Source organism: Oncorhynchus nerka, linkage group LG6 (genome assembly GCF_034236695.1).
Source record: "Oncorhynchus nerka isolate Pitt River linkage group LG6, Oner_Uvic_2.0, whole genome shotgun sequence".
NCBI classification, from domain to species: Eukaryota; Metazoa; Chordata; class Actinopteri; order Salmoniformes; family Salmonidae; genus Oncorhynchus; species Oncorhynchus nerka.
In genome coordinates this window covers 19,941,425-20,050,856 of record NC_088401.1, presented here as the reverse complement: position 1 = coordinate 20,050,856, position 109,432 = coordinate 19,941,425, and the positions used below count along the sequence as shown (strand labels likewise).

Genomic DNA, 109,432 nt, shown 5'->3' with positions numbered 1-109,432 from the left:
ATATGTGATTGACATTCTTCACAACAATGTAGTCATGTTTTTATGGCATGTTGATTAAGTACATGTTGCCAATATGCGCAATGAATGCTTTATATGGGTATTGCAAATTTAAGTTTACTCAATAGGCCTAATTGGATACAGAATTTGTTGCAATACTATTTTAGCATTAATCTTTTTCAAAATGCCTAAATATTCAACGGCGTGTTTATACACAAGTTAAAAATGCGCACAGTTCAAGACAAGGGTGAGGATTTGATATGCCTGCCTTCATTTATGTTCAGCAACTAACTTGGCCTGTTGCAGATAATTTCAATGCATTTGCGCACACTGGTCAATAGACCTACATAAACTTGTACTATATCTGTAGGCTAATGTAGGCTTATTATAAAATATGAAATACATAACTTTTTTTGTTTCAATTACAGTCTTGGCATTTTCAGTTTGTTTATGTAATTAATAGGCAAGTGAAAATGTACATTCATCAACAAGACCTATATTACCCGTCAGGTTTATAAGTGCTCCCTATATGGTTGGAAGACAGACGATCCGCATGGATAGTGGAAATGGCCCAGTGACAGTTATGGATGAGAGTCCCACATCTAGCCCCAGATCCAGCCCCAGTCCTGACATGCTGACCCCCGACAGTCGGCGTCCGGAGGCCCTGCAGCACTCCAGGGTGGTCCAGGCCGGCGGGCTCGGTGGCAGAGGGCGACCGGCAGCAGCCAACGCAGCACGGGAGAGGAGTCGAGTGCAGACCCTGAGAAGCGCATTCCTGGAGCTACAGAGGACTCTTCCGTCGGTGCCACCGGACACAAAACTGTCCAAGCTCGACGTGTTGATTTTGGCCACCACGTATATTGCCCATCTGACTCGGACCTTGCAAGAGGAGGGGATGGAGGAGGGAGAGAGCAATAGACAAACAGAGGCCTTACACTCGCTGAAAGGTGAAGGTTACCTGCACCCTGTGAAAGTAAGTAGGCCCAACACATTTTGACGTTGAATTGATATCGAAATTCCATTTGAAACTAACCTGACAAAGTGTGTGATAATTGTGTATCAGCTCTATTCGATATACCACATGATAGAAAAAAAACATGATAATACATTTTTTTGTTGGCTAACAATTATCAATCATACATGCATAAAATGCATTTAGCCATCATTGCACAACTTGTTATATTACACAGATCTTTAAAATGAGTAGGCTTCCTATTATGTTTAATAAAATTATACAGAGAGGAATGGCAATTATTGGTAATTGAAAGCACCAATTTGCACCATAAATTGTGTAAAATGAAACATTTAAATTAATATATTGCTTAATGTATGTGTGTTCAACTGAATAATTACTTAAAATAAACTTAGCAACATATTTGTTTCTTAATTTATTAATTATATTTTCAGGTGCATTGAAATCAGTTAACTGCACTCACTAAATCATTTGTTATCTTTTTATCTTAACAGAAGTGGCCAATGCGATCCAGGTTATACGTCGGCGCCAGCGGTCAGTTTCTGAACAATTCAAAACAGACAGAAAATCAAGGCGCATCGTCGTCGACCTCGCAGACATAAATCTATCCACTGCATAAGGGACTTCTAATTCAGACGACCATTAATTAGTAAGACTCTTTCAGCTAAATCCACCAATGAGGACTTATGAAATGGACAGCAGATTCGTCGTCTGACAGTGCTTATTATTTTTATTTATCAAACAACTGAAGTCTCTGCTTTCGACTTCAGTTATTTTCATGTAAAGGAGACAGTCACGACTCTTTCAATAGTAGGAACACATTGTAAATTAATATATTATGTGATTATGTATATAAAATCTGAGAAAGCCTGAATATTGTTGCTCTTATTTTGGCCATGCTGTGTTTCTGCTCTGCTTTCTGCTGTTCTGTGCCTGTTGGAGATATTAACGTGTGTATACTTTTTAGAAATTCCGTGTCTGGTGAAATGAACATTTGCACTAAATGCATGTGTGAATAACTTAACATCTGTCATGTGAAGTGATCTGTCAGAATCTCAACAGTGGTAGGAGCCTCTTCATCTTCATCAGTTTTTTGATAATGACTTGAGGAATAGAAATAAGACATGTCTCCCATTCCATCGGTTGTAAATAAGTTTACTGAGATGTATTTGTTCTAAGTGGCCTAAATAATCATGTTCTGTCATTTAAGTCCAGCTTTATCTCTTAACAATCAAGAGGGATTCCATTTGATTATTTGCATGAAAAGGGAATTATGACTTGACGTTCATTCTTTGCAGTCAGATATATATTTTACACAAATGCACAATTTTGCAACCACAACAAACTCCTAATTACAATAAATGTTAATGCATTTCAAGGCACATATTGTGGAATGGGCCCTAAGTCTATTCAAAATGGTAGGTACTCTTTCAGTGTGGTGTATAGTGTGTCCAGATGCCGAATTCAAAACAATGGGAACTGGGAACGCGGAAATCTCTGAATTCTGACTTCAGTGTGTTCAAAACAACTGGGAACTCGGAAAAAAACTCGCTCTGACTGGGAAATCGATTTGAATGTCATCCAATTCCGAATTCCAACTCGGGAGGTCGGGCCTTTTCTAGAGCTCGGACTTCCCGAGCTAAAGATCACTGAAGTCATGATTTGACCTCCCAGTTGTTTTGAACTCGGCAAGAGGCCACTTCTATTAAAGGGAATGTTCGGGAATTGGGCAATTAATTTTAAAAAATGTATCTACTTCCCGAGAGTCAGATGAACTGGATATACTTTTTATGTCTCTGTGTTCAGTTTTAAGTAAGCTGCCAACTACCGTGCCAACTACTGGAAGTCTATGGGAACAGCTAGTAGGGGAAATCGATAAAGGGCCTCATTGCCAAAATCCCAAACTATCCCGTTAAACTATAGCATAACTTTTGAGAATTTTAGCTTTATGAAGTTGATATCGAATGTTCAAAGATCAATTTAGAAAGTGCACTTTTATGTAGGCTACTCAGACACTGTTAAACTTCTGAAATGTGCAAATTGGAAACTTAGCACAATATTCAAAAGAAAAACTGATAGTTATGGTTTTAAAGGCCCAGTGGAGTAAAACAATTGATTTCCCTGCGTTTCATATACAATCAGTAGCCAGTTTATTAGGTACACTCATCTATACTGAACAAAAATATAAACACAACATGTAAAGTGTTGGCCCCATGTTTCATGAGCTGAAATAAAAGATCCCAGAAAATGTCCATTCCTATCAAATTTTGTGCACCAATTTGTTTACATCCCTGTTAGTGAGCATTTCTCTTTTGCCAAGATAATCTATTCACCTGACAGGTGTGGCATATCAAGAAGCTGATTAAACAGCATGCACATCACACAGGTGCACCTTGTGCTGTGGATTTCTTTTAAACAACACAAATGTGCAGTTGTCACAACACGATGCCACAGATGTCTCAAGTTGAGGGAGCGTGGAATTGGCATGCTGACTGCAGGAATATCCACCAGAGCTGTTGCCAGATAAGTCAATGTTCATTTCTCTCCGTCGTTTTGGAGAATTTAGAAGTACGTCCAACCGGCCTCACAACCTCAGACCACGTGTAACCTCGCCTGCGTGATCGTCTGAGATTAGCCATCCAGACAGCTGATGAAACATGTCTGTAATAAAGCCCTTTTGTGGTGAAAAACTCATTCTGACTGGCTGGGCCTGGCTCCCCAGTGGGTGGGCCTATTCCCTCCCAGGCCAACCCATGGCTGCGCCCCTGCCCAGTCAAGTGAAATCTTTACTGTTGCCAAGATAATCCATCCACCTGACAGGTGTGGCATATTAAGAAGCTGATTAAACGGCATGATCATTACACAGGTGCACCTTGTGTTGGGATAAGATTTTTTTTTAATGCAGTTGTCACAACACAGTGCCACAGATGTCTCAAGTATTGAGGGAGCGTGCAATTGGCATGCAGACGGCAGGAATGTCCACCAGAACTGTTGCCAGAGAATTTAATGTTAATTTCTCTACCATAAACCACCTCCAATGTCGTTTTAGAGAATTTGGCCGTATGTACAACCACAGACCACGTGTAACCACGCCAGCCCAGGACCTCCACATTCAGCTTCTTCGCCTGCAGGATTGTCTGAGAACAGCCACCCAGACTGCTGATGAAACTGAGGAGTATTTCTGTCTGTAATAAAGCCCTTTACTGAGGAAAAAATCATTCTGATTGGCCTATGCCCTCCCATGGCTGCGTCCCCGCCAAATCATGTGAAATCCATATATCTATTTCAATTGACTGATTTCAAGTTAATGTCACATGCACAAGTACAGTGAAATGCCTTTCTTACAAACTCAAAACCCCAAAATGCAATAATCAGTAACAATGTAATACTAGAAAAAAACAGGAGAAGAACTGTAACTCAGTAAAATCATTGGAATTTTTGCATGTTACATTTATATATTTTTTCAGTATACTATCGAGTTGGACCCCCTTTGCCTCCAGAACAGCCTGAATTCTTCAAGGGAATGGATTCTACAAGGTGTCAGAAACATTCCAACGTTTGGTATCAAGGTACAATTGATATAATTTGCTACAATTGGTGTCATGGGACCTAACGTGTGCCAGGAAAACATCCCCCACACCACTACACCACTGCCACCAGCCTGTACCGATGACACTAGGCAGGATGGGGCCATGGTTTCATGCTGTTTACACCAAATCCTGACTGCCTTCAGCATGACGCAACAGGAACAGGGATTAATTGGACTAGGCAATGTTTTTCCACTCCTCAATTGTCCAGTGTTGGTGATCGCGTTCCCACTGGAGACGCTTCTTCTTATTTTTAGCTGATTGGAGTGGAACCCGGTGTGGTTGTCTGCTGCAACAATCCATCCGTGAAAAGGATAGACGAGTTGTGTGCACCGAGATGCCATTCTGCACACCACTGCGCCGTTATTTGCCTGTTTGTGGCCCGCCTGTGAGCTTGTACGATTCTTGCCATTCTCCTTTGACCTCTCTCGTTAACGAGCTGTTTCCGCCCACAGGACTGCCACTGACTGGAAGTTTTTTTGTTTGTCGCACCATTATCGGTAAACCCTAGACACTGCCGTGTATGACAAGCCCAGGGGGCCGTCCGTTACTTAGATACTGGAACCGGCGCGCCTGGCACCGACGATCATATCACACTCGAAGTCGCTTAGGTCACTCGTTTTGCCCATTCTAACGTTTAATCGAAGCAGTAACCAGATGCCTGTCTGCCTGCTTTATAAAGCAAGCCACGGCCATGTGACTCACTGTCTGTAGGAGCGAACCGTTTTCATGAACGGGGTGATGTGTCTAATAAACTGGCCACTGAGTGTGTATTTCCACACTAAGATGATAATGCCCTTTTAGTGTAAGAGCTGAAAAGACTACCTGACATTTCTGCCTGTTTTGGTGGGATGGAGTTTTGGCCTGCCTGTGCCAATAACAGCTTTTTTTCACCTTTCCCCTCCCCACTCAGACCACTCCCAGACAGTCCTAGAAAAACAATTTGTTTGAGAAATTGCTCTTTGCTAAGCCATCTTTTTGACAATGTTAATTGAAAACCCACATTAAGGTACTTAACGTAAATTGTTACCCAGAAATGATTTGATATTGAGATCAAAACGGCTGCATTGGACCTTTTAATTCAAATGAAAATTGCCAAAACACAAATACAATCAAAACACCGTTTTCAACAGTTATAAAATAGACCTATTAGCTGCCTCATAATAATAGGTAAAACCTTGTAGGGTGTTTTTGGTAGTTGCCTGCGTGATGTGAGCTCAGACTGCGCATGCCAATAACGATGAAGCAGGAAGTCATCTTTCTCTGTGGAAGAACAACGAAGGAGGACGCATGGAGGTTGTATGCGCTCGCACCAATATTATTATTATGTGCAACAACTTGTTGAGTTCCCCGTTCAGGCAACAGGTAGGTGGCTAATAACATTAGGCAGTCGGATTTATTCAATAATAATGCAAATTGGTGTTTTAGCTGGCTATGTAAAATACCAGAACACTAGCATGTTAGCTAACCTGAATGTAACGTTTCCGCCGTCAAAATAAGGATTATATCCTTCCCTCTAAAAATGGATTCGAAATCATTTACGTAGTTTTCTGTAATATAATCGTCCCGTTTCAATGATACAATTTTATTGACTAGGTTAGTAAGCAAACCGTTTCCTTGTCACTGGTGCGCTGCGCTCGAGGGCCACGAATCAATGCCACTGATCACGTGAGTAGGCAGACTGTCGTGGCCATAATGTAGTTAACGCTAGGGTAAGCGAGAGACTGGTAATGTATGGATATTGTCTGGCAAAGGGTGCAGCTCATTAATTATTTAATAATCATTCATTTAGTTTGCTAATTAACCACTCCCCCCATGTTTATGCTCAAATTGGTGCATCCCGCAGACATTTGAGGCACTTTTGTCGGTGCATGTGGGCTGTTGGCAATCATACTATGGATAATTTTACCAAAATAAATTGACTGTTTACTCTTGGATCTTAGTGTCATGTGTGAATGGAATGGGCCCATAGTAAAAAAATGTATGACTTATCGAACGGTGTATTTGGGCCTAAATGTCCCAGCAGTATTGTAATAAATCATACTGTCCGCTGCTTGTCCCAGATCCGATGATAAATGGCCCCTTTGTCATTTCGGACCCTATTGTTAGTTAGGTTACTGCACACCTGCTCTGGTCACCGATCATCGGATACCACGGTGGTCTGTTAATTGTCTTCGCAATGGCTTCATTGTGGAATCTCGACTTTGGACGTCTCAAAGGAGTTAAGGTCGTGATCTGCTGTTGAACCTTCCTTGGAAAGGCTGCAGTGTGGGCTTTCATTGTGCAGTACTCCCAAGCTGTGTTAAATGTGCCCCCTGACCCTAAGTTCATTACTCATTTTAGCTGTCTAGTTGTGTTCGGACTGCATTGGCTATTCCTTCAGTACAGCTTATCCATGCAAGATAAAAACCAATAGTGCCACACCAGTTTCCTGGCAATTACTTGGGAGTACTATTTGTGGATGTCACTGAGACTTTTTCAAAGTGCAGAATGCTTCCCATAGATCTGAATGTGGCTCTTTTAATATCTTTGAATATCTGAGCAGTAGAGTTGTGTGCGATCTGAATCCCAGAATTAGCTGAACCTTGAATTTGGTAAACTCGAGCTGTGTAGGCTGATATGACAGTGTTTTTAAATATACAGCTGCAGGAATTTCACTTCAGGTTTTATGTATTTCTCTTATAGCGTTCATGGACTTGAAGGGTGTTGAAGGATCCAGACACGGATGCATCCTTTGTTGTACTGGAGTGAGTCATCCATTCTTAAACCAAGGTTTATTAAAAGGCCTAGAATATAATTTTTGCCGTTTACCCATCTAACTAAATTTGGTTGCTGAGACTAACTGAACTACCAGTAAAATCACATCAATGACCATACCACAACTGTCAGTCAAATTTGATTTATTATTTTTTTGTCGCAAAGTTAATTCAGTTTTTTTCACAGGTTTTTCTTTTGGGGACAGATGGTGCTGGCTATGCCAGTAGTGTACTGAGGTGAGTTCATTCCACTATAAGCTATGCTCTGCTAGTCGGTTGTTCTGCTGGTACTGTGATGACTTCACACATTTGCCGTTTACCCATCTGACTAAATTGGGGTGTTGAGACTGTGACTAACTGAACCACCAGCATTATTCTAACTAAAGAATACCATTTCAACCCACAACATCTCGATTGGAGGCCAATGATCATCAGTATAACAATGTTTTTCTCCCACAGATTTGATTGGCTGGCAGGGTACTGAAGACGCTATAAGAGATCTACACCAGGGGTGTCACTCATTCCATAGAGAGCCTAGTGTCTGTGGATTTTCCTTTCAGTTAAGGCTTAGACAACCAGGTGATGGAGTGACCTTAACTCGTCAATCAAGTACAGGGAGCAGTGAAAACCTGCATACACTCTGCCCTTCGTGCAATGAGTGACACGCAATCTACATCTTGTTTTTGGTGAGTTAGGCCTATCCCTTCTCGTTTCCACTGGCATTAACTGACTAGTTTTCAACCAGCCCACTTGAGTGGCCTGTTTGAAATCTGTTTTGCCTTCGGTTAATGTTGTGATGAGTTATCATTTTTGCCGTTTACCCATCAGACCATTATTGGGGTGCTGATAGTGTGACTAACTGAACTACCATTATTCTGAGATATTTTACATTGTCTATCAAATGATCATTTTAAGATTCTGTTCTTTCGTAGAGTTTAATGGGCCAGGATGTATATTGAAGACTGACGTAGATCTTGCCCTGTGGTGAGTAAAATATTATTTTTAATCTGAGGGCCAAACATGTCTTTGATCTGCAAATGTGCACGAAACTGGAGTTGTGATGAGTTCTACATTTTGCCGTTTACCCATCAGACTAAATTGGGATGCTGAGAGAGACTTCCTGAACTACAGTATAATTGCTTGCATATTTTGCCTAACTACAATCAAATGATAGTCATGCTAATAGACTGTTCTCTCCTAGATTGGGTTTGATGATCCAGTATGTGGAATATGAAGACTTCTATCTCAACCCTATGGTGAGTGTGAGGGCTAAATAGCCAATTGGTTTCCTTCAGTCTTCTACTGGAGTTGTGATGACTTCTCACTTTTGCTGTTTACTGATCTGACTAAATTGGGATGCTGTGACTAACTGAACTGCCAATATTAGCATTGATCATTACAGGTAGACGCAGCAGCGATATGGTAAAGGGGATAGTGGGTCAATTTCCACAAGTGTTGAAGCGTGAGCATCTTGCTTAGCTCAATATCTGCGGTGCACCTCGCAGGGTCTACCTTCAATCCCTGACTAAGGTTTGAGACTCTTATTTCATCATGCAGGATTGTTAGGCCTGTAGTAGGGGAGTTATTTCCTGGGTTGAGAGGTGTCAACTAAGATTTTTCTACCCGTGTTCATTCATTTTAAATGGAATTAATGCCATTTCTGCTAATTTACCCTGCTGAAAAGCCATTCATTTGAATTACCAGCATTGCAACTACACCCACAATGGTAGAAAGTTGTAGGTTGATGGCTAATCTCATTAGACAATGGTCATTTATTTAACTGATTTCTTCTATTCATTGACAATTCACAAGGTTTGGAAAGCGGTGCATGAACTCCTTCACAAATGTGACCTTGGAGACCTAAACTATCACCATTCTTGCCTGTCAAAAAAGCACAACCTTGGTCTGACTCCCCTGCTTAAGGTTAAATGTTTATTTTATTCTGCCCTGTTATGAAATAAAATATTTTATGGTACATTAATCGCAATTTTTTTTCTGGCTACATTGAAACATCAATGTTACAGTTCATGTATTAGACCCTAATCAATGGATTTCAATTGACTGCAGGTGCGTAGCCATGGGAGGGAATAGGCTCAGTCAGAATTAGTTTTATCACCTGTCTGGGTGGCTTATCGCAGGTGAGGCCGGTCGGATGTACTGCCAAATTCTCATTCAATACTCTGGTGGACATTCTTGCAGTCAAGCATGCTAATTCCACTCTCCCTCAACCTGATGTGGCTACAGCAATCATGCTGTTTAATCAGCTACTTGGTATGACACCTGTCACGTGGATGGATTATCTTGGCAGAGGAGAAATGCTCAATGTGAAGCGCTTTGTGCGTATGGAACATTTCTGGGATCAATACGTTGCATTTCTTTATTCTTCTGAGTAGCTCATTTCACCATTGAAATTCAATATAGAAAAATCCTTTAACTTAGCTGTGGTCCTATTCCTCCTCAGTGATGTAGCTGGCGGCCCCGGGTGCGTAGGCGTAGACAAAGTGCAGGATGTTCTGTTGGAGCTGCTCCAGGATAAGGTCTCTCCTGTGGAGAGCTTCCAGGTCACACAGGTCACAGGGAAATGCTGCGTCGGGTGGGATAACGAGCGCTGAGGCTCCTGTAGGTAGAGGGAGCAGTCCCCAGACCAACTATCAGGGAAAATCTAAACTGCAGTCCACACTGACTGCTATTACTAGAGCAAAGAAGATAATGGCCAGGATACTCTTGCCTGTAGAAATCCCCACTCACTGACATTAAAGCAAGACCTAGGCATGGCTGCGGGATTCTTCACCATGCTCTGCTGATGTATTTTTCTCTCCATATACAGGAGTATTAAAGACTTTGCACTAGTTTGGGGGCTGCAGCACTGCTATGGATCTAGGGGTGTGGCACCCTAGACCAAAGAAAGGTTGGACTGCGACATCTCTAGAAATGGTGCCGAGTCTGGAGGGGTTTGTTCTTTGACTGTTAATTAGCTACGATGTGTGATTTCAACATGGCAGCAAATGGGATCTATGAGTTTGGCTGCTGACTTGGCCTTCGGTCCTGTGTGTCATACCATGTCTGAGAGTGATGGAGTTTTCACACAGCAACACAGCGATCACTGCATCCTCCTCCAGCACTGTGCTTCTCAGACACAGTTTACTGTGGGCCTCAGCCAGGGAGATCCTGGAAGAAACATGCCAATAAAGACAATTAGAAGTAAACAAATGTCTAGTTTTTAGCTAAGCAGAATTTACTGTGAGTAATGGTACAGTTACTAACTGGCAATGAAATGCACCATGTAGGAACAGACCATCAGATCTGGAAAAACCTGTCTTAGTGATAAGCCTTTTGTATATCTATATAGTGCCACTGATGAAATTGTGTAAAAATAAACTCTCCGATACCACTGAAAATATTTTCCAGCCTACACAAAAAAGTCTAGACTCGGGCACCCATTTATTGGTTCTGTAAATGAATGATTGCGCTCCACCCTGTGGAGAAATATGACATTACAGAGAACTCTTCTAAAGCTGCAGGTGCCCTGAGAATTTGAATGGATTTTTCTCTTACAGTTAAATCGGATTTGACAAAGGCCCAAGTTAAACACTAAAATAAGTAAAAGGGTGATGTGTATAAATATTAAACATGGTATTTTTTAAATGAATAACCCTCAGCATGTGGTAGGCCCTTACAGTAGCTTGATGGAGGCCACAGACACCTTTGCACCATGGCCCGAGTCTGAGCGGACCCTTCTGCTGGCCATGTAATAGCCATGGATCATCATCTCTGCCCCAGGGCTCAGCTCTGTCTGGATCCTCTGGGTGTGGGCCACAAGCTAGGGGAAGGAAGAGCCCCTCAATGGTAAGTCAATGTTGTCTGTCACAAAGCATCTAAAAGTGCAGATGTATTTTTTATATGTGCCATAAATTACATGAAAGGTAAATATCATCATTATAGTGTGTACAGTATTGTGTGGTTTTACCTCCTTATAGTCCTGTGTGGTGAACTGCATGCAGGATGGGTAGAGGGGCTCTCCAGGCTGCACTGCCTGTCTGAGGGTGTGAACCGTCTGGGCTAGCAGGGCCTGCTTTCCCCCTGCCTCCCGACACAGGATCACCAGACCAAAGGCCTCAGCCAACTGGGCAGGGACCGGGCCCATGTCCTACACACACAATGGATCACAGATTTTCATGTGGCTGGTAGCTAATTTTGTTAAAATACATTAACATGGAAATACTATATTTACCACTAGAGTACTGTTTCTTGTCCATCCTGAATAGGCACAGGCCAAAGTGGAAGAGAACCTGAAAGCGTTTGTTTGGACAGCAGCCTGTTCCATGAGTGGAACAATTAACTACATCCTCTGAAGAGAGTAAATTGTCTCCCCTTCCTGCTTTGCCTACATAAAGCAAACGCCTAAACAGACAATTGGCTGGCTCAGATTTGACATTTCGGGAACACATATTTGCCAGTGCTATTGGCATTGTGTGGTAGGAGAAAAGGTTTCAAACTGCTCACATGGAATAGCATTGTTGCAGAATCACCATATCAGACAACAACCCAATGGGGGCACTCACATTTATCAAGTGCAGTAGTCCAATAAATTTGAATGGTAATGTAAATTCAACAACTATGACCCACCACTGTTCCCAGCACTGTACTGTCAGTCCTGGTGGTCTTGTTTGAGGGAGCTGTGGAGTCTGCCAAGGCCCAGAAGCTGCACTGGACAGGGAAGGAGATCTGCTGGTCAGCATCCTCTCCATACTTCTTCCCTGGGATGATCACAGACACTGTCCGACTCTCCAGAGCTGGGTGGGGAAGGAGAGCGGTCAAAGGTGAACTAACTATTGGTGGTGGATAGAAGGCAAAGGCCCCGTGTGAAACCAGTCCCTTGGGCTATACACTCAAATAACTTACTCTATACTTTGTGTCACAGGAGGTGTCATAATGTTGCATTGCTACAGCTGTATCAGACTGGCTCCAGGCTACAAGGTAAGCAGGGCTCTGTACCTGACTGAAGGGCATCCATCTTATCTTTCCTGTGGTGGCCCAGGTCCCCGAGCATGCAGACGCCTCCAGTGGCCAGCAGGGCGGAGCCAGCGTGGATGTTAGCCGTGCCCGCTCCGTGTTCATCACGAGAAAGAGAGGCAAACATCTCCCCTGTCGCAGGGTGTCTCACCCCACGGCCAGCCAGACCCAGGCTGTACGTCATCAGCCTAAGACGGGGGTAACGGAGGCTGGCTCTCAACTATTTATTTATAGGCATAGTATAATTTTACTGTAGTAATGTTATTGTTTTGGCCATTGTATTGTGCTTCCTAAGAACATGGTTGATTGATTGACTGATTCAGAGATTGATGAATTGACTGTCTGACTGAAGCATTATAATGCAATACCTTTCCAGTATGAGTGTGTCAGTCGTCAGGGCTAGCAGGTCCAGGCAGTGCAGTGAGTCTGGGTTGTCCTCCCGGCCCTGGACCAGGCTAAGCAGCAGGCCCAGCTTCAGAGTGCTGTACAAGCCCGGGGGAACCACAGGGGATCCAAACGTGTTAGCCACAATGGCAGAGAACCTCCAGGGGGAACAGGCTGTTGCCGTCAACAGGGCCTGGAAGTTAGAGCTGATGGTGCCCGTGTCTGGGGGGTGTGGTTGAAGGAAAAGAGGGGTGGAATGAATCTACTGGACTGTGAGGTGTTGTCATTGAATATACAGTACCAGTCAAAAGTTTGGACACCTACACATTCAAGGGTTCTTTATTTGTTGTATTTTCTACATTGTCGAATATTAGTGAAGACATAAACTATGGAAACAATCATAATATATTTTATTTTAGATTCTTCAAAGTAGCCACCCTTTGCACACTCTTGGCATTCTCTCAACCAGCTTCACCTGGAATGCTTTTCTAACAGTCTTTGAGTTCCCACATATTCTGAGCACTTGTTGGCTGCTTTTCCTTCACTCTGTGGTCCAAACCATCTCAATTGGGTTGAGGTCGGGGGATTGTGGAGGCTAGGTCATCTGATGCAGCACTCCATCACTCTCCTTGAGGCTGGTAACTCTAATGAACTTATCCCGTGCAGCAGAGGTAACAATGGGTCTCCTTTTCCTGTAGCGGTCCTCATGAGAGCCAGTTTTTGTCATAGCGCTTAATGGTTTTTACGACTGCACTTGAAGAAACATTTTCTGGATTGACTGACCTTCATGTCTTAAAGTAATGGTGGACTGTCGTTTCTCTTTGTTTATTTGAGCTGTTCTTGCCATAATATGGACTTGGTCTTTTACCAAATATAGGGCTATCTTCTGTATACCAACCCTACCTTGTCACAACACAACTGATTGGCTCAAACTCAGAGGGAAAAAAATCCACAAATTAACTTAACAATTTAATTGAAATGCATTCCAGGTGACTACCTCATGAAGCTGGTTGAGAGAATGCCAAGAGTGTGCAATGCTGTCATCAAGGCAAAGGGTGGCTATTTGAAGAATCTCATAAAATATATTTAGATTTGTTTTACACTTAGTTACTACATGATTCCATATGTGTTGTTTTTATGTCTTCACTATTATTCTACAATGTAGAAAATAGGTCAAATAAATAAAAACCCTGGAATGAGTAGGTTTGTCCAAACTTTTGACTGTACTGTTCTGGTATAAGCAAGTCAGAGGTCACAGTCCTCACACACAAGGACACACACATACATGTTCCTTATGAATGGCTTTCTCAGAGTAGCTGAAAATCAGACCTATAGATTCTGAATATGATTTAATGTAAGCTGATCTGTACCATTGTAAGCATGCATATAGGTCCTTACATTCAGGCTCCCACGGTTGAACGCTATTGGCCTCCACACTCCAGGTGACGTTGGGCCACTGGTGGACATGGGCCGGTATGCCCAGCACCCTGTACAGACGTCCAATCCTCATGGAGTTACACAGCTCATCTACAATGTTGTGAGGGAAACAGAACCATAACACTCAGAGGGGTTGTCTGGTTCTGTCTTGCTTTTTCCTAATTATTTGAGGAACATGCAAGGCACCTACACACCCCTGCCAAGAGCAACACAGGAACCAGGCCCTTGGAACAAAGACCTCACTGTGTGTACGTTGTGTGACCCAACTAATGAGTGTTTCTTACACTTATTAACATATATGTTTAGTAACATGATCTAGCTGTGTTGAATTCCTCCAGAAGACTAGGTCAACAGAATATGCTAATACTGGCACTGAGAATCACTGCTCTCTCAGGGGTAATGGCTGGACAATGTTATTGGAGGGCACAGGAACACCTAATATCTCACCCAGGGGCACTACTGCGTGGCTGGCTACTCAAACCTCTATTTTAACTCTTCCCCCATTGGATTTATGCTCCAAAATTAAATTTGTAATGGAAAAGAGAAAATTCCAAACAAACTTCTAAGTTACTTTTCTAAGGAGATAAAGTCAAATCTATTAAAAACAATCTTGACTTGCAATATGTGAACATTACAAAACGTTTGGGCAAAATGATCATTATTATGTGAGCTTACCTCTGAGAAACAGGGTGACAGACTGGTACCTGAGGGCACTGGGAGGATGGACTTTCAGGACATCCAGTGCTTTAACATGGATCAGCTCTACAAGCTGCTTGTCTGTTTCCAAACCACATTATATTTACATTACAAAAGGTCAGTCATTTAGCATATGTTCTTATCCAGTGCATCCATCTTAAGGTAGCTAGATGAGAATCACATTCAAGTACATTTTCTTCAATAAAGTAGCTGTATGCAAAATCACAGCTAGTTAGAAACTACGAGCTACATGTAAGATGTGAGGCTACTTCATCAGGTATCATTTAGGGACATTCTCACCCCCCAGGACCCGGAACTTGATGTCCTCTTTGAGGTGAGAGGAGCAGAGCAGGCAGCTGAAGTCACTCCTCACTGTGGCTGACTCAGTGGCTCCGGGTGCGTGCACTCTGATGTGATGGAACCCTGAGGATAACATCATATTACAGAATTTGTAAATGGCATTACCGTGATGTTATGAAAACAGAAATAGGTTACTTGTAATCAGGCCTACCTGTTGAGCAGGGACAGTCCTCCTCAGAACAGAGAAACCTGGCTCCCTGAGTGTACTTGGAGACCCTAGTCATCGCGATGGCCAAGCCCTCCATGGCAACAGGCCTCATGGGGCCATAACCACAGGGAAACTCACAGAGGTCCAAGGTGTACTCAGGGAACGGAGGTAGGTGTGTAAACTTCAGGATCACATTCACCTGACTTTCTGTGTGGATTTTCTCTATGAGGGAGAGTGTCTTTATTGACAGAAAACAAACCTGAAAGAGTGACAACAACAAAAACAAATACCAGTATGTTTAAAATTCAAGGTTTGAATAAGGGGTAATGTAAATGGGAGATGTTTTGGACTTACAGATTGAAACAGTGCTGTAGCTTTGAGGGGGTCATTGAGAACACAGTCACCCAATCTAGGATCCAGTTCGATTAGGTCTGAAGGGTTCACACGGATACAGAACCGATACACAGCTTCATTTCGCTGGATGTCTGAAGGGAATATGTACTTGGGTGATTGATGTAGCTGTTATAAAGTCAACTCTATCAATTTATATAACCATATCAGTTATTTAACAGTTTGCTGTCATCTATGAAGGACTGCGTCTCACGTGTCACCACATCCTCCAAGTGGGTACAGGGTTGCCTAGGTTACCCTTTCCTCAGGAGTCACACAATCCCATTAGCTAGCTAACACTGACCGAAAGCTCTCGCTAGCTAGCCTACAACTGGCCCTTAAAACTTACCGTTGAATGGTTTGCAGTCTTCAGCAAGTTGAAGAAGAGCTCCACTTCTGTCTAGAAAAGACAAAACTGACTCTTTCAGTAAGAAAACGTCTTCCATTTTCTGTTACCGACTGACTAACGTTAGCTAAAGAGTTGGCTGAAGAGACTAGTCACACAGTCAAGATATCACGCGACTTGAACATTTGAACTGTGCTCGCTAATTTGAGTGCACAGACAGACAAGTCACCCCATCTCCGTAATAAACAAGACATCGAAAACAAACTTGTTGGTTCATTTAATTATTATTTTAATGTACAGTACATCCAAGGCATTGTATTGAACAATGAGGCATGTTGACAACACTCGTTAGTTAGAAATGGTATGGAAATCCTAGTCTGGTGGTTGAGGTTTTCTGTGAGGATTTCTAAGGAATATCTTGAGTGTCAATTAAGGCAAGATTATGAGTTTGTAAACTGAAACACAGACAGGCAAGCAAACCACAGAAATAAATCAGATGGCGCAGCACCTGTTTGCAAAGTAAAGTCACTGGAGCCATTACAGAAAAGGTCTATATAAACACACACAATGAACATCTGAACTGAAATGACCTCTGTCAACACAAGACTATATTCCGTGACCTAGTATTTCCGACGGAGAACCCCCCCCACCACAAATGAACAATGAATCTATAAATAAACCTACTACAAGCACTTTCTAAATATACCATTAACCAGTGATCTTGTTAGGATAAATCTTTTGATATTGGAAGAGACAAAACAATTCCTTTTAGCTGTTCTGAAAGCATATAAATGACATGTTCACTGACATTTCATTAAATCCACAAAGTCTGCTTTTAAAGTGGAACGAAAAGATTTTGAGGAAGCGCTTTCATCCCAACTCGCCACTTTATTTTATTTCGGAGACATTTTTATTTTTTTACCCACCCCACCCTGACATCACACTGAATGTCCTCGTTTCTTCAAACAAAGAACCAAAATGGACATGAGCCAACAACCAATACATGTGTCAAGAAAGAAATATGGCCAACATTTCTTAAAAATATAATTTGTTATATAAATATCATTAGGTAAAAATAAAGGTTTCTTGACACAGTCTGCAACCCAAACCCTTTTCATAAGTGCTGTCTGATCACAAATTCTGCTCACTTTGGCTTTTCTCAAAACGGGTTCATCCACAATATAAATTCTTCCCTTTTATTCAAAATATTTAGGACAGGTTAAGGTAGTGTTTTTCAGTCCTGATCCTGGAGACACACAGGGTGTGCAGGCTTTGTTCCAGACCAGCACTAACACACCTAAATACACCCATCAACAAGCTACTGGGCTGGAACAAATCCTGCATACCCTATAGATTTCCAGGACCAGGATAGAATAATACTGGGTTAAGATCAAGGCTCTACAGTGCATCCATTTTGATCGCATATATGCCTTAAGATTTTGCTGTGCGACATGGAATTTTTATTTAGGAGCACCAGTTCGCCTAGAATAATTAAGGATTGTAGCTTTCTTACCTCAAATATTTCTCAATGTGGTCCTACATTTCTTTGTGTGCACCTACATTTTTCAACTTAGGTGCACACGTGCTCCTTGTAAAAAATAAAATTAAGGCAATTTCACAGAACTCTGGGGCAGGTTCTCACAGCAAGTCTTTCATAGGAAGGAGTCATCTGAGGGGGGTGCGTAGGAAAAACCTAGGAAGGCATCATCAGCCTCCATTACACTGGCGTTGACTATGGCATGTTCAGTATAGCACACAGAGTTTGGAACGGTCTCATCTGTGAATTCTGGATCAAAGTTTGTGATGTCGTAAGGAGAATTCTGCAAAACAGGAAAGAGGAAAAAACAAACATCAGTTCATTCATGCTTGTGGTCTGGTGTTGCATCTGCCGTGTGTTGCCATACATCAGAATCACATGTAACCCTGAGAACATTTACCACATTGGGAGTGAATGGAGGTGGAACCTTTCTCTGTTCCAGGTCATCCCACTTGATCGCAGAGAAGAAGTTATGTGCTTTGATCTCATTCTGAAAAAAGAGAATAGATATTTTTCAGTTCTAGAACAACCAAGGCAAATGCTATTACTTCATACTGATGAAAGCGATGTAATGCAATCCATCTGCCAAGAAGAAATGAACATTGCCAGACACTGCAGCTATTGAGCAACTCCTGGTCATGACAATGTTTCTCCACCAGAGAGAGTCAGATGCCATCAGCTACAGCAATACATGAGTCACAGTTGTGAGACTATGAAGCATACTGCTGTGTTACTTAAATAAATGGTAGCTTGGGATCTAGAGCACTGTAGGCTGCTGAGGGGAGAACAGCTCACAATAATGGACGGAACGGAGCAAATGGAATGGCATCAAACACCTGGAAACCATAGGTTTTATGTAATTGTTACCATTCCAACTATTCCGCTCCATTCACACCATGATCCCGCACTCTCCAAGTAAGGTGCCACCAACCTCTTGTGACTTCGAGGAAGGTCAATTTGTGTGTATTTAGTGAGTTTGGAGTATTTAAAAAGTCTTGGGTCACTGGAATATTTTCACAACTAAATGAGATGGGTGACATAAAACCATAAACCACTGCCATGCTGTGAGGGTCACCACTCACAAAGTCGTCTCTGGAGCCCAGTCTGTGTGTGCCGTCCTTCTCCAGTAGAGCCTGCAGGAGGGACCAGGCCGTGTTGGACGCTCCGGGACGCATCATCAGGGGTTTGTGGAGGATGTTTTCATACATCTCATGGGTGTCTCTGCTGTAGAACGGAGGCTGTAGAACAGAGGGGAGATAGATGTGTGTTACTGTTAAGACAGTGTGTGATCAGGCATTATGTCAAGGGTGTGTTCTGTCCGTACATATTGTGCCTGTTTTCAATGTCTACTACTGTAACTCACCAGGCCAAAGAGCATTTCATAGAGCACTGATCCTAGACACCACCAGTCCACTGTGTTGTCATACGGTTGTTTCCTCAGGACCTCTGGAGCTAGGTACTAGGGGGGTTAAATAAATTAGCAATGACAGGCCTTTTCAGTCTCAATCCAGAACAGTGGTCCAGACATTAAAAAAGGTTATTATGCCTTATTACATATGCTGTCCTGGAAAACATGTTCAACATTACCTCAGGTGTCCCACAAAATGTGCTTGTCGTCTCGGCTTGGGAAATGCCTTCCTTGCACAATCCAAAGTCCGTCAAAACTATATGTCCCTTTAAAGAACGGGAGTCAGGGACAATTTTAGACAGTGTTTGCCACCATTATCCTCAGTCAGAACTGAAGAATATACATTTTCTTTGTGGAATTTTGGCCAGAGTAGCCAACTCTCAGGACACTCGCAATTTCCTCAGTCTCAATAAGGCCGGTCAGGAAACGCATTAGTTAAACAATCAAATCACAAACGTTCTCTTCTAAACTGAAAATGACACTGCCATTCGTGTGAGATGTGTTAGCTGGTGAAGACTTAGGCTTCACCACAGACACATGCTTTCTTTATAACCTGTTGGATTGGTTAGTTTGAGACATTCATCTCATAATTTTTTCCAATGACTAAACGTCCCTTTTCAGGACCCTGGCTTTAAACGGTAATTTGTCAAATTCAAAATAACTTCACAGATCTTCATTGTAAAGGGTTTAAACACTGTTTCCCATGCTTGTTCAATGAACCATAAACAATTAATGAACATGCACCTGTGGAACGGTCGTTAAGACACTAACAGCTTAGGCAATTAAGGTCACAGTTATGAAAACGTAGGACACTAAAGAGGCCTTTCTACTGACTCTGAGAAAACACCAAAAGAAAGATGCCCAGGGGCCCTGCTCATCTGCGTGAACGTGCCTTAGGCATGCTGCAATGAGCCATGAGGACTGCAGATGTGGCCAGGGTAATTATTTGCAATGTCCGTACTGTGAGACGCCTAAGAGGGAGACAGGACGGACAGCTAATCGTCCTCGCAGTGGCAGACCACGTGTAACAACACTTGCACATGATCGGTACATCTGAACATCACAACTGCGGGACAGGTACAGGATAGCAACAACTGCCCGAGTTACACCAGGAACGCACAATCCCTCCATCAGTGCTTAGACTGTCCGCAATAGGCTGAGAGAGGCTGGACCGAGGGCTTGTATGCCTGTTGTAAGGCAGGTCCTCACCAGACATCACTGGCAACAATGTCGCCTATGGGCACAAACCGACCGTCGCTGGACTAGACAGGACTGGCAAAAAGTGCTCTTCACTGACGAGTCACGGTTTTGTCTCACCAGGGGTGATAGTCGGATTCGCGGTTATCTTTCAAGGAATGAGTGTTACACCGAGGACGGTACTCTGGAGCGGGATAGATTTGGAGGTGAAGGGTCCATCATGGTCTGGGGTGGTGTGTCACAGAATCATCGGACTGAGCTTGTTGTCATTGCAGGCAATCTCAATGCTGTGCATTACAGGGAAGACATCCTCCTCCCTCATGTGGTACCCTTCCTGCAGGCTCATCCTGACATGAACCTCCAGCATGACAATTCCACCAGCCATACAGCCCCCCTCCCCCTTTGTTCTGGGACACAATATTCCATTTCTGTTAGTTACATGTCTGTGGATCTTGTTCATACAAATATTTACACATGTTAAGTTTGCTGAAAATAAAAGCAGTTGACAGTGTGAGGACGTTTCTTTTTTTGCTGAGTTTAGTAGTAAACACGGAAAACATTTAAACTCTACAAAAATATAAAAACGCAACAATTTAAAAGATTTTACAAAGTTAGTTCATCTAAAGAAATCAGTCAATTAAAAAAAATTATTAGGCCCTAATCTATGGATTTTACATGACTGGGAATACAGATATGCATCTGTTGGTCCCAGATAAAACATATATATTTTTTTTTTTTAAAGTTAGGGGCGTGGATCAGAAAACCAGTCAGTATCTAGTGAGACCACCATTTGCCTCATGCAGAGCAACGCATCTCCTTCGCATAGAGTTGATCAGTCTGTGGAATGTTGTCCCACTCCTCTTCAATGGCTGTGCGAAGTTGTTGGATATCAAATCCATTTTATTTGTCACGTGCCGCATACAACCGGTGTAGTAGCACTTACAAGCCCTTAACCAACAATGCAGTTCAAGAAATAGAGTTAAGAAAATATTGACTAAATAAACTAAAGTAAAAAATAAAATAAAAAGTAACAAAATAACAATAACAAATATTGGCACAAACTAGAACACGCCGTCTTACAAGTTGAGCCAAAGCATCCAAAACATTTTCAATGGGTGACATGTCTGGTGAGTATGCAGGTCATGGAATAAATGGTAAATTTTCAGCTTCCAGGAGTTGAGTACAGATCCTTGCTACATTATCATGCTGAAACATGAGGTGATGGCGAAGGATGAATGGCACAATGGGCCTCAGGATCTCGTCACGGTTTCTCTGCGCATTCATATTGCCATTGATAAAATCCAATTGTGTTCGTTGTCCGTAGCTCATGCCTACCCATACCATAACCCCGCTGCCACCACATGGCACTCTGTTCACAACGTTGACATCAGCAAACCGCCTGCCCACACAACACATTACACATAATCGGTTGTGAGGCCGGTTGGAAGTGCTGTCAAATTCTCTTAAATAACGTGAGAGGTGGTTTATGGTAGAGAAATTAAATTCTGTGGACATTCCTGCTCTAGTGGACATTCCTGCAGGCAGCATGCAAATTGCACGCTCCCTCAAAAATTGAGACCTCTGTGGCATTGTGTTGTGTGACAAAACTGCACATTTAAGAGTGGCCTTTTATTGTCCCCAGCACAAGGTGCACCTGTGTAATGATCATGCTGTTTAATCAGCTTCTTGATATGCCACAACTATCAGGTGGATGGATTATCTCGGCAAAGGAGAAATGCACACTAACAGTGATGTAAACAAATGTGTGCACACATTTTGATAGAAATAGGCTTTTGTGCATATGGAACATTTCTGGGATCTTTTATTTCAGCTCATGAAAACATGGGACCAACATGTTGAATTTATATATTTTTTTCAGTGTAGTAAAGGCTAAACTAAAGTAAACACTTTCCTTGAGGTTAAACTGATATGCAGAATTATTTGGGGTAATGTTAAAATACCAGGTAAACTACATTAATGGGAGGAGGATTTCAGTTGTCAAGATACATTTGTACGAAGGCAGTTGTTAAGCAAAAAGATTGCTAATGCAGTTTCGATTGCATACAGCCCTAAGCTACTCCACATATAAAACAGATGACTTATGCACTGGAAATTAGTTAGGATGTCACACTTACTTCAAAGTCGAGAAGGATATTTTCTGGCTTCAAGTCCCTGTGAAAAAACAAACATGAACATTATCCAACGTTGTTGATATTGGATAATAGAACTGTGCTTAATGGATTACAAGAGCTATTATCTTCCTACTTCTGGGCAACAGAGGATATCAAAACAATCATCAAGAGAGGTTTCTTTAATCCCAGCGATTTGCATCCAGTTGATATCAATTTACATGAGTCACTGAACCAGCATTACACTAAACCGGGGGTGGCAGGTAGCATAGTGGTTAGAGCGTTGGGCCAGTAACCAAAAGGTTGCTGGATCGAATCCCCGAGCTGACAAGGTAAAAATCTGTCATTCTGCCCCTGAACAAGGCAGTTAACCCACTGTTCCCCAGTAGGCCGTCATTGAAAATAAGAATTTGTTCTAGACTTGCCTAGTTAAAGGTTACACAAACTGAAACGACAGGCAAAGTGGTTTGCTTGAGGGACTATGGGGACAGACCCATGTTGAGGGAAAATTGACTTCACATGTTTTTATTTAGCGAGGCAAGTCAATTCAGAAGAAATTCTTATTTACAATGACGGCCTCCTGTAGGGACGAGGATTAAACATTTAAATGTGGGACAAAAACACACATCATGACAAGAGACACCACCACACTACACACCAGACCTAAGACAACATGGTAGCAGCACAAACATGCGTTACGTTCCCCAGCTCAAACAGAATGGGAACTAACAGTCACTCACCAACAACCAAAACAAAACATGTAGGGCTTTCCCACTAACAAGATGGCAACCAGCACAGGTTCCAACACTTTCCCACTAACAAGATGGCAACCAGCACAGGTGTAACACATACTGAGGTGACACCAATCAGTGCACCCTACGTGCTAAAGTCTGACCTCAAAAAACATAAATGTAAAAACTAAAACCTGCACATGGTATAAACATTGTTCGGCACAGACAACAACACAAAGGGCAAAAAAGGTAGAGAACAATACGTCCGTTAATGAACGACTTTACACGTGCTGCAACCATGACAGCAGTGACATTGGACTTATTAAACATTACTACAGCCGACCTCTTGAAAAAGAAACACTTCAAATATCAAAGTTCCAGGAATTTCACAAAAGACGCTATTTGAAGTTGGACTTTTCCCACTAATTAAAAAGGGGATGTGTGTTGCATTCATTTCTCATTCAGGATATTTCATGTGGAAACTGTTTCACGACATAGGAAACCTTAGAACATGTCTAACATTCAAATCAAATATTATTGCTTGTGTTCCTAGCTGCAACAGTGCAGTAATATCTAACAATACTCACATCTAAAATAATGGAATTAAGAAATATTAGGACGAGCAATGTCAGAGTGGCATTGACTAAAATACATTAGAATAGAATACAGTATACACATGTGAAATGAGTAAAACAGTAGTGGCTAGTGTTCTATTCTTAAAGTGACCAGTGATTCCAAGTCCATGTACATACATAGGGCAGCAGAATCTAAGGTGCAGGTTTGAGTAACCGGGTGGTAGCTGGCTCAGGATGGCATTCACTCTCTACTACAGACCTTTAGCCAACTGGTGTACCAGAGCCAAGACAACCAGCCAGCCTGTCCACATGGGTGACTCACTTATCCAATACAGCCTTTGCCACTGACTGGATTTGAACCTGGGACTCCTGCACACCTCAAGACCGGGTTTGCCTGTTGAGCCAAAGCCCATGCTCAGGCAAGGTTACTCATCACACACTCATACACTGAGTATACCAAACATTAGGAACACCGTCCTAATATTGAGTTTGCCCTAATATTGAGTTTGCCCTCAGAAGAGCCTCAATTCTTCAGGGCATGGACTCTACATGGTGTTTTGATTGCGTTCCACAGGGTTGCTGGCCCATGTCGACTCCAATGCTTCCCTCAGTTGTGTCAAGTTGTCTGGATGTCCTTTGGGTGGTGGACCATTCTTAATACACACGGGAAACTGTTGAACTTGAAAAACCCAGCAGTGTTGCAGTTCTTGACACAAACCTTTGCGCATGGCACCTACTACGATACCCCATTCAAAGGCACTTAAATCCTTTGTCTTGCCCATTCACACTCAATGGCACACATACACAATCCATGTCTCAAGGTTTAAAGATCCTTCTTTAACCTGTCTCCTCCCCTTCATCTACACAGATTGAAGTAGATTTAACAAGTGACATCAATAAGGGATCATATCTTTCACCTGGATTCACTTGGTCAGTCGATATAATGGAAAGAGCAGGTGTTCTTAATGTTTTGTATACATACACGCAATCCATGTACCTGTAAACTATGTTGAGAGAATGCAGATAGCCCAGTGCGCTTGCCATTTCTGCGATGTAGAACTTGGCTCTGGGTTCCGGAAAGGTCCGTTCTTTTTGAAGATGGAAGAAAAGCTGGAATGATAGAATACAGCCACAGTGCCAGTGAGACATTACAGAGGAATAAAGGAAACTGCCAAAATAAAGGAAACGCCAACATAAAATGTCTTAATAGGGCGTTGGGCCGCCAGAACAGCTTCAATGTGCCTTGGCATAGATTCGCAAGTGTCTGGAACTCTATTGGAGGGATATGACACCATTCTTACATGAGAAATTCCATAATTTGGAGTTTTGTTCATGGCGGTGGAAAACGCTGGTTCAGTTGGGTTAAGATCTGGTGACTGACACACACACACACCCTTTAAACACCCTATGCTCCTTTGAGACCTCTTTCAAAGTCACTGAGATGTCCTCTTCTAGCCATGGTAGCCAAAATAATGCACAACTGGGCATTTTTATACATAACCCTAAGCACGATAGGATGTGTTAATTGCTTAATTAACTCAGGAACCACACCTGTGTGGAAGCGCCTGCTTTCAAAAGACTTTGTATCCCTCATTTACTCAAGTGTTTCCTTTATTTTGGCAGTACATCATAATAAATGAACGGACAGAGTATGGAGTGATATTTAGCCCAGGTTGCTAACAACAATTGTAGCCGAGTCATGACACAGAGCCGTGGGTCAAACTTCCTGCCCTGTCTGCAAATTCCACATCACAATTACAATTGACTCAAGCAGCAAGTTTGGGAGATTAACTAAGTGCTAGCATCAACATGACATGAACTATGAGATTAGCCTCTGCACTCTGGAAAACTGGAAAGGCAACACAGATTCAGTGGTTTCGGAGGAGATAGAGCCTAGTCCCCCCAGCTAAAGCACATACTGATGACAACGATAATGAAAGGAGTTAGCCTACAAATCTGGGATCAGGGAAATCCATAGACCTCAGTAGCTTTTTTGTAGACATCTATAATATTTTAATACTGTCAAAATATTTATACAGACTGGCCATTCATTACACCAAGGTTAGAGAAACATTACAAACCTTCAATCATCCTGCCAATTACTCTTAGTTTTGGCTCTTTCTGACAGTCCCAAAATGGCATAAAAATGTGAATAAATATTTTTAACATTGCACTAATGGCCAGGATGTGCTTATTCAAATGTGGAAATTCAGCTCCCACCTCCTATACTGCACAGTTCCTTTTATTGAAAAAGAAGCTTTGAAATGTGTGGGTTTTTTAACACTTAAATGGTAGATTGGGAGTGGGTCGCAGCTGATTCCTTTTGAAGTGTATAAACTAAACAGGCTATAAACTCTATGTAAATGTTTACAGTTTACTGTCAACACTGGGATAGGGGTAAGCAGCATATCCTGGATCAGTGGTTTAATATTGGGATAGGGGTAAGCAGCATATCCTGGATCAGTGGTTTAATATTGGGATAGGGGCAAGTAGCATATCCTGGATCAGTGGTTTAATATTGGGATAGGGGTAAGCAAGCATATCCTGGATCAGTGGTTTAGTATTGGGATAGGGGTAAGCAGCATATCCTGGATCAGTGGTTTAATATTGGGATAGGGGTAAGCAGCATATCCTGGATCAGTGGTTTAATATTGGGATAGGGGCAAGTAGCATATCCTGGATCAGTGGTTTAGTATTGGGATAGGGGTAAGCAGCATATCCTGGATCAGTGGTTTAATATTGGGATAGGGGTAAGCAGCATATCCTGGATCAGTGGTTTAATATTGGGATAGGGGCAAGTAGCATATCCTGGATCAGTGGTTTAATATTGGGATAGGGGCAAGTAGCATATCCTGGATCAGTGGTTTAATATTGGGATAGGGGTAAGCAAGCATATCCTGGATCAGTGGTTTAGTATTGGGATAGGGGTAAGCAGCATATCCTGGATCAGTGGTTTAATATTGGGATAGGGGTAAGCAGCATATCCTGGATCAGTGGTTTAATATTGGGATAGGGGCAAGTAGCATATCCTGGATCAGTGGTTTAGTATTGGGATAGGGGTAAGCAGCATATCCTGGATCAGTGGTTTAATATTGGGATAGGGGTAAGCAGCATATCCTGGATCAGTGGTTTAGTATTGGGATAAGCAGCATATCCTGGATCAGTGGTTTAATATTGGGATAGGGGTAAGCAGCATATCCTGGATCAGTGGTTTAATATTGGGATAGGGGCAAGTAGCATATCAAGGATCAGTGGTTTAATATTGGGATAGGGGCAAGTAGCATATCATGGATCAGCATTAAGTGGTTAAATCTACCTTGAGTTATGTTCTTTGTACCACTGGACATAAGAAATGTCTTCAGCCAAAGTTGAAAAACACTTCTTTATGATTAAAAACCAGGCTGTTTTGTTAGCACCAAGAGTTGTAACCGGTTCAGGGAACAGAACCGAAAACTGGAAAATAACAGAATTATTAGAGGAACAAAACCCGAACGGAATGATCTATACTGTTCCGGAACAGAACCATTATTTTAAAAGCATGGGAACTGGTTAATAACATTATTTTACATTCCGGACATTTTTTTCCAGTCTCACAAAAAAAATTACAACAAAGCTCCTATGCACTCTGTCCCTCAGAAATGTATTCCAGTGTCTGCCTGCCAGCTGGAAATCTTTGCCAGTGGGTGTGCGTAGGCTACCTGCCCCTCCCCTCTGAAGCATAGGTTACTATAGCCTACTGACAACTTGACATAGGTTACTATAGCCTACTGACGACGTTACATACAGTGGGCTCCAAAATTACTGGCAACCTTGACTGGCAACGCACAAACAATACTTTAAAAAATATAAACAATATAAACTACTGGTCAAAAGTTTTAGAATACCTACTCATTCAAGGGTTTTTCTTTATTTTAACTATTTTCTACATTGTAGAATAATAGTGAATACATCAAAACTATGAAATAACGTAGTAACCAAAATATATGTTATATTTGAGATTCTTCATATATCCACCCTTTGCCGTCATGTCAGCTTTGCACATTCTTGGCATTCTCTCAACCAGCTTCAGTCATCTGGAATGCATTTCAATTAACAGTGAATTTGTGGAATTTCTTTCCTCCTCAATGCGTTTTAGCCAATCAGTTGTGTTGTGACATGGTAGGGTTGGTATACAGAAGATAGCCCTACTTGGTAAAATACCAAGTCCATATTATGGCAAGAACAGCTCATATAAGCAAAGAGAAACGACAATCAATCATTACTTTAAGACATGAAGGTCAGTCAATACGGAACAGTTCAAGAACTTTGAAAGTTTCTTCAAGTGCAGTCGCAAAAACCATCAAGCGCTATGAAAAAAACTGGCTCTCATGAGGACCACCACAGGAAAGGAAGACCCAGAGTTACCTCTGCTGCAGAGGATAAGTTCATTAGAGTTACCAGCCTCAGAAATTGCAGGCCAAATTAAATGCTTCAGAGTTCAGGTAACAGACACATCTCAACGTCAACTGTTCAGAGGAGACTGCGTGAATCAGGCCTTCATGGTCAAATTGCTGCAAATAAATCACTACTGAGGGACACCAATAATAAGAAGAGACTTGCTTGGGCCAAGAAACACGAGCGGTGAAAATTTGTTCTTTGGTCTGGAGTCCAAATTGAAGATTTTTGGTTCCAACTGCCGTGTCTGTGAGATGCGGTGTGGGTAAAACGGGTGATCTCCGTGTGTGTATTTTCTACCGTAAAGCACGGAGGAGGTGTTATGGTGTTGGGGTGCTTTGATGGTGACACTGTCTGTGATTTATTTAGAATTCAAGGCACACTTAACTAGCATGGCTACCACAGCATTCTGCAGCAATACGCCATCCCATCTGGTTTGGTTTTGGTGGGACTATCATTTGTTTTTCAACAGGACAATGACCCAACACACCTCCAGGCTGGAAAAGGACTATTTTACCAAGGAGAGTGATGGTGCTGCAGCAGATGACCCGTCCTCCACATTCCCCCGATCTCAACCAAATGAGATGGTTTGGGATGAGTTGGACTGCATAGTGAAGGAAAAGCAGCTAACAAGTGCTCAGCATATATGGGAACTCCTTCAAGACTATTGGAAAAGCATTCCAGTTGAAGCTGGTTGAGAGAATGCCAAAAGTATGCAAAGCTGTCATCAAGGCAAAGGGTGGATATTTGAAGAATCTCAAATATAAAATATATTTTGATTTGTTTAACACGTTTTTGGTTACTACATGATTCCATGTTGTTTCATAGTTTTGCCGTCTTCACTATTATTCTATGATGTAGAAAATAGTAAAAAATTAAGAAAAACCATTGAATGAGAAGGTGTTCTAAAAATTGACAGGGAGTGTAATTATAGAGAGAAACTCAAAATACCAACATGTGAGAAAAACTGTACTTAAAATTTCAATGGAACTAACCAAAATCATACAATTATTTAATACAAAATACATTTAACCAAAATCAAGGTTTCATAAGTATTGGCACTCCTCATTTAGTACTTAGTGCAACCACCTCTGGCAAGGATAACAGCACGGAGTCTTATCCTGTAATGTTTGACAAGGTTAAGGAACATATATGGAGGGATTTTGGACCATTCCTCTATGCAGATCCTTTCAAGATCCTTCACATTCTTGGTTTTGCGGTTATCAACTGCCCTCTTCCACTCAGCCCACAGGTTTTCAATTGGATTGAGGTCCAGCAACAGATGGTCACAGAACCATTTCTGTGTGGATCTTGAGGTATGTTTTGGGTCATTGTCTTGTTGGAAAGTCCACCTACGGCCAAGTCCCAGCCTTCTGGCAGAGGCAACCAGATTGTCAGCCAAAATTGCTTGATACTTGGTGGAATTCATTATGCCATTAATCTTAACCAGTGCCCCTGGACGTCTGGAATTAAAACAGCCCCAAAACATCACTGACCTACCACCATATTTCACCGTGGGTATGAGGTGTATACATCTCTGTTTCAACGCCAAACATGCTATTGCTGTATCTGACCAAAACATTCCATTTTGGTCTTCTGACCAGAGCACCTTCTTTCAGTCATAATTTAAATGACGTTTGGCAAACACCAAGTGCTTGAGTCTGTGTCTTGGGGTCAGAAAGGGCTTTCTTCTGGCAACCCTTCCAAAGAGCCTGTGGAGGTGGCATCTGATGGTGCTTTTTGAAACCTGGTGACCCCAAGACGGTGACCCCAGAAGCCACCAAGGCCTGCAATTCTCTCACAGTGATTCTTGGGGATTGTGTTGCTTCTCTCGCCATCCTCCTCCCTATCCTGGGGGGCAAAATGTATGTGTCCTCTACCCGTGAGGTTTTCAACTGTTCCATATCTTTTGATTAAAAAAAATAATTTCCCTGACAGTGCTCAGTGGTATATTTAATCGTTTGTGGATCTTCTTGTAGCCATTACCAGATTTATGAAGGTCTACGACCATCTGTCTCTTTTGAACTGCCAGTTCTTTTGTTTTCTTCATGGTGTTGGATGACAAAGGGATATTGCATGAGTGTTACCTCATTTTTATACCCTTGTGAAACAGGAAGTGATGTAATGGCTCAATATAGTTCCTTAAGACTTAGATACACTTAAATAAGTGGAATTTAATTCCTAGTTTAATTTTGGTAGATGTTATTTAAAATAATCTTTAAGGGTGCCATTAACTATGAAACCTTGATTTGGAGGACATTGATTTTTTATTAACTCAATAAATGATTTTGGTGGGTTCCATTGAAACATTAATAAAGTACAGTATTTCTCACGTTGGTATTTTGAGTTTCTCTATAATTATATTGTTTATATTTGTTAAGTATTGTTTGTGCATTGCCAGTCAGGGGTGCCAGTAATTTTGGAGCCCAATGTAGGTTACTGTAGACTACTGACGATGTTATATAGGTTACTGTAGCCTACTGACAATGTTACAAGCATGATTCAGAAATTAGGGAGAGATGTTTAAAATAATAGATTAACTTTTTTAATGCTAGTTAAGGCTACAATAGTTGAAAAAGAAAAGGAGAGCCTCACACTCATTTTATAACCGACATTGACAGACAAGCCGCCTTCATCAGGGTATAATGCCAAACACTGCGGGTCACTAGATTATATACTTTGAAAGGACACCGACAGGTGTCTGTAATCATGGCCAGGTGTGGCTTGGTTGATTTACAGATATAAATAGAACTTGTAAAAAGCATGAATGAATAACATACGATCATAGATACAATGGATAGCAAAAACACAATCACAAGAATGGCTTCAGATCAGTTTCTACGTTGAGACCGACGGGAACAAGTGTCTTTAAATTAAAGATCCAGGCAGCCTCTTGTTTTAACAATAAATTGTCAAGGTCACCCCCTCTCCAAGGGAGGTTGACGTGTTTGATGGTGATACAGAGAAGGGACGAAATAGAGTGGTTCGCTTCCAAAAAAGTGGGCTGCAACTGGGTACATCACATTTTTGCAACTAATGGTGCTACGATGCTCAGAGATTCTTACTTTTAATTTGCGCTTTGTATTACACACATTTTTTACCACAAGGACAAAGGATATATAACTGCCTTAGTGGAGCACGTGATAACACCTTTGATTGGGATCGGTTAGACGTGTTTAAGTTTAAGTTTAAGCTCTGGTCCATGGCTAAACCAACTCGGAAGTTCAAAGTTCATCCATAGAAGCCACTCCTCCGTTGGTATAATTATGTGGGCCTAATTAAGATAATGTATGTCATAACAAGATGCCCATCAAGGCAAGCTTCCTCCAACCTCTTTCCACACCTGAAAAATTAAAAAAATACCATTTCAAAGGTTTAAAAAGGAACGATATAAACCGCTACTTTTTTGGTACGAAACGGTTCAGAACTTTATTTTCCTGGTCAGAACGGAACGAAACGATTGGACAATAAGTTCCAGCCCCTGGTCAGCACCACTGGGACTCAGGTCAGGGGTCATTTCCTAGGGACCTTTTCAGCAGGGTTCCGGTGTTGTATTATTCTGAGTTTCCCTACTTGAGCTCAGTGACAACACTGTGGTTCTCCATTATTCATAGGAGTGAAACTACTCACTTCTCCCCCGTTGACGAAATCTAAGACGAAGTACAACTTGTCTGTCGTCTGGAAGGAATAATGCAAGCCGACCAGGAATGGGTGTTTTACATTCTTCAGTAGCACGTTGCGCTCCGCCATGATGTGTTTTTGCTGGTGGAAACAGGAGAAATTGTATTGGTGGTGTGAACATAGAAATAACGTACCCAACATTGAGAAACAGAGTAATAACACTTCAGAATAAATTACCTCTCTCCTGTTGAGAATGACCCTTTTCTGCAGGACCTTGATTGCGTAATACTTCCCGTCCAGTTTCCGTTTTGCAAGGAGAACCTTCACGTGGGAGAGAATATAAAAGTATGGTGTTAAATTGTAGTTAAAACCCCTCAGTTACCACATCAGGGACAATACACTTCCAACACTGAGGCAGTGAAATTACAGAACTGTAAGACTATCACTTCCCAAATGGAAAGGCCATCTACTGATAGACAAAGAAGTAAAACAGCATTCCTTACCACACTGGTAAGAGCAAACAAAAAATGTCATTGTTTGTGTTGCTGTGGAGTTTCTCTTCACATTGAACTACTTTAAGACAAAAGCAGTGCTAATTGTGGCACTTTTTTGTTGATTTTGTCTAGTTTTATTAATTTAGACTAAAATATAATTAAGGTCTTAGTCACATTGTCATTTGAATAATGATTTAATCTAGTTATTGTCAAAATGACACAGCTGGCCATTTTCGTCAACTAAATGCCTTACATTTGAGTCACATTACATTTGTATTGCCTCAAACTATAGTAAACATAAATCACTGGCTTCCATGTCCACAAACATAAATAGTATTGTCCAACCAACATATTTTTCTGCATAACATCGTATTCTTTTCCCAACAGCAGAAACATGACACAAATACAGTGCATTCGGAAAGTATTCATACTCCTTCCCTTTATCCACATTGTTACGTTACATCCTTACTCTAAAATGGATTAAAGAAAACATTTTCCTCATCAAGCTACACACAATACCTCAATGGCAAAGGCACAAAAGGTTTAGAAATTTTACCGAATGTATTAAAAATATAAAACAGAAATACCTTATTTACATAAGTATTCAGACCCTTTGCTATAATACTCAAAATGGAGCTCAGGTGCATCCTGTTTCCATTGATCATCCTTGAGATGTTTCTACAACTTAATTGGAGTCCACCGGTGGTAAATTCAATTGATTGGACATGATTTGGAAAGGCACACATCTGCCTTTATAAATATAAGGTCCCACAGTTGACATTGCATGTCAGAGCAAAAACCAAGCCAATTCAAAGGAATTGTCCGTAGAGCAAAGAAAGGATTGTGTCGAGGCACAGATTTGGGGAAGGGTGCAAAAAGAGTTGTGCAGCATTGATGGTCCCCAAGAACACAATGGTTCCAAGAACACAGCATTGATGGTCCCCAAGAACACAATGGCCTCCGTCATTCTAAAATGGAAGTTGTTTTGAACCACCAAGACTCTTCCGAGAGCTGGCCGCCCGGCCAAACTGAGCAATCGGGGAAGAGCCTCGGTCAAGGAGGTGACCAAGAACACGATAATCACTGACAGAGCTCCAGAGTTCCTCTGTGGAGATGGGAGAACCTTCCAGAAGGACAACCATCTCTGCAGCACTCCACCAATCAGGTCTTTATGGTAGAGTGGCCAGACAGAAGCCACTCCTCAGTAAAAGGCACATGACAGCCTGCTTGGAGTTTGCCAAAAGGCACCTAAAGGACTCTCAGACCATGTTAAACAAGATTATCTGGCCTGATGAAACAAAGATGAACTCTTTGGCCTGAATGTCAAGCGTAACGTCTGGAGGAAACATGGCACCATCCCTACGGTGAAGAAGGGTGGTGGCAGCATCATGCTGTGGGGATGTTTTTCAGCGGCAGGGACTGGGAGACTCATCAGGATCAAGGGAAAGATGAACGGAGCAAAGTACAGAGAGATCCTTGATGAAAACCTGCTCCAGAGTGCTCAGGACCTCAGACTGGGGGCGAGGGTTCACCTTCCAACAGGACAACAACCCTAAGCACACAGCCAAGACAACCCAGGAGTGGCTTCAGGACAAGTCTCTGAATGTCCTTGAATGGCCCAGCCAGAGCCCCGACTTGAACCCGATCGAACGTCGCTGGAGAGACCTGAAAATAGCTGTGCAGCGACACTCCCCATCCAACCTGACAGAGCTTGAGAGGATCTGAAGAGAAGAATGGGAGAAACTCTCCAAATACAGGTGTGCCAAGCTTGTAGCGTCATACCCAAGAAGAATTGAGGCCGTCATCGCTGCCAATGGTGCTTCAACAAAGTACTGAGAAAAGGGTCTGAAAACTTACAGTACCAGTCAAAAGTTTGGACACACCCACTCATTCAAGGATTTTCTACATTGTAGAAGACATCAAAACGATGAAATAACACATATGGAATCATGTTATAACCAAAAAAAAGTATAAAACAAATCAAAAGATATTTTAGACTTTAGATTCTTCAAAGTAACCACCCTTTACCTTGATGACAGCTTTGCACACTCTTGGCATTCTCTCAACCAGCTTCATGAGGAATGCTTTTCCGACAATCTTGAAGGAGTTCCCACATATGCTGAGCACCTGTTGGCTGCTTTTCCGGTAGTGTGTATATATACTGTATTATGCATAATCACATACCTTTCCAAAGCTCCCCTTTCCGATGACTTTGAGAAAGTCAAAGTCTGTGGGCTTTGCACTAAAATGTGGAAAACATAAAAGGTTAGCAAACAAAATCAGTGACATTTTTAGAACAAATGAATGACTACGACAACCTGCAAAGGTTACGTAAAAGGAAAATGACATCCAGAAAACACATTATCACAATAGAAATATCTGCAGGCCTCAATTCAACGTGAGACTGTGTAACCTACTGTGGATTTCCAGACGGTCCCAGGTTAATATTTCTGGAGGTAGAGCTGTTCTGCAAACCAGAGAGAACAGATGATCTAGGTTAAAAACACAAACATACTTAAGCGAGGCCATAGTCTAAATCTTTATTCTACCAGAACTCTATCCTCCTGATTCCTGTTTACAAGCAAAAATTAAAGCAGGACACACCAGTGACTCGGTCCATTAAAAAAAAGTGGTCAGATGAAGCAGATACTAAACTACAGGACTGTTTTGCTGGCACAGACTGGAACATGTTCTGGGATTCTTCCGATGGCATTGAGGAGTACACCACATCAGTCACTGGCTTCATCAATAAGTGTATCAAAGGCGTCATCTCCACAGTGACCGTGCGTACATACCCCAACCAGATGCCATGGATTACAGGCACCATCCGCACTGAGCTAAAGGGTAGAGCTGCCGCTTTCAAAGTGCGGCACTCTAACCCGGAAACTTACAAAAAAATCCTGCTATGCCCTGTGGCAAACCATCAAACAGGCAAAGCGTCAATACAGGGCTAAGATTGAATCATACTACACCGGCTCCGGCGCTCGTCTTATGTGGCAGGGCTTGCAAACTATTACAGACTACAAAGGGAAGCACAGCCACGAGCTGCCCAGTGACACGAGCCTACCAGACGAGCTAAATCACTTCTATGCTCGCTTCGAGGCAAGCAACACTGAGGCATGCATGAGAACATCAGCTGTTCCGGACGACTGTGTAATCACGCTCTCCGTAGCCGACGTGAGTAAGACCTTTAAACAGGTCAACATACACAAGGCTGCGGGGCCAGATGGATTACCAGGACGTGTGCTCCAGGCATGTGCTGACCAACTGGCAGGTGATTTCACTGACATTTTCAACATGTCCCTGATTGAGTCTGTAATACCAACATGTTTCAAGCAGACCAACATTGTTCTTGGGCACAGGGACTAAGGCAACCTGCCTAAATGACTACAGACCCATAGCGCTCACGTCCGTAGCCATGAAGTGCTTTGAAAGGTTGGTAATGGCTCACATCAACACCATTATCCCAGAAACACTAGACCCACTCCAATTTGCATACCGCCCAAACAGATCCACAGATGATGCAACCTCTATTGCACTCCACACTGCCCTTTCCCACCTGAACAAAAGGAACACTTATGCGCGAATGCTATTCATTGACTACATCTAAGCGTTCAACACAATAGTACCCATCAAAGCTCATCACTAAGCTAAGGAACCTGGGACTAAGAACCTCCCTCTGCAACTGGATCCTTGGCTTCCTGACGGGCCACCCCCAGGTGGTGAGGATAGGTAGCAACACATCTGCCACGCTGATCGTCAACACTGGAGCTCCCCAGGGGTGCGATTACCCCTCAGGAAACTAAAAAGATTTGGCATGGGTCCTGAGATCATCAAAAGGTACTACAGCTGGAACACTGGTTGCATGACTGCCTGGTACGGCAATTGCTCGGCCTCTTTCCGCAAGGCACTAGAGGGTAGTGCATACGGCCCAGTACATCACTGGGGCTAAGCTGCCTGCGATCCAGGACCTCTACACCAGGTGGTGTCAGAGGAAGGCCCTAAAAATTGTCAAAGACCCCAGCCACCCCAGTCAGACTGTTCTCTCTACTACCGCATGGCAAGCGGTACCGGAGTGCCAAGTCTAGGACAAAAAGGCTTCTCAATAGTTTTTACCCCAAGCCATAAGACTCCTGAACAGGTAATTAAATGGCTACCTGGACTATTTGCATTGTGTGCCTCCCCCAACCCCTCTTTCTACGCTGCTGCTACTCTCTGTTCATCATATATGCATAGTCACTTTAACTATACATACTACCTCAATTGGGCTGACCATCCAGTGCTCCCGCACATTGGCTGACCGGGCTATCTGCATTGTGTCCCGCCACCCGCCAACCCCTCTTTTACGCTACTGCTACTCTCTGTTCATCATATATGCATAGTCACTTTAACCATATCTACATGTACATACTACCTCAATCAGCCTGACTAACTGGTGTCTGTATGTAGCCTCGCTACCGTTATAGTCTCGCTACTGTATACAGCCGTTTTTTTTACTGTTTTATTTCTTTACTTACCTATTGTTCACCCAATACCTTTTTTACACTATTGGTTAGAGCCTGTAAGTTTTATTTTTTTATTTTTTTTATTTCACCTTTATTTAACCAGGTAGGCTAGTTGAGAACAAGTTCTCATTTGCAACTGCGACCTGGCCAAGATAAAGCATAGCAGTGTGAACAGACAACACAGAGTTACACATGGAGTAAACAATTAACAAGTCAATAACACAGTAGAAAAAAAAATGGGCAGTCTATGTACAATGTGCGCAAAAGGCATGAGGAGGTAGGCGAATAATACAATTTTACAGATTAACACTGGAGTGATAAATGATCAGATGGTCATGTACAGGTAGAGATATTGGTGTGCAAAAGAGCAGAAAAGTAAATAAATAAATAAAAAAACAGTATAAAAACAGTATGGGAATGAGGTAGGTGAAAATGGGTGGGCTATTTACCAATAGACTATGTACAGCTGCAGCGATCGGTTAGCTGCTCGGATAGCTGATGTTTGAAGTTGGTGAGGGAGATAAAAGTCTCCAACTTCAGCGATTTTTGCAGTTCGTTCCAGTCACAGGCAGCAGAGTACTGGAACGAAAGGCGGCCAAATGAGGTGTTGGCTTTAGGGATGATCAGTGAGATACACCTGCTGGAGCGCGTGCTACGGATGGGTGTTGCCATCGTGACCAGTGAACTGAGATAAGGCGGAGCTTTACCTAGCATGGACTTGTAGATGACCTGGAGCCAGTGGGTCTGGCGACGAATATGTAGCGAGGGCCAGCCGACTAGAGCATACAAGTCGCAGTGGTGGGTGGTATACTGCTTTGGTGACAAAACGGATGACACTGTGATAGACTGCATCCAGTTTGCTGAGTAGAGTGTTGGAAGCCATTTTGTAGATGACATCGCCGAAGTCGAGGATCGGTAGGATAGTCAGTTTTACTAGGGTAAGCTTGGCGGCGTGAGTGAAGGAGGCTTTGTTGCGGAATAGAAAGCCGACTCTTGATTTGTTTTTCGATTGGAGATGTTTGATGTGAGTCTGGAAGGAGAGTTTGCAGTCTAGCCAGACACCTAGGTACTTATAGATGTCCACATATTCAAGGTCGGAACCATCCAGGGTGGTGATGCTAGTCAGGCATGCGGGTGCAGGCAGCGATCGGTTGAAAAGCATGCATTTGGTTTTACTCGCGTTTAAGAGCAGTTGGAGGCCACGGAAGGAGTGCTGTATGGCATTGAAGCTCGTTTGGAGGTTAGATAGCACAGTGTCCAATGACGGGCCGAAAGTATATAGAATGGTGTCGTCTGCGTAGAGGTGGATCAGGGAATCGCCTGCAGCAAGAGCAACATCATTGATATACACAGAGAAAAGAGTCGGCCCGAGAATTGAACCCTGTGGCACCCCCATAGAGACTGCCAGAGGACCGGACAGCATGCCCTCCGATTTGACACACTGAACTCTGTCTGCAAAGTAATTGGTGAACCAGGCAAGGCAGTCATCCGAGAAACCGAGGCTATTGAGTCTGCCGATAAGAATATGGTGATTGACAGAGTCGAAAGCCTTGGCGAGGTCGATGAAGACGGCTGCACAGTACTGTCTTTTATCGATGGCGGTTATGATATCGTTTAGTACCTTGAGCGTGGCTGAGGTGCACCCGTGACCGGCTCGGAAACCAGATTGCACAGCGGAGAAGGTACGGTGGGATTCGAGATGGTCAGTGACCTGTTTGTTGACTTGGCTTTCGAAGGCCTTAGATAGGCAGGGCAGGATGGATATAGGTCTATAGCAGTTTGGGTCCAGGGTGTCTCCCCTTTGAAGAGGGGGATGACTGCGGCAGCTTTCCAATCCTTGGGGATCTCAGACGATATGAAAGAGAGGTTGAACAGGCTGGTAATAGGGGTTGCGACAATGGCGGCAGATAGTTTCAGAAATAGAGGGTCCAGATTGTCAAGCCCAGCTGATTTGTACGGGTCTAGGTTTTGCAGCTCTTTCAGAACATCTGCTATCTGGATTTGGGTAAAGGAGAACCTGGAGAGGCTTGGGCGAGGAGCTGCGGGGGGGGCAGAGCTGTTGGCCGAGGTTGGAGTAGCCAGGCGGAAGGCATGGCCAGCCGTTGAGAAGTGCTTATTGAAGCTTTCGATAATCGTGGATTTATCGGTGGAGACCGTGTTACCTAGCCTCAGTGCAGTGGGCAGCTGGGAGGAGGTGCTCTTGTTCTCCATGGACTTCACAGTGTCCCAGAACTTTTTGGAGTTGGAGCTACAGGATGCAAACTTCTGCCTGAAGAAGCTGGCCTTAGCTTTCCTGACTGACTGCGTGTATTGGTTCCTGACTTCCCTGAACAGTTGCATATCACGGGGGCTATTCGATGCTATTGCAGTCCGCCACAGGATGTTTTTGTGCTGGTCGAGGGCAGTCAGGTCTGGAGTGAACCAAGGGCTGTATCTGTTCTTGGTTCTGCATTTTTTGAACGGAGCATGCTTATCTAAAATGGTGAGGAAGTTACTTTTAAAGAATGACCAGGCATCCTCAACTGACGGGATGAGGTCAATGTCCTTCCAGGATACCCGGGCCAGGTCGATTAGAAAGGCCTGCTCACAGAAGTGTTTTAGGGAGCGTTTGACAGTGATGAGGGGTGGTCGTTTGACTGCGGCTCCGTGGCGGATACAGGCAATGATCGCTGAGATCCTGGTTGAAGACAGCGGAGGTGTATTTGGAGGGCCAGTTGGTCAGGATGACGTCTATGAGGGTGCCCTTGTTTACAGAGTTAGGGTTGTACCTGGTGGGTTCCTTGATGATTTGAGTGAGATTGAGGGCATCTAGCTTACATTGTAGGACTGCCGGGGTGTTAAGCATATCCCAGTTTAGGTCACCTAACAGAACAAACTCTGAAGCTAGATGGGGGGCGATCAAGTCACATATGGTGTCCAGGGCACAGCTGGGAGCTGAGGGTGGTCGGTAGCAGGCGGCAACAGTGAGAGACTTATTTCTGGAGAGGGTAATTTTCAAAATTAGTAGTTCGAACTGTTTGGGTATGGACCTGGAAAGTATGACATTACTTTGCAGGCTATCTCTGCAGTAGACTGCAACTCCGCCCCCTTTGGCAGTTCTATCTTGACGGAAGATGTTATAGTTGGGTATGGAAATCTCTGAATTTTTGGTGGCCTTCCTGAGCCAGGAATCAGACACGGCAAGGACATCAGGGTTAGCAGAGTGTGCTAAAGCAGTGAGTAAAACAAACTTAGGGAGGAGGCTTCTGATGTTGACATGCATAAAACCAAGGCTTTTTCGATCACAGAAGTCAACAAATGAGGGTACCTGGGGACATGCAGGGCCTGGGTTTACCTCCACATCACCCGCGGAACAGAGAAGGAGTAGTATGAGGGTGCGGCTAAAGGCTATCAAAACTGTTCGCCTAGAGCGTTGGGGTAAGCATTACATTGTAAGGTCTACCTGTTGTATTTGGCGCACGTGACAAATAAACTTTGATTTGAAGTCTCAAATGACAACTGTACACTGCTGCGTTATTGTTGTAGAATGTAATAAATTATCACACATTGATAATACAATATCCAATACATAGAATACTTAATCAAGTACTCATTCATGCTAAATCAGAGCAGAGATGTTATTCAATGCTCCCTCAAGGCCATATGTGACATATTTCTTCAGTTTCAAGAGGTGACAACTAAATCCATAAAACAGTCTTATCTCCTTTCCACAGACATCATACTGTCATCCCCTACCTTGTCATCTTCGTCCTCAGATGCGTCTGAGAAGTTTTGAGATTTGTCCATCTGCAAGAATGCTCTGACATCAGGCCTATCAGATAGATAGAGATAGAGAGAGAGGGGCAGAGTGGTCACACGTTAAGGGTCTGACTGAGACATACACAAAGCCACTGCTGTTAGAGAACCACTGCTTTTAGACTCCATGTTAAACATCACTGGCTCAGGAGCAGTGTTGGGGGTAACGTGTCACAAATTACTTTTATGAGTAACATGTTACTTTTGAAATTGGGTAATATTATTACAGTTACTTTGTCAACTAACGTGTGTTACTTTCAGAATCATCTCTCTACCGGGGCGCATGTTTCCTTGACCCAATCTCGACTTGTTTCCTCATTTAGTTCTCCAGCGAGTGGAGAAAGGCTGTTTGGAGAAATGTCACGACAGCTACATCCATAAAAATATATAAACCCACCCCAACCACTCCAGTACCCCTGCATATTGAATAAGGTACTTACATTCATGTTTCCATGAAAATAAGAACTTGTTCTTAACTGACTTGCCTATTTAAATCAAAATAAAGTAAAAATTATCTATATTATTATCACTGCATTGTTGGGAAAGAGCACTCAAGGTAAGAATTACACTGTAAAGTGTTATGTCCTGTGCAAGTGGCGAATAAATTTTAAAACGTGAAATTTAGATTTTTGCCATCACATCTGTGATAGCAAGGCCCATAGAGGTCTCTCCCATCTAGTGGCAAGTGACCCTCTATACATCTCTACGGGTCTGTGTGATCTAAAACCAGAACTGGCGGCTCGAGAGAAAGATTTTGAATGAAAAGATAAGAAATCTGTACAGATTTATTTTTGGTTTACAGTATATGGCTAAATAAGCAGCCCGTATGATAGCACAGCACTTGTAGACTAGCACAGGAAAGCATCACCACAGATGAAAGGAGAAACTAGTGATCAAACCTGAGTTAGTCTACTTACTATCTTTGGTAGAGCACACGCAGATCTTGCTCCCTCTGACAGTCAAACAAACTGTGAGATTTCGATTTTTTCCATGAAAGTAACAGAAAGTAATATAACGTGTTACTTTCCACACAAAGCAATATTGTAAAGTAATATGTTACTTTTGCGAAATGTAACAAGTAATATTTACTTTTTCAAGTAACGAATCTCAACACTGTTCAGGAGATACCGCCATGATGCGACAGAGTTACATATGTTCCCTTCTGAGCTTATCATCCCCAGATCCTAACCATAACCAACCAGATCCGAACCGTAACCAATAGGGAGAACCGTAACCAAGAGGGAGAACTGTAACCAAGAGGGGAGGAAACACAAAACTGACCTTAGATTAGTTTCTAGGGGCAACTTCCTACTTGTATAGGGGGCGTCACACTTGCATAAAGTGAGGCAGATCGATTTGGTTCATTTTCAATTGAATTCAATAACTTATTTAGCTAGCTGATCAGTTATACAATACTTACTGTATACTAAGCTGAGGATGTGAGACCAGTCTCTGAATGAACTCATGTAAACCTGTTCTTCTTTGCTTGATAAACTCTAAAAAAAGAAAATGGACAATTTCATAAATATAATATTGGCTATTGACCCGGTATCACAAATGAAAGACAACCTACAGATACACGAGCAGATATGATAGAAAGTTTTTCTGGTGTAGTTTCATATCATCCGTAATCTAGTTTGTAATACCCAAATGAGCTAATTTGTTTACAATTTAAATAAAACAAAATAGTTGGCTGAAGGTCAGTGGAAAACAGAGGGGTCTGTACTGAATTCTGATCTACTGAATACATTTTTATAATAGAGTGCAGTTACAGGCAGTATACTGTACTTTTATCAGATTAATCAATACGGTACCTGGGTCAAAGTTGTCCCCAAATATTCTCTTAGCTGGGATTTTCAAGTTCAAAGATGGAAATTGTTTCCTCAACTGCATAAATAGAAAAGACAGACAAATCAGATTATAGAAAGTATATTTAAAAATAGATGTCACAGGGACCAAAATTACTCTCTACTTTCATTTTCCCAATGAATTACCTGATTTTCTAAATGTCAACTGAACATAAATCCCCACTCACAGCCTGAAAAATACTCCTTAAAACATCGGATAAGATTCTATTTTGATTAAAATCGAGTTTTGCCCAGTTCAGTCAGCAGATCTCTGATGAAAAGGTTCAGTAAGAAAGGAAGCCTGGAGTCTCACGACATGCATTTATCACACTATAACACTTTCACTTACTGTGTTGTAGAGCTTGTCAAACTCTGCGTATCGCCTGAAGACAAACCACTCATGTCTTCCTACGTTGACCATCACTTTGTAAACCTGGACAAATGTAGAGGAAAACACATTTTAGTATAGACCTAGACAAATGACACCGATGCCCTACTTTCTACTGATAATAAACGCTCTCTAATAACCACTCTGTATAATGTCTATACAAGATATACTGCAGTCTGTAATACTGCCTGCTGAACAGCCGTTGCCACAGCAACACTATTATACTATACTCATTACTCACAGTGTAGCGCTTCTTCTTGTCCCTCTGCTCATTGTAGCAGGGGATGCTGACATTGGGGAAGCTGGACTGCTCCTCCATCCTGAGCTGGAGCAGTCAGAGTTCAGAGATTTGAGGTCAAAGCGTAGGTCAGAGGTCAAGCCTCTCAGCACCCTTTCACAGCGTCCGGTCCTGGACAGAGCTCACGTGGACAACTGAACCATCCTCATCCTGGTTGACTGCTGTGGACAAGAGATGAGAGAGATTAGATTATACACTGAACAAAAATACACTGCTCAAAAAACTAAGGGAACACTGAAATAACACATCCTAGATCTGAATGAATGAAATATTCTTATTAAATACTTTTTTCTTTACATAGTTGAATGTGCTGACAACAAAATCACACAAAAATGATCAATGGAAATCAAATTTATCAAACCATGGAGGTCTGGATTTAGAGTCACACTCAAAATTAAAGTGGAAAACCACACTACAGGCTGATCCAACTTTGATGTAATGTCCTTAAAACAAGTCAAAATGAGGCTCAGTAGTGTGTGTGGCCTCCATGTGCCTGTATGACCTCCCTACAACGCCTGGGCCTGCTCCTGATGAGGTGGCGGATGGTCTCCAGAGGGATCTCCTCCCAGACCTGGACTAAAGCATCCGTCAACTCCTGGTGCAACATGGCGTTGGTGGATGGAGCGAGACATGATGTCCCAGATGTGCTCAATTGGATTCAGGTCTGGGGAACGGGCGGGCCAGTCCATAGCATCAATGCCTTCCTCTTGCAGGAACTGCTGACACACTCCAGCCACATGAGGTCTAGCATTGTCTTGCATTTGGAGGAACCCAGGGCCAACCGCACCAGCATATGGTCTCACAAGGGGTCTGAGGATCTCATCTCGGTACCTAATGGCAGTCAGGCTACCTCTGGCGAGCACATGGAGGGCTGTGCGTCCCCCCAAAGAAATGCCACCCCACACCATGACTGACCCACCGCCAAACCGGTCATGCTGGAGGATGTTGCAGGCAGCAGAACGTTCTCCACGGCATCTCCAGACTCTGTCACGTCTGTCACATGTGCTCAGTGTGAACCTGCTTTCATCTGTGAAGAGCACAGGGCGCCAGTGGCGAATTTGCCAATCTTGGTGTTCTCTGGCAAATGCCAAACGTCCTGCACGGTGTTGGGCTGTAAGCACAACCCCAACCTGTGGACGTCGGGCCCTCATACCACCCTCATGGAGTCTGTTTCTGACCGTTTGAGCAGACACATGCACATTTGTGGCCTGCTGGAGGTCTTTTGCAGGGCTCTGGCAGTGCTCCTCCTACCCCTCCTTGCACAAAGGTGGAGGTAGCGGTCCTGCTGCTGGGTTGTTGCCCTCCTACGGCCTCCTCCATGTCTCCTGAGTTACTGGCCTGTCTCCCGGTAGCGCCTCCATGCTCTGGACACTACGCTGACAGACACAGCAAACCTTCTTGCCACAGCTCGCATTGATGGTCCATCCTGGATGAGCTGCACTACCTGAGCCACTTGTGTGGGTTGTAGACTCCCTCTCATGCTACCACTAGAGTGAAAGCACTGCCAGCATTCAAAAGTGACCAAAACACCAGCCAGGAAGCATAGGAACTGAGAAGTGGTCTGTGGTCAACACCTGCAGAACCACTCCTTTATTGGGGGTGTCTGGCTAATTGCCTATAATTTCCACCTGTTGCCTATTCCATTTGCACAACAGCATGTGAAATGTATTGTCAATCAGTGTTGCTTCCTAAGTGGACAGTTTGATTTCACAGAAGTATGATTGACTTGGAGTTATATTGTGTTGTTTAAGTGTTCCCTTTATTTTTTTGAGCAGTGTATATATGCAACATGCAAGAATTTCAAAGATTTAACTGAGTTACAGTTCATTTAAGGAAATCAGTCAATTGAAATAAATGCATTAGGTGTATAGCCAAATTCTCTAAAACGATGTTGGCAGCGGCTTATGGTATAGAAATTAACATTCAATTATCTGGCAACAGCTCTGGTGGACATTCCTGCAGTCAGCATGCCAATTTCACACTCCTTTAAAACTTGAGATACCTGTGGCGTTGTGTGACAAAACTGCACAACTTAAAGTGGCCTTTTACTGCCCCCAGCACAAGGTGCACCTGTGTAATGATCACACTGTTTAATCAGCTTCTTGATATGCCATACCTGTCAGGTGGATGGATTATCTTGGCAAAGGAGAAATGGTCACTAACAGGTATGTAAACACATTTGTACACAAATGTTTTTTGGGTGCATGTGGAAAACTTCTGGGATATTTTATTTCAGCTCATGAAACATGGGACCAACACCTTACATGTTGCGTTTTATATTTTTGTTCAGTATAGAGGTACTATAGAGAAATGATACTGCACTCTATTCCATATGAGAGAATGAGCATACCTGCTCTATCATGTTACAGTTCTGCCCAGTTCTGCCTTCTGCCCTCATACATTGATCCTGCATGGAGCTGATTGCAGAGCACAGATTCTCAGCAGTTGTGGAGGGAGTTGTTGTTTGTAGCTACTAGCGAGACAGAGGAGAACCCACACTGTGGTCATTGAGCGTGAACAGTAGGTTACCTCATCCTGGAAAGACAGACTATTTGGCTACGCTCCTACACCCCCCCCCCCTTTGAGTCTCTCCATGTTCTCTGTCGCCTACACGCCCACTCTATCCTGTTTAGTTCTTTACCTCATACCTCACTATTATCCACCTCTCTCTCATCCCCACATCACCTACTATCCCACCTCTTCTCATCCCCACATCACCTACTATCCCACCTCTTCTCATCCCCACATCACCTACTACCCACCTCTTCTCATCCCCACATCACCTACTACCCACCTCTTCTCATCCCCACATCACCTACTACCCACCTCTTCTCATCCCCACATCACCTACTACCCACCTCTTCTCATCCCCACATCACCTACTACCCACCTCTTCTCATCCCCACATCACCTACTACCCACCTCTTCTCATCCCCACATCACCTACTACCCACCTCTTCTCATCCCCACATCACCTACTATCCACCTCTTCTCATCCCCACATCACCTACTATCCACCTCTTCTCATCCCCACATCACCTACTATCCACCTCTTCTCATCCCCACATCACCTACTATCCACCTCTTCTCATCCCCACATCACCTACTACCCACCTCTTCTCATCCCCACATCACCTACTACCCACCTCTTCTCATCCCCACATCACCTACTACCCACCTCTTCTCATCCCCACATCACCTACTACCCACCTCTTCTCATCCCCACATCACCTACTATCCACCTCTTCTCATCCCCCATCACATCACCTACTCATCCACCTCTTCTCATCCCCACATCACCTACTACCCACCTCTTCTCATCCCCACATCACCTACTACCCACCTCTTCTCATCCCCACATCACCTACTACCCACCTCTTCTCATCCCCACATCACCTACTATCCACCTCTTCTCATCCCCACATCACCTACTATCCACCTCTTCTCATCCCCACATCACCTACTACCCACCTCTTCTCATCCCCACATCACCTACTACCCACCTCTTCTCATCCCCACATCACCTACTACCCACCTCTTCTCATCCCCACATCACCTACTATCCACCTCTTCTCATCCCCACATCACCTACTACCCACCTCTTCTCATCCCCACATCACCTACTATCCACCTCTTCTCATCCCCACATCACCTACTACCCACCTCTTCTCATCCCCACATCACCTACTATCCATTCCCCATCCTCTCTTCAGCCCCTCTCTCCAAACAGATGCACTCAGAGCTGCATGACTTCACTCTTCTTCCCGCTCCTCCTCTTCTCACATACAGCTCACACACTCCTGCTCGCCCCCCCCCCCCACACACACACACTCCTGCTCCCCCCCACACCCCCTGCTCGCCCCCTCCCCCCACACACTCCCGCTCGCACGCTGGGCCTGTGACATTCTCCCTGGCTCCTGTCACAGCATGGAGGACTGGGAGGTATTTATAGATAACCTTCCGCTGGCTCTTTGAAGTTTGAAGCACACAGGCTAGGTAGAGACCTGTAGGAAGCTGCCCAGTGGGATCCCCAAGACAGGAAGAGGTGCCATTGTAGTGAACACTCTAGAGAGGTAGTAGTAGCCTATTATGAAATCACCTTGAAGACCTGATTGAGAAAAGAGAATTTCATCAGCCTCAATCAAAGCCTATTGATGCCTTGAAACGATATGGAGAAATTACAAAATGCCACCTCAATCAAATGTATTTTCTTCATGTTAAAATGTGTTAATGTTGATATGCTGCAAGGCTCAATATTAAATGTTCAATGTCTGCTTTAAAAAAATGTTACCCATCAACCAATAGGTGCCCCTCTTTGCAAGGCATTGGAAAACCTCCCTGGTCTTTGTGGTCAAATCCGTTTTTAGAAATTCACTGCTCGACAGAGACCTTACAGATAATTGTATGTGTGGGGTACAGAGATGAGGTAGTCATTCAAAAATCATGTTTAACACTTTTGCGGTCTATGCAACTTATTATGTGACTTGTTAAGCACAGTTTTACTCCTGAACTTATTTTGGCTTGCCATAACATTTCAGCTTTTTGTTTTTTTATTAATTTGTAAAAATGTCTAAAAACATAATTCCACTGACGTAAAGTCTCAATTTAATACATGTTAAATTCAGACCGTAACATAACAAACTGTGAAAAGTCAAGGGGTGTGAATACTTTCTGAAGGCACTGCACATGGGATCAGAGACCAGCAGCCTTCCATTGTCAATACCAGTGATAATAATTCATGTTATTTTGTGAAGTGGTTCCTTGCATCATACAACACAATTTTCAGTCACCTTTTTGGCCAACAGTGTTACAATTTATTTTTTATTTTTTTTGTGGGGGGGGGGGGGGGGGGGAGACAAGTGACTTGAGCTTTCAGACAAGTAATAAAAACAAATCAGTCCTAAGAAAGTTCATGTCAAGCACTATGCTGGTTAATTGCTGATCGTGTTGTGTCTGCTTTCCTGTTAGAAACAAAGCTTTTTGTTTGGTGGCGTGACACTGACTTGTCCTTTGTTTCATAGTGAGGTCAGCTAGCATGTTAAGTAATTTCTTTCAGACCTTGCCATTCGGTGCTCAGTGTAGTCTACACCATGCTGGCTCTCTCTCACACAACAGCTCCCAGTAAACTGTGCTGTACTGAAAGTCTTGACAGAGAGATAATTCAACACTTCCCAGTAAACTGTGCAGTACTGAAAGTCTTGACAGAAATAATTCAACACTTCCCAGTAAACTGTGCTGTACTGAAAGTCTTGACAGAGAGATAATTCAACACTTCCCAGTAAACTGTGCTGTACTGAAAGTCTTGACAGAGAGATAGTTCAACACTTCCCAGTAAACTGTGCTGTACTGAAAGTCTTCACAGAGAGATAATTCAACACTTCCCAGTAAACTGTGCTGTACTGAAAGTCTTGACAGAGAGATAATTCAACACTTCCCAGTAAACTGTGCTGTACTGAAAGTCTTGACAGAGAGATAATTCAACACTTCCCAGTAAACTGTGCTGTACTGAAAGTCTTGACAGAGAGATAATTCAACACTTCCCAGTAAACTGTGCTGTACTGAAAGTCTTGACAGAGAGATAATTCAACACTTCCCAGTAAACTGTGCTGTACTGAAAGTCTTCACAGAGAGATAATTCAACACTTCCCAGTAAACTGTGCTGTACTGAATGTCTTCACAGAGAGATAATTCAACTCACGTAGTAGTAAAGATGCATAAAGGGAGAAAGCCTCTTAAAATGCACAAGTGCAACTGAGAGACCTTCAGTTCCAGTCCCCCCCCTCCCATCACACCCACAAAGAGCAGACCAGAGAGCCCATAGGCTTGACTGGGATATTATAAACAAATATTCTCCCACTGGGCTTGTTTCAAAATCAAATCATGCAAGCAAGGCAAAATGACTGAGCATCCCGAGGCAGAACCGCTTTTTAACATTCCAGAAATACTTTTGTTCAAATGAACCTAAGCTTTAACATACTCCTTCATCTGGAATGCAGAACATAAAGTCCTGACCAATCCGCATCCTCAAACCAATATCACAAGAACAATCACATAAGGGGAAAGTAGAGGTTAAGTTCGTGTTCAGGGGTTTTAGGTCACTAAATAAATACATTTTCTGTTTAATGTATCATCACATTCAGAAAACAAACACATTCACTGCTGATCGCCAGATGTTGCACGCCACGTTACAACACTGGGCTTGAATTAACTTGTGCTGACAAGCTCAAATATGTTACTATCAAAAATAGCCCTCTTCCTGGTTGGTTCAAACACACACATCCTTGCCTGTGGAAAATCCTCTGAGGATGTTGAACAACCTGAATGGCATTATCATTAGTCTCAGCAGCCCGATGTGTCTTGTCAGCGGTCAGACCTAGAGGTCAGGAAACTGTGGATAAACAGCAGTGAAAGACCAGCCAGGAGAGCCATGTCAGCTGCTGTAGACATTGGGGGACATAGCCTGACTAAACAAGAGTGTCCTCTTTTCTGCTGGTATAAAAGAATGGAAATGCAATACAAGGATGGCCATGGAAATAGGCATTTGACTTTACTGAGCCATTTCAGTTGCTGTTTTTATGAATAGGACTATGTGTTGTTTAATTGGTGAGAGATCTATTTGTTATGCAACAGTATGAATTATTTCTAAAGGGCCAACTACGCCATTGTTAGCCGGTGGGCTATAAATTCACACAGAGACACTCATATACAATAGACAAACATCCTCCCAGGGAGGAATTGATAATGACAAAGCTTTCTCTAAAAAAAAGGAAGTGCGAGAAAGCATCTGGACTAATGCCTAACCAGCAGTCCAATACAGACACCGCAAACCTTCAGTGTTGATTAACAAACAACACTGGCTGTCCACAGCTAGCTGAGGAACTCCGTACTACTACTACTACTACTACTTACTACTACTACACACTCACATAACTTCTCCTCTTAACTCTACTTCTCACGCTTGGGAAGTATGGCTGTAAACAGCACCACTGAGAACTAACAGAACAGAACTTGATGAGTGAAACTACAGTATTTGGACACTGGCGCATTTAGTCTGCAAATAGGCCTAACAGTTGAAAATCTAGAACTGACATTGGTGTATTGAGACTGGTGGATCTATCACACGGCAGTCATTTTAGGGTGTGTTTCCTGCCACCCTCTCATTCATGGTTATGTATAACAAACCATACAACTCTGAACATTTTACAAACACACATTTACTGGAAAAACTGTGCAGATGCAACATTTTGTAACAGAATTTCAGTAAAATCTCCTTCAGTTTAAAAAAAAAAGTTTTACAAAAAAGATATGTTCTGAATTAAGTTTCAACTATGTCTTCATAAAGAATGGGGTGTCAGCTATGGTGTGACACATTGACTTTGAAAACATCTCTTTGGGTTATTAAACAGTAAGTGAAGTGGATTTACACCCAGTAACATAATTGCTGTAATTTAATTTCTTCCCTTGGGTCCCTGATCTGTACTACATAGAAATGCATAATTGTAGATATGAATGGCATTCTTTTCATGGTGATGTATCCTAAATAGGTACACAAAAGGTACAAATATGCAATATTATCCTTTGCATATTTGGGTATTATTCTACACCCTGGGTAATTGTTTTAATGAGCTCTGCCCCCAAACAAGACCAAATTTGGTTGATCCAGATTGGACCAAATCTGAACCAATCATAGATGTCTATGTTTCACAATTTTGGACATCAAAGTACAAATACAGTAGAGTACAGTAGAGTTCAGTACACTAGAGCACAGCACACTAGAGTGCAGTACAGTGTACTCAGCTCTAGTGTGCTCTGCTATGTACTCTACCTTTCTTAACTGTATTCTACTGTGCTGTGCTTTAATGTTCTGTGAACCCAATTGTGGTTTGTGAACATTGATTTCCCATTTCAGGCAATTGTATTTCAGAAACTCCGTTACCGATTTTTCGTAAATTCCGTTACCGAAACAAAATGTATATAAGTAAAATAATATATATACAACTAATTAATAGGTTTTCCTTTACCTGTTACTTCTGTTAACTTTCATTACCCTCCCTCCTCATGAGGGAGAAAAATGTGAAATTATCTTAAAGAGATTTGGGTTTTTGGTACTGGAATTTCAAGGTACAATGTTTCCTAAACTTGCAGAAGGCATAAAACTGTATCCAAAAATAAATGTACTGTAAGTGTTGATAGAAGTTGGCAGGGTTCTTTACTTCAACAGTATTGTCTTTTGATGTATTTATAATACATTTTAATACTTTGTTGGTAGATGTTTTCCATCTGTTTGACCAGATAGCAAAGCCTTTGCTTATTCCAAATGTGTAGGATGGAAAAAGGTTTTTAAGAATGTATACGCTTAAATAAAAATAAATTTAAAAAATCAACTTTGAATTGACATGCTCCTATGAACTTCACATGCTGGTGCTCATGGGTCCTTTTACATGGAAATGCCCAGATACAATACCCCCAGAAAACACCCTGGTTTTCTTGTTACACAATTGCATGGCTCTGCACCTACGCATTCCTGCTGTAGCCTAACAAGTGGTTACATTGTAGCCTAGAGTTAATATACGACTGTATAGAAATAAAGTCCCATAACAAGGCTATAGTCTCAACATGGAACACTCGTGAAATTACAAGTGGAAAAGTACACAGAGATGTCTTCACATTGACTAACTGGCTGTGGAAAGGAAGTTAAAGCAAACATGAGGATGTTCCATGAACAGACAGAGACATACGGGAAAGAACAGGATAAAATAGTTTCGTTTCTTAGTGGAACAACTTTTGAGAGAGAGAGAGCGCTGGACGTTTTGTTTATGCTTTAAATTAGACAGTTCTAGCAGAAGAAAAAGTTACGTAATGACAATTTTCAACAGATTTATGTCTGTATATGGCTCACAGCTGGAAGGAAACGATAAGGGTTGTTGCAAAGATCCTGCACGACAACAGTACAGAAAAGTATAAGTGTGAATGTACCTTATTTTGTCGGGTTTTTAATCCAACTAACTCCAATGGCGTGCTGCGCTGAAGGCAAAGGAATGTGTCAGTAAAAAAATGGAGCAAAATCCGGTGAGTTTGACTCAATTATTTAGGAGGAAAATTCAAAGTCACAGCCTGTACTTTCTAATACCATTCTGAGCGTCTGTCAAGGGGTAGCTCGAAGCAGGAAACATCAAGACGTTTGTCCTGCAAGTTCCAATGAAATTAGTCACGGGACCACACACATAAAGAGGATGAAAACATTGAGGTGGAAACTGCAGCAAACAGCAACCCCTAGCGGTGGAACGTGGGCAGGGCCACAACCACGTCGTTCCATGTGAAATTAGTACCTCTGTCCCTCTGTGACATGAGATTTACAGCCCACTCACTGTACAGTATGTTTCAATTGCTCTTAAATACAAGTAAAACTAAATGCATGCTCTTCAACCGATCGCTACCTGCACCTACCCGCCTGTCCAACATCACTACTATGGACGGCTCTGACTTAGAATACGTGGACAACTGCAAATATTTAGGTGTCTGGTTAGACCGTAAACTCTCCTTCCAGACCCATATCAAACATCTCCAATCCAAAGTTACATCTAGAATTGGCTTCCTATTTCGCAACAAAGCATCCTTCACTCGTGCTGCCAAACATACCCTTGTAAAACTGACCATCCTACCAATCCTCGACTGTGGCGATGTCATTTACAAAATAGCCTCCAATACCCTACTCAACAAATTGATGCAGTCTATCACAGTGCAATCCGTTTTGTCACCAAAGCCCCACATACTACCCACCATTGCGACCTGTACTCTCTCGTTGGCTGGCCCTCGCTTCATACTCGTCGCCAAACCCACTGGCTCCATGTCATCTACAAGACCCTGCTAGGTAAAGTCCCCCCTTATCTCAGCTCGCTGGTCACCATAGCATCTCCCACCCGTAGCACACGCTCCAGCAGGTATATCTCTCTGGTCACCCCCAAAACCAATTCTTTCTTTGGCCGCCTCTCCTTCCAGTTCTCTGCTGCCAATGACTGGAACGAACTACAAAAATCTCTGAAACTGGAAACACTTATCTCCCTCACTAGCTTTAAGCACCAACTGTCAGAGCAGCTCACAGATTACTGCACCTGTACATAGCCCACCTATAATTTAGCCCAAACAACTACCTCTTTCCCAACTGTATTTAATTAATTTATTTATTTTGCTCCTTTGCACCCCATTATTTTTATTTCTACTTTGCACATTCTTCCATTGCAAAACTATCATTCCAGTGTTTTACATGGTATATTGTATTTACTTCGCCACCATGGCCTTTTTTGCCTTTACCTCCCTTCTCACCTCATTTGCTCACATTGTATATAGACTTGTTTTTCTACTGTATTATTGACTGTATGTTTGTTTTACTCCATGTGTAACTCTGTGTCGTTGTATCTGTCGAACTGCTTTGCTTTATCTTGGCCAGGTCGCAATTATAAATGAGAACTTGTTCTCAACTTGCCTACCTGGTTAAATAAAGGTGAAATAAATAAATAAAATAAATGTATGTAGAGCGTCATCTTTAATGTCCATTTGTCCGTCTGTTTGTTCATTCCTGGTAACTTTTGTTATATTGTATTCGTTTATATTCTATTCTATTGTATTATATTCAGTTATGTTCTATTCTATTATTTGATAGTACTTGGACATCCTTTTGCTCTAACTATCTAGCAGGTGTCCCTTCCGCTCCTGAAACTGCCTCTACACGTTTGAAGGTACTGACATCATGACTGTGACTGAAGGTTGACCTCTTCATGGAGGCTTTGTGAGGGAAGAGAACGGTCCTGCAGGCTGCAGCTGTATCTTGACGTCTGCATCAAAGTGCTCAAGGAAAGTGGACGTCTGCCAAGGAACTATACAGGGTCCTGACCTCCTCTTCAGGAAATATTGACTCATCTAACAGATATTTCCTATGACCGGTAATAGTGGATACATCTAGCCTACTCATCATCACTTTATGAATGAATGTTCATGATGATAAATACCACACTTCTTTCCATGTAAGTACAGTGATACTGGCTGGCTGACACAAGTATTCCCATGGGCATAATGGTGGCCCTTCTATGTAGGCCTATCGGTGGAAATCTATGGAGATTGGGTTCAACCGAAGTAGGCATTTGTATTATAATAAATTTGTTTTGGAAAGAGATCTTGAAATTGGTATATTCGCTAATTACTTTAAACTACACTACAAAAGTTTGGGGTCACTTAGAAATGTCCTTGTTTTTGAAAGAGAAGCAATTTTTTTGTTCATGTTGTAAATGACTATTGTAGCTGGAAACAGCTGATTTTTTCAAATGGAATAGGTGTACATAGGTGTACAGAGGCCCATTATCAGCAACCATCACTCCTGTGTTCCAACTAGAGTGTCTAGTTTGAGAAACAGATGCCTCACAAGTCCTCAACTGGCAGCTTAGAGGACAACTCTAATGAACTTGTCCTCTTGCTCAATTGTGCATCGGGGCCTCCCACTCCTCTTTCTATTCTGGTTAGAGACAGTTTGTGCTGTTCTGTGAAGGGAGTAGTACACAGCGTTGTTCGAGATCTTCAGTTTCTTGGCAATTTCTCGCATGTTATAGCCTTCATTTCTCAGAACAAGAATAGACTGACGAGTCAGAAGAAAGGTCTTTATTTCTGGACATTTTGAGCCTGCAATCGAACCCGCAAATGCAGATGCTCCAGATACTCAACTAGTCTAAAGAAGGCCAGTTGTATAGCTTCTTTAAGCAGGACAACAGTTTTCAGCTGTGCTAACATAATTGCAAAAGGGTTTTCTAATGATCAATTAGCCATTTAAAATGATAAACTTGGATTAGCTAACACAACGTGCCATTGGAACACAGGAGTGATGGTTGCTGATAATGGGCCTCTGTACACCTATGTACACCTATTCCATTTAAAAAATCAGCTGTTTCCAGCTACAATAGTCATTTACAACATGAACAATGTCTACACTGTATTTCTGATCAATCTGATGTTATTTTAATGGACAAAAAAAATAGCTTCTCTTTCAAAAACAAGGACATTTCTAAGTGACCACAAACGTTTGAACGGTAGTGTAGATCCATAATACAGTACATGTAGGCCTACAGTTGTTCAGATCATGTAATGTATGTCACAAAAGTATTTGTACACAAGGGGGCAGCAGGACACCATTTGAAATAGAGCTGTCATTCCACGGCTGTTGTTATGCATGCAGAAGGGCACACTGTCTGCCAGCCTCTGTTAATTATTATTACAGTAGGCCTAATGTTTTGTTCTGCATTGAACATAACTTGAATATTGTTGTTATTGTAAAAAAAAAATGTTATAAATACTTATCTTTTACCTTCATAATCGTCTATATTTTTACAACAGGTTTGTATAATGATTGTAGAATAGACAGATAAAAAAAATATATTTAGGTTTTTATCACCACAATACTGTCGTATGAATTGTCACAATGTTCATTTGCGCTCAAAGCGAAAGGCTCTTTTGGAGCGCTCCCCTCATTCTAACCAATCAGGTGCGAGGCCGCCTGCGCAGATTCAAACACCCTTCTAGAAGGAGGCTGGGCGCGAGATTCGGCGGGATCGACAAAATCTGAATGCGAAAATAACAAAATAGAAGTACAGTGGGAGGGAGAACAGTGTGTAGCCTACAAGGCAGGTTAGCTAGCTATATATGTTCACATCCTATTCGATCGGATATTGACATTGCATGCATCGCGGTGACATGCAAAATATAAGGAGATGCGTTTTTATTTACGATTGCACAAAATTCCTACAACAAGAAAGAGTTTGACATGAAAGTGAACCGCTAGCTAACCAGCGAAAGTGTGGCACTGTATTTTTGGCTACTGTCTGAAAATAAACTGGAAGATGACAGACATCGGACTGTATGGATAACTGTCCATGGAGATCATCTAATTCGCTTTTATATGGATTTTAGACCAACTACAAATAGAGGATTTCTTATTTGAAAAGCTTTGATCAGCTGTCATTATGGCCAAGATAAAGTCGCGCAGGTAGGTGACACATTGCTGCTAAATCTGTAGTTTATTTGTCTGCGTACTAGCTACATTTGAATGGTTTTCAGATATGATACAAAAATGTTGCAACAAAATAGCTATAGTAAAGATGCAATTCATAGTGAAACCCATTGCTCAGGCATGGCATTATATTGAGCCAGATGTCACGTTGATCGTTGACACATCACGAGCACCTGCTCACGGTCACATAACGTGTTAGTTAGATATTGAAATACAGTAGGCTACAGCAAATTACAGCCTAGTTAGGATTCTAAAGGTTAATTAAAATAGTTGAATCAATTCCATCAATACTTTACTTAGCTGGATGTTTGTGCAAAATGTATGGGAATAGAACAGTCATAAAAGTGCATGTGGCACTCTTCAGTGAATAACCAAAGCATGTCGCGAGCTTGTGAACCAGCACAGCTGTTTGAGTTGCTTATTTTGTAGTAGACTAGGCTATGTCCCTTTTGGTTATGCTAACTTTGATAAAACAAATAAAAAACGTTGATTTGAGTTGTTCGGTGGGTTATGTAACTGCTTTGGTCTGTATTGTATTTTGTTGCTCAATTCAACACCCATTCATTGCCATCTTTCCCTCGAACAGAAAACATGGCTGACAGTCTGTGCGATGTGATCTTGGCTAGAAGAGATCCAACTTTCGTAAAATTAACGTCAAAAGTTATTTTTTGGGGGGAATTTTAGCTAACCCTAGCTCTTTTCCTAACCTTCACCTAATTCTCTTAACCTGCTGCATTGCTGCGTAAATTCTCCTAACCTGCTACGAAAAGTCAAATGTGACGTTAATTTGACCAAATTTGGATCCCTTCTAGCCATTACAGTGAGACGTAGCACGAGTAAGACTATTGAACAGATAGAGCACTTGCTATTTTCATCTAAGGCTACAGAAAAAATATATTAGATGGCCCAGCCCTCTGTTGTTTTAGTATGGACATTATTGTTCAAGGGAAATAAAATAGATGTATTGATTTAGAAAAAACATAGTCCAAAATAGGATTGTGATTGTTTTGTGCACCATTCTGCCACATTGTGTGGGTACATGTTTGGAAAATCCCCTATAACAGAGAGTCCCATAAAATGGTAAACAGAGAATGTTACTACTGTAGGCTAGGCATCTAAAAGATGTCTATTGTTTTCACAAATCAGATTTAGTTTGTTAATTATATATATGAAAAATAATGTATATAGGATAATCAGAGCACGAATGTATTAATTTATGGAGATATTTTCCCTCTGAGGTAAGGCTAGAATGACACAGCTGTGTGTTATTAGTATTTGTGAATTTGAGCCTGATTTTTAAATTTTTTACTAGACACATCAGTTAAGAACAAGTTCTTATTTTCAATGATGGCCTAGGAACAGTGGATTAACTGCCTTGTTCAGGGGCAGAATGACAGATTGGGGATTTGATCTTGCAACCTTTTGGTTACTAGTCCAATGCTCTAACCACTAGGCTACCTGCCGCCCTGGATGGCTGAATTAACTATTGATTTATAGGCTGATTGGAGCCTGCTAACTGCCCTTAAACACACAAACATGACAATGACGTAATTTCCATCTGAACGAACAACTCAGTGGCGTGTGTGTATCCCTCCACCCTCTACCCCTCCTAGACCCTACCCCCTCGGTGTGCCCCATCTGGTGGTGATAGGGGAGGGCCAGGGTGGTGGAGGATGGTCCTTTCTACCTCTCCCTCTGCTTTACATTTCACATGGAAGTTCAAGTTTGAATTGAAGAAACCTGTGGGAACACAGTCTACAGAGGCCATTATTTCAGTTTTATATTTTATCCACATAATAAATGAGGCATTGAAAAAGCATATGAAGAATATGACACGCTTGATTTAGAAAATATATTTTTGTGTATTCGCCAACATTGTACACAAATTACGTAGGTATTACACATAGATTAAGATTACTTTAGTAGTCTATGAAGAAGTTGTTTGAGAGAACGTAAGACTCGGCACAGTACTGGCTCCAGGCACCTTGGCCAAGTTCTTATATAAGAAATCATACCAATCCCCCTGAGTCGATTTTGAAACTCCTGTTTAATTCAGCCTGGACCGTTAGGTCTGACCTATTAGTTTAGCCACACCCCGGGCCTGTCTCCTTGCAGCCCGCGCCACACACACACACACACACACACACACACACACACACACACACACCTTTATGCCACACACCTAGATATTACAAAGAGCCTGTTTATGTGGGAGCGCACACCCTGGGCTCAGACCCACTTCCACCTCTCTCTTTCCTGTAGTGAGGGAATTATGCTGAAATTCAATTGGCATGTCCCAGTCACCACTGAAGAAGCCCTTTCATCACAGGCCAGTACTGGAAACCTGTGGGAGGCCTTGTTTTCCTCACCACAGTGTGTGTGTTCGAATGTGTACAGCATGTGTACATGTTAGAGTGTTTGAATGTGTGTGTGTGCATCTGCTGTGCTGGTGGTGCATGTGAGTGTGTATTTCAGAGACAAAAACAACAGAGCCATATTTAGGAACTTCATACTTTGACCTTCTTTAGAGAGGGGAGAAAGACTGCTGTAAATCCACCCAACATTTCATCGAAACCAAGAGGATGGCATCAGGCTGAATGTGGAAAAAAATGCAATGAACAGAGATTAAATTCCTTATTTTACATGTACGAGATGCATGTGAATCCTACAAAATATATTTACAGTACCAGTCAAAAGTTTGGACACACCCACTCAAGGGTTTTTCTTTATTTTTGACTATTTTCTACATTGTAGAATAATAGTGAAGCCAACATAACTATGAAATAACATATATGGAATCATGTAGTAACCAAAAAAGTGTTAAACAAATCTAAATATATTTTATATTTAAGATTCTTCAAAATAGCCACCCTGTGTTGTGATGACAGCTTTGCACACTTGGCATTTTCTCAACCAGATTCATGAGGTAGTCACCTGGAATGCATTTCAATTAAAAGTTGTGTCTTGTTTAAAGTTAATTTGTGGAATTTCTTTCCTTTTAATGCGTTTGAGCCAGTCACTTGTGTTGTGATAAGGTAAGGGGGTATACAGAAGATAGCCCAAGTCCATATTATGGCAAGAACAGCTCAAATAAGCAAAGAAAAACGAGAGTCCATCATTACTTTAAGACATGAAGGTCAGTCAATGCGGACCATTTCAAGAATTTTGAAAGTTTCTTCAAGTGTAGTTGCAAAAACCATCAAGCGCAATGATCAAACTGGCTCTTATGAGGACCGCCACAGGGAAAGAAGACCTCTGCTGCAGAGGATACGTTCATTAGAGTTACCAGCCTCAAATTGCAGCCCAAATAAATGCTTCATAGAGTTCAAGTAACAGACACATCTCAACATCAACTGTTCAGAGGAGACTGTGTGAATCAGGCCTTCATGGTCGAATTGCTGCAAGAAACCACTAGTAAAGGACCAATAAGAAGTAGAGACTTGTTTAGACCAAGAAACACGAGCAATGGACATTAGACCAGTGTAAATCTGTCCTTTGGTCTGATGAGTCCAAATTTGAGATTTTTGATTTTTTGTGAAACGCAGAGTAGGTGAACGGATGTTCTCAGCATGTGTGGTTCCCACCGTGAATTATGGAGGAGGAGGTGCTTTGCTGGTGACACTGTCAGTGATTTATTTAGAATTCAAGGCACACTTAACCAGCATGGCTACCACAGCGTTATGCAGCGATACACCATCCCATCTGGTTTGCATTTAGTGGGACTATCATTTGTTTTTCAACAGGACAATGACCCAACACCCCTCGAGGGCTCCTTCAAGACTGTTGCAAAAACGTTCCAGGTGAAGCTGGTTGAGAGAATGCAAAGAGTGTGCAAAGCTGCCATCAAGGCAAAGGGTGGCTACTTTGATGAATCTCAAATATTATTTGATTTGTTTAACACTTTATTTTTTCTTTATTTAACTAGGCAAGTCTTAAGAACAAATTCCTATTTTCAATGACGGCCTAGGAACAGTGGGTTAACTGCCTGTTCAGGGGCAGAACGACAGCTCGGTTACTAGTCCACCGCTCTAACCACTAGGCTACCCTGCCGCCCTTTCGGTTACTACATGATTCCATATGTGTTATTTCGTAGTTTTGATATCTTTACTATTATTCTACCATGTAGAAAATAGTAAAAAATGAAGAAAACCCCCCGAATGAGTGGGTGTGTCCAAACATTTGACTGGTACTGTATATCTAAACGTTCACACCACATTGTGCTCTTCTGAATGCAGCCCCTGTCCTTCAGTCTCTGGGATTGTATGGGGCAGTGGCTGGCCTTGGAATCAGTCAATTGCATGTAGGCCCATATTATGTTACTGTGCTGTGATAGTATCTAACTTCAGACTCTTATTTGACAATATCTGGAATGCAATGAGACCAATAGCTCAGTATGTCTCTGTTGACAGCTGTGGTGTAGATTTATTACATAGCTCTGGTTCTGGTGCGTCTCAGCCGTTGGAACAGTGTCAGTGTGAACTTGCTCTGTGATTACTCTGGGTAACCACTGTCCTCAACCCTCCTCCCTGTCTGTTTATTAGATGTTCTACCCCTGGCACAACGTGACGCCATGAAGGAAGTGTTGCCCAGCAACAAGACATTTCTATGGACAGAGCTAAGTGTGCACAACTACTTTCTCTGGTGGCAGAGTCTCACATTGGAGAAGGGAAAGCTGTGTCCACTATTACAGCTTTTTGCTGTCTTGATTCAATCTTATAGATTGTGAGTTATAGGTGTTTAAGTTGGCCCTATTTTCCTAAAATCAACATTCGAAGCAAAAAGGGACAGTTGTGTGAAGGTGGATTTGCCCCTAAAAAGGCAACAGTTGTTTCACTATACCCAATAAGACTAGCTTTTACCCTTTTACCACCTAGGTATAGAGGCAGTCTGCCACAGTCAGGGTTGGCATCATAATGCCTAATCTAGCAGGGAACAAGGGACGGCTAGGCTACTCTAATTATGGTCAGGAATGTTCTGTTTAATATGAGTCTCAACTCTGTTTCCGTCTCTGCACGCCACGTACTGAGACTGAGACTACTGCCAATCCTGCTTCACCATGAATGACTGCCTGCTCGATCCATTGACTTCTGATTCAGTTTGAAATTGGACGGTTATTTGTAATTGGCTATCAGTGGGTTGGCGCTGTATGTGACTCAGTTGTGGCATGAATAATGTATTGTTCCTGCTTGTCTCTTTTTATGTTTTATTGATATTCACTAGTTCTGAGTCCACCCTGTAATATTGTGTCATGATTATGTCAATGCTCTTGTTTTACTTAAGTGGCTGTGTTGATTAGTGATTGACTATAATGAAATGTAAAGAGAGCAATAAATAAGAGTATCTCTCTCTCTTTTTCCTCTACCTCTCCATCTCTCCTTTTTCAGTGAGTCTGAGGATGAAGATCTACACTCCACAGATCCTGAGAGTAAGGACAAGAGCAAAGACAAGAAGATACTGTGCAAAGGCAAATGGTCTCGCGATGAGGTGGGCTAATTCTATAAGAGGCATATGAGCGGGCCAGTTTGGTCAAGTGTGCTAGTTACTTTATTGCGCTCACTGTTGAACCATTATTTATTGGACCTGTCTTGCATTGTTTTAGTGTTCAAATGGATTGAGAATAGCATGTGCGTGAAAGTGTGCTGTGGTCCAACAGTCTGTTTGTTTATAAATGTATTGTCTGCAGCAATCTGCTGCTTTTCTATGGCATGATATGTAGGAAGCCCTATTGTGTCCCCTGCTAAAAAAAAGTGTAAAGGGCGTTTACCTTATGGAAGCACTGAGGATGAAGGGAGTGTCTCAGGAAGGTTGGCTCCTGACCGTCTCTCTCTGACCCCCCCACCCCCCTTCTCGCTGCAGGACGAGAGGCTGAAGAAGTTAGTGGAGCAGCATGGAGCAGACTCCTGGAAATTAGTAGCTAATCATTTTCAAGTAAGTAAAACATTTTTTCCCCTTAATCATTACACACTGTTAGAACATGGTGTTAAAATACAAAGCTTTCTGTAATAACCTGTCTATATATTGATGATATGTAATAGCAATGGGGGGAAATGCAGGAAAACTGTAATCTGTTTTACCTCATTTCTACCAACATCACCTGTGCAACTAGAGGTGAAAAAAATTGACCTTTACTCCACACACATACCTCTCTCTCGCCCTCCATTTGGCAAATCTGACCATAACTCTATCCTCCTGATTCCCGCTTACAAGCAAAAACTCCTCAAACAGTAAGTACCTGTGACCCGCTCAATACGGAAGTGGTCCGATGAATTGTGTGTTAAGCTGCAGGACTGTTTCGCTATCACAGATTAGAATATTTTCTGAGATTCATCTGGTGGCATTGAGGAGTTTACCATATCAGTTACCGGTTTCATTAATAAGTGCATCAACGACGTCGACCCTACAGTGACTGTACGTGCATATCCCAACCAGAAGCCATGGATTACAGGCAACATCCACACTGAGCTAAAGGCTATAGCTGCCGCTTTGAAGGAGTGGGGCACTAACCCGGCCGTTTATAAGAAATCCCACTACGGCCTCCGATTGAACCATCAAACAGGCAGAGCGTCAATACAGGACTAAGATCGAATCCTACTACACCAGCTCTCACGCTCGTCAGCTGTGGCAGGGCTCGCAAACTATCATGGATAACAAAGGGAAACTCACCTGCAAGCTGCCCAGTGACACAAGCCTACCTGATGAGCTAAATGCCTTCTATGCTCACTTCAAGGCAAGGAGCACTGAAACATGCATGAGAGCACCAGCTGTTCCGGACGGCTGTGTGACCATGCTCTCCGTGGCCGATGTGAGTAAGACCTTTAAACAGGTTAACATTCACAAGCATGCAGGGCAAGATGGATTACCAAGACGCCTACTCAGAGCATGTGCAGACCAGCTGGCAAGTGTCTTCACTGACGTTTTCAACCTCTCCCTGATCCAGTCTGTAGTACCTACATGTTTCAAGTAGACGACCATAGTCCCTGTCTAAATTACTATTTCCCTTTAGCACTCACATCTGTAGCCATGAAATGCTTTGAGAGGCTGGTCATGGCGCACATCAACACCATCATCCCAGACTTCCTGGATGACGCAATATCTATATCACTCCACACTGCCCTTTTCCACCTGGACAAAAGGAACACCTATGTGAGAATGCTGTTCATTGTCTACAGCTCAGCGTTCAACACCATAGTGCCCTCCAAGCTGATCACTAAGCTAAGGACCCTAGGACTGAACGCCTCCCTCTGCAACTGGATCCTGGACTTCCTGATGTGCCGCCGCCAAGTGGTGAGGGTAGGCAACAACACATCCTCCACACTGACCCTTAACACGGGGGCCCCTTAGGGGTACATGCTTAGTCCCTTCCTGCACTCCCTGTTCACCCACGACTGTGTGGTCGCGCGCGAATCCAACACCATCATAAGTTTGCTGACAAAACTACGGTGGTACGCCTGATCACTGACGACGATGAGACAGCCTATAGGGAGGAGATCAGAGACCTGGCAGTGTGGTGCCAGGACAACAACCTCTCCCTCAACGTCAGCAAGACAAAGGAGCTGATCGTGGACTACAGGAAACGGAGGGCCGAGCCCGTCCCCATTCACATCGACAGGGCTGTAGTGGACCAGGTCCACATCACTAAGGACCTATCATGGTCCAAACACACCAACACAGTCGTGAAGAAGACATGACAACGCCTCTTTCCTCTCAGGAGGCTGAAAAGATTTGGCATGGGCCCTCAGATCCTCAAAATGTTCTACAGTTACATCATTGAGAGCATCTTGACTGGCTGCATCACCGCTTGCTATGGCAACTTACTGGCATCTGATCACAAGGCGCTACAGAGCGTAGTGTGTACGGCCCAGTACATCACTTGGGCTGAGCTCCCTGCCATCCAGAACCTCTATACCAGGCAGTATCAGAGGAAGGCCCTAAAAATGGTCAAAGACTCCAAGCACCCAAGTCATAGACTGTTTTCTCTGCTACCGCACAGCAAGCGGTACCTATGCAAAGACGGCTAAATAGTTAACCAAATAGCTACCCGGACTATCTGCATGGACCTTTTGCTCAAACATTTTTGACTCATCACATATGCTGCTGCTACTGTTTAACTATCTGTCACTTTATTCCTAGTATATGTACATATCTACCTCAATTACCTCGTACCCCTGCACATTGACTCAGTACTGGTACCTCTTGTATATTGCCAAGTTATCATTACTCATTATGTATCTATTATTACTTTTATTATTACGTGATTTACTTTTCTATTATTTCTCTATTTTCTTTCTCTCTGTATGCTGTACGCTTGCTGTTGGGAGGGGCCCGCAATGAAGCATTTCACTGTTAGTCCAGGACAACAACCTGTTGTTTACGAAGCTTGTGATGAATAACATTTTATTATCTGGATAAGAAAAGTGATATGACAAGTGACTCTCACCGGTGTTGTGTGAGGTGGGGTTATTAGTGGTACTCACAGGTGTTGTGTGAGGTGGGGTTATTAGTGGTACTCACAGGTGTTGTGTGAGGTGGGGTTATTAGTGGTACTCACCGGTGTTGTGTGAGGTGGGGTTATTAGTGGTACTCACAGGTGTTGTGTGAGGTGGGGTTATTAGTGGTACTCACAGGTGTTGTGTGAGGTGGGGTTATTAGTGGTACTCACAGGTGTTGTGTGAGGTGGGGTTATTAGTGGTACTCACAGGTGTTGTGTGAGGTGGGGTTATTAGTGGTACTCACAGGTGTTGTGTGAGGTGGGGTTATTAGTGGTACTCACAGGTGTTGTGTGAGGTGGGGTTATTAGTGGTACTCACCGGTGTTGTGTGAGGTGGGGTTATTAGTGGTACTCACAGGTGTTGTGTGAGGTGGGGTTATTAGTGGTACTCACAGGTGTTGTGTGAGGTGGGGTTATTAGTGGTACTCACAGGTGTTGTGTGAGGTGGGGTTATTAGTGGTACTCACAGGTGTTGTGTGAGGTGGGGTTATTAGTGGTACTCACAGGTGTTGTGTGAGGTGGGGTTATTAGTGGTACTCACAGGTGTTGTGTGAGGTGGGGTTATTAGTGGTACTCACAGGTGTTGTGTGAGGTGGGGTTATTAGTAGTACTCACAGGTGTTGTGTGAGGTGGGGTTATTAGTGGTACTCACAGGTGTTGTGTGAGGTGGGGTTATTAGTGGTACTCACCGGTGTTGTGTGAGGTGGGGTTATTAGTGGTACTCACAGGTGTTGTGTGAGGTGGGGTTATTAGTGGTACTCACAGGTGTTGTGTGAGGTGGGGTTATTAGTGGTACTCACAGGTGTTGTGTGAGGTGGGGTTATTAGTGGTACTCACCGGTGTTGTGTGAGGTGGGGTTATTAGTAGTACTCACAGGTGTTGTGTGAGGTGGGGTTATTAGTGGTACTCACCGGTGTTGTGTGAGGTGGGGTTATTAGTGGTACTCACAGGTGTTGTGTGAGGTGGGGTTATTAGTGGTACTCACAGGTGTTGTGTGAGGTGGGGTTATTAGTGGTACTCACAGGTGTTGTGTCAGGTGGGGTTATTAGTGGTACTCACAGGTGTTGTGTGAGGTGGGGTTATTAGTGGTACTCACAGGTGTTGTGTGAGGTGGGGTTATTAGTAGTACTCACAGGTGTTGTGTGAGGTGGGGTTATTAGTAGTACTCACAGGTGTTGTGTGAGGTGGGGTTATTAGTAGTACTCACAGGTGTTGTGTGAGGTGGAGTTATTAGTAGTACTCACCGGTGTTGTGTGAGGTGGGGTTATTAGTGGTACTCACAGGTGTTGTGTGAGGTGGGGTTATTAGTGGTACTCACAGGTGTTGTGTGAGGTGGGGTTATTAGTAGTATTCACAGGTGTTGTGTGAGGTGGGGTTATTTGTAGTGCTCACACTGGCCATCTGTGAGTACCACTACTAGGTGTTGTGTGAGGTGGGGTTATTAGTGGTACTCACAGGTGTTGTGTGAGGTGGGGTTATTAGTGGTACTCACAGGTGTTGTGTCAGGTGGGGTTATTAGTAGTACTCACAGGTGTTGTGTGAGGTGGGGTTGTTTGTAGTGCTCACAGGTGTTGTGTGAGGTGGGGTTATTAGTGGTACTCACAGGTGTTGTGTGAGGTGGGGTTATTAGTGGTACTCACAGGTGTTGTGTGAGGTGGGGTTATTAGTGGTACTCACAGGTGTTGTGTGAGGTGGGGTTATTAGTGGTACTCACAGGTGTTGTGTGAGGTGGGGTTATTAGTGGTACTCACAGGTGTTGTGTGAGGTGGGGTTATTTTTTTTAAATATTTTTTTTTGTATTTTACCCCATTTTTTCTCCCCAATTTCGTGGTATCCAATTGTTGTAGTAGCTACTATCTTGTCTCATCGCTACAACTCCTGTACGGGCTCGGGAGAGACGAAGGTTGAAAGTCATGCGTCCTCCGATACACAACCCAATCAGCCGTACTGCTTCTTCACACAGCGCACATCCAACCCGGAAGCCAGCCGCACCAATGTGTCGGAGGGTACACCGTGCACCTGGCAACCTTGGTTAGCGCTCACTGTGCCCGGCCCGCCACAGGAGTCGCTGGTGCGCGATGAGACAAGGACATCCCTACCGACCAAGCCCTCCCTAACCCGGACGACGCTAGGCCAATTGTGCGTTGTCCCACGGACCTCCCGGTCGCGGCCGGTTACGACAGAGCCTGGGCGCGAACCCAGGGACTCTGATGGCACAGCTGTCGCTGGAGTGCAGCGCCCTTAACCACTGCGCCACCCGGGAGGCCACGAGGTGGGGTTATTAGTGGTACTCACAGGTGTTGTGTGAGGTGGGGTTATTAGTGGTACTCACAGGTGTTGTGTGAGGTGGGGTTATTAGTGGTACTCACAGGTGTTGTGTGAGGTGGGGTTATTAGTGGTACTCACAGGTGTTGTGTGAGGTGGGGTTATTAGTGGTACTCACAGGTGTTGTGTAAGGTGGGGTTATTTGTAGTACTCACAGGTGTTGTGTGAGGTGGGGTTATTAGTGTTACTCACAGGTGTTGTGTGAGGTGGGGTTATTAGTGGTACTCACCGGTGTTGTGTGAGGTGGGGTTATTAGTGGTACTCACAGGTGTTGTGTGAGGTGGGGTTATTAGTGGTACTCACAGGTGTTGTGTGAGGTGGGGTTATTAGTGGTACTCACAGGTGTTGTGTGAGGTGGGGTTATTAGTGGTACTCACCGGTGTTGTGTGAGGTGGGGTTATTAGTAGTACTCACAGGTGTTGTGTGAGGTGGGGTTATTAGTGGTACTCACCGGTGTTGTGTGAGGTGGGGTTATTAGTGGTACTCACAGGTGTTGTGTGAGGTGGGGTTATTAGTGGTACTCACAGGTGTTGTGTGAGGTGGGGTTATTAGTGGTACTCACAGGTGTTGTGTCAGGTGGGGTTATTAGTGGTACTCACAGGTGTTGTGTGAGGTGGGGTTATTAGTGGTACTCACAGGTGTTGTGTGAGGTGGGGTTATTAGTAGTACTCACAGGTGTTGTGTGAGGTGGGGTTATTAGTAGTACTCACAGGTGTTGTGTGAGGTGGGGTTATTAGTAGTACTCACAGGTGTTGTGTGAGGTGGGGTTATTAGTAGTACTCACCGGTGTTGTGTGAGGTGGGGTTATTAGTGGTACTCACAGGTGTTGTGTGAGGTGGGGTTATTAGTGGTACTCACAGGTGTTGTGTGAGGTGGGGTTATTAGTAGTATTCACAGGTGTTGTGTGAGGTGGGGTTATTTGTAGTGCTCACACTGGCCATCTGTGAGTACCACTACTAGGTGTTGTGTGAGGTGGGGTTATTAGTGGTACTCACAGGTGTTGTGTGAGGTGGGGTTATTAGTGGTACTCACAGGTGTTGTGTCAGGTGGGGTTATTAGTAGTACTCACAGGTGTTGTGTGAGGTGGGGTTGTTTGTAGTGCTCACAGGTGTTGTGTGAGGTGGGGTTATTAGTGGTACTCACAGGTGTTGTGTGAGGTGGGGTTATTAGTGGTACTCACAGGTGTTGTGTGAGGTGGGGTTATTAGTGGTACTCACAGGTGTTGTGTGAGGTGGGGTTATTAGTGGTACTCACAGGTGTTGTGTGAGGTGGGGTTATTAGTGGTACTCACAGGTGTTGTGTGAGGTGGGGTTATTTTTTTAAAATATTTTTTTTTGTATTTTACCCCATTTTTTCTCCCCAATTTCGTGGTATCCAATTGTTGTAGTAGCTACTATCTTGTCTCATCGCTACAACTCCTGTACGGGCTCGGGAGAGACGAAGGTTGAAAGTCATGCGTCCTCCGATACACAACCCAATCAGCCGTACTGCTTCTTCACACAGCGCGCATCCAACCCGGAAGCCAGCCGCACCAATGTGTCGGAGGGTACACCGTGCACCTGGCAACCTTGGTTAGCGCTCACTGTGCCCGGCCCGCCACAGGAGTCGCTGGTGCGCGATGAGACAAGGACATCCCTACCGACCAAGCCCTCCCTAACCCGGACGACGCTAGGCCAATTGTGCGTTGTCCCACGGACCTCCCGGTCGCGGCCGGTTACGACAGAGCCTGGGCGCGAACCCAGGGACTCTGATGGCACAGCTGTCGCTGGGAGGCCACCCGGGAGGCCACGAGGTGGGGTTATTAGTGGTACTCACAGGTGTTGTGTGAGGTGGGGTTATTAGTGGTACTCACAGGTGTTGTGTGAGGTGGGGTTATTAGTGGTACTCACAGGTGTTGTGTGAGGTGGGGTTATTAGTGGTACTCACAGGTGTTGTGTGAGGTGGGGTTATTAGTGGTACTCACAGGTGTTGTGTAAGGTGGGGTTATTTGTAGTACTCACAGGTGTTGTGTGAGGTGGGGTTATTAGCAAGTGTGTGTATGTGTATATGATAACTCAGGGAGGGACAGCTGCAGGTGGGTTTGTGTGTTAATGAGGTGTTGTGCTCTGCATTGTGTCTGTCACAGGGGAGGACAGATGGCCAGTGTCAGCACCGCTGGCAGAAGGTGCTCAACCCAGAGCTGGTGAAAGGACCCTGGACAAAAGAGGAGGATCAGAAGGTAAGTGGAGATGGGAGTTACCCCAACCTGGGGTGGAAAAAGAAGTAGATAAAGAGCTAGCGAGAACATGTATTGTTCTCAATTTTATTGGAGCGGCACGTTGATAACACAATACAAACAAGCTGCAGGATGAACATCACAGACCTTTTTGTAATCTGAAACATTGAAAGGAACATACAGTATACACGTTCCTCTCCCACTCTCTATCCCTGTTTGTAGCCCATAGACCCTGCAGTAGTTTTCATTGGCTGTGCATACGACTCACTACCTCATGCTTTAGAACAACCAAAGTTCTCCAAGTTTCCCTGGTCCTGAGCCCCTCAGCCAGGCTTTAGGGTCATATCGCTCATAGTTGGAAGGTGAACAATACATTCCTTAAATAGAACTACATGATGCCTCGCCTACTGGAATGTCAAGATTGGTATTTTGTTCCTCCAACATCTAGGCCTCACATCACAACACGCCAGTGATAGTATTGCTCTGGCTTGCCCTTAGTGACATGCCAGAAGTAAGATATTCAGGAAGATAATAGCACTGGGTGGTGTGGGCTTGCTAAGAGATGACAAGACATGTTTGGCTCCATGACAGAAGTGTTGTGGCAACTAGTTCTACTTCTTCAGCTGCATTCTTGACAATCTCTAGTGTTGCCAATGACGATGTGGCACCTCTGTTTGTGCGGTAATGGCATTTATCCCTCCAGTAATAGATACTATACAGTATGCCAGGGGTCGGGAACAGGCGGTGTGACTCCTTCCAGTAATAGATACTATACAGTATGCCAGGGGTCGGGAACAGGTGGCGGGATTCCCTGCAGTAATAGATACTATACAGTATGCCAGGGGTCGGGAACAGGCGGCGTGATTCCTTTCAGTAATAGATACTATACAGTATGCCAGGGGTCGGGAACAGGTGGCGGGATTCTCTGCAGTAATAGATACTATACAGTATGCCAGGGGTCGGGAACAGGCGGCGTGATTCCTTCCAGTAATAGATACTATACAGTATGCCAGGGGTCGGGAACAGGTGGCGGGATTCTCTGCAGTAATAGATACTATACAGTATGCCAGGGGTCGGGAACAGGCGGTGTGATTCCCTCCAGTAATAGATACTATACAGTATGCCAGGGGTCGGGAACAGGCGGCGTGATTCCTTCCAGTAATAGATCCTATACAGTATGCCAGGGGTCGGGAACAGGTGGCGGGATTCTCTGCAGTAATAGATACTATACAGTATGCCAGGGGTCGGGAACAGGCGGTGTGATTCCCTCCAGTAATAGATACTATACAGTATGCCAGGGGTCGGGAACAGGCGGTGTGACTCCTTCCAGTAATAGATACTATACAGTATGCCAGGGGTCGGGAACAGGCGGTGTGACTCCTTCCAGTAATAGATACTATACAGTATGCCAGGGGTCGGGAACAGGCGGTGTGATTCCCTCCAGTAATAGATATTATACAGTATGCCAGGGGTCGGGAACAGGCGGTGTGATTCCTTCCAGTAATAGATACTATACAGTATGCCAGGGGTCGGGAACAGGCGGTGTGATTCCCTCCAGTAATAGATACTATACAGTATGCCAGGGGTCGGGAACAGGCGGTGTGACTCCTTCCAGTAATAGATACTATACAGTATGCCAGGGGTCGGGAACAGGCGGTGTGACTCCTTCCAGTAATAGATACTATACAGTATGCCAGGGGTCGGGAACAGGCGGTGTGATTCCCTCCAGTAATAGATACTATACAGTATGCCAGGGGTCGGGAACAGGCGGTGTGATTCCTTCCAGTAATAGATACTATACAGTATGCCAGGGGTCGGGAACAGGCGGTGTGATTCCCTCCAGTAATAGATACTATACAGTATGCCAGGGGTCGGGAACAGGCGGCGTGATTCCCTCCAGTAATAGATACTATACAGTATGCCAGGGGTCGGGAACAGGCGGTGTGACTCCTTCCAGTAATAGATACTATACAGTATGCCAGGGGTCGGGAACAGGCGGTGTGATTCCCTCCAGTAATAGATACTATACAGTATGCCAGGGGTCGGGAACAGGCGGTGTGATTCCTTCCAGTAATAGATACTATACAGTATGCCAGGGGTCGGGAACAGGCGGTATGATTCCCTCCAGTAATAGATACTATACAGTATGCCAGGGGTCGGGAACAGGTGGTGTGATTCCCTCCAGTAATAGATACTATACAGTGTGCCAGGGGTCGGGAACAGACAGTGTGATTCCCTCCAGTAATAGATACTATACAGTATGCCAGGGGTCGGGAACAGGCGGTGTGATTCCCTCCAGTAATAGATACTATACAGTATGCCAGGGGTCGGGAACAGGCGGCGTGATTCCCTCCATTTCCAATTCCCCCACACCTCCCTGTATGTTCCCAAGTATTCCCACACAAAAAAAAAGAGACGTGATCATGTCTCAATGTTATTAATGTATGAAATTATTGTTATTTTCAAATACAATCACTTTTTGGGCTTAGTTGTGGTCAATTTGCAGTGTACAAATGATTTGAATTATGTTTCGGGCACCCCGAAAGTTGCCTACCCCTTCAGTATGCATATTTTTTAAGTCCAGAGGATTGCATTGTAAGAAGTCCCTGTCTTCTTTGCTCCTGTGTGTATAGGTGATTGACCTGGTTCATAAATATGGCCCCAAGCGCTGGTCTGTGATTGCCAAGCACCTGCAGGGGCGGATCGGGAAGCAGTGCCGTGAGCGCTGGCACAACCATCTGAACCCTGAGGTGAAGAAGTCCTCCTGGACCCAGGAAGAGGACAGCATCATCTACCAGGCCCACAAACGCCTGGGCAACCGCTGGGCCGAGATCTCCAAGCTGTTGCCTGGAAGGTAACGGAATGATATACCATACATCTCTTTGCCTGAGTTAGTGGGTGGTTACATCTCAATAGAGTAAAAGTGGGTGGTTACATCTCAAAATATAAAAGTGGGTGGTTACATCTCAAAATAGTAAAAGTGGGTGTTACATCTCAAAATAGTAAACGTGGGTGGTTACATCTCAAAATAGTAAAAGTGGGTGGTTTCATCTCAATAGAGTAAATGTGGGTGGTTACATCTCAAAATATAAAAGTGGGTGTTACATCTCAAAATAGTAAACGTGGGTGGTTACATCTCAAAATAGTAAAAGTGGGTGGTTACATCTCAAAATAGTAAAAGTGGGTGGTTACATCTCAATAGAGTAAAAGTGGGTGGTTACATCTCAATAGAGTAAAAGTGGGTGGTTACATCTCAAAATAGTAAAAGTGGGTGGTTACATCTCAATAGAGTAAAAGTGGGTGGTTACATCTCAATAGAGTAAAAGTGGGTGGTTACATCTCAAAATAGTAAAAGTGGGTGGTTACATCTCAAAATAGTAAAAGTGGGTGGTTGCATCTCAAAATAGTAAAAGTGGGTGGTTACATCTCAAAATAGTAAAAGTGGGTGCTTGCATCTCAAAATAATAAAAGTGGGTGGTTGCATCTCAAAATAGTAAAAGTGGGTGGTTGCATCTCAAAATAATAAAAGTGGGTGGTTGCATCTCAAAATAGTAAATGTGGGTGGTTACATCTCAAAATATAAAAGTGGGTGGTTGCATCTCAAAATATAAAAGTGGGTGGTTACATCTCAATATAGTAAAAGTGGGTGGTTGCATCTCAAAATAATAAAAGTGGGTGGTTGCATCTCAAAATAGTAAAAGTGGGTGGTTACATCTCAAAATATAAAAGTGGGTGGTTACATCTCAAAATAGTAAATGTGGGTGGTTACATCTCAAAATATAAAAGTGGGTGGTTGCATCTCAAAATATAAAAGTGGGTGGTTACATCTCAAAATAGTAAAAGTGGGTGGTTGCATCTCAAAATAGTAAAAGTGGGTGGTTGCATCTCAAAATATAAAAGTGGGTGGTTACATCTCAATAGAGTAAAAGTGGGTGGTTACATCTCAATAGAGTAAAAGTGGGTGGTTACATCTCAATAGAGTAAAAGTGGGTGGTTGCATCTCAATAGAGTAAAAGTGGGTGGTTGCATCTCAATAGAGTAAAAGTGGGTGGTTACATCTCAATAGAGTAAAAGTGGGTGGTTGCATCTCAATAGAGTAAAAGTGGGTGGTTACATCTCAATAGAGTAAAAGTGGGTGGTTACATCTCAATAGAGTAAAAGTGGGTGGTTACATCTCAAAATAGTAAAAGTGGGTGGTTACATCTCAATAGAGTAAAAGTGGGTGGTTACATCTCAATAGAGTAAAAGTGGGTGGTTGCATCTCAATAGAGTAAAAGTGGGTGGTTACACCTCAATAGAGTAAAAGTGGGTGGTTGCATCTCAATAGAGTAAAAGTGGGTGGTTGCATCTCAATAGAGTAAAAGTGGGTGGTTGCATCTCAATAGAGTAAAAGTGGGTGGTTGCATCTCAATAGAGTAAAAGTGGGTGGTTGCATCTCAATAGAGTAAAAGTGGGTGGTTACATCTCAATAGAGTAAAAGTGGGTGGTTACATCTCAATAGAGTAAAAGTGGGTGGTTGCATCTCAATAGAGTAAAAGTGGGTGGTTGCATCTCAATAGAGTAAAAGTGGGTGGTTACATCTCAAAATAGTAAAAGTGGGTGGTTACATCTCAATAGAGTAAAAGTGGGTGGTTACATCTCAATAGAGTAAAAGTGGGTGGTTGCATCTCAATAGAGTAAAAGTGGGTGGTTACATCTCAAAATAGTAAAAGTGGGTGGTTACATCTCAATAGAGTAAAAGTGGGTGGTTACATCTCAATAGAGTAAAAGTGGGTGGTTACATCTCAATAGAGTAAAAGTGGGTGGTTACATCTCAATAGAGTAAAAGTGGGTGGTTACATCTCAATAGAGTAAAAGTGGCTTCCCTTCTTCTCCTGGACAGCTTTCCTTCATATTTCCTACACCTACAGTATAGTAGTATCTGGTCCCATTACCAAAGGTGTAAGGCTAAGGGCAAAAGCGTAGTTTTTGTTAAGTTTTTGGACAGATCTAAAATAATTAGTATTTAAAGTATGCCAGCAGCATACCACCCTGCATACCACTGCTGGCTTGCTTCTGAAGCAGGGTTGGTCCTGGTCAGTTCCTGGATGGGAGACCAGATGCTGCTGGAAGTGGTGTTGGAGGGCCAGTAAGGAGGCATGGAGGGCCAGTAGGAGGCACTCTTTCCTCTGGTCTAAAAATAAATATCCCAATGCCCCAGGGCATTGACACTGCCCTGTGTAGGGTGCTGTCTTTCGGATGGGACGTTAAACAGGTGTCCTGACTCTGAGGTCATTAAAGATCCCATGGCACTTATCGTAAGAGTAAGGGTGTTAACCCCAGTGTCCTGGCTAAATTCCCAATCTGGCCCTCAAACCATCATGGTCACCTAATAATCCCCAGTTTACAATTGGCTCATTCATACCCCTCCTCTCCCCTGTAACTATTCCCCAGGTCGTTGCTGCAAATGAGAATGTGTTCTCAGTCAACTTACCTGGTAAAATAACGGATCAATTTAAAATAAATGTAAAAAATTTAACAACCTCCCTTATAGGACAGACAACTCCATCAAGAATCACTGGAACTCCACCATGAGGAGGAAAGTGGAGCACGAGGGGTACCTCCAGGAGGGCTGCAGGGGATTCAGCTCAGAGCATGGGGGGTTGAAGCGACGCCACCACAGACCCTGTGTCCCCCAACTAGACACCCCCCACGGTGGGCACAGCCCTCTGGGCATACCTGGACCAACTCAGGTGAGAGGCCTCTCAGACATTTCTGTTCCGTTTCATTCAAACAAGGTTTATTGGCATATTGAAAGGATCCGTGTTTAATGTTCCTGTGTGTTGTAGCTTGGGGGTTACCTCTATAGCCCTCACTGTGGCCAGCTGATGGACAGCCTTCCAGACTCCTCCAGCTACTTATCGGTGAGTGACCTGTCATTTACAGCTGGCCAAGAGTCCCGTATGTTGTTTGACTCAAAAGCTCAAGGTTTGGACTGAAGCATGGAGCTAAATCAGTAGAAGTGTCTTCCAATCCTGTCCACTTTACCATCCCTTTTTTGTATCTTTCCACCGTACTAACTTCAGTCTACTTTGTATTAATCACCCTCTGAATCAAACCACTAAATGACCTGCCTGAATTTCTGTTTCTTCTCGGTGTCTTGGTTTGGTGTTAATCAGAGTAAGCCTGAGTCTGATATGAGTAATTTGTGAGTAAATTTGTTCTCTCCTTCCTTCTTTCCCTGCCGACCTTTTCTTCACTCCCTCCGTCCACTCCTCCTCTCCTACCCGTGTGTGTTTACTCCAGCCGTCCTGCCATGATGATCCAGACAAAGAGCAGAGAATTAAGGAGCTTGAGCTGCTGCTTATGTCAGCAGAGACCGAGGTCCGGAGACAGGCCCAGTGCCGAGGCCCATGTGTAAGACACACTCTCAGTGTGTATGTGTGTGATGATGTAGCCTAGTCCACTTGAGCTTGTAGTTATGCTGTAGTGATGTCATAGTAGCCTACCCATCTCACCCCTCTCCCCACACTCCCGTTACGCTTCGTAGTTCTACCCCTCCCATCCCCATTTTCAGTGCTTCCTGCCATCCGCCATGCGGCCGCCACCATTAACCTCCTCTCACTTCCTCCAGCCTCCTTCCCTCCAGCCTCCTATCTGCTCCTCACAGCAGTAGTGCACGGTGTCACTTCCTCCAGCCTCCTATCTGCTCCTCACAGCAGTAGTGCACGGTGTCACTTCAGCCAGCGGTTTGGAACCAAACATGTGTTTCCTCCTTTTTCTTCTTCTTTTTAAACCTTTTCCCTTCTTTCACCACACCACTGTGGCTTCCATAGCAGAACCCCCCCCCTCGTTGCCTTTTTTCATTCATCTATTCACTCCATCCATTTATCTCATTTTAACCTGCGTTGCAGAACAAACTATTATGATGATGTCAGTGGTTCAGATTTTAAATGATAAAATATCTTGGTGTGTTACAACACATGCCTACCACTGACTTCTCAATGAGGTTCAATGACGTTTTAGACTGAGGGAACAAGTTTGGGTGTTGGGACACTTTTGGGTTTGAATTTCGTTACATTGCCTTGTCCTCTAAACTTGATTGAACTTCCTTGAAACGTCATAACTTCATTGATTGGGAGTTTTCCGAATCCAGTCAGCCTTACTGACCTGGTTGGTGTCCAACCCCAGCATCAGCAGCACCCTAACCGCAGTCTCTTCTCTCTCAGAGTGTGGAGCATTACTCCAGCTGGGCAGACAGTGTGTCAGATGACACCATGACCACCAGCAGCAGCAGTCTGGAGGATCAGAGTGAGGGAGGCTGGAGGGGGGCAGAGGAAGGCCAAGGGCCACCAGTGGAGCAGGCTGAGGGGGGCTGGAGGCTGGCAGAGGAGGGCCAAGGGCCACCAGTGGAGCAGGCTGAGGGGGGCTGGAGGCTGGCAGAGGAGGGCCAAGGGCCACCAGTGGAGCAGGCTGAGGGGGGCTGGAGGCTGGCAGAGGAGGGCCAGCACCAGGTTCAGCGCCATGTCTCCCCCAGTAAGTTCCTGGCTGTGGAGGCTAGTTCTGTGCTCTCCACCCTGCAGACCATCCCCGAGTTCGCAGAGACCATGGAGCTCATCGACTCGGTGAGTGTCTAGATCAGACCCGGAGCCAAGATAAGGTGACTAGGGGGCAGATCAGAGCCAGGATAAGGTGACTACGGGGCAGATCAGACCCAGAGCCAGGATAAGGTGACTAGAGGGCAGATCAGACCCAGAGCCAGGATAAAATGACTAGGGGGCAGATCAGAGCCAGGACAAGGTGACTAGGGGGCAGATCAGAGCCAGGATAAGGTGACTAGGGGGCTGATCAGAGCCAGGATAAGGTGACTAGGGGGCAGATCAGAGCCAGGATAAGGTGACTAGGGAGCAGATCACACCCAGAGCCAGGATAAGATGACTAGGGGGCAGATCAGAGCCAGGATAAGGTGACTAGGGGGCAGATCAGACCCAGAGCCAGGACAAGGTGACTAGGGGGCAGATCAGAGCCAGGATAAGGTGACTAGGGGGCTGATCAGAGCCAGGATAAGGTGACTAGGGGGCAGATCAGAGCCAGGATAAGGTGACTAGGGAGCAGATCACACCCAGAGCCAGGATAAGATGACTAGGGGGCAGATCAGACCCAGAGCCAGGATAAGGTGACTAGGGGGCAGATCAGAGCCAGGATAAGGTGACTAGAGGGCAGATCAGACCCAGAGCCAGGATAAAATGACTAGGGGGCAGATCAGAGCCAGGACAAGGTGACTAGGGGGCAGATCAGAGCCAGGATAAGGTGACTAGGGGGCTGATCAGAGCCAGGATAAGGTGACTAGGGGGCAGATCAGAGCCAGGATAAGGTGACTAGGGAGCAGATCACACCCAGAGCCAGGATAAGATGACTAGGGGGCAGATCAGACCCAGAGCCAGGATAAGGTGACTAGGGGGCAGATCAGACCCAGAGCCAGGATAAGGTGACTAGGGGGCAGATCAGACCCAGAGCCAGGATAAGATTACTATTTTGGCGGGTTCTTTCATTGGAATTATATTGAATTCTGCTTATATCACAGTAAACAAAGTATATATAAGTATAAAGTATATATATATAAATAGTTTTGTGTCTATAAAAATGATTGAGTGACAGGTTAGCACAAAATCTGAATCTCCGCTGTGCTGTATCAAATGGCTTTGTAAATAAAAGTATAAAGCCTACGAGTGACTAGAGAAGACCAGCCAACCCTGGTATATAAAGTGTAGTGGTGCGTAAGGGTTTTGTAGTTCAAAATAAATCCTTACACTCCATGGTAAAGGGTGTCAATTGATCTCAAACACTGAGCGGATGCATTCATATGTAAAATGTATGTAAACAAGCACAGTAAAGGCAAATGGAGATGCAAATAACCAAAACACAGCCTCCTACAGTGAGATGCAGCCGTGCACAGCTGTCTCGCCAAATAAATTAACCAAACATGGAAAATCATGGCGCTCATGAGTTCAGAAACACATTGTGATATGGCACAATACACTTCTGTGGATCAAATTCCACCCACGTAAGCAATGCCAGCCTACCATAAACATGTTTCCAATACAGTACAGTTCCTTTTACAACCACAAAAACTAATAGGCTACCAAGAAAACCAATAGGCTGCCAAGACAACCAATAGGCTGCCAAGAAAACCAATAGGCTGCCAAGACAACCAATAGGCTGCCAAGAAAACCAATAGGCTACCAAGAAAACCAATAGGCTGCCAAGAAAACCAATAGGCTGCAAAGAAAACCAATAGGCTGCCAAGACAACCAATAGGCTGCCAAGAAAACCAATAGGCTGCCAAGAAAACCAATAGGCTGCCAAGAAAACCAATAGGCTGCCAAGACAACCAATAGGTTACAATGAAAACCAATAGGCTATCCTGGCGGCACTTGTAGAAGGCTGTGTAGGCTTTGACCTCAGCAGCATCATCGCTTGGCGGCGGCCTCGTGGTTTGATGCTGCTGCTCATCGTTCTCCTTCTTTAGCTTTGTCTGGGTGCTTTGGCAAAGCCAATTTCTGATATCATTTGTGGCAGACTACCTGGTTAGAGCTTGCTAAATAGGCTAAGGTTAATAACACTAACGGTTTTTACAGCTAGCTAAGAAGCTAACTAAACTCTGTAGTGGTGGGGCGTGAGGCAGTGTTGAGTGAAGCAGCTTCAACGATAAACCTGAAGGAGTCAAACCTAAACTCCCCAGGTGCTTTCCATAGCCCCCCTACACACACCGCAGCGCTCTGTCCATGGTGCTGACACACCGCAGCGCTCTGTCCATGGTGCTGACACAGCGCAGCGGAGATACAGATTTTTCACCAACCTGTCACTCAATCATTTTTTATATAGAGACATAATACTAAAACTGAGATGGCACAAGTTTCAACTGACGGGGCTAAGCCCTCTTTTTTCCCCCTTGTGGAGCAGGGCCCGGTGTAGATGTGTGTGTACAGTATATGGCTGTGTGTGTTTATATATACCAGACCCAGAGCATGAATGTATTGAAAATCCATTGTAGATGTGTCTGGCTCTACAGGACCCTATGACATGGAGCGAGGCGGCCAGCTTTGACGTGTCTGAGCCGCCGACCCCCCCAAAACAAACACAGGGGAGCTACGTACCCCAGGGGAGGACCACAGAGGGGATGAGGTATACCATTGACCCCTCCAACGACATCTCAACAAAGCTCTGTGCCCCCATGGGTCAGCGGAAAGTCCACACCCCGAACAACGTGCCCAGACCAGGTCTGCTGTCCCTGGGGAGGAGGAAGAGGACAGAGAGGGTGGACCAGTCCCCTGATAGGAGCCGTGCGTCCTTCTTAGAGTCACCCAGCATCAACTCGCCCAAGAACACCCCCACAAAAGCACGGCCTTTCACCCTCTCCCAGGCAAGATGCTAGAAATGTGCTCAAGCTAGGACATGATGGTGCAACGCATCTGTCTCTGGCAGTATAGCTTCTCTTTATAGTCCCCCTTTCTTATGTCCCCTCTCTAACTGTTGTGATCATGTCTTCCTCCAGTTCTTTAACACATCAGGAGGAGAGCATCTGAGCCTGGACAACCCTGCTCTGACCTCCACCCCGGTCTGTGGCCAGAACTATCTCCTCAACACACCCTTCCAGAAAGAGATCACGCCCAAACACCAGAAAGAGAACATGGGGTAAGCGAGTTACAGGTTCCTCCATATTTTCACATTTGATTCATTCAGTGTGTGTTTGATGTATTGATCTCATCATTTTGGCAGGTGTTGTAAGAATATCTCTCTTTGTCTCACTCAGTTTCAGGACCCCTAAGATTCATAAGACCATAATGGTTCCGACTCCTAGAACTCCTACTCCGTTTAAGAATGCCCTGGCCGCCCAGGAGAAGATGCATGGGCCGCTAAAGATGGTGGTAAGTGTGAAGTTGGTCTAGCTGTGTGTATTTATAATTCACTGTGTGTTCTTATGAGTGTGTGTACTTTGTTACTGTGCTCATATTAATGTGTGTTATGTGTGTGTGTGTCTATCTCAGCCCCAGCCCCTGGCCTTTCTGGAGGAAGATATCAGGGAGGTGCTGAAGCAGGAGATAGGATCAGACATCTTCACCAGAGAACCACAACCAGACTTCAGGACATGGAAACATGATGTAGGTGTTCATATAACCATGTACAACTAAACTTTTCATGACCTCTGTTTGACTTGGTATCCAGTCTAACCACAACCTTGTCCCTGACCCTCCCAGGTGGATGGCCCAGCCAGGAAGGTGCGTAAGTCCCTGGTGCTGGACTCCTGGGGGAAAGACTGTCTTAACCAGGACCAGCTCAATAATGCACTGGTGGGTTCTGGGATATAATCAATCAGACTAATCAGTCAACCAACCAACTAATCAATCAATTCATCAGTCAACCAACCAACTAATCAATGTCTACCCGTCCTTGCCCCCTCCAGGTCCCAGAGGAGAGTTTGTTAACCAGCTCCTTATTGATGACCCCACTCCCGGAGAGAGACAGAGAGGAGCGCCCCCGCCCCCCCTCGTCTGGGAAGGAGGGGTCCTGTGGCCCCCGGCGCCACCTTCCCAGCGCCCGCAAGAGGAAGAACCCCCCCTCGGTCAGAATTTCCCACCACGATTCACCTGGACAGGTACACACAGACACCTCTCTTTGGTGTAACTCCTAACTACCCTTTAAAAAACAAAGCAACACATTTCATTATAAAACAACATATTTCACTGCCCCTATCTGGTGTATGTAGAAGAAAAACAACTTTTAAAAAACAACAACATTTAAGTAAATACTAACTTGACATTATTTCTCCTCAGGCGATATATATTTAATGATAGGGAGAGGGGAAAGGTCCCTCCAAATTGGACAGTAAATTAGGTACAGCTGGTCCCTTGTCAAAGAAACCTGCCAACTTTTCAGTGAACATTTTTTTATTGAGCATCAAGGTCTTGGTTGTGAGAAGGGGATAGACTAATGCATTGAGATTAGTCCTCTCTTCTTCTCCTGCAGGTCAACAACCAGTGGGAAGCAGTGGTTTATGGGAAGACGGAGGACCAGCGGATTATGACAGAGCAGGCCCGGCAGTACCTGAGTAGCACCTACACGTCCACCGGCTGCACCTCGAGGGCGCTTGTGCTCTGAGACCTACGTCCTCACACACTACATCTGTCCACGCTCCTTCTCATAATGACTCTTAACATACTTAGACAATCTGGTGTAGATGTACTCAAATCATTTAGACATTTGTTTATTGATAAGATCGGTAACTGAACACTCAAGTGTACCACAGAATACTTTACAGAAAAGGTAAGACTGTCATTGTTCTGGGTCACACTGCTTGGTTGTCATAAATTGCTTTGTTTGTCTTTTAAATACCACCAGCCATGTAACAGGGTTATACAATACTCAATTTATAATGTGTTAAAACTGAACAACCTGCACATACAGTAAGTAGCAAGCTGTAGAAATAGTTGTTGTATTACTACTGTAGCAGTGACTGCTTATGAGTTTCATATTGTTAATATATTGTTTAAACAAAAATGAAAAAATACATTTTATGATGTAACATTACATGTATATGTATATTCAGCTTGTTTGTAGAACTACCCTGTACTGCTAAACCTGTTGTTATGAAGTCTTGAGAGAGAGGAGAGAGAGAGAGCTGTCAGTATTGCACTACTGAGTAGGGGTTGGCTGCAGAGAAACAGTCACTGTTGAGGAGGTAACTGGATAGTACAATGAAGTTTCCATTCCAAGGCCATACTTCCCTTTAGCAGTCTCAAATTGAGACTTTTGTTGAATGTATTTCATAGCTTGAAACTGCGAAGAAACTCAAAATGGAAGGGTACCTTTTTTGTTCATTTGTTTGTTTTTATCTTATTTTATTTATTATCTTTTCTCTAAAACTTAGATATTAATATAAGTGTAAATTGAACACAGAGTTTCCATTGAGAAATGTACCTTTGCTGACAGACAGTCTAAAACCCTTCTGAAACCCTTTGACCTATAAGGTCAGTTCTACCACACTGATCCTAGATCAGAATCCAGTTGTCATGTTTGGTACAGACACATAGCGCTCATGTCATCAGTGTGCTAAAGCAAGCATTTTAGTTGAGGTTCTATTTATTCAATGTTTACTACTTTATTTATTTCAAAAAAATTGAAAAATAAATGATCAAATAATGCTATTTTCTTTCTATCAGAAAAAGGATTGGGCTACCTTTCAACTCATTTCTACGAATTAGACATAACAAGCGAACATGCACTACCACTAATCTCTTTCATTCAGTCATTGTTTTAACTATCCGATTGAGTTAATAACCATTGTATCGTGACATCACAGAGTTGTTGGTATTGGTAGAACAGTTTCCCCTGGGATCAGAGTTTCTTTGTATTCTCCATAGTAGTAGCAGGATTCCGGCTCCAACCTCTAATAGACAAATTGCACTTTTCTCATCGTTTAAGTGTTGTTTTGTTCATTTGTTTGTGTGTGTTTTGTTTGTTTCATTTATTTAAATCTAGTGCCATTGGATGAATGTGTCACGACATGTGACCATTAAACAGTGACATACAGATGTAAAGACAGAGCTGTTTAAAATCCATTGTTTAGAAGTAATAATTACAACACAAGATATTCAACATACAATGAAAGATGAAGCTTTTACGTCTTTATGTGACAATGCGGTCTTCTATGGCTCTGATTGGTTGCCTCTATAACAATAGGGATGCAGCAGAGTATCTATGGTCCCTGTGGTGATGGTGGGTGTCATTTGTTCCGACTGTCTTCCAGCTGTTTAGAATCTAGATTATAATGGGGATTATCCAGCATTAAGTGTGTTTGAGAATAAGAAGGGAATCTCCTCAGGAGAGATCAAGTGGAAAGGTCATGTATGTTCACCCTCTCTGAACTCCACAGAACCACACTTTCTGAACTTTCTTATTTTCCGACATCTAACAGCTACAGTAAATATGGATATATGGTTGTTCTCTGTTCTGTCGGTTGTTTTGACTTCAGTATGTTTTGTTTGTAACATGTTTGTACGTAACACTTGGACATCTAACCCTAGGTTATAAGGGAATTGAGTATATTTATAGTAGCAGTTGTTGTCATAATCATGCATGAACAATAAGCAATACGTTGAACTTTTCAGTGATCATGTTTTTACTACAACTACAATAATCACAGACGTAACACTTCCATTATGTCATTTTCAAACTTTACTGTATTTTCTGCTGAAATCATAACCAGGTACCATAGAATTCCCGCCAACTGCCATTGTAACCATGTACTTAATATGTAATAATAATAAAATGTTATTGCATTGCGTTTGTGGTTCTTTGTCATTGTGTTATGTAACAGCAATATGATGTTATGATCTTGGTGCACCTCTCTTTAACACTGCAGTCTTATTCACGTTAAACCTCATCCAAATACCTTCTTCTATCCCTGTTCCCTCCAGTGGAATGACTCTTCTGTTCCCTGTCCAGTCCTGTCAGGTCCTTATGGCAGTAGATTAACAGTATCTGTGTATATGTTGCCTGTGGTGTGTGTCAGCTTGGCCTGGGTTCACCATGGACACAATCCCCCTTCCGTGTGTGTGTGGCGGTGTGCTGTCAGCTTGGCCTGGGGTCTGTGACACGAGTCCCCCTCCGGCAGGACAAGAGGCCTCTCCACAGGGTCAGCTGCTGGCCCTAAAGACGCCCAGTCACCCGTGACTTAATGCCCCCGGGCGCTATTGTCCCCAGGGCCTGTTGCTTTTACAGACCCATTCACTCAATTGCCCCCAAGAGGAGGGGCACAAGGCCTGGCGACTTGCCTTCTGCTGGGGCAGCATCAACAGTACAGACAAACGCGCACGCAAATATCCACTAGATCAATCTGTTTCTTGTCTGGGCAGGACTTGAGCTATTGTTGCTTTCAGATGGTCTGGACTGGCTTGAGACATGTCAAAGGCTTACTGCCTCTTAATTGGTTGTTGGCATCAGCCTGTAAAGCCTTGTGTTTACTGAGTGTATTGTTTTGGTCCTGCACAGGGCACTCCTTATTGACTTAGCTTGGCCACACATGCACCTGTTGGGTATCAGTACAGACATGTGTACTATACAGACGTGTGTACTATACAGACGTGTGTATTGACAGGAATCTATTTTAGTAGTACTGTAGCACATCAATCAATGGGTAAAGCATTTATTGATTTTAGAGAAGTATGTTTTACTTCAAATATATATACTGTTTCAAGTCATTATGTTGTACAGTGCTCAAACTTTGCTGTGTGAATTGGTGTTCAATGCAGAGAGGGTCCCTCCCCCTCCCGTATTTCCCCTACACACACACACACACACACACACACACACACATACTGCCACTGCCAGCCTTTGTGTATGCCAGACAGCAGATGGCAGCCATTATAGCACTGACAGGGCAGTCATCTGGCAGGCACCCTGTTGGTGTCCTGCTGAACACACAGCACCACTGAGGGGATGAGACACTTTAGGCGGGAAAACCAAATTGTGTGTGTGTGTGTGTGTGTGTTTTGGTCCCTTTCTGCTGTAAACAGGTCCTAGGTCTCCAGTTCCCCTGTGTATGTTAGTGCTGTGAGGTTAAACAGGCTCACTAATGAACAGCGGTACCTAACTGGTATACTAGAGGAGCCTGCTGCCTGACTACACTTTTAGCAACAAACAACAGATTCACAATGAGGGGTGATACAATACATTGGACTGTGTGGTTTGCGTTTCTTTCTGGGTGTATCTGAGGTGTAACGTGTGTGTGTGTGTGTGTGTGTGTGTGTGTGTGTGTGTGTGTGTGTGTGTGTGTGTGTGTGTGTGTGTGTGTGTGTGTGTGTGTGTGTGTGTGTGTGTGTGTGTGTAGTCAAGGTTTCCTGGTTGAATGGGCATGGAAGACAGTGTATGAGGGGTACAGACTGTGTTCACTGGGGGTGGGGCAGGGCTCAGCACTCTCCTGCATAGCATCTGCTGCTCCACAGGTGAGGAGGGGAAAGAACAGGTGTCAGGCAGGTGAACACCCCCCTCTACACACACACCAGCCCTCTGGACCTCTAACCTCTATGAGAGTAGGGCCTCTGTCACTCTGTGTGTAGCTGTCACTGTCCCCACTGGATGTCAACCACAATAATCCACATAGCAAGGCTTTATTCCAGGAGTTAGAGAGAGGCAGAGTTTGACCCTGGATTAGAGATAATTAAAGCACTGATTGAATGAATGAATGGATGAAGGAGAGTAGAGAGAGGAGAGGCCAGTCAGAGGGGGAAAGCTGCTCCTCTCTCAGAGGCGCTAAGCCTTTCTCAGCAGATGGCTGTGGCGGCCAGGCCTCCAGCATCAAACATCCTATATCACATACTAAGAAATCAGGAAGATGTGCGAGGGAACACCAAGATGTTGGAAAACTGTTCAGACACTATTTCTGCTTCCATCTCAACAACACAGAGGTTCAGACTGACCATGCAACTAGTCATAAATTACAGGACGGCTTTTGGGTTTGGTGTTTAAAACCAGCATTACTGCTTGCTAGTGCCATAATCCCACATATCAGGCGGGGATATGGTCCTTGTTAGAATAGATCTGATCTAAGTTTATCAATGGACACATCACTGGGCTGGTGGATGTGGTGTCTAAATCTAATAGAGGTCAAGGTTAGGATTAGGATTAGAGAGTTGGAGCTTTAGTCCTTCCAAAGGATACATTCCACAGCGTTGCCCTTTCAAAGGATACATTCTACAGCGTACTCCAGTCGTGGCCATGCTGGGAGGTACCACTGAAGACTGTGTGGAGCCCAGAGAGAGAGAGCTGTTTTACCATTGCCTGGGCAACCTTCACAATAATGATGCCATTTCCTTTGGCAGTGCCTTTCAACACGCCTCAATCACACATCCTCTCACTTCGCAGGGCTTTTTTCAGCTCCGTTGAATGGAAGACTCTTTCCGTGGTACATGCTGTAGTGGAATATGTTACTAACTAGAATTAAGGGATATCAGCCGCAAGTACGGGTTTGATTATTTTTTATGAAAAATACATTCTTGGCTGATGTTGGGTTTAACACAAATTAAATTGAACAATTTATAGTCAAAAGGAAATATATCAATGATTTAGTGCTGCTCTGGAACGTCGTAGTTGCAGAGAATACAGCCTAATATGGATGACAACATGGAACAGAAAGCTCAGGCAGACTCATGGAACAGAAAGCTCAAGCAGACTCATGGAACATTATTTGGCTGAAGTAAACACAGTTAGCTTCATAAAATATAGTCATAAATCTGATCCCCCTATTCAACCCTTCAATTTACGGCTTGCTTAATGTCACATCTTAATCCCGGAAAATGTATATACGGTACACCATTGATATTTCTTAAACACTTTACAGAGGAGGCAGGGAAATAGTTACCCTCACTCCAGCTCTCCAATGATGCAGCCAGCAGTTCAGTCATAGACTAGCATTAGTGATGTAACTATGGCAACCCTACCTGGCCCCATTGGGGGTGGGCACAAAATGTAGTCACTTTTCGCTATACCCAATCTCCTCCTCTCTCCTCCCTCCTTTCCCCTCTTGTGCCTGTTTCTCTCCCCACACACCACCGTCCATCGTAGCATCTTAGTCGGCCATGTAGCCCGTGTTGCTGGACCCATGACAATCACTCCTCCGACGGTGCTTGGATAGGATCCTGTGGAGGAAGCTTGGGGAGCTGTGTGCCTGTGGCTGGGGTTGGGGCAGGGGCTGGGGAAGCCTGTTAGGGAGAGAGATCTGGGACTTCAGTATCAGGATGGGGCCCTCTCTCTCCCCCTCGGCCCCCTCCAGCCCCCCTCCCGCCGCTGCTCTGCTGGCTCTGCGGAGGGCCTGCAGCCTGAGTGCGCTGGAGAACAAAGAAGACACAACAAACACAAAGGACATGTTTATTCCCGCTGACCCAAATTCCAGCGCTCAGCGCAGACAAGACAAGCGCAGGGCTGTTCAGGGGGCTCGCTCTGGTGTGTGTGTGTGTGTGTGTGTGTGTGTGTGTGTGTGTGTGTGTGTGCAGGCTGTTGCAGCTCAAGGAGCTACGTTCACCTCTACACACATTAGGAGGGGCCTAAGTCACACGGCACAACTAAGATGTATAATCTTGGATCATCTCTAAAACAACATCCAACTACTGTTTACATTTCCACATTCACTGAGGGAACTTCAGTGAGATTATACAGACAGTTATGTTCCACTGTTTGACATTATGAAACACAATATTTTTTGAGGGAAAGAGGGAGCCCTCATCTACTCCCCTGAACACAGGTCTGTGACTGTGAGCCCCCACTGTGGTCCAGTGTGTGAGGGAGCAGCAGTGCAGTGAGTGGGAATTGATCAGGGAGGGAGGGGTGGTGGTGGGGGGGGTGTAATCTGTGTGCTTTGTCAACTAATGAGGGATGAGAGGGGCCACCTGTTCAGGGTGCGCTGGGCGGAGGGAAACTGGAGGAGGTGGAGGCAGTGAGGGGTGTGTGTGTGTGTGTGGGGAGCAGCTGCTGGGGTGTGTGTATGAGTTGTGTACATGCACTTGTGGAGGGGGGTTTGATTGAGGATAGTGTGTGTTTGTGTCTTTCTGAGTGTGTATCTGTGTGTGTGTTTTGGGCGCGCTGCTCTCACCCAGTACCACCTGCATACGTGGCCGGAGCTGAACCCCGTCTCGCTAAGCGGTGGACGTCTTTAGCTGACTCATCGTCCTAACAACACAAACAGAGGTGTGTCAATGACAGGGTGGGATTACTGCTGGGACTGTTCTGTATTGCTATCCCTCTGTCCTGTCAAAAACTCAGGTATGCTATTCTAACCAGACATACTTTTCTGTAAATCAGCAGAGCTATTCTTTATGAATAGTAGGGGTGGGCAATCTTATATCTGCGAGCAGTGCAAGGGCATACGAGGTGTGTATGCAGGCTTTTGTTCCATCCAAGCACCAACATGATTGATTTAACTAATCAAAATCTTGATTGATGACTATAAATAGAATAGAGTAGAAATAGAGCCTTACACACTCAGAGACGGAATGTTGCTTTTGCCTAGCATAAGACAATTTCCACTAGCCACTAACCTGGTGGCTCAGCTCCACAACATGCGAGGCCGGGAAGTATCCCTGCTGTCCGTTTTGCAGCCGCCCAAACCACCGGGCCTCATCATCTTTACACAGAACCAGGATGAACTCCCCCCGGGTCAGCGCCAGCTCATCTGGCCAGTGGGGCTTGTAGCTGCGCTTTACTACCATCTAGTGGATTAATCGAGAAATGCAACTTCAATACATTTTATATGTAACAAGACAGATGCAGTATTTGAGCATATGCAGCGGTGTTCCATATGTCTGTCACCGTATATGCTTGTCTCTGCAGTAAGTTTATATGATATATCATGACATGTCCAATTCATTGTTCCATTCCTTTACCGCAGCTCATTCACATTGAGTCTATGCCTGAATGAATGAAGAGGATTAGGTGGCTGGCTAAAACTCTATGGATTACCTGGCTCACAGTTAAAAAGAAACCCAATCACCTGCTGTTCTCCATGATCTGTTCTCTTTAGTCTCATGGTAATGAATGACATAACAGACAGCATCTAAATTGAACTAACTAATGCAATTGTCTCTACAGACAAGTGTAGCTGGAGACACAAAAACAATCTACATTAGATGTCTCATGCTTTTGCATGAACAGAATCCAGGGGATATGAGGGTGAATTGCGGAGCAAATCTACCAATTATATCAACAAGTTGAATTCATCCAAGCATATTTTCATTCAACATAGTTAATAAATATTGAGGATCTGAGAGTGAGCATTAACAGGAAAATAACTTGCCTGGTCAGCCTCTGCCTGTCTGAATTGGCATCGTCCCCGGTGAACTGGTAAACAAGGAGAGATGAATCAGCAAAAAATTGCTCCCATCACAAAGAACTATAGCAAAGCATCAGGGAAGGAAAAGTTGGTGGAAAAAAGAACAACGTGATTCTAGATGTATTTCAGTCTGCCATCAATACCCAGGACCATACAGTATGCAAAATAAACAACTGCAGGATACATTACAAATCAAATGGAATGGCATTTTAATCATCATTGAAAAGTCAATATCATGAATCTTAATAATTACAATAATGTGCTATTAATTACAATCATGTGCTAATAATGTGCTACACACACACAAGTTAAGCACCGCACTTTCAAAAAAAGATGGCAGTTTTGAAACTGCAGTAACAGTGCAGTAACTACAGTCAACTGTGGTACTTTGGATGCAGTAATTGCAGCATCTTTTTTTCGGAAGGGTGTATTTCCTTGCCAAGCTTCTCCCATCTAGCCCACTGCAGATACACACATACATATATAGATATATACACACACACATATCTATATCTATATCTATATATGCATATTGATGTAAGCAGTAACTTGCTACTGTGCTACTCACCTTGTGGGGAGAGGACAGTAGTAAAGACTTCAAAGTGCTCGTTCTGCTGCCTGTAGATGTTGCTCTGCATGCTGACTGAATGACTTAGGACCTAAGTCATACACACTGACTAACTGACTAAGCAACCCAGTCTCTCATTAACTATGTACTCTATGTACAACTAGGTAGTTATGCACTGATGTGTCTGCACCCTCTCTCTGCCTTAAATAAACCAGGTGACTAATCCACTGCAGCACTTACTGGAACAGACATACACACACCCCCAGCGTAAGCATATATCCAGAAACACAAACAAAGTTAAGCAGAGACAAACACACACACATACGCTATATAATTCAAGCAAATTGTGACTGGCAGATTTATTCGGGCATTATCTCCATCTAGTTTTTTTCAATCACTTTGGTGCCATTTTCACAAGCATGTGGCATATTTTCGCAACTCTAAGCAAAGAAATCTAAACAGACCATCAAAATGACACATTTTTCAAAACTCTAAGCACACTTTCAATTGACTGAGAACAACAAACAAATTCACAAAGTCACTTGTTCGCTGCACCAAATCACTCTTCCAATTTAGATACATATTCAATATAAGTATCTGCTTTTTAAAATGCAGTATTCACTTACTTTTGATACGATTTTATTGTAATTTGTTAACAATACAATGAACAATCACTTCATCAATCTGCTCAAAACTGATAACTACTGCACCAAAATGATGTAGTGCCTAGGTCATATACCCCGAGTGTACAAAACATTAGAGACACCTGCTCTTTCCATGACAGACTGACCAGGTGAATCCAGGTGATAGTTACACTACATGGCCAAAACTATGTGGACACCTGCTCGTCGAACATCTCATTCCAAAATCATGGGCATTAAATATGGAGCTGGTCCCCTCTTTGCTGATATGACAGCCTCCACTCTTCTGGGAAGAGATTCCACTAGATGTTGGAACATTGCTGCAGGGACTTGCTTCCATTCAGCCACAAGAGCATTAGTGAGGTCGAGTACTTATGTTGGGCGATTGGGCCTGTCTCGCAGTCAGTCGGCAGTCCAATTCATTCCAAAGGTGTTCGATGGGGTTGAGGTCAGGGCTCTGTACAGGCCAGTCAAGTCCACACCGACCTCGACAAATAATTTCTTTATGGACCTCGCTTTGTGCACGGGGGCATTGTCATGCTGAAACAGGAAAGGGCCTTCCCCAAGCTGTTGCCACAAAGTTGGAAGCACAGAATTGTCTAGAATGTCATTGTATTGCTGTAGCATTAAGATTTCCCTTCACTGAAACTAAGGGGCCTGAACCATAAAAAACTGCCCCAGACTATTATTCCTCCTCCCCCAAACATTACAGTTGGCCCCCTGCATTGGGGCAGGTCTTCCGGCATCTGCCAAACCCAGATTTGTCCTTCTGACTGCTAGATGGTGAAGCGTGATTCATCACACCAGGAATGTGTCTCCATTGCTCCAGAGTCCAATGGTGGCAAGCTTTACACCACTCCAGCTGACGCTTGGCATTGCGCATGGTGATTTTAGTCTAGGCTGCTTGGCCATGGAAACCCATTTCATGAAGCTCCCGATGAACAGCCCTTGTGCCGACGTTGCTTCCAGAGGCAGTTTGGAACTCGGTAGTGAGTGTTGCAACCGAGGACGGACCATTTTTTACACGATATGCGCTTCAGCACTCTGCAATGCCGTTCTGTGAGCTTGTGTGGCCTACCACTTCGCGGCTGAGCCGTTGTTGCTCCTAGACGTTTCCACTTCACGATAACAGCACTTACAGTTGACCAGGGCAATTTTTTACTAACTGACTTTTTGGAAACATGGCATCCTATGACGGTGTCACGTTGAAAGTCACTGAGCTCTTCAGTACAGGCCATTCTACTGCCAATGTTTGTCTATGGAGATTGCATGGCTGTGTGCTCGTTTTTATACACCTGTCAGCAATGGGTGTGGCTGAAGTAGCCAAATCCACCAAATTGATGGCCATGTAGTGTATGATCCCTTATTGATGTCACTTGTTAAATCCACTTCAATCAGTGTAGATGAAGGGAAGGAGACAGGTTAAATCATTATTTTTAAACCTTGGGGTTCTTGGTCACCTCCCTGAACAAGGAACTTTTCCCGCAATTGCCCAGTTTGGCCGGGTGGCCAGCTCTTGGAAGAGTTTTGGTGGTTCCAAACTCCTTCCGTTTAAGAATGATGGAGGTTACTGTGTTCTTCGGGACCTTTAATGCTGCAGACATTTTTTGGTACCCTTCCCCAGATCTGTGCCTCAACACAATCCAGTCTCGGAGCTCAACGGACAATTCCTCTGACATGCACTGTCAACTGGGGGACCTTATATAGACAGGTGTGTGTCTTTCCAAATCATGTCCAATCAATTGAATTTATCACAGGTGGACTCCAAGTTGTAGAAACATCTCAAAGATGATTAATGGAAACAGGATGCACCTGAGCTCAATTTCGAGTCTCATAGCAAAGGGTCTGAATATCTATGTAAAAAAGGTATTTGTTTTTTTATTTATAATACATTTGCTAACATTTCTAAAAACCTTTTTTGGCTTTGTCATATGGGATGTTGGTTGTAGATTGACGAGGAAAACATTTAATTTGTTCCATTTTAGGATAAGGCTGTAACGTAACAAAATTGATAAAAAGTCGAGGTCTGAATACTTTCCGAATGCTTAACAGAAATAACCGTTTTGAAATGTCTACCTTGTATTTTTTGCTATTAGATGAAATGTTAGTTACAATGGTATTCCTATCATTATCTGATGTATTGGGGACTAAACTAAATGTTCTCATGGTATTTCACAGAAAACTTTGTTTTTGCATGAATGACTCACGGGTGAAATATATTTGAAACCCCAATGAATGCACAATCAAAGGATCTGAACATAAGATTGGAGGCATTACAAGTGTTATCTGTTTAGAATTTTGTACTAAGAGTTTTGAAAATATACCACGTACATCTGAAAAATGTGCCAAGGAGATATATGCAATTTAGGAGACGTCCAAAGTGACTTTCAATCATCTGTGTATACATTATAGTTCTTAACAACAATATAGTTCTTGACAACATTATAGTTCTTAACAACATTATAGTTCTTAACAACATTATAGTTCTTGACAACATTATAGTTCTTGACAACATTATAGTTCTTGACAACATTATAGTTCTTGACAACATTATAGTTCTTGACAACATTATAGTTCTTAACAACATTATGACAACATTATAGTTCTTAACAACATTATAGTTCTTAACAACATTATAGTTCTTAACAACATTATAGTTCTTAACAACATTATAGTTCTTGACAACATTATAGTTATTGACAACATTATAGTTCTTAGCAACATCATAATTCTTAACAACATTATAGTTCTTAACAACATTATAGTTCTTGACAACATTATAGTTATTGACAACATTATGGTGCTTAACTACATTATGGTGCTTAACTACATTATGGTGCTTGACTACATTACGGTGTTTAACTACATTATGGTGCTTAACTACATTATGGTGCTTGACTACATTATGGTGCTTGACTACATTACGGTGCTTGACTACATTACGGTGCTTAACTACATTATGGTGCTTAACTACATTGAGGTGCTTAACTACATTATGGTGCTTAGCTACATTATGGTGCTTGACGGCATTACGGGGCTTGACTACATTATGGTGCTTGACTACATATTTTTTGTCTCTAGCAAATCATATAATTCGAAATTAATGTTGGACATTTATTTTGAAGTCAAAACAAGTGCATCAAAACATAATTTACTATCATATTCTAATTTAACTCATTAATCCCAGTGTGCACTAATAGTGGAATGTCACTGAACACCCATCTATAAACATTGCTTGACCACTTCAACTTGTCATCCTGTAATCGGACATGCTACCTTGTTAGAGGTTCTACCTTGTCAGAGGTTCTACCTTGTCAGACGTTCTACCTTGTCAGACATTCTACATTGTCAGACGTTTTACCTTGTCCCGGACCTGCTGTTTTCGACCCTCTCTCTCTCCCCCTCTTTCTCTCTCTCTCTCTCTACCACACCTGCTGTCTCGACCTTTGAATGCTCGGCTATGAAAATCCAACTGACATTTACTCCTGAGGTGTTTACCTGCTGCACCCTCTACAACCACTGTGATTATTATTTGACCTTGCTGGTTATCTATGAACGTTTGAACACCTTGAAGAACGATCTGGTCATGTACTCTTATAATCTCCACCCGGCACAGCCAGAAGAGGACTGGCCACCCCTCAGAGCCTGCTTCCTCTCTAGATATCTTCCTATGTTCCTGCCTTTCTAGGGAGTTTTTCCTAGCCACCGTGTTCTTCTACATATACATTGCTTGATGTTTGGGGTTTTAGGCTGGGTTTCTGCCTAAGCACTTTGTGACATCTGCTGGTGTAAAAGGCTTTATAAATATATTTGATTTGATTGAATCATTTGCCTATTGTCCTCCCTCCATCTGGCTACAGGCATGAGGTGGCCTGGGATTGATGCCTTGGTTCCCTGTCCCAACAGAATTCATAATTTCACTTCAGGGCGGTTGATTGATTTTTACCAATGACGATGTGTGTGGTGTGTCCCAGCAGTGGCCAGGATAGGCATGAGATGAATGGGGTTTTGACTGGGTGGGTCTGGAGATGGACCAGTCAGTCAACAGATGGTGGTTAGTTAGACCCTTTGCCTCGCCCCCTCCCTCCCCAGTGCATAGGGGCTTTGCTGCTGGCTTGTGACAGCAGTCAAACACCATCCATCAAAAATGTGGGAGATTATGCAGTCAGTCAGAAACAAAACAACCACATCTCTGAAAGAGCAATAATGTGGTGGATACTGTATATACAACCCTATCTGTAACGTTGTGCCCAATCTGTCTATTGTAAGAATTACAGTATGTTCTTGTATTGACAAGTGCAATCGATCAGGTTTTTTGGAAGGGTAACTGCTTGAGAAAGTTGATGAGACGAGCAAATTAATTGTCAACTCTTCATTGAATTTGGTCAAATGAGTAGACATTAAAAAGTATATCTAGTGCTGAGATCCATTTGTGTCTCTGGGCATGATATGCAAGAGAAATGAAAGAACACTTGCATTCACAATGGAGAACTCTAGAACTCACGTCCTGATTTGCCTATTTCCAGTGTATTTGGCCTGATAGGGAGGGAAAATAGATCTAACTATGGCTGCCTGTCTGGAGCCAAAAGGGCTGAGAATGAGCTCTGCTTTCAAATGGGGAAACGTAGTGTGTGATAGCGGTGTGTAGTTTAGTAGCAGAGCAGAAGTTAAGACACACCTGGTAAATTGATCCGACAGACGATTAACCTCATTGTCCTCCTTAGTCTTGTATTAGTGTTAAAGTACCTATAGGTTGCACACACTAAACTCTAACTTCAATTCAATCTCTCCTCAGTTTTCCCTTGTTTTGCACACAACCCGTTTAGGATTTTGTTCCCTTAGACCAGGGTTTCTCAAACTCGGTCCTTGGGGCCCCCAGGTGCAGTTTGGGAAATTCTGTCTTAGACCATGAGTTCTATAATAGGTGACCCCCCCCGCGGATCATTTTATTTGTCCCCAAAGTTTTCTGAGCTACATTTTTTGTTGTTGGACATAACTGACAGAAAAATCACTAGGAAATCAGCTCAGATTCTTATTTAGGAAATCTGTTCCCAAGTATTCCCACGCATAGAGGCACGTGATCGGATCCCAATGTAATAAAGGTTTGAAATTAGTCTGTTTTTGTCAAATACTATATCTGATTCTAGTGTACAAATGATTTAACACTATGTTCCAACCACCCGCTCAAGCAAAAATGGGACCACGGATGAATTGAATTGGGGACCCCTGCCCTAGACTATCGCCGAGTGATGCTTGAGTACAGGCATATCAGGCTCTGGATGAAAGTACTCCCCAGAGGGAATAGGGTACAATTCAGCTTGCCCCACTATTTCTGCATGGATAGTTATGTGATGTCATTTTGACCAGATGTACAGTACGTAATGCATTATGAAAATAACTTTGGCTATGCATAATGAAGAGCTGCTAATCGAGGTAAGTATTTCGTATTCACTGAAAATATCATTTGGTTTCACATTTTGCCTTGCAGCAGCAGATGATTAATTCAGATCCCAGGCTCACGTGGTTGTTTTTTCCTTGATTTCTTGATTGGTATGGCCAGGTGTAATGTCTTGGCCAGGTGAATGGAAAGCTGACCTGAGAGGGCACCTATCTCACTGGGGCCAAAGCCAGTTTTATATAACCAACAGCACAGTTAATCTGATAAGCAGGCCCAGCTCCTGTACTGTATGTTTCTAAGAAAGTCCAATTACATCACCTCTATTCTTGGTCATTAGGTCTACATGCAATGCATTAGAGACAGACAGGCTCTCTGTTTATATCATCATATGACACTACTTACAGGGTCAGTTTCCCAGACCATGATCCTCACATGGGGCAGCAAAACTTTTTGGCTCCCGAGTGGCACAGCGGTCTAAGGCACTGCATCTCAGTGCTAGAGGCATCACTACAGACCCTGGTTCAGTTCCAGACTGTATCACAACCGGCCGTGATTGGGAGTCCCATAGGGCGGCGCACAATTAGCTCAGTGTCGTTAGGGTTTGGCGGTCATTTTAAGTAAGCATTTGTTCTTTACTGACTTGCCTAGTTAAATAAAACTGTCCACTCGTGCCTAAATGTATATTCAAATGCTTTTTAGTGTAGGAATAGGCTTAATCTGATTCCAGGAAACATTTTCGTATCAATTAACTACTTTACAGCATTGTCTGTATTCAGTACAATTGTATTTGTTAATATTTTACATCATTTCTGGGCAGGCCTCAGTCAATCCCATCTGGCCCTTATGGAGTGATGGGACTGAGAGGCAGTCTACTACAAGAGCACATTCATACTGATATGCAGCCACAATTGTGGATTCCAGAGCACTTTTCTACAGGAGCATAATGAAAAAGAGTTGTGTTCACCCCTCCCTCTCCTCTCTGCCCCCAAGTGTTGTACACGTCCAGTCTGTCATACACATGCAGTGGGAAAATCTACAGAATGATTGACTAATATTCAGTGAAGGACAAAAAGAAAAATAGCAGCCTTCAGAGAGACAGGTTTTTCTTGGTTGACCCATATCCTTTAAAGTGTCCCTAAAATATTTGTTTTGTTGTTTAGACCAGTGGCAGCCCTACAGTAACCATCACATGGAAGTTGTGCACTTGCTATTGTGTGCAGTAACAATGCACTGTGCCCTACATTCTTAGAAAATCTTAAACACAGCATATATTTTTGAAGTTGATTTTAATTTGAAATATCAAACATAACCCTGTAGCAAAAAGTTGTACATTGCATTGACAAATCTATAACAAATTGAGGACTGATGAGGTAAATAAAGACCGTATTCCATTTCACACATCATGGTTGAGCCATTTAGAAATTTGCATGATGGGACAGAAGACACCTCCCCTCTTACACTCCTATTGCACCTGACCTGCATAAAGGGGAAACCAAACAGGAATCGCTCCCAGCAATATGACAGTGCAGGTGGGAGACATAATGAAGTAGTCAGTTCATATTGTGCAGTCCGATACATCTGAGACAAGGCACTTATTATGAATGACATGCAAAGTTCCAAAAGGTCCTCCTTAGCGCTTCCCTGGTTTCCCAGCTCCTTTTTTACCACTAGGTGGTCCTTGACCCTTACCCCCTGCTCTTCCTTTACCTTTGCCCTTCCCACCACCACCCTTTCCTTTTCCAGAGAAGTTACCACCCTTGCGTCCCTTCTTTCCCCCCTTCTTAAATTTGGCTGCAGACTCCTCTCGGTCATCCTCTCGCATTTGTTTGTTTACAGCTTTGTTGACGTCCAGACGAGGTTTCTTACTGTCCAGCACTTTCAACAGATCCAGCTGCCTCTGCTTTTCATTGGAAAAGTTACCAATGACCGGCTGGAATTTCCTCTTCTTCCCGGTGTTTCTGGGAGCTTTCTCCTTAGGTAAGCGGTCTTGGAATTTACCTGCCGAAGCGGTGGATGACTTGGCCACATTGACAGCCCTAGCCAGGTCAGTTTTGGATTGCTGGGCAGTCGGTGTGAGTCCAACACCTGGTACTTTGATTTTCTGTGCCCTGGCTATGTTCCTCAGGCGATGCAGCTCGTTCTTTGCCACCTTCTCCTTCTTTGCTTTGTTGCGTTTGGCGAATTGGTCCTCGTTAGGGTCTGCCGTTTCGGGAACCTCAATCAGCCACTCTTTTGTGCCATCATTGACACGCTTGTAGCCCCAACGCCGCTTCCACTCTTTGGCAACATCGTCCCATACCAGGTTAGTTTTCTTCTTCTTTTGGATCCCCTTCAGTTTGGCGAATTCCTCCCATTTGGTTGGAGGCCTGGGCTTTGGCGGGGGCTTCTCTCTCGGCAGTGGAGTGGTCGGCTCGGGTAGTTTGACTACGATTACCTCCTCAACTCTCTCAGTTGGATGCTTCCATATCTCGTTGACCAGGAGCTGCGTGTTGTCACGAGCTAGCGAACGCAGGAAATCCTCTTTCTTCTGTTCACGAAACTGTCGAATGTCAATACGGTTCTTGTCGTATGCGACCAAGTTTCCGATGTCAAACTCGAGGTCCAGTTCTTTTTGAACGGTGATACTTTTGAGTTTTTCAGCCTCATCTTGTTCAGCTTTAGCAAGCAAGTCTTCTATACTGCACGCAGCCATTTTGGATTTCTGAAAGCATGTCGGTCTCAAGCACCGAGGTATAATAAAGAACGGGTCCCACGTGTGTTTCAGGTCACGTGAAAAGGTCATTCATTTATTTCCGGGTTCAAATTTCCACATTCTGATTTATTTTTCCACACTTGTGTCCACTAGGTGGTGTCATTGTATTACCTGAGTCATGGCAACAACAAAAAACATATATATATATTTTTTAAATACAGCCTTTCACTTGAAGAAAGTGAATAGTTGAGTTATATTACTTGATTATCACTATCAAAGTAGAATATTATTTAATGCATACCTGATGTCCCTTGAGACCTCTAAACTAAAGAATGGCACAACCAACTCACTTTCTTTTCAGGGTCTGTGTATTGGTTTTTGGCAGAATAGCTGATGCTCAATAAGACTGTCTCTTTTCCGAGAGCTTGGCTGTGATGTTGCATATGAATACTCAATCTTTACAGCGGTCTTCTGTGGAAGGAGCAGAGAGAATAGAGGGACAAACAGGTAACAATGTTGAGCCATTATGTCTATTACATTTTATCAAGTTGTACCTGTTGATAATTATCAAGACTTTATAAAGACTTTATCAACCTCTATACATACAGACTGATTGTGTTGCCCCCCACATGCTATTTTCCAAATAATTTTGGACCCCACTAATTATATCCAGTGTGAGACTCACCCTGAGAGCCAAGGTTCTGACAGCTATGGAAATGAGCCTACCAGTGACATTGCTATATGTACTGCAGGTAGTGTGAGGAGGGGAATCTTAATGAGGAGCTAAAGTGGCTACACACACACACACACACACACACACTCTCTCAAAAATAATTGTATAGTGGCTTAATTTGTCATTCAAACAACATGTCAGCCCCTGGTATCATTATATACAATATAGTGGTTTGTATAGATTACCACAGGGTGCTCTGTAATTACTACAGGGTGCACTGTAATTACTACAGGGTACTCTGTAATTACTGCAGGGTGCTCTGTAATTACTGCAGGGTGCACTGTAATTACTACAGGGTGCACTGTAATTACTACAGGGTGCTCTGTAATTACTGCAGGGTGCTCTGTAATTACTGCAGGGTGCACTGTAATTACTACAGGGTGCTCTGTAATTACTACAGGGTACTCTGTAATTACTGCAGGGTGCACTGTAATTACTACAGGGTGCTCTGTAATTACTACAGGGTGCTCTGTAATTACTACAGGGCGCTCTGTAATTACTACAGGGCGCTCTGTAATTACTACAGGGTGCTCTGTAATTACTGCAGGGTGCTCTGTAATTACTACAGGGCGCTCTGTAATTACTGCAGGGCGCTCTGTAATTACTGCAGGGTGCTCTGTATTTACTGCAGGGTGCTCTGTATTTACTGCAGGGTGCTCTGTATTTACTGCAGGGTGCTCTGTATTTACTGCAGGGCGCTCTGTAATTACTACAGGGTGCTCTGTAATTACCGCAGGGTGCTCTGTAATTACCGCAGGGTGCTCTGTAATTACCACAGGGTGCTCTGTAATTACCGCAGGGCGCTCTGTAATTACTGCAGGGTGCACTGTAATTACTGCAGGGTGCTCTGTAATTACTACAGGGTGCTCTGTAATTACTACAGGGTGCTCTGTAATTACTGCAGGGTGCACTGTAATTACTGCAGGGTGCTCTGTAATTACTGCAGGGTGCACTGTAATTACTGCAGGGTGCTCTGTAATTACCTCAGGGTGCTCTATAATTACCACAGGTGCTCCACAGGGTCCTCTGAATTTACCACAAGGTGCTCTGTAATTACCACAGGGGGCTCTGTAATTACCACATGGTGCACTGTAATTACCAAAGGGTGCTTTGTAATAACCAAAAGGTGCTCTGTAATTACCACAGGGTGCACTATAATTACCACAGGGTGATCTGTAATTACCACAGGGTGCTCTGTAATTACCTCAGGGTGCACTGTCATTACCACAGGGTACTATGTCATTATCACAGGGTGCTCTGTAATTACCACAGGGTGCTCTGTAATTACCACAGGGTGCACTATAATTACCACAGGGTGCACTATAATTACCACAGGGTGCTCTGTAATTACCACAGGGTGCTCTGTAATTACCACAGGGTGCACTATAATTAACACAGGGTGCTCTGTAATTACCACAGGGTGCTCTGTAATTACCACAGGGTGCACTATAATTACCACAGGGTGCACTATAATTACCACAGGGTGCTCTGTAATTACCTCAGGGTGCACTGTCATTACCACAGGGTACTATGTCATTATCACAGGATGCTCTGTAATTACCACAGGGTGCTCTGTAATTACCACAGGGTGCACTGTCATTACCACAGGGTGCACTATAATTAACACAGGGTGCTCTGTAATTACCACAGGGTGCACTATAATTAACACAGGGTGCTCTGTAATTACCACAGGGTGCACTATAATTAACACAGGGTGCTCTGTAATTACCACAGGGTGGTCTGTAATTACCACTGGGTGCACTATAATTAACACAGGGTGATCTGTAATTACCACAGGGTGCACTGGTATTACCTCAGGGTGCTCTGTAATTACCTCATGGTGCTCTGTAATTACTACATGGTGCTCTGTAATTACCACAGGGTGCTCTGTAATTTCCACAGGGGGCTCTGTAATTACCACAGGGGGCTCTGTAATTTCCACAGGGGGCTCTGTAATTTCCACAGGGGGCTCTGTAATTACCACAGGGTGCTCTGTAATTTCCACAGGGTGCACTGTCATTACCACAGGGTACTATGTCATTATCACAGGGTGCTCTGTAATTACCACAGGGTGCTCTGTAATTACCACAGGGTGCACTGTCATTACCACAGGGTGCACTATAATTAACACAGGGTGCTCTGTAATTACCACAGGGTGCACTATAATTAACACAGGGTGCTCTGTAATTACCACAGGGTGCACTATAATTACCACAGGGTGCTCTGTAATTACCACAGGGTGCTCTGTAATTACCACAGGGTGCACTGTCATTACCACAGGGTGCACTATAATTACCACAGGGTGCACTGTAATTACTGCAGGGTGCACTGTAATTACTGCAGGGTGCACTGTAATTACTGCAGGGTGCTCTGTAATTACCTCAGGGTGCTCTATAATTACCACAGGTGCTCCACAGGGTCCTCTGAATTTACCACAAGGTGCTCTGTAATTACCACAGGGGGCTCTGTAATTACCACAGGGTGCACTGTAATTACCAAAGGGTGCTTTGTAATAACCAAAAGGTGCTCTGTAATTACCACAGGGTGCACTATAATTACCACAGGGTGATCTGTAATTACCACAGGGTGCTCTGTAATTACCTCAGGGTGCACTGTCATTACCACAGGGTACTATGTCATTATCACAGGGTGCTCTGTAATTACCACAGGGTGCTCTGTAATTACCACAGGGTGCACTATAATTACCACAGGGTGCACTATAATTACCACAGGGTGGTCTGTAGTTACCACAGGGTGCTCTGTAATTACCACAGGGTGCACTATAATTACCACAGGGTGCACTATAATTACCACAGGGTGCTCTGTAATTACCTCAGGGTGCACTGTCATTACCACAGGGTACTATGTCATTATCACAGGATGCTCTGTAATTACCACAGGGTGCTCTGTAATTACCACAGGGTGCACTGTCATTACCACAGGGTGCACTATAATTAACACAGGGTGCTCTGTAATTACCACAGGGTGCACTATAATTAACACAGGGTGCTCTGTAATTACCACAGGGTGCACTATAATTAACACAGGGTGCTCTGTAATTACCACAGGGTGTTCTGTAATTACCACTGGGTGCACTATAATTAACACAGGGTGATCTGTAATTACCACAGGGTGCTCCGTAATTACCTCAGGGTGCTCTGTAATTACCACAGGGTGCACTGGTATTACCTCAGGGTGCTCTGTAATTACCTCATGGTGCTCTGTAATTACTACATGGTGCTCTGTAATTACCACAGGGTGCTCTGTAATTTCCACAGGGGGCTCTGTAATTACCACAGGGGGCTCTGTAATTTCCACAGGGGGCTCTGTAATTACCACAGGGTGCTCTGTAATTTCCACAGGGTGCACTGTCATTACCACAGGGTACTATGTCATTATCACAGGGTGCTCTGTAATTACCACAGGGTGCTCTGTAATTACCACAGGGTGCACTGTCATTACCACAGGGTGCACTATAATTAACACAGGGTGCTCTGTAATTACCACAGGGTGCACTATAATTAACACAGGGTGCTCTGTAATTACCACAGGGTGCACTATAATTACCACAGGGTGCTCTGTAATTACCACAGGGTGCTCTGTAATTACCACAGGGTGCACTGTCATTACCACAGGGTGCACTATAATTACCACAGGGTGCTCTGTAATTACCACAGGGTGCTCTGTAATTACCACAGGGTGCTCTGTAATTACCACAGGGTGCACTATAATTACCACAGGGTGCTCTGTAACTACCACAGGGTGCTCTGTAATTACCACAGGGTGCTCTGTAATTACCACAGGGTGCACTATAATTAACACAGGGTGCTCTGTAATTACCACAGGGTGCTCTGTAATTACCACAGGGTGCTCTGTAATTACCACAGGGTGCTCTGTAATTACCACAGGGGGCTCTGTAATTTCCACAGGGGGCTCTGTAATTACCACAGGGGGCTCTGTAATTACCACAGGGTGCACTGTAATTTCCACAGGGTGCTTGAGACAGTTATTATTTTATTTTGAAGAGCGAATAATATAGGTAAATAAGATGGAAATAGAAAACGTGGATGTTCATATTGATTATTCACTAGTTGACATAAACCAGCATAATTACATTTCAAAGTCATGTGCAAATAAAAGGTGGACTGGTGTGTGCAAGTTTTGTCAGAGCCTGAACGCTGCAGTATAGCTCGCATGTATGAGCATCACTGTTGAGGATCAGTGTCGTGTGTGCTGGCTTATACAGTACCCTCCTAAGTGTCACGTTCTGACCTTAGTTCCTTTATTTTGTCTTTGTGTTAGTTTGGTCAGGGCGTGAGTTGGGGTGGGCAGTCTATGTTCGTTTTTCTAGGTTGTGTTTATGTGTTTGGCCTGGTATGGTTCTCAATCAGGGGCAGGTGTCGTTCGTTGTCTCTGATTGAGAATCATACTTAGGTTGCCTTTTCCCACCTGTGTTTTGTGGTGGATGTTTTCTGTTTAGTGTATGTCACCTGTCAGAACTGTTTCGTTTCATTCTCCTTTGTTATTTTGTATAGTGTTCTGTTGAATAAATGAACATGGACACGTAACACACTGCATATTGGTCCGATCTCTCCTACTCCTCCTCAGACGAGGACGACGATCGTTACACTCAGGCTCAGACTGCCATGTGTTGCCTACAGTGCCTTCCTCAGTCTCTCACCTAAATATCTTATGAGTGGCTGCACCTTGCAGGAGCCTTCAGCCATCATGGTATATTACTCCCAGCAGAAACATGGATACGTCAGATAGGTCTTGTCTAAAGAGCACTGCCCCCCCCATTTTTTAAAATTTATTTTGTAACATTTTATTTAAATTTCACCTTTATTTATTTAACCAGGTAGGCTAGTTGAGAACAAGTTCTCATTTGCAACTGCGACCTGGCCAAGATAAAGCAAAGCAGTTAGACACATACAACAACACAGAGTTACACATGGAATAAACAAACATATAATCAATAATACAGTAGAAAAACCTATATACAGCATGTGGCAATGAGGTAGGATAAGGGAGGTAAGGCAATAAATAGGCCATGAGGCGAAGAAATTACAATATAGCAATTAAACACTGGAATGGTAGAATGTGCAGAAGATGAATGTGCAAGTAGAGATACTGGGGTGCAAAGTGCTGGAGCGCGTGCTACGGATGGGTGCTGCTATGATGACCAGTGAGCTGAGATAAGGCAGGGCTTTACCTAGAAAAGACTTGTAGATGACCTGGAGCCAGTGGGTTTAGCGACGAGTATGAAGCAAAGGCCAGCCAGAGAGAGCGTACAGGTTGCAGTGGTGGGTAGTATATGGGGCTTTGGTGACAAAACGGATGGCACCTTGATAGACTGCATCCAATTTGTTGAGTAGATTGTTGGAGGCAATGCCATTGCCAAAGTCGAGGATCGGTAGGATGGTCAGTTTTACGAGGGTATGTTTGGCAGCATGAGTGAAGGATGCCTTGTTTGCGAAATCGGAAGCCGATTCTAGATTTAATTTTGGATTGGAGATGTTTAATGTGAGTCTGGAAGGAGAGTTTACAGTCTAACCAGACACCTAGGTATTTGTAGTTGTCCACATATTCTAAGTCAGAACCGAGTAGTGATGCTGGACGGGCGGGCAGGTGCGGGCAGCGATCGATTGAAGAGCATGCATTTAGTTTAAATTAGCCTGCTGCTTTACACTTCTTTGTCACAGCTGACCCAGTATCACCCAAAGAGATGAGGAGAGAGAGATGGAGAGAGAGGGGGACATAAAAACAGAGAGAGAGAGAGAGAAAGATCGGAAGTGAGTTAGGGAGGGGGGGAAGGGAGCGAGAGAAGTCCTCCAGGAGTTGAGAGAAATAGAGTAAGGAAGGTAGGGGATGGTATAGCAAGTGAAATGATTGCATAATCGCAGGCTTGACTAAATGGAAGAGAACAGCTGTTGACAGAGTTACACAAAACCAGCTGGTTGTGTGTAAGTGAAGCTTATATATTTATTTATGGATTGTATAAACGACTGTGGCCCACTTGGCTGGGAGACTTAATATACATGAGAAGTGGAACAGTCCCTGAGAGAAGTAGAACAGTCCCCGAGAGAAGTAGAACAGTCCCCGAGAGAAGTAGAACAGTCCCCGAGAGAAGTAGAACAGTCCCCGAGAGAAGTAGAACAGTCCCTGAGAGAAGTAGAACAGTCCCAGAGAGAAGTAGAACAGTCCCTGAGAGAAGTAGAACAGTCCCCGAGAGAAGTAGAACAGTCCCTGAGAGAAGCCACCAGCGGGAGAGTAAAAGTCCTGGAGGACTAGTGATTGGCTAAGGAGTCCAGTCCACACAGTTGGTTTCTCAGGTATTAATCAGATAGAAAATAAGAGAAAGGACAGCAACACAATTACCACATCGGGTGGTGTAGGTGTCCTGGAGGGCAGGTAGTTTGCCCCCGGTGATGCGTTGTGCAGACCTCACTACCCTCTGGAGAGCCTTACGGTTGTGGGCGGAGCAGTTGCCGTACCAGGCGGTGATACAGCCCGACAGGATGCTCTCGATTGTGCATCTGTAGAAGTTTGTGAGTGCTTTTGGTGACAAGCCAAATTTCTTCAGCCTCCTGAGGTTGAAGAGGCGCTGCTGCGCCTTCGTCACGATGCTGTCTGTGTGGGTGGACCAATTCAGTTTGTCTGTGATGTGTACGCCGAGGAACTTAAAACTTACTACCCTCTCGACTACTGTTCCATCGATGTGGATAGGGGGGTGCTCCCTCTGCTGTTTCCTGAAGTCCACAATCATCTCCTTAGTTTTGTTGACTTTGAGTGTGAGGTTATTTTCCTGACACCACACTCCGAGGGCCCTCACCTCCTCCCTGTAGGCCGTCTCTTCGTTGTTGGTAATCAAGCCTACCACTGTTGTGTCGTCCGCAAACTTGATGATTGAGTTGGAGGCGTGCGTGGCCACGCAGTCGTGGGTGAACAGGGAGTACAGGAGAGGGCTCAGAACGCACCCTTGTGGGGCCCCAGTGTTGAGGATCAGCGGGGTGGAGATGTTGTTGCCTACCCTCACCATCTGGGGGCGGCCCGTCAGGAAGTCCAGTACCCAGTTGCACAAGGCGGGGTCGAGACCCAGGGTCTCGAGCTTGATGACGAGCTTGGAGGGCACTATGGTGTTAAATGCCGAGCTGTAATCGATGAACAGCATTCTCACGTAGGTATTCCTCTTGTCCAGATGGGTTAGGGCAGTGTGCAGTGTGGTTGAGATTGCATCGTCTGTGGACCTATTTGGGCGGTAAGCAAATTGGAGTGGGTCTAGGGTGTCAGGTAGGGTGGAGGTGATATGGTCCTTGACTAGTCTCTCAAAGCACTTCATGATGACGGAAGTGAGTGCTACGGGGCGGTAGTCGTTTAGCTCAGTTACCTTAGCTTTCTTGGGAACAGGAACAATGGTGGCCCTCTTGAAGCATGTGGGAACAACAGACTGGGATAGGGATTGATTGAATATGTCCGTAAACACACCAGCCAGCTGGTCTGCGCATGCTCTGAGGGCGCGGCTGGGGATGCCGTCTGAGCCTGCAGCCTTGCGAGGGTTTACACGTTTAAATGTTTTCCTCACGTCGGCTGCAGTGAAGGAGAGTCTGCATGTTTTGGTTGCGGGCCGTGTCAGTGGCACTGTATTGTCCTCAAAGCGGGCAAAAAAGTTATTTAGTCTGCCTGGGAGCAAGACATCCTGGTCCGTGACGGGGCTGGTTTTCTTTTTGTAATCCGTGATGGACTGTAGACCCTGCTACATACCTCTTGTGTCTGAGCCGTTGAATTGAGATTCTACTTTGTCTCTATACTGACGCTTAGCTTGTTTGATTGCCTTGCGGAGGGAATAGTTACACTGTTTGTATTCGGTCATGTTTCAGGTCACCTTGCCCTGATTAAAAGCAGTGGTTCGAGCTTTCAGTTTCACGCGAATGCTGCCATCAATCCACGGTTTCTGGTTTGGGAATGTTTTAATCGTTGCTATGGGAACAACATCTTCAACGCACGTTCTAATGAACTCGCTCACCGAATCAGCGTATTCGTCAATGTTGTTGTCTGACGCAATACGAAACATATCCCAGTCCACGTGATGGAAGCAGTCTTGGAGTGTGGAATCAGATTGGTCGGACCAGCGTTGAACAGACCTCAGCGCGGGAGCTTCTTGTTTTAGTTTCTGTCTGTAGGCAGGGATCAACAAAATGGAGTCGTGGTCAGCTTTTCCGAAAGGAGAGCGGGGCAGGGCCTTATATGCGTCGCGGAAGTTAGAGTAGCAATGATCCAAGGTTTTTCCAGCCCTGGTTGCGCAAAAAGGATACAATTTAGGGAGTCTTGTTTTCAAATTAGCCTTGTTAAATTTCCCAGCTACAATGAATGCAGCCTCCGGATATATGGATTCCAGTTTGCAAAGAGTCAAATAAAGTTTGTTCATAGCCATCGATGTGTCTGCTTGGGGGGGAATATATACGGCTGTTAGAGACATATTTCCCTCAGATTACACAGAGCTACAAAGAATTTGAAAACAAACCCTATTTTGATTAACTCCCATTTCTACTGAGTGAAATACCACAGTGTGCCATCACAGCAGCAAGATTTGTGACCTGTTGCCACAAGAAATGGGCAACCAGTGAAGAACAAACACCATTGTAAATACAACCCATATTTATGTTTATTTATTTTCCCTTTTGTACTTTAACCGTTTGCACATTGTTACAACACTGTATATAGACATAATATGACATTTGTAATGTCTTTATTATTTTGGGACTTCTGTGAGTGTAATGTTTACTGTTCATTTTTAACGTTTATTTCACTTTTGTATATTATCTACTTCACTTGCTTTGGCAATGTTAACATATGTTTCCCAAGCCAATAAAGCCACTTGAATTGAATTAAATTGAAAAGAAGGTAAACCATCGGGCCTTCAGGAGTTGACTTTCTGGAAATGTCTCTGAAAGTAAGGTGAGCTGACTTTTCTCTTGTCTGCTTTGCCAGCCTGGTTGTCAGTCTGTTTATGCTGGGGCCAGTCAGGTCTCCTAGCTACTGGTCTGACATTGCTGTCAAGACAATCAGATAGTGGATGACAGTCAGTGATGGAGGACGCATCCTGGTGGGTCATGGGTAAGAGGGAAGTGAAGACACACTGCGAGCTTAACTCTCCTATTCCCTCAGCTTGCAAGGTCAACATACAGAACAGCTCCCAATCCATCGCAGTGCTCTGCACCTCACCTTCATAAATAGAACAGAACAGTACAGTGGTGTCAGTAGCGTCAAATAGAACAGTAGGGTAGCGTCACTCTGTAAATCCACTCCTTGAATGGCTCTCAGGAGAATTAGAGCAAAAAAAACTAAATCACTTCAGTGGCTTGGGGCTGCATGGCAAACTGATTTAGTGGCGCTGTTATCAATATCAGACCAAAATTCCTTAGACTATGATTCTAAATGCATCTTTGACTTAAGTCAATGAGCAGACTGTGCAGGAAGGGAGCCAGTCGTTGGCTCTATGACAGCTGAGGTCAAGGCCTGTACTGAGCTAGTGTGATGTGAACAGAGACCTTGTTTTACTCTGTTCAATACCTCATGACTCTACCTGCTGCTTCCAGACAACTTTCAACCCAGCACGACAGCTCCCGCCCTGAAAGGGAGGAGCGAGAAGACAACCCACCTCCTACACATTCCACCCTCTCTCTGTGAAAGCACACAGCTTTCCATACATTTCACAGATTCAAGGTACATTGTTCCAGCTCTTGTGACTTCAAGCATAATGTCATATTACAGGACAAATAGGGGCTGAAGGTGAACCTGTTTGGTTGGAGAACCTTTATTTTAAACGGAGAGGATTACACCACTCTCTGCCCCGGTCACAGTGGTGTGTCTCTGTTTTGGTTGTGTGTAGGAGGTGCTGGGAGACAAACAGCTGGGGTCTCCCTTAAGTACTGTGGGGCCGGTAAACACTACAGAAGCTGCTCCGGCCGTGGACAGCCTCTCACCAAACCTGGCCTGGTTCCTAGAAAACACACAGCATGGAATGGAGAGTCCTTGAGATAACATTTTGAGTTTTGTGTGAGTGTGTGTAAAGGAGTGTGTGTGTGTGTGTGTGTGTAAAGGAGTGTGTGTGTGTGATTGGACTGCAATATTACCCATTGACTCCATGCTGGGGCTTGGGAGCGGAGAGAGAGTTGGTCAATGGCTGGGATCACAGCAGTTAACAAAGGTCATCCCTCAGCCCGCTACTCTACACTGTGGGAGCTGGAGGACATCATATAGAAGGGACACCCACAGACCTCAGTTAATACCCTTACAACGCATTAGGATCCACTGGCTGTAGTCAAAGTTCGGTTGATGTAAGATAAAATCCCTCTCCAAGCTCAGCTGTTATGATACCACTTCTCGTCCACCTCTTTATGTGTTAAAACTACGG

At 43.7% G+C, this 109,432-nt stretch overlaps 6 protein-coding genes and 1 long non-coding RNA gene across 18 annotated transcripts; 3 read left to right on the top strand and 4 right to left on the bottom strand.

Moving 5' to 3' along the window:
• Positions 1–499: 499 nt before the first annotated feature.
• LOC115131027 (transcription factor 24-like) lies at positions 500–1,833 on the top strand. The gene is made up of 2 exons (XM_065019367.1): positions 500–970; positions 1,465–1,833. Exons 1-2 carry the CDS (start codon positions 527–529, stop codon positions 1,570–1,572), a joined length of 552 nt encoding a protein of 183 aa, XP_064875439.1. The 5' UTR covers positions 500–526; the 3' UTR covers positions 1,573–1,833.
• A 3,969-nt stretch (positions 1,834–5,802) lies between these two features.
• LOC115130143 (uncharacterized) lies at positions 5,803–12,650 on the top strand. 8 transcript variants are annotated; one of them, XR_010464057.1, is made up of 8 exons: positions 5,803–5,922; positions 7,243–7,304; positions 7,501–7,550; positions 7,773–8,297; positions 8,515–8,843; positions 10,983–11,159; positions 11,291–12,133; positions 12,352–12,650. It is a non-coding gene; the product is annotated as an uncharacterized LOC115130143 (long non-coding RNA). The 8 variants fall into 8 exon arrangements; XR_010464055.1 differs by having other exon boundaries at positions 5,805–5,922; positions 10,141–11,159; XR_010464056.1 differs by having other exon boundaries at positions 5,806–5,922; positions 8,515–8,569; positions 8,701–11,159.
• On the bottom strand, positions 8,942–16,187 carry mcmdc2 (minichromosome maintenance domain containing 2). Its single transcript, XM_065019366.1, has 13 exons — positions 16,091–16,187; positions 15,706–15,836; positions 15,351–15,610; positions 15,144–15,283; positions 14,823–14,924; positions 14,109–14,237; positions 12,695–12,932; positions 12,309–12,514; positions 11,940–12,106; positions 11,281–11,460; positions 10,991–11,133; positions 10,372–10,481; positions 8,942–9,930 (listed from the first exon to the last, which is right to left on the bottom strand). Exons 1-13 carry the CDS (start codon positions 16,185–16,187, stop codon positions 9,761–9,763), a joined length of 2,073 nt encoding a protein of 690 aa, XP_064875438.1. The 3' UTR covers positions 8,942–9,760.
• A 162-nt stretch (positions 16,188–16,349) lies between these two features.
• LOC115130140 (serine/threonine-protein kinase Sgk3-like) lies at positions 16,350–52,232 on the bottom strand. Of its 3 annotated transcripts, none has more exons than XM_029660942.2 (17): positions 52,023–52,232; positions 42,990–43,207; positions 42,710–42,793; positions 42,328–42,400; positions 41,934–42,009; positions 40,454–40,529; positions 34,631–34,680; positions 34,398–34,455; positions 31,957–32,040; positions 31,729–31,860; positions 24,662–24,774; positions 22,365–22,401; positions 19,212–19,298; positions 18,988–19,083; positions 18,707–18,862; positions 18,025–18,114; positions 16,350–17,907 (listed from the first exon to the last, which is right to left on the bottom strand). In XM_029660942.2, exons 2-17 carry the CDS (start codon positions 43,065–43,067, stop codon positions 17,740–17,742), a joined length of 1,458 nt encoding a protein of 485 aa, XP_029516802.1. In that variant the 5' UTR covers positions 43,068–43,207; positions 52,023–52,232; the 3' UTR covers positions 16,350–17,739. The 3 variants fall into 3 exon arrangements, with proteins under 3 accessions (XP_029516802.1, XP_029516803.1, XP_064875437.1); XM_029660943.2 differs by having other exon boundaries at positions 42,990–43,204; XM_065019365.1 differs by lacking the exon at positions 52,023–52,232 and adding an exon at positions 44,491–44,510.
• Positions 52,233–55,655: 3,423 nt separating this feature from the next.
• On the top strand, positions 55,656–83,448 carry LOC115130139 (myb-related protein A-like). Of its 3 annotated transcripts, none has more exons than XM_065019363.1 (16): positions 55,656–56,073; positions 61,482–61,581; positions 61,954–62,025; positions 69,036–69,128; positions 71,759–71,979; positions 74,659–74,857; positions 74,954–75,028; positions 75,411–75,521; positions 76,334–76,729; positions 79,177–79,527; positions 79,660–79,799; positions 79,918–80,032; positions 80,153–80,266; positions 80,363–80,455; positions 80,569–80,760; positions 81,132–83,448. In XM_065019363.1, exons 1-16 carry the CDS (start codon positions 56,051–56,053, stop codon positions 81,261–81,263), a joined length of 2,427 nt encoding a protein of 808 aa, XP_064875435.1. In that variant the 5' UTR covers positions 55,656–56,050; the 3' UTR covers positions 81,264–83,448. The 3 variants fall into 3 exon arrangements, with proteins under 3 accessions (XP_064875435.1, XP_064875434.1, XP_064875436.1); XM_065019362.1 differs by having other exon boundaries at positions 79,159–79,527; XM_065019364.1 differs by lacking the exon at positions 75,411–75,521 and having other exon boundaries at positions 79,159–79,527.
• Positions 83,449–86,123: 2,675 nt separating this feature from the next.
• On the bottom strand, positions 86,124–89,747 carry LOC115130138 (uncharacterized). The gene is made up of 5 exons (XM_029660940.1): positions 89,555–89,747; positions 88,951–88,994; positions 88,196–88,366; positions 87,751–87,827; positions 86,124–86,989 (listed from the first exon to the last, which is right to left on the bottom strand). The coding sequence occupies exons 1-5, from the start codon at positions 89,622–89,624 to the stop codon at positions 86,731–86,733; spliced, it is 621 nt and encodes a 206-aa protein (XP_029516800.1). The 5' UTR covers positions 89,625–89,747; the 3' UTR covers positions 86,124–86,730.
• A 7,115-nt stretch (positions 89,748–96,862) lies between these two features.
• On the bottom strand, positions 96,863–98,320 carry LOC115131090 (ribosome biogenesis regulatory protein homolog). The gene has a single exon (XM_029662695.2). It carries the CDS (start codon positions 98,283–98,285, stop codon positions 97,224–97,226), a length of 1,062 nt encoding a protein of 353 aa, XP_029518555.1. The 5' UTR covers positions 98,286–98,320; the 3' UTR covers positions 96,863–97,223.
• Between the last annotated feature and the right edge of the window lie 11,112 nt (positions 98,321–109,432).

Excerpts from the sequence above, each read along its gene's own strand:
- LOC115131027 (XM_065019367.1), top strand. The coding sequence starts at position 527 with ATGGTTGGAAGACAGACGATCCGCATGGATAGTGGAAATGGCCCAGTG. Across the intron at positions 971-1,464 it reads GTTACCTGCACCCTGTGAAA|AAGTGGCCAATGCGATCCAG; the intron begins GTAAGTAGGCCC and ends TTATCTTAACAG.
- mcmdc2 (XM_065019366.1), bottom strand. The coding sequence starts at position 16,187 with ATGGAAGACGTTTTCTTACTGAAAGAGTCAGTTTTGTCTTTTCTAGAC. Across the intron at positions 15,611-15,705 it reads CTACAGCACTGTTTCAATCT|GTTTGTTTTCTGTCAATAAA; the intron begins GTAAGTCCAAAA and ends TCACTCTTTCAG. Across the intron at positions 11,461-11,939 it reads GTACAGTGCTGGGAACAGTG|GACATGGGCCCGGTCCCTGC; the intron begins GTGGGTCATAGT and ends TTGTGTGTGTAG.
- LOC115130140 (XM_029660942.2), bottom strand. The coding sequence starts at position 43,067 with ATGGAGGAGCAGTCCAGCTTCCCCAATGTCAGCATCCCCTGCTACAAT. Across the intron at positions 42,401-42,709 it reads TTGACAAGCTCTACAACACA|TTGAGGAAACAATTTCCATC; the intron begins GTAAGTGAAAGT and ends CTATTTATGCAG. Across the intron at positions 24,775-31,728 it reads ATTTCGTCAACGGGGGAGAA|CTTTTCTTCCATCTTCAAAA; the intron begins GTGAGTAGTTTC and ends CTATCATTCCAG.
- LOC115130139 (XM_065019362.1), top strand. The coding sequence starts at position 56,051 with ATGGCCAAGATAAAGTCGCGCAG. Across the intron at positions 75,522-76,333 it reads CCCAGTGCCGAGGCCCATGT|AGTGTGGAGCATTACTCCAG; the intron begins GTAAGACACACT and ends CTTCTCTCTCAG. Across the intron at positions 80,761-81,131 it reads ACCACGATTCACCTGGACAG|GTCAACAACCAGTGGGAAGC; the intron begins GTACACACAGAC and ends CTTCTCCTGCAG.
- LOC115130138 (XM_029660940.1), bottom strand. The coding sequence starts at position 89,624 with ATGCAGAGCAACATCTACAGGCAGCAGAACGAGCACTTTGAAGTCTTT. Across the intron at positions 88,367-88,950 it reads GACAGGCAGAGGCTGACCAG|ATGGTAGTAAAGCGCAGCTA; the intron begins GCAAGTTATTTT and ends TTAATCCACTAG. Across the intron at positions 87,828-88,195 it reads TTGTGGAGCTGAGCCACCAG|GACGATGAGTCAGCTAAAGA; the intron begins GTTAGTGGCTAG and ends TTGTGTTGTTAG.
- LOC115131090 (XM_029662695.2), bottom strand. The coding sequence starts at position 98,285 with ATGGCTGCGTGCAGTATAGAAGACTTGCTTGCTAAAGCTGAACAAGAT.